At 38.0% G+C, this 144,179-nt stretch overlaps 1 protein-coding gene across 1 annotated transcript; it reads right to left on the bottom strand.

The window, feature by feature from the left end:
- Nucleotides 1-41,954: 41,954 nt before the first annotated feature.
- On the bottom strand, nucleotides 41,955-137,194 carry hs3st4 (heparan sulfate (glucosamine) 3-O-sulfotransferase 4). The gene is made up of 2 exons (XM_004552210.3): nucleotides 135,869-137,194; nucleotides 41,955-44,043 (listed from the first exon to the last, which is right to left on the bottom strand). Exons 1-2 carry the CDS (start codon nucleotides 136,462-136,464, stop codon nucleotides 43,389-43,391), a joined length of 1,251 nt encoding a protein of 416 aa, XP_004552267.1. The 5' UTR covers nucleotides 136,465-137,194; the 3' UTR covers nucleotides 41,955-43,388.
- Between the last annotated feature and the right edge of the window lie 6,985 nt (nucleotides 137,195-144,179).

Here is a 144,179-nt window from a genome sequence, read left to right as displayed (position 1 = left end):
ATTTTATAAATCCTTCTTTGGACAGCTGTCCTTCTTACTTCTGAAGATCAATACGTCGAGCTTAACAGAACTCAACTGACAATAAATCTAATGTTTAAACGTAAAAATACATGTATTAGTGCTGGGATGATTTCTATTGTATTGTATTATAGTCACATAGTAATAATGATGCAAAATGATAACAATACTTGTTTGTAGGCTGTAGGCTGTGTGATGTGTTGGTAAGTTTTTCATGAATTGAAAAAGACTGCTTTATTTATTAGCTTTCCATGCTTATGTCTTATATTTATCCCTATAAAGTAAATAAACACATGATTTCATGGAACAAGGAGTGGATATTTAAAACATACTAAATCCTGAAACTGTGCAAACATCAGTGAGTTTCATATTGGAGGCTCTAACTTTTTACTTTCTTTTCCGGGAGTGATATTTTTTTATGCCTCCCATTCTGCCCATTATCTTGAACCACTGGTATTTTACTCTTCAGTGAAATACTACAGGCCATGCAGTCATGCAGAGTGCATTAATTTGTAAATGTGACACAAAGGTTAAGACAAGACAGGTTTTATCTTTTTTTTTTTTAAACTGGATGCTCAAGTGAAAGTCGTGTCTTATTAATTTGTTATTTGTTGTTTTGTTCATCTCATTTGAATTTACAGGGGCTTGTTGTTGTGTTTCTAAGAAAGAAAACTAAAGAAGAAACATAATCTATATTTCTACCCAGATCCTTGGACTTAGGATTTCAATTACTATGCATAACTTGATTTTCAAAGTCTGGGGTCTTTCTTGAATGAACGCTTGGAATCTGGCTCTGGAGGTTAACAAGGAGGCTCCATATACTGTTTAACAATTCAGCCCATGCTTGCCCCACGTGACAGTGCATGCAATAGGGCCTGCACTTGTTTATATCTCTGGATAAAGCATCCCACTGGCCGCAAATTAAGCATTCAGGCTAGGCAGCCTTGTTGTGCTCCAGTATGACGTGTTTGGAGTACTAAATCTGACTGCGCCATAGGTACGCCACAATCTTGTTTATGAGCTTCATGCATAAGTTCTAAAGCTGTCATACCCTTTGAAATGACTTCAATACACATGAATTGCACTTAAAATGAGCGTAGGATGATATTTTCTTTGAATGTAAAGCTTTTCTTTTATTCTTTGGGAATGATTAAAAACATGAGGCACAGATTTGTCACATACTAAGATAACATTTAAAAAAATATGAGAGCCAGTATTTCTGTTAAAATGTTTTTATATGACAACTTTAACGATATTAGTTAGAGTGCAGGTGTTCTGACACTCTCACTGATAATTGCAATCACACCACACCACACCCTGTTTCCAATATCAATTCTAATATTTAACAACATTAATTCCAACATTAATTCCAACATTCTAACAGTGTATGAAGCATCCTCATATTGGTCTGAAAGGAAGCTAAATTAACTGCAGCAGAGATAAATTCTCAGAATAACCACTTCTTCATTCTGAGCCTGAAAATTTAGCTCGCTAAGACAGAAATGTCAGCCGAGGAATACAGATCAATGAAATGAAAGGATCCTCTCAAATTAATTTCTGGTGATATGTGCTTTAGTCATTCACAACACCAACCAGAGTGAAATCATCTTGCATCAATCAAAAGTTACTTTAAAATCTTATTGAGCTAATTTATTCTAGCTTTGCATCTTACAATACCTGTTCTAATGAAAAAAAGAAAACAGAGAGATCCTTTACTTGATATTTGACCACGCTTTCATTTTTTTCCTGAATGTGTCATAACAATAGTCATTTATTAGAGTGAATACTTCTGTGGCAGAAATCGTTTTAGAATAATTAATAGATCCTATGTTTCACCGGTGACAGGGGAAAAGCTGGATCATATACTTTGGGGATAACTCCTCTGACAACATTTTACATGCATAATTAAGCACAAGATCTCAGTTAAACTCTGAGAGGGGCGTCTCAGAGGAGGATACAACCAAAAAGAGATATATGTCCTTGTTTTATACTCCACTTTTAGCACTTCAGGGCAACGAAAACAAAGACAAACGTAAATGTGAACTGCCTTTCCTTTTTATTATAACTTTGTTCTTTAATTAAACACTCTACATTTCACACAGATCGATAACAAGAGTCCATAAAAATGTCAATACCTGAAGCATAGACTGCAGCTCAGGAGAAGTTAGAGATAATACAGCATCCCCCATGTGTGTTTGGCTAACAAGTTTCCCCCTTTGAACTTAATGCAGGCTTCCTTTGTGAGCTACCAAAGCATTGATTAATCCATCTGTACAGATCCGAATTTTCTCTGGGTTTTGTTGCATCCCTTTGAAATATTCAAAACAGCTCTCTTGGAATAAACCATTATATGGACCTCTGCTCTGCTAGGGGCAAGCAATGTAAGTGGCTGCATACAAATTAAGTATCAGCAAAGCAAAGGGGGAACCGAGTGATTGAAACCACACTTGCATAATCATGGTTTTAGACAGAAAAATAGCAAGTCATTCATTAGATAGAGGTTGTAGACTGAGTTGATTGCTTAATTAAGAGCTGCACAGGTGTAACGCTGTAACAGAAATAAGTCAACTATTGATCGCTGTTATAGCATGTGATGTCTATATTTTTTTTTTTCAAATAAAAAAGATTAAAGCTGTAATTTTTTTTGTTTTACAAATTGTATCAGAAAAATGCTAAAAGTTAGAAAGTCATAAAAAGATGAGATTTTGGGATTCTGGACATCACCTCAGATGAAAGTTGTCCAACCTGGCATAGAATTCATTTTTAAAAAGGCTAACGTCTATACCTTGAGTTACTGTTATATGTTGTTTTTGCTTTTAAAAAACCCTCATAACTGCACTCCATTTAGATGCCCAGTTAGATCATCTATAACCCTTTTGGCAAAGCTACCTAGAGATTAGGCAGACTCTGCCCTAAGAACCCAGGTGTCTCCATGCCTCAGCTGCTTTATTCTCTAATTTTGCCTCAGAATATGCAACAGTGTTAAGGTCTCAGCTGTTATCAGCATGATTGGCTGTCTCTGTGTAAAAATGTAGGGTGTGTTTAACTTTTCTTAAGAGATTCTGCAACAGGGGTAAGCGTCTCAGCTGCCCTAACTGTGTTATCTCTGGCACGCTGCCAGTTTGATACAGTGTTCTGCACTCGGCTGGTTTCATCACATTAGAGGCCGACACACTCGTGGCACGATAGGGGAAATTAGTGGTTACAGCCAGCCGCTGACTGTCTCACAGGAGACTACCCTCATGTTAGGCGCGGACACAGCATTGCTTAGTATAACTTTCAGTAAACTACATTCACAGCAAATTCTACCTTTGGATTTATTTATTTTCTCTCCGTAAATCTGCTGGATAAACAGTCATTATCCACTTGGTGCTATTTACAATGCTGTGAAAAAGTACTTGCCCCCTTCCTGATTTTGTATTTCTTTTTTTTTTTCTTTACATATTTGTCACACTTGCATGTTTTAAATCAACAATCAGGGTGTGTGTATGGGGGGATACTTAGTTTAACAGCACTGCACTTGCAGCCTTATAACATTATTAACTCACTTATAGGCTTCTGTGCTTATACATGATATAAGTGAGAATAAGAATAACAAGAATAACAATGGCTGAACATGTCACACAGTTCAAAAAGAAAATATTTGGTTATTTAAAAACAGAGATGTCACCTTTTGTAATTTTAATCAGTTTCATCTAACTATTTGACACATTTTAAAATATTATTTCCTCAACAGATTTATTAAAGGTTTTTTTTTGGCTGTACACATACAGTGTATATTATTCAAAAGTAGGCTACTGTCTTTGTATTTATCAGATACTCCGAGTTCCTTCTCTGATGACATGTTAACACAGAGTTAAGTGAATATGATTATTAAAGTGATAATGTAAAACTATAATCCAAGGATTATAATTAAAATCTGTAATTAGATTTTTAATGAAGTCTCAGCTGACAGTGAGCAAATAATATGAGCCTATGTGTTCCACCACCTCAAGGGGCAGCAGCGGTTGGAGTATAAAATGCTAATGAGTGCCTCATTCTTTTTTTTTTTTTTTTTTTTTTTTTTGTGTCCCGTTTGGATCTTTAGCCATCAGAATTGTTGTCTTAAGGCCAAGAAAGATGCCAAGCGGATTTATTTTACCAAGTAGATCATCATGGCCTTGCCATATTGGTCCATTTGATTGACCTTTATTATAATTATGAATTTATTTTATTTTCAGTTGCTACAAACGGGACAGACATGACTGGGGGATAGGACAGGGAGAAAGAATGAAAGAAAGAGAGGGAGAGAAAGAAAACCAAAGGGGAGAAGAGACGGTGAGAAGGGGGGAAGAAAGAAAAAAAAACAAACAAAAAAAATAAAACACCTGGATCACCTGTATGGAGAAAAAAAACAGAAGAGAAAGCAAACAACAAAGAGCAACATAATAAAAAAAACGGCACCATCACAATAAACTAGCTAGCAGTAGATATCAGTAGATACTAAATAATAAACGATATTGTGCAGCACGCAAGATAGACAGCGCAGAATGTGCTTTGAGGCAGCAGCCAAGAAAGGTGTAGTCCGCGTCTGTGAATACCCGTGTGTACACCTGTGTGCATACCTGTGTGGATCAGCATGCTTGCATTCCAAAGGTTTCTCCATGTAATGATCTGCTAGGGAGTGTGGGGAGCCACAGCCCCGTGAGCGCCTCATTCAAAACCATGTGGAGGAGCGAAAGAAGAAGAAGCATTTATGTAGATAAATTAGAACATGACAGACTTTGTCCACAAAAGGCATGCTTTTTTGTCTTTAATGGAAAAAACAAACAACCCCCCCTAAATATCTTGGAGGGTTCAACAGTATTTAGCAACTGACACTAGCTTGACATCCAGAAAATTAACCATTCACTCAGAAACATCCAATTCTTTTCAGGTTCAATTTTGTGATTTAGGAAGAGACTTGACTGTTCCAGACAAACAGAATAAAATCAATTCTTCTATTTACTGCCGCATTTATTTGCAGCTGTTCACAGAAGTCAGGGTTTTATAGTGTCATTCATTTAATAGTGTAATTTTTATTTCTACTCAGCCCACATAAACATAATCTAAACAATAAAATCTGACCAGAGAAGTAGGTGCTCTGCCCACTCTTTTGGACTGCTGTTAGAGCTCTGAGCTCATGTAGCATTTACAAAGAAGTTTATTAGCTAAAAGTCCACTTATTTCAAGGATGTGTAGTGACCTATGGAACAGTGTTAAGGTTCTGCTGAGATGCCAGCGGTATGGCCAAATGCTAAATGTTTTACCTGTTTATACATTCATTTTTTTGTTCTATGTTACTGCACTGCCTATGTTTCACTGATTATTGTTCAATAACTTTATAGTAACTTTTGTGTTTACTATAGTGCTTTTACAAAAACGAGTATCTTGGTTGTGTGTGTTGTCAGTGCTTTCTTCTTGGATCTTGCCGTTGTTTTATATTGTGTTCTCTTGATTCCATGTCATGTCTGTTGTCCATATGGTTATGATCCTAGTCAAACATTAACATGAACCTTTTCTTTCATAGAATTACATTTACATTTTTATACAAATTTTGTATATTTATGTATATATATTTATATATATGTCTCTCAGTTCGTTCTCACACTGACTGAGAAACTATTTTGCAACACTTCTCTGACCTCAACTCTGCTTGATAAAACCTCAGCTTGGCACAGCTTTGTTGCAGCGAGAGCACACAAAGGTTAGCACTTTTCTTTCTTTCTTCTCTTCCTGAATGATATTTTACAGAACCTACAGCCTATTTACATATGGACACCTTCATTTTTTAATGATGGTGCAAATATCTTGGAACTGCATTAGCATCATGATTGTATGATTACAAATGCATGAATAATATATATTGAGTACAAAACAGGAAAAAAAGGGTAGAGGAGTTTGATCATAGATTCAAACACTGTTCTTTAGGTGTTAATATTGCTATCATGTAGGACTCAAATAGGAAAAGATCTTAAGCCATCTGGCAATGTATTTGCATAACAAAGTGTTATTCTAAATGGTATTCAAGTGGTATAGTGATTGCTGGCAGAGTGGAGGATTCTGCATCTGCAAGCGTGCATCATATCCAAAAATGTGGAGCTAGCACCAATACAGATAAGTCATTTTAAAAGACTTACAGTCTGAGGCGAGGCTGAATAAATAATATCTGTGATAAAACTAGAAGTAAGACAGTACATTCAGCTGCCATATGAAGTGTGATGACAATAAGAGAACCATTATGTCTTTCTTGTCATTAGAAGATCTTCTCTTGTAAAAGAATCTGGTGTATGATGGCCTACAGTCCTGGGACTACATTTTGCTGATAGATGTCAAAGTAAAATATTTAATTGAACGCTCTCGCCTGCTTCACTGATCAAAGCAACAAATCAAAATGGTGTTGTCCCTATCATGCTTTTGTCTGTCATACAGAACAATTTTAAACCTCGTGAGACCTGGGATGTAAAAGCTTCCTCCTTTGTACCCATTTAAACTTATATATATGTGATAAAATTGGAATAAAAGAGTTGCCTCAGGACTGCTAATCATTTCAGCTATTGCAAGTACAACAGTACTGAAAATGACTTATCATAATTCAAGATAATTTAGACAGAATGCTAACCTGTGTGCATTTAGGGATTGAACTTCTTACAGGTATGCCACATAAAACATGTAAAATTGTCCTATTATGAGGGTGCATTAAACTGTTATTTATAGAATATTAACACTAGGCATGCAAATTAAATATGGTAATTGAAGGAATATCATACTGTACTGTAGTGAAAAGACAGCATAACAGGTTCTAGATTAATGCACTATGAATCTACAACCTTGTAATTATGCTTGAATTTCATTATTGCACCTAGCAATGCTATACAGTGTTTTTCCTGTAACGTTAAAGTTGAAATCTTTTACAGTAAAAACAATGCTATATTTTGAGCTTCACAGCAGAAGACGATAGCAAAACCTTTGTGATTAAAAACAATGAAGAAAATAATAAACTATATATCTAAGTTTCAAACACATAAATATATAATTTGGGGTTTTACATTTAAATCTGCTTCATTAGTGCAATATCTTTTGCTCAATACCTTGAATCGACTTTACCTTACTACCGTACTCGGTATTCTCACTAAAAGAAGAATATTGAGTATGCTTCCTTTAAAGCTATCTTTTAACCTTTTTGGAGTTGATCCGATAACAAATAAATACAGTGCCAATACCGATGCTTTTAACTTATAAAAGCAGTAGGGCATGATGTCTAAGATGAATCATTATTAATAATTCTGAAAACATTTAATGACCACTAAATCACTGAGATTTTTTTGTTGTGTGTGTTAATACATTGAATAACACATTTCAGCTTTTCACGTAAACTGAGTTTTTGGAGATCTGGAATGTAAATGTGTTTGTCTTTAATGCACTTTGGATCAACTTCTGTTGTTTAAATGTGCTATAGGCTATATAAAGTAGACGTGACAGTGAATACAAAAAAGTTAAGATATTAAGATATTTTTCATAGTGTATATATGTGTGTGTGTGTGTGTGTGTGTGTGTGTGTGTGTGTGTGTGTGTGTGTGTGTGTGTATGAGGTTTTAGTGCCTTTAGGCAATTAGATGCTAATACACCAAACAGGATAGCGGATACCATTTTTAAAAAGATGTTAAAAGGGGGGGGGGGGTTGAGAAATCAAGCATTCAAAACTGAGATCTTGCATATTGAAATAAATTTTAATAATCCACTGGCTGCAGTGTCTTAATTATTTGTTAAACATTTGGCTAGCTGACAGTTGCCTAAAACAGCATTTACAGTGTTTTCCAATCGATACTGTTGCCAGGATATTATTTTTTAATACACAAAAATCACCAATAGAACAATAAGAAAACAATTTCAGTTCAAAACAAAGTAATTTGGTCAGTCTTTTTTAACTTAAGAAATATTATAAAAACCTGCTGTAGATTATGGCTTAAACATGCAGGAATGCATTTAGAGGCATGGGGAGAATACGCTGCATGCGCTTCAAAATTTCTACCCATGTGAAACCTCTCAGGCCGTCTCACTAGTTTCTGGTTGTCCTGAGGACAGGGTTATAAATCAGAGGGGACTGTGTGCCATCTGTCTTCACCAACCCTTTACAACATTCTCCCCTGTGATATTAGACTGATTAAACAAGCTCTACCATTTTCATTCTATTCCTTTAAACAGCTATAGATAATAGTGACTCAATTATATAAAACTGTTTTGTTTTTCAAGTACTACATGTTTTCCTTATACTTGCTTACACACTATTGTAGCTGAATCACTTTGTAATGCAACTGGCCGGAAACTGTGGCTACAAAAATAATACAAATTGTTGAGAGTCCAATAATTGCAGTGGAGATGGACATAAACAACATATCATCAAAATACACTGCAGGATACAGAACGTGGATGAAATAAAAATAGACAACAAAAGAGAAACCATAAAGGAAAGTGATATGCAATGTAATAATGCTATAATGCATTATGTAATATGCAAGTTATTACAGATGATGACACAACATCAAAGAAAGAACATGTTTCCAGTTCTTAATTGAATGTGATTGTGCAAGAAGAAACTCTGTCTGCATTTGAAAGGTCAGCTTATGGTAACAGAGCTACATGCAGAATGGCACAAACCACAGTAAGTATTTTTAAGCCTAATTGAAGTAGCTGAAAGTAAAAATAGTTATATATATATATATAAAAGTTGTTCAGCTTGCATCTCTCTTTAGAGAAAACATATCAAAGCAAATGTCCATGGTCCTGGGTACCAGGCTCACGTGTTAGTGTAATTTAAAGTGTCATGGTCCTGGGTTTTGGTCCATTAATTCTGAATTTTGAGAGACTTTGAATTCTTGTTTATTGTTAGATGTCGTGGTTAAGTCTCAGATTCTTTACTGCTCTATTTGACTTCCATGTTCCTTAGTGTCTTTCACTGAGATATTCAACATCTCTTTATCTCAGTCGGTGATCCCCACTTGCTTCAAAGAGTCCATCATTGTTCCTGTCCCGAAGAAACCCCACCCTGCTTCTCTCAATGACTATCGCCCTGTAGCCCTCACCTCAGTAGTGATGAAGTGCTTTGAACGCCTGGTCAGAGACTTCATCATTTCTTCACTACCAGACACACTGGACCCACTACAGTTCGCTTACCATCCAAATCGTTCCACAGACGATGCCATCTCTCATCTCCTCCACACATCACTTACTCACTTGGACACTCGAAGGGGGAATTATGTTAAAATGCTCTTCATAGACTACAGCTCTGCATTTAATACCATAATTCCCTCCACACTCACCACCAAGCTGGAGCATCTGGGACTCAGCTCAACTATGTGTCAGTGGATCTCCAACTTCCTAACTGGCAGACCACAGGCAGTAAGGATGGGCGGACATGTCTCGGCCTCCACCACTCTCAGCACTGGAGCCCCCCAGGGGTGTGTTCTGAGCCCCCTGCTGTACTCTTTGTACGCATATGACCGTGTGGCCACTACCAGCTCCACCGCCATCATCAAGTTTGCTGACGACACCGTCGTGGTGGGCCTGATCTCTGATAACAATGAGACGGCCTACCTGAAGGAGATTAGGAATCTGGAGAACTGGTGCCAGAGGAACAACCTCCTTCTAAACGTCAGTAAGACAAAGGAGCTGATAGTGGACTTCAGCACTAAGCAGGAGAGGAACTACCAGACCCCAGTCATCAACGAGTGGCCAGTGGAGAGAGTGGACAGCTTCAAATACCTCGGAGTTTACATCACACAGGACCTGTCATGGTCCTGTCACATCAACACCGTGGTGAAAAAGGCCCGACAGCGTCTCTACCACCTCAGACGCTTGAGAGACTTCCGACTGCCCTCCAAGGTGCTCAGGAACTTTTACTCGTGCACCATAGAGAGCATCCTGAAGGGAAACATCTCAACCTGGTTTGGGAACAGCACCATGCAGGACAGACGAGCTCTACAGAGGGTTGTGCGGTCAGCTGAGCGCACCATCCGGTCCGAGCACCCTGACCTGCACTCAATCTACAGCAGGCGGTGCTGGACCAAGGCCAGGAAGATCGTGAAGGACCTCAGCCATCCCAACAACAGACTGTTCTCTCTGTTGAGGTCAGGAAAGCGATTCCGCTCCCTGAAGACCAACACAGAGAGACTGAGGAGGAGCTTCTTCCCGCAGGCGATACGGTCTCTCAATCACACCACCACACAGTACTGACCCAAACATATGGTTTTTACACACACACTGGACATTTGTTTACACTAGTGGCCACTGCACAACTACACTGCGTGGTCATCTAATCAAATCACTTTATCACTAAGTCACTTAAATAAATCACTTTAAGCATATTTGCACTGCACAAGACACTTACACATGTGGATTGCACAACCCTGGACATTATATTTCTTCATTACCATTTAGTACTGTTATTCTATATTTCCTCATATATTCTTATACATTTCTATATTGTGTATTTGTGTATTTTGTTGTACAGTTATTTTATTTTTAACTTTAATTTTTATATTTTATTTTATTCCTTAGTTAAATTTACCCTTCATTTTAATTTTCATATTTATTTCCTATCCTATTCATGGTCTTTTTTTTTCTTTAGGTCACGAGCAGTTGTCTAAGCATTTCACTGCATATCGTACTGTGTATGACTGTGTATGTGACAAATAAAATTTGAATTTGATTTGATTTGAATTTGATCCTTTGGATTGTGAGCCTTTGTTCTTGCTCGCTGATATCAGTATTCTGGTTAGTGTTTATTTGGTGTCATTTTCTGTGTTTTCATTGGTTTTCAGCTTCTACATCCTTCTCGTATGTAAAGTCTTATATGTTAAGGACTTGTCTCTGTTTGTAGTCAGTCACTTCCTGTTTTGTTTTGGTAGGCTCTTGTCCCTCGTGTCTTGTCTTCAATTTTACTTCCCATGTCTCGTTATGGTTGATTCGTTTCACCCATCCTATTTCCCCTGACAAGCGTGTTGCAGTGTCAGTTTTACTAGCCTGTGTTTTTCTTGCCTGGCTTTTGTTTATTGCTCTACTTTAGATTTCTATATGGACTTCTTACTGGACTTTTCACATATGGAATTAAAGGCGTGTTTTTGGTTCACTCAGTGTGTCCAAGCATCTACATTTGGGTCATCATTTTCCAGTCCTTAACAGTGTAAGGGGCAAACAATTGTGATTGAATTACACATATCAGTGTCAGAATAGAACAACAGAAGAAAAAAAATACCATGGTGATATATTTCATATGTCTTTTTCTTTTTGCCATATGGTGCAATATACTGTAGCCACATTTCAAATGTAGGCACTGACTCAGTAAAAGTCAACCAAACAATACCTTGCTTATACAGTGGTCCCTTGCTATATCACAGTTCACCTTTCGCAGCCTCGCGGTTTCGCAGATTTTTTTTGTGCAATTTTGCAGGCTTTTCTTTTTCTTTTTTTCACTCATTGTGAATTGTCAATCATTGTCAATCAATCTTGTGCCGTGTATCCTGTACAGTACAGAATGCGTTCAGCTTTTCAAATTTACATAAATCTTTGATCGCTAGCAGTGTGACTCTGAAGTGCTGTACTGTATATATGTAAGTTTTGAGAGTGTTTAGAATGAAACCAAAGGCACCCACAGGAGCGACTGCCGATACCGATATTACGTATCGGTATCGGCCCGATACTAACCTAAATTACTGGATCGGATATCGGAGAAAAATAAAAAATGTAATCCGATCCATTAAATATCACGAAAGCACCTCACAAAACTTGCAACACGCCGTAACACGCCTCAGAACGTTAGCACGTCGGAGCAGTATGCATCACGTGATAGAGCGGCTGTGGCATGCGGGACCTGTCGGTGGTCTGGATAGCATGTGGAGCTTCGCTAGCAACCCGGCATTTCATCTCCGACAAAGTTATCCCCGAGAGAAGTAAAGCAAGTGTGTAAGTCCATCTCTGAATGTTTGTAAAGCATTCCTGCGTTAAGCTTAACAAACGATATATGGAGCGACTGCCTCTTCTTGCTGCTACTTCAATCATGAAACTGCTTAATGATCAGCTGATCGGCTTTTCTGTCGCGAGTCCGTTTCTCTTGTTTGTTTTTGGCCCACTTTGCACCAGAAAGAGGAAACCAGCAGCTGAACAACAGCAGCACGTTTAAGCTTGATAAGCTGTTGTTAGAATTTATTTAATATTACTTTCTACACCAGGATCTTTTCCTACGTAGCTGACGCTGGTAACTGTGCAGGGGCAGATCTAGCAAAGTTTAGCCAGGGGGGCCGATAGGGCATTAACAGGGAAAAGGGGGCACAAAGACATACTTTTCTTTCTTATTCTCATTTAAAATGTCTAGCTTTTAATCAATAATTATCTGACACACAAAGTTTTAATTTGATGTAAAATGAATAGAAGTCAATTAATGGTCAAAGGAGCTTGCAAAGAAAAGCGTCTGGACTTCTTTAAGTTGCTTGAAGACGTTTCACCTCTCATCCGAGAAGCTTCTTCAGTTCTAAGGTCAAATGGTGGAGAGTCCCAGATATAACCTAGTGGGAGTAACCCCCCACAGAGGGACAAAAGGACCCCCTGATGATCCTTTAATCGCCTGAGCCAAGGTGTGAAACTGGGTGTGGGTCCCAATAAGCCAGAGTTTCGGGTGTGTTCATTGTGAAACCTGGCCCCACCTTATCATGCGAATTCCTGAGGTCAGATGGCCCAGGATGTGAGTGGGCGTTAAGGCGTCTGGGAAGGGATCTCAAAACTGGATTATAGATGGCAGAGAGTTGGTGTCGTAAACCCCCGCCTCTGTTCAAAGATGGTCGCTCACAGTGGACATAGATGGCTTCATTCACTCCTCTTTCAAACCATCTGTCCTCTCTGTCCAAAATGTGAACATTGGCATCCTCGAAAGAGTGTCCTTTATCCTTAAGATGCAGATGGACTGCTGAGTCTTGTCCTGTGGAGGTGGCTCTTATGTGTTGTGCCATGCACTTGTGAAGTGGCTGTTTGGTCTCTCCAATGTAGAGGTCTGAGCATTCCTCGCTGCACTGTACAGCATAAACCACATTGTTAAGTCTGTGTTTTGGCGTTTTGTCTTTCGGGTGAACCAGTTTTTGTCTGAGCGTGTTGCTGCGTCTGAAATGCACCGGGATGTCATGCTTGGAGAAAACTCTCCTGAGTTTTTCTGATACACCGGCTGAAGGAAATTGCCGTCCCGGGTTTCCTCCGTGGCGTGAGCGATAAGCAGAGTTTTGTCCTTTCCTTCTAAGATTCCTAATTATTTAAAGTAACACTCAGGTATGCCATTCAGCTGGGTTAGTTACAGCGCCGGGAGCAGCTTGGGAGAACAAGAAAACAGAGACTGCTTTAGGTTGCCTTCCCAAATCAACTCAAAGGTTTATTTGATACACAGCAGTTTATATAGATGAAAAAAGGTTCGTGTGTCAGCTTTCCCAGTTCAAACCGGTACAGACCAAATAAGGAAACGTCTTCCTGCCTTCTGAGCAAAGTATCCCTTGTGTAGTTTATCAGTTCAGCTACAATTTATGATCATCCCAGCAAAATACACTCCTAGACATAGAATACAGAGTTCTTTCATTAGTGAATTCTGAAACAAACCACCTAGCCTTTAACGAGCCTTTTCCAGGAGATAAAGAAAAAGGGAGGATGGGAGTAAGGAAGTGGTCTCATCTCTGTGGTGTTTTCGACCTTGAGGTACCAGCTTGTGAGTCTTACACATTAATTCTTGGGTCACAGAGAAAGAGAAAAACAACTAGTAGATCGGCCTTATTGAGTAACAGTTTTCCTGTATAAAACAATATCCTGTAAATGCTTACCGTGGTATCAAAATATCATAACACCGGCTACATAGGGGATGACAATGTTGTTGCGTCTGTCCTTCTTATCCTCCCTCGCTGGTGTCTGATCTTCTTTTCTGTGCCTCTTTGCTGACTTTAAGAACGCCCATCTAGGATAGCCGCACGTTTTGAGTGCTTCCTTTACATGTGTGTGTTCCTTCTTTTTTCCTTCAGGCTTAGAGGGAACATGTTCTGCCCGGTGGTGTAGGGTCCTAATTACTCCAAGTGTCATGGCTCGGCTGTGTGGCAAGCAGGATGAGGACCCAATCGCAAAACTCACAGACTCAGGAGATGAACTCAAAAGGCAGCTTTATTGCTGAAGAGGCAGAACATAGGAAATACAAAACTAAACTGGGAAAAGTAAACTAACACTCGGAGAGAGAGACACAGGGAAATCCACGCAGCATGAGGGAGAACGCGACACAGAACTGAGGGAGACGCAGACATAAATACACAGAGGGTTAACGAGGGAAGTGGGAACACACGGGGAACACAGCTGGCACAGATAACCATAACGAGACAGGGCGGGGTGAACATGACGTATACAGGCGCGAGAGTCAAAGTAAAACAGGAAGTACACGGGGGTTCAGACAGGAGGAGAGAGAGAACACAGGGAGAACATAGACATAACGGGCAGGGGAAACATGGAATAAAACATAAGGAGAGACGAGGGCTCACAGATACACAGAGGGGCACACAGTGGGGTAAGAGCCACAAAGGGAAAACACTTAGGGAACACCACAACAGGGCAACTCAGGAAACATGGCCTAAATAAGGAACAAAATACAAAAATACAAGGAACTAAGAATACTGGGCCCACATGGCCCAGGACCATGACATCAAGTTTGTGTTCCAAAGGGTGATGGGAGTCAAAGAGGAGGTACTGGTCCGTGTGTGTGGGCTTCCGGTAAACTTCAATGTTGAGTTTGTCGTTCTCTTCAATGTGCACAGCGCAGTCCAGGAAAGGCAAACAGTTGTCCTTTGTGTCTTCCCTGGTGAACTTGATGTTTTTATCCACAGTGCGCAGTGAAGGATTCCACTTCTTGTGTCTTGATTTTGACCCAGGATGCCAATGTTCACATTTTGGACAGAGAGGACAGATGGTTTGAAAGAGGAGTGAAAGAAGCCATCTATGTCCACTGTGAGCGACCATCTTTGAACAGAGGCGGGGGTTTATGATACCAACTCTCTGCCATCTATAATCCAGTTTTGAGATCCCTTCCCAGACGCCTTAACGCCCACTCACATCCTGGGCCATCTGACCTCAGGAATTCGCATGACAAGGTGGGGCCAGGTTTCACAATGAACACACCCGAAACTCTGGCTGATTGGGACCCACACCCAGTTTCACACCTTGGCTCAGGCGATTAGAGGATCATCAGGGGGTCCTTTTGTCCCTCTGTGGGGGGTTACTCCCACTAGGTTATATCTGGGACTCTCCACCATTTGACCTTAGAACTGAAGAAGCTTCTCGGATGAGAGGTGAAACGTCTTCAAGCAACTTAAAGAAGTCCAGACGCTTTTCTTTGCAAGCTCCTTTGACTACGATGACCTGGATGACTGAGAACCTTCACAGACAAGTCAATTACTGTATATAGTGACTATTAAGTCTAATATATATACCCTAGTAAGCTATAGTACTTTTTCCTTTGGGAAGGTACCATCTGTGCAGTCTGCAATTTTGTTGAAGAAAGATGTTGAATCTATTTAATATTTCTTGAAAAATAATTGATTTCTGTGCATTTTTTTCACACTGCATCAAATTAAGGTTGATTACGTCAATTAAGCATCATGAGGTGAAGCGTGAGGGGTGGTTCCCTATTTTTTATTTATTTATTTTTGTTGCTGGGAGTTGGAACCCTATTAGTTAGGTTGCTTAATATTTACGCTAAGTACTCTTTAAAATACCAGAATAGGGAGGATGGTGTAGGTTTGAGTTTATTAGACTGATCAGTATTGCTGAACTATGAAATATTTTTTTTTTGCATACAGGTATAACAGAATAGCTTTAGTGTAGTTGTTGTTTTAAACTTGAGTATGGACTTATACAAAATGCAGCAAGATATTTAAAAAAACAGTTTTGTTGATTAAAAAACACTATATCGGATTCATATCGGTATCGGCAGATATCCAAATTTATGATATCGGTATCGGACATAAAAAAGTGGTATCGTGCCATCTCTATGCAGGACACTGGAATGTGTTGTGCAACAAATCCTTATTTTTCAATGTTATACCTACAGGACCTCTTGCTTTTAGCAAACTTGCTTTATTCTTAGCAATTTGCCCCTGTTAGTTACATAATTACACTGTACTTGATTTCATTTTATCTTTGGCCTTGATGGTAAAATTCCACTATTTAAAATAACTTCAAAAGGTGAAAATAATGTGGAAATGATAGGTGGCTTACTGCCAGTGTGTTTGGCAGAGTTGACAGGATTTCCTGCCACTGCCAAAGATTCAGAAGCGTTTGATTTGCCTGGTGGCTACTACTAATTTCCCGCCCCCCACTCTACTCGTCAAGACAGGCAAAGCAACAAATTGCAAATGACTAAATCTTTTGCAATCAGGAACCATGAGCCAACTTTGCTTTAACGGATGGCTGTAATTTTCTGTTTTTTTAAACATCTCAACAGCACAAACAGACCCAGCTCATCTGAATGCAGAAAAATGAGAAAGATAAAAGGCTTGTCATCATTTTTAACAAAAGGGTAAATCCTTACTCTAAATGCTGCCTGCATATTGACAAATAAGACAAAATGTTGTAAGTTTTGTAAAGTTTGTTCTCATTGTAATGTAATCCATGTCAGCAGGTGAAAGCCTCTAATAGCTTCTGATTCACTTCATTTAACATACAAAGCATATAATTACTAAGGGGTAATTAAAGCTGTAGCCTTTTTAACCAAGACTGTAACTCATTGAACAGCATGGTGACAACACTTAAGTTGTATCCAAAGAACTAAAGCTAACATACAAGTTAAACAGAGGTCAACAAGAAAAACCCTGCTCAACAATCACAACTCAGACTTTATCTTTTGATTAGAATTCATGGCACTTTTGTTCTGCATTTCATTCTCAAATGCTGCCTTATAGCAACCAAATCCTAACAAGCAGTCTCTTTGGTGCATTTTAATTGGACTCAAGGATTTACTGAGGATTTGGTATTACGGCCTCTGCAGGACAGACTTTAGGCTCAGTGTCAACAAAAGCAGTTGCTATATATTCTTAGTCTTAACTTTAAAGTAAAAATCATTACAGTATGCTCAGAAAAAGATGAGGTCAGCATCTTCAGCAGATTCTATCTGGGTGTACAGTATGTATGAAGCCACAGTAACCTTAACCTCTGATTTTTGATACTTTTAAGGGGACTTATAGATGGATTTACAGTTGTTCAACTTACTTTTGCCAGTGCAAACCCACTGAAATTAAGTTAATCCACATTCTGAGGATAACATGAGGGGTATAAAAGATTCTTTTGATGATATTTCTCATTTACTGTGTTTCAAGTCTGTTTTGATAGTAATGGCAACTTGTGTTTAACATCCACAGCAAGCCAGAATAGCTGATAATACTCTATTTTTTGTCTTACCAAATTTATGACTAATTAATCATAATTACAGAGTAACCGAAAACACAATGCACAGCTGCTTCAATGAACTGCTGACATTTGTTATTATTATTATTTTTAAACCCAAGACCTTTTCTGACCTGATCTACTACAGGGAAACCATAATCTTATAATAAGTGTTGCAAGGCTTTTATACCAGCCACATTTGCAGATTCCTTTAACTTGTTCTGTGTGTTTGTATAATGCAGTTTAAATAACTAAAACCCACATCTTCCTTATCCTCCCTGTAAGGAATAGCTATTATCTCTGGCCACAGTGCCTTGGCACAAAGCTGTACTTTATAGGGATCAGTAGTGCAGAACAACATGGAAAACAGCACCCTAGCTGTACTGCAGAGAGTCAGGACAGAAAGCCGTCATCCACCCTGATCAGAGGGGCAGTGATGCAGACCTACAGGGCACTAGAATTTAAAAAACTGGGCTCAGAAATACTAAACTACTAATCGCGGTTGTAGAAGATTTGACATAAGCACATAAGGAGAAATTTCTGTATTGGCTTTTGTGTGCGGATTTTTTTCTGGAAATGTACACGTGTGAGAAATGAAACAATGCATTGACTGAATATTTTTGTTACCGCTATATCAGCATCAACTACAACATCAGTTTATTTACCGTGTGTTATGGTACATGGAGATAACTGCTGTGCTTAATTTTATGAATAAATTAACAAAGACTATCATTAAAAGTCATATAATTGCAGTACTGTTTACACTGGACAGTAAGAAAATGAACTGATCACAGGACGCAGTATTTGACAATTTAGTTAATTTTAAACAACTTCTATCAGTTGCAACTCGCAGTATTTTGTGTTATTTTTGTTGACCACTCTTTTGCCACCAACAACTGTAGACTTCCTCCACTAATTACATGATCTAATTACCTTAATACATCACGTTTTCCCCCTATTTCTCATAAAGTATAAATTAAAGTTCAAATTAAAAACAATAACAAATTATAGCTGGGTAAATCAACGCTTTAACCAACAGAATACAATAATATCTTCAATATACAGCTGATAAAAGAACATTTCCAAAATGTTCCAACAGTTGAAATGACTGTTTATATGTAATATAGGTACATGTTTGGTTCTTGCATGTCTAGACTGGGATTCCTGGAGGTTTTAATCTATAATACTGTCTAGGCAGCAGAAAGAGCCTCCCTTTTATATTTCCTTATATAACATCAAAGCATATCTCCACTTTCGTGTACCTGGTTGATCTTTTCAAAATTTGATGATCGTACATCCTGGGATATGACAAAAGGAAAACAAATATCATTGCAACTGTAACTGATTTCATCATTCACAGATGCTGGACATCATTTCTTTGAACAAAGTACACATATTGAATTGTAAAGCTTTTGTGTAGACTGCACTGCATGATCCTAAAGTTACCTGCATGATGAGAAGAGAGCAAAAAACAGTGCCTTAAAGATGCTGTGTGATACTAGTTTGGTTTAGTAGACAAGGGCTTATAATGCAGTGAAAACTTAAGAATCAAACTGCTGTGGATTCCTATCTTCACCCACTTGCAAATGCTATGATGTTGACAGTACAGGTTTCAGAATGTGAAATCATCTCAAAGCTAGAAACAATGAACTTCAAAAGCTATTAAACTGCCAGCTAATGACAAGGTGTATCTCCATGAGAAATATCTGCAGTCACTAATAAGGAGAGAGGCCTTCATTCTAAACACATTTTGACAGCTTAAGAAAACTATAATCAGTAAAAGGTTCATCAGACTTTCAAAGCTCTCATGTTGCCTTGAAATTTTATCTGTTTTATGGCACAAAGACAAAACTTCTTGCTGCTGTGTTAATCGAGTAAGTCAAGAACATCCTAAAGTTACATGATAAGCTAAACGCTCGAGATACGACAAATTTTTGCCACTCTGACCACAGCGAAAATGAGCCCATTCTTTTCAGGCAGGTCAATATGAAGACGATTTTAGCCAATGATGTACTCTCACTGGTGTAACACAGCATTTCTCAACTGTCACCGCCATCTCCGCTCAATAACTTTGAAAGATTGTCCCAGACAAGGTCAGTCCTCAGTCACTGTGTCCCAGTAGTTTCCAGCTGATCTTACACGAGGATCTCAAGAAGCTAGTGAGGCAAAAATGGTCATGACACATGCTTGGTATGGCTAATATGATCTGAAAAAACGGAGCTGGCTTTTGCAACATATAGTATATACTGATAAAGCCAACGCACACATAGAATGGGAAAAATAAGCCGATGCTGCCAGTAATAATGGCTAACTATAAAAAAGTGTAACATACCTACCCTTGATTACAGCTATGAAGATAATACTAAAGGGACACTCTAATGTACTGTACTGTAATGTGATGTTATATATTGGGAAATACAGAAGGTATACTAATGATATTCAGACACATCTCACTTTCCCTTTCTCTAAAAACACATTATCTTTTGAAAGTTCTGTTTCTATTACCAGATAGGAAATTGTCACCAAATCTTCTTAAATGGAATGTGCCCCTGAATAAGTGCCCTGATAAAGATTCATGCTGGTTACATTCAGGAAGACTCAGAGAATTTCTGCTCAGGCTTAGAGAAGGCGGTGCCATTTATTTGCTCCTCATAGTGCAGTCGGTTTTAATAAACATTCAGTTCCATCTCCTGTTGTTGGAGATAAAAAAAAAAACCCACTATCTAGAAAACTATGGGCCAATTTTACTAACACATTGCACCAGTGCAACTTGGGTTTTAAATGTAAAAAAAAAAAGTACCATTGGTATTTACAAAGCGAACGGAGTGACAACATTGCTTGTAAGAGTAAGGTAGAGGGACATTTTTGCGACTGACCCATATGTATGCATATGTATTTCTGGGAGTTGCTTTCTTAAGGTGCAAAATATTGGGAGTAGAATATTTAAATTGAACACGTAAACTAATTAAATAATGTTTGAATCATGCAATTTACTTCTAATTGCATCAATATTTAACGCAGAAAAAGCATGTTTTTCTTTTTTGCTATTGATTACTGAAATAAATTTACTGGACAAATATTAATATTTGTCCCATTAGGTCTTCAAACAAACAAACTTGTCCAGGTTAGAGGATCTCAGAAATGTAGGATACCTTACTGTGGAGGGGATTGCTGTTATTTTGCAAATACACACACTTCACATCTTAGCCTGGCATCATTCAACATGTACTCGTCCAACTTGCAACTTGCATTTCAATAAGGAGAAATGATTTGGAAGAACTCAACAAGATTTATTGAGATACAGAATTCAATTAAGCTATTTGGCAATTAGACTCAGATGCAGAGCAGAATCCCAGTGGTGACAGGAATTAGGGCAGGACCACCCAGAGTCTAGATGTTGGTGGCAGTGGCGCTGAAGATGGAGGTTTGGAAGAAGCTCTGAGTGACCAGGGGGAGGCAGAGATAGGGAGGAGATGAGTTGCAGGAATGAGAGTCTGAAACTGTGACTGGAAACGTGCATAAGCTTCACAATAATCATTTTCTTACTTGTATGCACAACAACACATTTATACATTCTTTCATATGGTATGAACTATCAGCAAAAACTGTGGTGAGAAAAAGCTATGAAATTTGCCTTCAGCACTCATTTCAAAGCAGGCAGATTCATTGCTGTGAAAGTCTGTTCCCCAGTTCAGGCAAATGCGAAACATGGCAGCCTTTGGATTTAAAATAAGCACGTACAACAGTATGATGGTAGAGGTGGAGTGCTGGAATAAGGTCTCAGCAGCTCTGCTACCTTTAAGTGATTCATATCTGGACAGTTATACAATTTTACTAAATATTCAAAACAAACCCCTTTACTTTTTTACAGATTTTTTTCTTTTTGTTTGTAGCTTTTTTAAACTAATTTGAACTAATCTGCACCGAGGGGTCTTACGATTTTTACAGATTTTTACAGATTTTTACAGATAATGATTTACAGAAGCCCTAGTGACATTGAAATTAAATAAAAAAATATATTTGTCAGTGGTGAAAAATAATGTCGACCCCTGAGCCACAAGGTTCTCATTTGCCATGTTCTTTCATGCTCTGTCTTTAAAGATATAATTCAAATAATTTACATTTAAAAGCTCATTGTGACACTTTAGATCAAAAATACCAGGGCACAGCATGGAAGAACGGCAAGAACATGAGCAATTATGATTCCATTATCAGGGAATTTTTTTTAGGTCACACAGCGAAACACAAAACAGGCCTGTCAGTCCGGTCTGACTTTAACAAACATGAATTAGCGGCAGTACATTGGCCAATATAAGAGAGCAAGGCCTGATTGAAAAGAACACTGTTCATTGACAGGAATTAAATCAATGGGACTTTAAACATGAATAGCACACTATGCCTGCAGTACAAAGCAAAACACTCAATTTCTCAGCAGTGGCTTGATGTGACCGTTGTGTAGCAGGGACTGTATTGGGATAATGATGGTGCCTTTCACTCTATTACACGAATCCAGTGGAACACAGGATGCATAAAGTGATTTTCTTCCACATGACATATATGTTTTCAACAAATTATTCTGCAAAATGTTCAGAGTTAGCCACAAAATGTCCATATCCCACCATCTCATAATGATGGCTACTGCTGCTGAACTCAAAGGAATGTCGATTGATTTTTTTTTTTTTAAGCCGTAGCATTTGGTTCTTTCTTTAGTTTAAATGCTGGTGGTTGAATCGTTAGTGCTGAGCAGGTGCCTTGCTGAGACTGTGAGAGAAGTAAAATAATTTTTCTAACAATCTGGACTCTGTGCTATAAATCATATGGCGTCTGAGCTACAATAAAATAATCAAAAGGAGACAAAAAAAAGTCACATACATACAAATACCTTCTAGCTCTGCCTGTAAACTGGTTGAGCTTCAGTCTTGTGATAAGGGATGGCAGGCCTGTGATATTAGATACAGTTGTTTGATATATTATTGTATATGTCAAACAAACATGACTACAGACTATGAAGGCTATGTTTTCAAAAGACTTAATAATATACTGGATATATGAGGGTGACTTGTTTATGTGTGTATGTGTATGTATGTATGTATGGTGGTGGTGGAGAGGGGGGAGTGTGTAACACTTTAACACTGTTTTTCACTTGTAAAAGCAAACATTACCACTTTTTAGCCATTTAAAAAAGTATATTTTGTATTTACTCATTGTATCTTTATCTAATATTGAAATTTGTTTGATTTGAAACCACAACCTGGTAGCTCTGAGCTATAACATGAATAGAAGAGAGCTACTATTGAAGCTGAAGATCCATATTCGACAGCACAATGGGAACAACACTGAGCAGCATGACCATAATGAGTAGAAAAGATCAGTGTAACTGACCTAGATGATGCCCAGCCACCTGCTATAACAGATGCATCTACTGAGCAGAGGATGAATATGGCAGCCAGACTCCAGGCAGCTATACAACCAAGGATATGACTCCTCTAGTTCACTCATAAAGTCCCATCAAAGGAGATGCATTTGTTGCTCTGCTACTGTGACGCCCTCAGACTCACCTGTGGGTCTGAATAAACTGCAGTATAGTGGACCACAGTTTAAATTTGCGAGGTAGCTTTTAGAATGACTGAGATTACAGTTAATAGCTGGAACTGAGTTTGTTAAATTAATTTTATCTGGCAAAATGACAAACAAAAGAACAAGTTTTTAAGTTGGTTGCATTATGTACTTTATATTAAAATATTATCATTCTTTACTGTGCTTTACACTATGTTATCCCAGCATAGCTAAAATCTACAAAATGTTACTCCAAACAAACACTTCAATAAAAAGATTCTAGAATATGGTTATCAACAGACAAACTGGATAACACAATTGTTTCTATATTCTTTCTCTTTAAGTTAAATAGAGTTTTTGATTTCATTCTGTTCTTTTCCAGTAGGTATGCACACTGGCAACGGTCAGTCAATTAGTCAGGACTTCATAACTAGATGATGTTAGATCTTTTTACCTTAGTTAGAGGACCTGGATTATCAATAAACTCTACTGGTGATCAGATACCCAGATTAAAAAAACAAGCTGGCCACAGGAGGATGTAGATGTCACTGATGTCAGGACATAAAAACTCCCAACAACTCCACCCAAAAGTCCAGCACCCTGAGGCTCTATGAGTAACGAAAAAAAGCAAAGTGACGATTAGTGAACGTCAGAGCCACAATCCAGGATGAAACACAAAGCATCTGCAAATACATCTGAGATGAGCTGTTTTGAGAGTGCCTCGGGCAGCTGAAGACAGACAGTGATGAGGAACAGGAGGAGGAACTGTCATGGATAACCAAAGCCCTGCATGGGATGTACCATCAATAGACAGAGGATGTGGCTGACAACAAGAAATCCTACAAGTGGATAGAAAAGGCTGGCTTAAAGGACAGCACAGAGACTGTGATGATGACAGCACAAGAAAAGGCCCAAGAACCAGATCCATAGAGGCAGGAGTCTCCTATATCTGAAAGGATCCAAGTTGCAGGCTATGCAAAGGTGACCTGGAGACTACTGAAAATAAAGTAGCAGGATGTAGGAGGCAAGCTAGGCCAGCATATATACTGAGAGACAAAACAAAGTGGCTGGGATAGTGTAAGGGAACATCTGTGCTGCAAATGGACTGGAAGTCCCCAAATCTCAATGGGAGACACCACCAAAGCTGATTGAGAACAATGGGGACTTTGGTCCTGTGGGACTTTGAGTTCCAGACTGACAACCAGCTGTTGGCCAACCAACCAGACATAGTAGTGGCTGACAAGGAGCAGAAGACCGCAGTTGTCATAGATGTGGCAATCCCAGCGAACAGCAAGATATGGAATTAGGAGCACAAGAAAATAGAGAAGTAGGAGGGCTAAAGGAACAATTGGAGCAAATGTGGAAAGTAAAGTTCACAAGAGCATTAGAAGCTGTAACCATGAAACTGGAAGAGTGGCTCCAGCAGATCTGAAGCACAGCATCAGAAGTCTCTGTCCAGAAGACTGCAGTCCTAGGCACAGCTAAGATAGAACTCTCAAAGTCCCAGAGCTCTAGTAGAGGACAAGCTTGAGGATCACACACATACCAAACCCCTGAGATGTGGATGTGTGTGTGTGTGTGTGTGTGTGTTTCTTTTTGTCTGTTAAATCACCTAATGCTGACCTATGAATCATAAAGCATAAAAGGGGAAAAGAACAATTTTTAGATTGTTTCTTTAGCCGTTTTGTTACTAGCATCCTTTCGCTAAAACCATAATTTGTTCCTACTGCTTTAATGTTAAATCTACGAAAAAAGGCTAACGGTAATACAGTGTGACAGGCACAAAATAGTATTTTTGCATCAACAATTGATGGAATTATGACACAGAAAAGTACTGTCACATTTTCATCCACCATGCAGTATACACTATAGATTTCCATTCATGTTAACACATGCTTCAATAAATTGCTGCTCTAATTTCCAATTTTCCTCGCAAAATATGAAAAAATGACTAGTGGCTCAAGACTTTTTCACAGTACTGTATACACACTCAAGCCTGCTTATATGCTAGCATGAGTGACTACACTCAAGGGATGGTCAGGGGTGATTTCAAGCATATTGCAAGTCTTTTTTTTCCTGACATTGTAGGCAAATGGGGGTTCATTCATTATTCTGTAATTAGCCTGCTGTTAGTCTCCTGGTATATTATTCATTACATGCATTTGCCCCACAGTGTTGTGACAGGAAAGGTAAAATGAATGAGTGCCATAGATAGGATCAGCCACACCAAGCTGCACTCCCATGGTTAATACTATGCTACAGCCAGAAAGTAACCTGCTCTCAAAGCCATTGCTAATTGACCATCTCTCTCACACTCTGTCTCTCTTTCTGTCTCTCTCTCTCTTGCGCGCGCACACACATACACACGACCAAAAAAACCTTGGAAATCTACTACTGTAAGCATGTGAGAGCTTGTACAATATTCACCTGTGACACAAACAAATCTCTAAAATCTTTTGTTCACAATACTGCGAGAAGATACAATTCCAGTCCATTATTTTGGGTGCAGGTGGCACTTCATTCTTGGAAGTTTTTCATTTTGGTAGTGGAAAGCACCAACAGCTGGAAAATGTAATGTTTCCGTAAATGATGCTTCACGGTTGATGGTGAACACGATGCTTGTTGACTGATAATGTTTCAGGGGGCTGAAAACAGGCCAACTCAGAAGGATTTGGTAGGATGTAGGAGAGCGACAGGACAGTGAATCATTCTGTAGGGATCAGTGCACAAAGAGAGGCAGCTCACCTAAATGCAAGCAAAGCTGGGGGAGCTAGATTTCTGTGTATAAGACAAGAACACATCAACATTGTATTGATCTACAAGTTACCGCAGCAGACAAATTACACAGTCTCATGGGAATCTGACACATTATATAGAAAAGAAAAGAAAATGAGTTTTAGAATGCAGTTGGGAAATGTTAAACTATATAGAGTTCTGTATATATAGTATTAGAAGATATAATGTATATGTGGGCGTACTACCAAGTATCCCAACTAGTCATCTTCATCTTGGCTGTTTTTCATATCCAAAATTCTCCTCACATTTTTTCCAGGCAACCTTGATCCCTGAGAGCACACAAGTTGTAAACACTTCAATAGCAGCACAGTTGTTATGGTAAAGCATAACCAAACATTTGTTAATTTACACATCCAGTAAACACATACCGATAAAAGCATACATTTTGAGTTAAATCCCTGCCCACTGCATAAATCATATATAATCTGTCTTTAGCATTCTAAATTATCCGCTATGTGCTCCGGCTGACTGATAAATCTATCTGTCTGCTGTTTAATGCGTAGTTTAATTTTGACACCGTTTCTGAATTGTGAAATTGCTGCATGGGTACACTTTTTAAAACCAACATCAGAGAATATAGCAAAGTCAAGAGTGAGTTGCACCTCTGTGAAAGCACCATTGATGCTCAACAACTTTTACAGATTCGGAGCAATTTACCATTTACACACAGGCAGTACTAGACAGGATGCAAGTGAGGATTAACTAGGGTCAAAAAGCTGCATTCTATAACCTGGATGTATAAGACTTCTCTTCTCTGCTGTGATCTGATTCTCTGTAACTTTGTATGGTGGTATCACTTCTTTGGATCTAGTGCCAATAATCGCAGCTTTCCCTTCTATTTCCAAAATTAGTGGTAGTTATCCTGCTTCAGCTGTTATAATATGTTTTAGTGATTTATGAAGTGATTTTTACAAATTGGCTTTTGATTTATTCTGAAATCTGACTGCGTAATCTTGACCCTGTCCAGACCCTTAAATAATTATTCATTTTGCAATTAAAGGCTAAATTGGGGGCACTGGCTTTCTGAATTCTTTGTTAGTAAAGTTACATCTGAGGTGAGAACTCCCATTTATGCGTGGGACTGATGACTGTACTGGTGTGGTGTAGCTACTCACTTAGATGCACTACTAGAGAATTTGGACCCTTTTTAATGAAAAGTCAGGCAAGACCTCCTGTATATGAATATCTGAGATATAACATAAGTTACAAGTTTATGTTTGTTTTCATTTACACTTTTGTGTACCAGCTTTTTCAGGAATAGGTGAAATTTCGATAAATGCATATTTTCCTCTCCCAAAGTTTAGTATTTTTACACATGTATAGATTTTGTTCATCTGCTCACCACTTAAGCATATCAGTATTTAGGTTTACACATCTTAGCAAACATCAGTTTCACTTATTGTTTTTCTTTTATTTCAAATATCTTGAAATTTGTCTTTTTTGATGCATTTTCATATATTGCTGTGTATGAAATATGTGGAATCTAAAAAGTGTTATTATTTGTCTGAGATCTTTTCCTTACGCAGCATATTCTGAATAAGAAAATGTTTCACATAAACAGCAGTTAAATGGATCTCTTTGTTTGCCTGTGCCCTGTGCGTTTCAGGATAACATTAAAATTGATTTTGCCGCAGGGGATCCAAAAACTGTCCAAAGGAGTCCCTCACCCGTACGCGTTTCCTTGAACCTGGATTCCCACTTGGGATTTGATTCTGGCCCTCATCTTGTGCCTCGGTCTAGCAGAGTTTCTGCAACACAGCAACATTTATATTTCAGCGGCTGAATATGAATTATGCACAATAAGCAGTGAGAAGGAATTTAATGATGCCTCGCTGGTACAGCCTGCCTCAACAAACGAAGAGTGATTCCCCCTGTCTTAGCTGCGGGGATGGAGGTGCTGATTTGAACAAATCTTTGACCTCATCCTTCTTGTTGCTTAAGGTTTACAGTCAATGCACAGGTTTGGAGAGAGAGATGGGACTTGGGGTAGCTCACCCTGTCAGAATATTGATCCACTCTGACATCTAATGTAATGATTCTTTGTCAGTAAAGAAATGACTCGACAGGCTGAATTTGGGTGGTATCACCAGTGACTTTTAATTAAGACTCCTCTGCCATCTCCTTTTGACCTCGTCATCTAAAGCACACAGCAGCCAGTGAGAGTTGATGTTTTGTCATTGAAAGAGCGAACACTTCTTCCACAAAAGCAGATGATGAGTTATCCTCTGTCGCTCAGTATAACCTTGATTTGCTGAAGGTAAAACTCCTGCCATGAATGAAAATAGTATTTTGTAACAACAGCATTTTAAGCATATTCTTCCATGCACGGGACAGTTTGTTCTACGAGTCTCACAGAGCTCAGCACTTGAACTTCTAATTCTGATAAACAGCGGAGACACTTCTTGTGCTTCTTTCACGAATATTTGATGTAAGCCTCCGCAAAAAAAAAAAAGAGACATTTAAACATACATGCACACGGATTCACACTTACATTGCTAACAGCAGTGGTTTCCAGAGACAAAAAAAAGTGAAATATTTGCTAAATACGTCTGATTAATGGGATAATCTGTCCTATTTTACAACCTATTGTAAAATGATTTCTGCATTCTTTTACTGATTTCCATTCAAAGTGGAAGAAAATGTCATTACAATCAAAGTCCATTGTAATTTGGGACAGCGGGGAAATGGGTTCGCATTTTGTATCAAGCTCATTAAATGATATCAGGAATGGTGCGCTTTAACATGCATTCTATGTAATGTTCTCTCTCTGATGTACTATTGTGTAACTATTAATATTTTTACCTTTTTAACACTGAAGATTTTCTTTTTTTTTCTGGCCTTATTATGTTCAGTGTATTTCTTTGAAGTATTAAGCCACATAAACTAATAAAAAAAAAGAGATGGTGTCTGGTTTATTGAGAGATCGTGTTTTTTCATCTTTGGAGGATGATATTTTATTCATAGTTGTTACATTAAAAGAAATTAAAACTGTGGTATTTCTACATAAGCAACTGTTGACTCTTGGTATTAGTGATGATGACTATACCTATGTGCACTGCAAATGGATATTCATGGGGTTTGACTCTGAGCCACATCACATTCTTCAGAATTAGAAGCTCACTGCCTGCGAGTCAGTGTTAAAATAGGAAGGTGAAAGGCTGTGTTGGCTGTGTGTTTGGGATGTGTGTTTATTTTCCCTATGGTGCTACATAGTTAATAGTTATTAATTTCTGTATCGTGACATGGAAGGCTATTATTACAGTATATTTATTAACCATTTCCCACAGGGTGAAAACAAGTCTTTTTTCTGGTGCATGTACACATGATGTGACACACATAATAACACCATTGTCCTTGGTAGCCCAGGTAGCCACCGCCATCAACTTGTTTTCTTTTGCTACCTTTAAAAAATGGGTCAGGAAATAAAGTACATTTTAAGGTGCGATATTGAAGGGTTCTTTATTTTTTAGAAGCTGAAATGGTTTTCAAAATGTTTTAGTTTGTCTGCTCTTGGCCGCAGGCTCCCATTTGAGTCTAGTCACAACACTGTAAATGCCTTTGGACATTTACTCATAGCGATGAGCTATATTCAGCTCACTGTTGACAGACTTACTCTAAATGATTTTATTTCTCATTGTAAGGGCATATTCTCTTTGTTATATATTCCTTTTTGCATATCAGGCAAACAACAAACGGTGTTTATGCGCAGAGGATTTTAACCTTGTAGCCTATGCACGAAAAAAAAACAACATCCTGCTGAAGCAGATCAATGAAAGCTATGCATATGCACAATAATTGCAAGGTATGCTTACTGTAATAATATAAAAGAGTCTGGTCTGTTTTCCACATATTTCATAACAAATAAATCTGCTCTAAGGGTGATTTCACTAGCTACGGATCACCACAGCTCATTCCTCCATATGTCCCTGCCTGCACTGCGTTGTCTTTTGGACTGTTATAGGACACAGTTGTTTCTGCAGCACAGTTCCAACTCTCACTATCTGTTATGATTTCTTCTGCTGTCATTTCTATTCAATTAAATGATAAGCTTTTTTTAACTTTTCAAATGAAGGTAGTGTCCAAACTCTTTTCAGGAAGAGGGGTTATATTCTACTTCAATATGTGTGTTTTTTTTATAGGTAGAAAGATTTACCTTTAAACCTCCATACTTCCTAGCTGCTTTTACCTGTGCTATACTTTGTGCCATTTCAGTTCTCTCAAGAAGTTTAATCAATAGGTTCGCAGAATCTTTGCATCTCCTGGGAATCCGCTTTTTTCTTGATTAAAAACACAGGCTTTGACAGCAACTCTTTGCTGTAAAATACACAAATTCCAGCAGATGGGCAATGGTAGTATTTGTTGAAAACATTAACAAAGTGTTCTCGGTTTGACAGTACGGACAGCAGGTCAGGAATACCAACTTGCTTCTGTAATCTCAAGTAGGTTCATTAAACCTGTCTAAATCTTCTCAATCTTCTCAACTCAATGAGTCTAAGAAACACACACACGGGAACAAGAGCTTGATCTTTTGGGTTGTGTTGTTGGCATACACTGCTATAAGTAGCTCAATTGATCAGCAGTTTCTGAAATACTCAGACCATCCCAGCTGGGAACAACAGTGCCACACTTGATGTCTATTAAATCACAATTCTTGTTGTTTCAAACCTTGTTTACATGCCTAAGTCCATCGGGTTGCTACAAAGTGACTGGCTCATAAGATATTTGCGTTAAAAAATATTTGAACACATGTACCTAATGAAGTAGCTAGTGGTTACTGTGTTTTTAAAGGCTGTATTCATCTTTTCTGTTATTTAGCATGTTGGCAATGTCTGATGCCTTCATGATGCTAAAAAACTAATATCTTATAATAACTTTATCTATAAACAAGCATGTTTTTTTAAGAAGAGCAAGAATGCTAGTTGGAGACTAATGATGTTTTCATGCACTAACCATCTTTTTTTCACCCCATTTTAGTATTGCTCTTCAAGTGTTCTGCTTAGGAGTTGGATTGCTTGAGGCAAAAATCTGACATGAGTTTGAGTCCTGCATCATTTATGCATTGTCAGCATTGGCATGCAGTAGCTGCAACAGATTCAGTCCAGTGAACAAACATATTGACGTGCTGCCACCATCTAAAAGATTGAATCAGAGTCATCATCAGCTTTATATTGTTCCAATGAAAATAATCACATTTTTATTTAAAGAGTATTTCACAACTCTCAGCATTGACAGAGACTTTTTATTTCAACCAAGAAATAAAGCAAGAGTGGAAGTAAGTACTAAGAAGAATTTTAACCGAGAATGAAATAGGATAACAGACTAACAGTGATATGTTTTGAAAATTTTATATAATGCACAATACAGTTTTTTTTTTTGGTTAAGAGTTGATTGCTAATATCAAGATTGACAGGTGCTTCTGTTGTTACATAAGAATTTACTACAAGACTTTTTCACAGCTTTAAATTGCATTAATTTTAATGGCAAGTCCCAGTCAGTCTGATAGCGAACCTACTGCATGTACGGGCAAAATCATTATACATTTTAAAAACCCATTAAGTCTGTTAAAGTTCACTTTTATGAGACCAGAGAGCAGGAATAAAAAGTTTGAGTTGAAAAGAAAATGCATGAACATTTTGAATTAAGATGTAAAAAAAGTCGTGGTTTAAGGTGGAGGAATAACTTGATCCTTAGTTCAACCATCTTGTCAGAGAAAAACTGAATGCTAGATGTGAAGTTTCTTCATCTCCCAAGGCCTCGAGTCATGATTCAGGCCCCATTTGCATTCAGAGCTGCGATGCTTTTACACAACCTAAGAAATATACCTGCCACTTGCGGGGTCAAGCATACTCCTTCAAACACTATCTCCAGACTGACAGACGTGAAGTGGATAGTTTATCATACGCCAACAATTAGGGGCTAGATTAGTGCTGATAGAAAATGTAAGCAGTTGTCATGACCAGATGAGAGAGTGAGCGATCAAACAGGATGGAAAGATGCAGCTGTCAGCCTCATTGTTCAACTTTGACTGGGGTTCAATTTAATATGGTGGGAAACCTATATCCACATATTTATCTCTCATTTATATTTCATTAGTGCAAATCCACTATGGATCAACTTACGTTTTGCCTGTATTTTCTCCCTACACCGTAGCTTCCCTTGTCTTCTTGTCCGTCTTTATGCCAAAAATTATGTTTTCAAAAAACTACAGGGTACAATATGCTTCTATAAAATATTACATTTCTGACAGGCCATTACTTTAAGTCATTTTTTCAAAAAATGTTATATTTACATAATATTTCCACTTTTTTCATGCTGAGATATATAATATGTTTATGTTGCAAAATATTTGGAAAAAAAACACATAAAATCCCCCCCCCACACACACACAATACCCTCATTAGTGCTAGACAATGGGCCACTGGGTGTTGATTCCCTGAAGTGTGAAACTTTCTGCCTGTCTTAATTCTTGCTGTTAAGCAACACACTTCTTTCTTCTACCTATGCAGACGATTCTTCTTCCACCCAAACACTGTGATCTGATTCCTTTAAGCTATTGTCTCTTTTTATGACTTAAAGTCAGACATACAGTACACAGTGTTCCTTATCTTCTTCAAACTTTGCACACATTTAAATAATTTAATGCAAAAGGAAAAAAAAAATCAGTTTATTCAATAAACATTTTCTTCTGCACGTACAACCAGAATGTTGGATTTACCAATACCTACTAAAATTTACAGCAATACATCAGACCTTAGAATTCATGGCACATTCAGTTTATGGACCCTTTTCTCCAGTTGTCTTGTTTCTGTAAATCTCCCTGCTTGGTGCAGGATTTACGGGACTCCTGTTAGCTGTAGCGGTCTTTCATGAGAGTCAGTAAAAAAATGAGTGAGTGCGATTTTCTTATGGGAAGCCCATAAGCTGAAGTGTGGCACATATGAACAGAAGGAACACACATTAAATGTTATTCACAGCATTACATTAGGCAATATCCAAAATTGAAATGCAGGGTGAATCCCAAGCAAAGATCCACAGTGTGAGCTTAAATTCGCATGGTCGTGAACATTTGGGTTTTCATACAGGGAGTTGTCAGAGAGGCATATTTTAAGAAATTCACTTCAGAGGCGAGTTTAATTACTATGCAAGAGTGTGCATGAATAGCTGTAGTGTAATGACAGTGTACGCGAATTTACTGTGTATAAACATGTGGAAGATAACAAGGATGCTTTTTAAAATTAAACACTTTAAATGTTTTAACTTTAAAAGGATTATAATTAGTGCCCTCAGTTTAACTGCACTTACTTTGAGGCACACTGGGTTGTGGTGACCAGGTGTTGCACAGTAATCCCTGCCTAAAAACCTATGAGTATTCAGAGCATGATAATTTAAACTGCATGCATGGCTCGGCAAAACAGAACAAATAACCCCCCTTGTCACTTCTGCAAAATTTACCATGCGGGGCGAGAGATTAGCAGTCCTTGTGGTTGAGGCGTAAAGGGATCAATAAATCAATCATTTGAGTCCAAGAAGTCAGCTGGACATCATGAAGCACCTCTAATGTCAGGAGCCTATTAATTGGTTTGTTTATGGCGCTCCAATCACAACATACCACACCTCTCCCACAGAAAATTAATGATTACTGGCAAAAGGTTAATATCCACTCAGCTGAAAATGAATCAACACTGAATTAATGGGATCATTACCTACACGGATTGATAACAAAATTAGTCTTCTTTCAAAGCAGTGCTTTCTGGGATGTGGTGGTATTGATTTGAAAAATAATGTATCTGTTACTGAAGCCCTTGACCAGATGGCCCTCACTGAGCGATCCCTAATGCTGAAGGTTGCAGCCAATGAAAGAATGGTTCGGAGTAGAACGAAATGTCCTTCACATCAGATTTTTCCCCCTCTCTTATGATTTCAAAATGAATAACCATGGATAATGATTGAAAAAAAAGCATGGTGTTTTGCTTTATATTTAATGTTTGGAAGACAATACCATTCCTTCCTACATCTAAAAGTTGCAACATTATTGTTTTTGAGAAGACTCCAGGGTTTTTCTTTTGTGTTGTTTTTTGTACCATCCTATTTTTTGCTGTTTTAAAGAGCTAAACTATCAGCATATCCCACCAGTAGTGATTCATATGCGTGAAATAATGTCTCTGTGGAAAATGGCACTGGGTTAATAATTGGCAGGGAGTAAGACAGTACTTAGAGTAGACTCTGGAGATGGGTTGATTCATGTATCAATTCTTCATTTGAACAGCACTTCAAAGTAACACAGTCAAATTGAATCTGCAACAGAGCTGAAATTTTATGTTAGTTGCAGACTGTAAGTTGAGGGTTTCTTTTTGCTTTTGTTTATTTGGTTTTTTAAAAATATTGTATATCTAATACTGATCTTCTTTTTCCTGTTGTAAGAAAATTCATTTTATTGTAACCATTTTTATATTTTTGTAGTTATCCGTCATGGTCCAGGTAAGTGGCTGTGTTTTGTTCACCAGGTGCTGGTCTCCGCCTTTGGGTGGAGACTCGACAACCTTTTCATTGTCCACACCTGCTACCAATCACCATGGCTGTGTATATATATATATAAATATAAAAATAAAAGACCAGCGCTCTCAATGAGTCATCGCCAGAATGTCTGCTAACCTTCGTTAGTGCAGCCTGTCAAGTCAAGTTAAGCTTAGAATTCCTGTATACTAACTGTTTGTTTCCTGTGCTTGTAGAAACCCCTGGATCATCCACCACCTTTTCAGTTTCATGTTTCCCTGGCCGCTGGTATTCTGATGAAATCACGGTCCCTGTTCATGCCACTGCCTCTCTGGATCTCTGGGCTCCCTGGATTCACTTCAAATGGACACTCACCCAGACCTCATCGTCAGTCCTTTTGCCCCGCACCTTTGCTTACTGGATTACAAGTAAGACAGAGCAGCACATGCATATATTTACCGGTCTCTCAACCAGTACTCCACCTGACCCTTGTCTCCCTCTGTTAACAGTGACTAAGACCACCGAACCCTATGCCTTGATACCTGTGCTGAAAATCTTCTGCAGACCCTGCTGTTGGTTTTCAGCTGCTGCCCCAGACTCTCACCCTAGCCACAGCTCTTGTCTAAAATCCTGTTACCAAGTTCATGCTACATTACTACAGCTCCGTCAAGTCTGGATACTGGGTCCACTCTTTGTTCTGGCTACACCACCCTGACTGTTATCCATATGGTGTTATACAGTTGTAATGTAATTGAATCTATCGGGCAAAAATTACCACTTAGTCTAAGGCTGCTAGTTCCTTTGGTCATTTCAGCATCTCTTTGCATTTATATCTATATATGTAAATGATTAGCAGTGGATTAGCAGTCACACAAACTTATATACCAATTAGTGACACCCTGGCAACTTTAGGTTGCCAAGGAAAAAAAAGCATGCGTATGCCCTGACCAGGTGGTGAGTGGTTGCTGGCAGTCACTAGACGATTGCTACAGTTCCAGACACCAACACAAATTCCTATCATAGTGACAACAGACATGCAATCTTTCTTTTAATTTTTAGATATAAACACAACGTCAACAAAAGAGAGCTGAAGGTCAAAACAAACCCAAAGAGATTACTTTATTCTACTTTAAGAACAGGAATAGGTAAAACTTGAGATTTCAAATTTGACTGCTCATCACTGAAAATAATGTTAATATGTCTTCTCTAAACCGCTCCCCCATCTGCCCAGCCCATAGACTACTGAAAAACAATGACATAATTGTAACTGTAATATTATTACTGAATTTAGCACAGAAATGCCTTACAAAATTGCGAAAACAAAAAATGTAATGTAATTGCAGTAACACGTTGTTTTGGAACCGCTTACATCCACTGTGAGCATCCTGAGCAGCATAAAACTAACCTGAAACAGAGAACGTTTGGCCCCAAAGTAAAAAATTGTCCCTTACCTGCAATCAACACATTCAATGGTAATTGAACAGTGTTTGCACACAAATTGACATCTTCCATGCAAACTACGACTGTGCAACCAAAGGAAATCCTAAAGATGTTTTACTTCTTTACCATAAATTTAACCTAGTGACTCTGAGCAACTTCCACCAACCAGTGAATATTAATTTTATTATATTATCAACCTGTGGATTCTAGGGGGAGACTGACTCGTCTCTAGGCCTGCCCAACTGGGGCATTAGCAACAAATTTCACAGCAACCTCCAACAACCACTCACCAACTGGTTGGGGTATACTAAGTTTATACTAAGTGAGGCTGCAGGGGGAATCACCGACCACTCTCTTGGTCTGTGTAAATGATACCTGGGCTATTTTGAAATTGATTCCACAAGTGTGTCAACTAGTATTTTTTTGTTTAAAATGACGTTTTTCAAAGGGTGTACAGGTAGTTTTCACAAAGTATTTAATGTTAAAATATGAATCTATTCAATGATTAATAATAAATTAATAATTTCTCAATTATTTACTTTTAAGCCTATTTTTCTAATAATATTGTCCTCTAGATAAATATACAATGAACACTATATATGTATAAAAAAAACAATAACATTCTTGTGTAAATATTAAAGTCAAACCAGCCTTATCAAATTTAGCTACAAGTTTAAGCTTTTTACTTCTACGTACACTTATATACTTAAACATACTGGATTTCTTTTTCTATTTTATCTATATATTGGACTTGTTCCTTCCAAATAGTGTTCCATACCAACTCAAATGTTTGTCTGAAAAGCTGCACCAATAGGATCATTTAAAAATCCATTTCATTTCCTGAACGACTCTACTTATGCAAATGTTTCTCCCTGTTTTCAGTATTCATAAACTGTCTGCCGAGATCCAAATTTCTTAAGGGAAATCATCCCATTAGTGATTTCATCACTCCCTCAAAACAAATAAGTGTTCAGTTTAGGAAAGAAGCGGCACTCACTACTAATCACACATCTTCTCAGTTTGCTTGTTAACACAAACATCACATTGTTAATGCTGTACTTGGTCTCTTTTTAAAACAAGTTGCTTCAAAATTTACTATTTTATAAAATTGATTTTTGCTTATTTGTCCTTTGGCTTGACAACAGCTTATCACATTCCTTCAGCCAACACTGCAGTCCTTATATTAATTAACACTAAAGCTTGGCTCCGGCATATAATACAGCTCAATCCAACTGTGACGTGGCTGCCTCATGCCTACTCTTAGTGCCTAGTGGGGGTTTATTATTATTGTTATCAGAATCAAAATCAGTATGTAAATTATTTAGAAAGAAACAAATCTGTCAATTTTAGTATTGATTTGAATCTTTTTTTTTGTCTTACTACCTGAACAACACAGTTTTACACCTGCTAAAATATTTTACCTAATATTAATTTGGGTTATGCTTCAGGATAACTAGCCTTGTTTGGAAAAGGATCCAAATTCATCAAGCCACAGACACACATTTGTATTAGCCATAGACATATGCATTTATTTTTTTTCCACACTTTCCACACAAACTGGACTTTAATACTGCTGCTTATACTTCTTCTGTATGAAATGTCCTCAAATTCAAGTGACAGAGGATGTCTTTAGAAGAGCTTGTGAAGTTTTAGTGGAATGCCAGATTTTAAAATGATCCATTGCATTGGCCTAAAGTTCAGACATTCAGGTCTGTTCCTGCAGGGCTAGTCTCTACATTTTTGATCCTTCTTCTGATCTTCACTGAGATAAATTTGGTACCAAGTAGATAAAGACCAGGTGTGGCTTGTAAAGTAGCAAGAAAGACCAGAGTATCTGCAGAACACCTAGTATCTATTGGGCCTGAAGCAGAAATATTTCAGTGTCATATATATTTAATTTATTTTCATTTCTTCTGTTTACTGGCATGGCTTGATAATTTCTTGTTCAAAGTTGTCTTTAAAATGTTGTATGAATGAGTTTCTTTCCCCCCCCCCTATCAGTCATATAACTGCAGTCACCTGGCTCTCTCTGATTAGAATAGAAGTTGCTGCTCTGGGTCATGTCATCTTTTTACACTCTTGCCCATTGTTTATTTGAAACAACAACACAACCAAAAATAAGTTGACTTAAAACCACAGCATCTGTATGTGTGTGTGTGTGTATGTGTGTGTGTGTCTGAGTTAGGGCGTTGTTGTTGTTGTTGTTATTGTGAGCATTAATAAATGATGGGTAGGGGAAAAACCACTGGGTTAATAGCATTCACTTGCAACTAGATTACTGTGCATTACCATAGCAGACTTTGGGAAAGCAATGTGATTTTCTGCCAATTTCATTAAACATACATTAATTATGTATGCCTAATTTACTGGTCTACAATATCAACATGTTTATCTGTCAGTGATTACTGTTTAATTGGTGATTAGATGATAACTGTGAGCTCTAATAGTGAATGGCATTTTTTGCTTTTGAAGTCATCTTTGCTCATCTGGACTTTTTACACAACACACAATACCTGCATTGAAAGGACAGTATCAATTAACAGAGCTCAGAAAGCTGAATTAATAACAAACAACATCACGGGTGGTAAAAATACTCTACCAGACTTCCTTGACTTTTAGATTCAATTACTTGTCAGTTTTTATTTTTGCTAAAGTGCTATGAATCAAAAGTGTTTGTCGTTTTTTAACAATTTCTCCATCGGAAACATGAAAATTTGTAATAAAGTGGACAGTTGCAAAAAACAGAAGATGATTCATCTCTGAGTCATTGTAAAAAGCATCACACAGGATTGCACGCAAGAGGAGGCAGACACAGAGAATGTGTTGGGGCAGCAGGGATTGAAAATCACCCATCACAGCACGGAGAGGAGAACGAGTTTTGAGTCAAGATTTATGAGAAGATGCTTTTTCTCCACTGAGGTGGTTAGGAGGAAGTTCCTGATTTGGAAAGTGGCATTAGATGAAATGATTGGTCATAATTGCCAGCACTGATTCTGGTGTATGGAAATGGCAGGAACTGTTGATCTCAGGATATTGGAACCATGTGTGATTGAACACTCTTTCTGTAATAATCTTTGCTCTTTTGTTATTGACTTGAAATGATTATTACAGCAACTTCAGAGCGAGCTTCAACACCAGCTTCGACTGAAATGGGTTGGAATATAATTTCTTCTCCACAATACAGGGCAACACTTTCATACATTTCCGATGGAAATGTAGTTTATTGCTAAAGAAACATACTTCATGTTTGAATTGCAGGTGCTGGTATGTTCGATTACTACTGCAAGGGTTGTTCTTGGCAACTGATCGTTCTCATTGTCTGACCCACCCCTTGTATCCATCTGAAGATATACACTGTTTAAAAAAAATACATGACTGTAGAGAATGGGAGAGGGATTTTAGTAATCAGATGCAGAATCAGGTTCAGATACATGGGTAGCATCTCAAATCAATGACTGCCTAAACCACACTTGGGACTAGGGGTGGGTACCGGTATCTGACATAAACGGTAGTAACCAGACCGAAAAGCAGCGCACATTTCGGTGCTTTTTTTTTCCTGAGCTGTGATACACTTTAGATTCTAGTAGCCAATCATTTTACATTTTCGAGGATAGTAGGCGGGTCCAGGTACGTACCTTCTTTTAGAGCAGAGCTACAGATTAAAAATGCCCAAGGCGAAGCGGTCAAAAGTCTGTACTTCACAGCAAAAGATGCAAACTCAGCAGCCTGCAACAAGTGCTTTAAGGTAATACTGTCAAAGGAGGTAACTCCTCGAATCTGATGAAACGCCTGGCGACGCATAGGGTTTTTTTTTTTAAAAGCCGAAAAATGCGCCGTATTTGATAGCTTGCTGCGAGACCTCACACCGTGCACATCTACTGCGGGTGTGGTGCCTGTTATCGGACCCCGAGTTAGCAACATCCCCCAAAAACCCGAAGAGGAGAGTCCTGGCCCCTAGCCCTGCCAGTGTAGCAGAAATGATGACGGATGATGATGGCAGCAGCAGCCGTTCTTCTCTGCGTGAGTAGCTTAATGTTGTTCGTGTATAATTTACGTTGAGTAGGCTAACCACGTTATTACATTAATGCATGTAAGGTGAACTAGCAAACATCATCATAGCTACATGCGGCTGTCTTCTTGTTTGATGGCAGATACTCCCTTCACGCTGGCCAAAAAGGCTAAAATGACCAAAGAAAAAGTGGAAAGCAGTTAAACATGAGAGGTTTTTGGACAAAGTTTGTGTTTTTTCCATTGTTTAAGCACTGCTTCCAGCCAAGAGTGATACTATATATGCCCCATAGCTGCAGAAAAGGCTAACATTGTTATCTTTTTACAAAAAAAACAGCTGAACATGAGAGGTTTTTGGACCAATTTTGTGTTCTCCATTCTTTAAGCACCGGTTTGAGCACCGTTTAAGCACCGGCACCGTTTCAAAAGTACCGGTTTGGCACCGGTATCGGATAAAACCTAAACGATACCCATCCCTACTTGGGACATTTCCATGCAAATAAAATTCCTCTATAGATGAATTATTTCACTAAAAATGAATAAAAATGACCATGATGTAAACTTCCATCTAATTTTCAGCAATTTTTTGTGGATCTTTTGCAGTTGCTAAAAAAAACCTTTATTGCGTGTTGACAATTAGCAAACAAGTTGCTTAAAGATTTTTGAAACCTTTTCTAAAACTACATTTCCAAATGAATCTGTCCTTTACTAATGTGAATGTCAGTGGACATTAAAATGAGCAATTTAAGAGACTACATTAGAGAGTTACTCAGAGTGGAGGAGTGCTAAGTTGTCAGAGTTGACACTATTGTGCCTCTTTACACAGCTGGTGATCATTCACTCAAATGAAGTGAAAAACCAATTAGTTGGTAGTAATGGAGACTTCTCTTCAAACATCCATGTTTCCGCAAGCAAACTATTAACACTGTATTTTTTTTCTTCTGCACCCTCCATTATGCTGTATATAATTGGAGCTCATAAAATAGAAAAGTGAATGCATACTCTCGCACTTTACCATGCACAGATTAAAGCCCTTCAGCCAAAAAGCAAACACACAAAAGGCTACTGCAAAAACATTTGTTGGTACGTCCAAGTGCTTTTTTCTTTCTTTCTTTTTTTTTATTCAAAGCACTGTTTCAACTTCCTGCCAAATTTTCAGTAATGTCTGACAAATATGAATTTGTACCCCATTTCCGAAATGATGGCACTTAAGCAGTGACAGTTTGATGAGTAGGTGACACTCATTTATCATCACAATCTTCTTTACTTGAAGCTGGAAACAGTGTGGAACCACATTAACACAGCATGACCCCCAGTGGGAGGAACACATGAAGGACAGCTTAGCATGTCTTTCATGCATGGTAAGCCTTGTCGGATGTATCACAGTGCTCCTCCTGTACCTAAAACAAGCAAGAGATACAAAAAAAAGGTGCACGTGTTTCTGTTAATGAGCAATTGGATCCAAGTTTTCACTTTGGAAAGGAATTCCCTTAAGTGTGCGATCCTGGAAATGCAAATGACAACACGGCTGCATATTCAAAGATGTAAAATGGAGTCGTCATCTGTCCTAATAACCCTGTAGGGTGCTTTCTGCGGATTTCTTTGAGTATCTGTACACTGAGTAGGAGGGACTGTCTAGCTTGGAAGTTGGATAATGCTTGTTCTTAAGCTTAGCAAAAATGTGAATAAATAAATGAAAAATGTGAATAAATAAATGATGATAAGGGCTTTTATTAACTGTGTGATTAGCATGTCTTGCTTGCAGTTCACTTATCTTTATTCAGTGCCTCACCTTTGTGAAACAGCCAACACACTTCACAGCTTTGGAGGATGACATGTGTGAGGAGAGAGAAATAGATAGAAAGGGGGGGGGGGGGGGGGGGGGGTAAAAGTGCAGAGACATTGTCAAGAAAACACCAAGGGATGGCTGCACAGAAAAGCCTCAAAGTGGAAGTTGTGACTCTGGGATAGTGAGACTCAGAGGTAAGTGTTCAGGCTTGGTGCTACAAAGGGCAGTATAGTGCTTACTTTGATTGAATCAATTGCTCTGTGTAAGTAGCTGCTGGTGCTGGCTTCCCCTGGGTGACAGAGAGGTCTACAGAGAGCAAACCAATCCAACCATCCATGGCAAGAGAACAGGGAAGATTAACAGAGCAATGCATCATAGCTGTAGCAACCAGTGATGTGTAGCAGACTGTATTTATTGACTCATTGGCTGTATTGATTGTCTCAATTGATGAAAAGTCCAGAGACAACAGACAGACGCACAGCAGATTATGCAAAATCAGAAAATAATAAAGGAAAGATGATGGGTCATGTTGTTATTTCATTGTATGAGTAAATTAACATTTCACAGCAAAAGCCTGTAATATCTGGTACAAGCATTCAATCAGTTAGCGTTGCTGATCATGTGATTAAGTGTTTGCTAGTAAAACGTCTAGTTACAGCACATTTGACTGGCATGAGTTATTCCATTCAAGTTAAGCACATACAGTAATGGCTTGGTAATTTACCTGGGCATGTATGTAGCTTTTCCTTGACAGCAAATTCTCTTTGACATTGACATTGTTCCAACAGCAGCAGCAGTTTATTTAACACGCCATTAATCTCTAACGACAGAAGACTGCATAGCAGCAGATGTTTGGTAACAAACTTCTGCTCGGTCCTCTGTTTTTCTTCACCCTCACTGACATGTATTACTGTGACAAGAGGAGGGTCACAAGGCAAGCAGGACCACAAAAGTCAACTGTTATTTTTGGGAATGCTTTGGCAGCACCAATTTTTTCTTCTGCCTAGATGCAGACTCGTTTGATGCACAAAGAGAAAACAGATTCATTTGTAATGCTATACCAAAACTACTCATAGTGCACCACACTGGTGCGCATGGTCGTCAGTATGCTAATGTTCAACTGTGCAGTGAAACAATCCAATTATTGAATGATGGCCACAGTACATCTTCTCTCATATGTATGCAATTAATGAGTGCAGATCAACCATAACAGTGACACAGAGTAAATTAACACTTTGGTAAACTTAAAAGGATTGTCTCCACTCAGATATAGACAACTGAAAAGATGAGCACATGTCAAAGGATTATAGTTCTATGTCTATCATGTCCTCTTTTCTCTCTCTCTTATAAAGCAGCAGAACTCTTTTAAAAGAAATAATACAGAACGCTTCATGGCATTAGCCATTGAAATAGAATATCTTTTTGTACTGAATGCTGGTGAGTGGGCGTGAGGGCAACAAACTGCAGGAAAGTAAAGGGAGAAGAAACAGGCAGAGTTTACCCTTAGGGCTCATGAGGTAAGGACACTTAACTCATCGCATGCATTGCCATAGTCAACATGATTTTTTTTATATCAGTTCTATGCTTTAAACCCAAAAGGAATAAATCATCTCATTTACACAAATATAAATATATTTTATGTTTAGTATATACAATAATGATCTGCCATCATCAAGAAAAAGCATGTCAGTAAACTCTTGCTAATGGGTACAGACACTGCAAAGACAGCCATGATTGATTGGCGTGCTCAAGCACTCTCTGAAGATGAAGCCGGACAAGATTAGTTTTAGTGAGAAGGCTGGTGGTGTGGCTGAGCCGTGCCATGCTAGTCCTGAGAGCTACGAGTTTCACTGTCCTCCTCCAGCTCCCATTCAAAGTTCTGACCAGTCATTTGGTAGAACATCATGTTAAAGGGCTTGTAGAACTTGTGCAGCCGCCGAATCACATCTGGGTCAATTTTAGGATGAGTTCTCCCTTTAGACTTGCCAAGGCATCTGGGAGTGCTGCTGTCCTCTGGCTTCTTTAGACATGGAAATCCTTTCGTTTTATTAAAGTAAAAGTGTTTGTCTGTGACAATCCGCTTCAGTCCCAAGAAGTCCTGCACTTTGGCCATCTCACCAGCAGGATCCACAATGAGCCTCTCTCCACTGACAAAGTGCATTTGGGAGAGTGGGAAATACTGCATCCAGCTCTCCAGGTGAAGAGCATATATTCCTATACGCAACGCACTCCACGAGGCATCTATAAGACCCAGCGTCCGGTTCTTAAAAGCCAGAACCTCAAAGGTGGGGATATCGGGTTTCTTGGACAAAGTCTGTGTATAGTCTGAAATGGCTCTAGTGACAGGATTACGCACGACAATAATAAGCTTGATGTCTCTTGCCATGGAGTGGATGCGCTTGGGGGCATGGTTAGTCACAAAGTAGCTTGGTGTCTTTTCCATGGTGATCTGCCCCTCCAGCGTTGAAGGCATCAGGTCTCTGGGAACAGAAACAGCAGAGGGGGAAAAAAAACAGCTTAGCATGGTATTACCCTCAACACCTCTTCCAGTGCAAATAACATACCCAAGGACAAGGTGCAAGCAAATCTGGTACATTTACTAAGCAGTGCATTATTCGAAATTACAAGAGAAAATAACCGTTATTATCACTGGACATTATGTTGTGAGGAGAAACATACAGCTAATTACATCCATAGAGTAATATGCAAGAGATAAAAGAAGGAAGATGAAACAGCAGGAAAGCAAGTATGCTCATTGCTTAATTGACTCCATCTGTGTTACTCCAGGAGCTGTTTTGGAACTTTAATAATGAGTTCACTGCATATCATTAATACTGGGGTGCCTGGGGTATTGTTTTGTCATACATTTATTATGCATGCTAGGCTCACACTCTGTGCAGGCAGTTTTATTTCTAATGCACATGCACTTCCCCGGCAGGAGAAGATTGGAATGGGTGCAGGCAGCTCTTTTCTTTTGCTCTTTCTGCTGCATTTAAGGTTAGGGGCCAATCATTTAAAGCAGCAGTGATTAATTATCAGATTCAAGGAGATAATTTGCAGTACAGTTGAAATGTCCCAGACTTGATGAATTAATCCAGGGAGTCGCAGGAAGCCATGTGCCATTGCCACCAATATTATGAGTTTCATCTCTGAGTTGTAGGATAGGCCACTGCAGAGGCAAGTATATCAAATGCACAGAGGCAACTCTTGTTTTTGCAGCTTTTATTTTTGTATCAGTAATAAAGCATAGCAATCGCCTCAAGCAAACCCTTATCAAATGTTTACACTGATGTTCATTCCAATCCGTACTGTTTTCTTTGTTTGTAAGCTATGTGATTCAGTGCTAAATTGGTACATTAAATCCTCTGTGAGACATGCAGATTATTTAACTACTAACGAATACAAGCACAGGAGATGTGTAATACACTGTAAAAAAGAAGCAGAATCCAAGCACGTAGAAAGCTGCTTCCTTCCAAATTCACCAATGTTTGCTTGGAAATGAATGTCCGAACAACCGACCAAAATCGAAATTATTTCTTCTGGAGACTCACTGATTTAGTGGAGAAATTTCCCCATAATTCTGGGATAAAAGCTATTTCCTTCTCCCTGCAATATTCTTTTTCCATTTATCTGCCCTGCACCACAAACCTACAGTTGTAACGATATAGTCACATCAATCATTTGCATCTTGGACATATTCTAAATTAACTGTTCTCCAGCAAAGAATCCAATTTACTCTGCTAGACATAAGAGCTGTTATGCACATATCGACCACACACATGTACCCACGGATACTCGGCTGAAAGTCTCACAAGTGGCCTGGTAATTGCATCTCAGTAACAGTATTGCCTTCCTGATGGGTAATTTCCCTCTGGATTATGTTTGTCTCTTGACAGTATAGAACTGTGGTTACTTCTGGGCCTGTAATGGGATATTAAACATATCTACAGATAGCATAGTGACCAGAAAGAGTATTAGTTTTCATTATATTCAATCACTTTCCACACTTCCCCCTTCCAGTAATAAATGGCTAAAGATTGTTTTAACCTTTCAAGGACTTCAGGTCTGTCTGCCATTAAACTCCAAAGTCCAGTAGGTGGTCTAATAGAGCAACATCGCCATGCAGAAAAAAAAAGTTCAGATACACACCACAGCGAATCACCTTGAAACAACCGACGTCCTACTGTATGGACATTAGCTGCAGCGTCTCCCTGGCAATCTTTGGAGCATATCCAATTGAAAGGACAGTTATACAGTGTTCAAGGTTACTTTTTTTGAAAACACAAACATAGCAGGCTATTATTGTAATCACGCTCATTGCTTGTCATCATACATTTAATTAAAAAAGCGAGCAAAAGCACATAAGCCCAGTAGCTTGTTATTGTGCTTTTGATTGAGAATCAGTCATGGACCATGTACGTCTAAAATGTCAGTTGGATGTTGAGGCGGGAAGGAAATCAAAACACTGATAAGCAAGCTAATTTTACTGTGCATTGCAAATGACTCCTCTGGCCTTGCAATCTAGTGGAACTGAAGTAAACACGAGCAAACAGTTAATTCTTACTTTTTTTTCTCTCCACATCAGCTGCTCAGCTCAATGCAGGTCATTCAGGTGGGTAGCTAAATAAAATCCATAGCGCTAAAGTGGCGCTGCTCACCATCTGTTGTTTACTGCCTCACACCGAGAACATACCACATAACATTTATTTCTTGCATTTCAACACGTGCCTAACACTTTATTTACATAGCAAACAGAAGTTTGAAGATAGAGGAAAGGTCTCTCATACCATTTGATGAATTCTAACTGTGTTGCATTACAAGTATCTAAGGAAATAATATAAAATTACTCAAAAAATCATTGTCAAGATATGATCCTTTGACAATTTATGGCATAAAAAATATTTCCATCAAATATTAACAATACATTTTGCAATCAGATACTTTGAGTGGAAGAAAGAAGTCATCCACAGTGAAATAAATTATGAAAAGACAAAATCAACCTTTAAAACAAGTTCACTTTCCAGTTGCACCAAGGTTACGTACTCGTAGGAAGGGAATTCCATTTTACACCCACTCCTCATAATTTTCAGATCTGGAGGATGCCATTTGAGAAAGTTGATTCATTAGTAAGAATGTGAAGTACATCAAATCAAATTTGTTGTGTGTGTGTGTGTGTTTGTTAAGACAAAATCTTAGTAGATAATCACAAGTCTTAGTTCCTAAACACCCACTACAACATACGTGAGCATTTAACTCGATGTTTCATTCTGTTTTGTCAAACTGTTGTGCGGGGAATATTTTGAGGTATGATGAGGTGAGGCATGATGCTCATTTACATTCCCAGATACTAATAGGTCCAAGCTGTTTATGGAGAAATGCAGTTTCTCCAGAGAAGCTTTGCTGTTTCTAATAAACTCTGGCAGAGGAATCAACGCTCCCACAGTCTCTCATTTGGATTGATCACATTTCAGCAGCAGAGTATCAATCTGCCGTGCTTCCTCCACGTCATGTCAAATACAATCAATTATTCTAAAGGAGTCCACTCATAATAAGCTGACTCCTTGGAGAGTGTACTTTGGAGAGGGGGCCAATGTTGTGGGCAGATTTGTGTGATGTTTCTTTTTTTCAATAACGCCTAAAAACTAACATAATGATATTGAGGTGTAAATTACAGGAATTCTTTGCTGTCTGCCAATATTGACTCAGTAAGAGAGAATAATCGTTTTGTCGGGGAGGTGTCAGAATCTTGTCATCTTGCCATTTATGAAGGAACATACTTGTTAGTCCTATAATAGAGAAAGCAGAAGTTGTACTCGGATTTACTAAAAATGGCTTTGATAAACCTTTATAAGTTAACCAGTGCTTAGTACAGGCAGCCCCCCCCACCCCAACAAAAAAACAAACCAGTGCAAGAACAGGCAAATGTATTACACTTACAATTGGAATTACAAATATCAGTCGAGGGTGTAAAAGCGTTTTTCATCAAAAACAGTCAAGACATTTGCAGTGAGAGATATACTGTGGTCATTTTGCAATGAATAATCCAATTATTTTACCATGAGTGACATGTTTGTGATTACAGCGGCACAAAGAACAAAGACATGGGTTTACTGCAAAGTGGAGAGAAAACAAAGGTTGGTCAAATGAGTCATTCTTTGCTTGGCTCTCAACAAGTGGATGCGTACATGTTTGGCACACAAAAAAAACAAGCCCACAGGCCAGAGCAAAGGGGTCCTGGTGGGTCTGCTGTGGAGTGGGAGGCATTGTTTTGTCACGGTTAAGGTGCAACTTTTGGGAAGAAAATAAATAGAGAGAAGGCTGCCATTCTGAGCCATCAGATCATGTTCAAGTAATGGGAGAGAGTTTGGCTTGTTTTTTGTTTTTCTCAACCTGAATCTGACCTAACCACATGGTTGTGTAGTGAAAGTATCCTTTCAGCAGCCTTGCCTTTAAGCTATTAACTGGATTTAGTTATGCAATGTACATAGAGCCACTTACAATTACAGTGAGAATATTATGTGATTTGTCATTTAGAGCATTGAAAAAGTGACATTAGGCTTTTCACATGTGTCACACCTATATACATATATTTAATGAATTCTTTTTTGTTCATGTTTTAAGTTTTACATTATAATAATTAAAGACACGTGTGCATACACAGACACAAACTTAATCCATTTATTGCTTTTAATGATTCCTTCTGAATCACTTAAACATTATGTCTTTCTTTCACTATCTTCAAATCCAAGGGGCTTTTCACACCAGAAAGATATCTATATGCATAATAGGCATAAAAGCCTTTTATTGAAATCCAGTAAAAGAGAAGATATGGTTGAATGTATTTAATATTAGCTCTGCATGCTACTTTTTTGTGTAGTAGAGTCTCAGATGCAGAGCTTTTACTATTACATTGGGCAATATGGAAATGGTTAATTTTTACTTTTAGAATTTTCCTGACTCGTTTTACGTTAAACACTTATTTTCTTTCACTGACTTCCAGTTTATTTCATTTTTTCTTTTTTTTTCTTGTTTACATTTACTGGCTGTTGTTATTAAAAACACAGATCTAGAAGTAGTTTCATGAGAAAGATGAAACCAAACCAAACTGTATTTCAAAATGCAGTCAGGTGCTTGGTAATCAGCAACGATAAATGCATTTTTATAAAAAAAAATAAATCTATACTACAACATCGTTTATTATTATTTATTCTACAATATCCCCTTTTACTCCCTTAAACTGTTTTTTGTCTGTTAATCAACTAAAATACTAGCTATTACCAGCTATTTGAAAAACCTTTAAGACTACCATGAGCATTGTTGAATATTATTTTTATCTATTTATTTTTCTTTTCACTGAGAGTTCCCAGTTTGGCTGATGCACAAAGAAGCAGCGATGAAACCAGGCCCATACTGACTGAAGAGTGTTGCTAGGTTGTTTCAAAGCTGTTTAGACAATAGGATGAAACCATGCCAAACTGCAGTGAGATTTTTTGTTCCTGTCTTTAATCATAACAGTACATTGGGTGATAGAATGAGGAACACTGTTTTAAAGTCACTTTATCATTTAATAGTACACTAAATTTATTAACTGCTATTATGTGAAAATTACTATTGGTGTGGTATTACCACCTTTTAAGAGCCAAAATAAGCAAAGCAGATTAAAATCATATTTCAAATATAACAGCTTTCTCATACTTACTAAGTAGTAATTAGGAGGTAATTGAGGGATAACTCTAAGTTAATGGTCTAGTAGCTGGAGAATATTTTGTGATGAATAAGTCATTAATAAGTGACTTATAATTATTTCTAAAGAGTCATTAAGCTACTAATGTGCATAATAATGGTAAATAAGTACACCTTAACATGGACTCCTATTGAACTATGAACCAAGTTCTAAATAGCTTAAACACATTTCAGATTTAATGCTGTTTGTCATACAAACTGTTGGCTTTCTTCTCAAGTGCATTGCTTTCTTTCACCTGCAATGCCATGATCACGGAATATAGACTGTATATCTGTCCACATTTATCATGCTGTCTTTACAGATGCACCACATTCATTAATTAAATGCAACATTTTGAGCCTAGCGGTCAGAGTTATGCTAAATTGTTGAATGTTAATATTGTCAATCTTTCCTCAGTAGAGATTAAAAGACAAGCAAATCATGTCTGTAACATGACAAGGAGAGCAAAACTGCTATAGCCTCCCCACTCTAAATAAGCCTATTATACTTGTACTTCTGCGGGACTGTAGACTTTGAGAAATAGTTGAGGACAGAAGTGACAGCTGGTCCTGATCAAACCCCTATTCCCCACCCCCTTCCTGAGATCCCCTAAAGACCATCCCATTCCAACAGTGGGCAAGCCAGGTACTTCTCTGCCCACATCACCAGACTGCAGTGCTGAGATCTGAAGCTGTGCTCAGATGCCCTTTGGACATAAAACATCATGAAATAAAGTGTGGCAATGAAGCAGACTATGAGGATGTTTGGAATGCTGTACCGACCTGCAACATTAGTACATAACAGTGTATATGAGCCAGAAAATAAGTCTATTTTTAACTGTATTAATGTCTGGGAGAGAGAACGGAAGCAATCTTATCTCAAATCAAACTTCAAGGATATTGCCTTTTTTTTTTTTCAACTTCACTGTCTTGTCTTAACATTGCTGGCTATAAAAAGGAACTGATTTCTAATCATAAATCTCGAAATAAACACACAGTACATAACCCAAAATAATATCCTTACATAATGGCTCATCTGTGGTCTAATAAAAAAACAGCAGTTTGCCACTCCTCTGAAAGACGATTGTCTCCTTTTATTGTTCTTTACTTGTTTGTTTATCTGTCTTTGAATGAACTGATGAGAGCACTTCAGACAACACTCATTCAATTTGATCACAATTGCCCTCAATATTCCATTATTGATGTTGCCACTACAGAAACAAGTCTATGTTATGTGCTTGTCCCAGCACTGCTGCGCCACTTTCACATTCATTTATTTACAAAGTTGGAGCACAAGCGAGAACACAACATAACAACCGCATGCAGGTCAATGTGATATGATAATATCAATGTTAATGAGCCAGTGGACAGAGTGTGACCTCAAAGTTGTTGGGTTTTTTTTTTTGCATTTAATACTTTATGGTATTTATGTTAAAAATGTAAAGCTCTGCATTTTCTTCTGTGTGGAACAGAGGGCTTTTCATTAGCGCCTGCCTAGCCCAACTTAATTCGCTTACACCGTTGAAACCTTACCAAATGTCTAATAGCTCAACGAAATGCACAAAACAGCAGCTCTAATTGAAAGTCACACCTGAATACGTCAAAGTCAAAGGCTAAAATTTACATCCTGGCTATATTGCAGATCCAGCTCAGTTAAGCAGAACCAATTAATATGACAGTTTGAACATGATAGATTTCCTTGCCAGAGAAAAAAATGGGCAACACTTCAGGATCCAATCAGTTTAAGTTGACCACAGACAAAACTTTGCACTTGTTTGGCTGCATTATGTAAAGCAACCTTTTTATTAAAATGCTCATTATTTTTGATTACATAACACATCCATGAGCTCTTTCCATGCTTTTTCTAAGTGGATTTATGAGGTAGCTGAAGTGTAACTTTTGATAAAGTGTCTGTCAGAATGACAAGACTGAAAGGCATCAATTATTGTGGTTAAACAAGAAGACATGAACATATGAGCTGCTGCATGTTGTCAGATCAACGCCATATGACTGATGAAAGAAATAATGTAAAATGGATAATGTCACCATATTTGCATGTGTGGCTGATATAACTTAATATAACCGGAAAGCACAAATTGTATTTTATGTAATTTTGAGTATAATATGTAGGTCTTTGTCAGGTATACATTACAGACACTGTTGGTCTGCATTACTCATAAGTACTCTGGTGAAAACTTAAAAGAAAAGATTTGATATCCAAATGATAGATTTTTGGCAGCTCGATCAGTTAAACACCTGGACATTTTCCAGAAATTACCTATCAGAGGCAGTATTTTTTCCTACTTTTTTCTAATTTCCCCCCCCCCCAACTTATTATTAGGCTGTAGGTCAGCATGACACTACGAAAAAGAAGACTGCACAAACTCTTACTTTCTGTGTGCAAGACATTACCCTAACACAGACAGAATTTTGACGATTTTCTCCTTTTAGAAGTTTGAGTTAACTCACAAAATGTCAGGATGAATATTATGAAAATTTGAAAGCAAGCAGACTTTTTTACTTTTGTCTTTTCTCATGTTGTAAAAATCGGTAATCTTTGCAATGAAGCCTTACAGAAATGTCAGTGTTGGGCTCTGTTGATTCTATATAATGCACCTTATTCACACATTACAACAAAGGACGCAAGTGACTGAGTTGAGTACTTGTCTATTTTCTCCCTCAAGCGTATGTGTTAAGCTGGCCACAGTTGTCATAGCTATAAAAAATGAATAATGAGCAATATAGTAAATAAAATGAAACATGTATATAGTAAAAATTAAGTCACTGCTGAATTAGGTAGGGGTTATTGCATTCAAAGCGAGTATTTGGTTCACTGGTTCACCATCAATTCTTTCTACATGTATTTGTCTTGATGCTTCAACCCAAACCTAAATAGCACTCTTCAGAGCACATTTGCATTCATTTCTTAGTTACTACACAGCAGATATTGAAATGCATCAATAAGAAATCCAGCAAAAGCAAAAGTGTGTACTGCGTTTCCTTTCTTGCCTTTCCTGTTTAACATTAATCAAGGACTTCAGCGGCTCCAACAGAACTGCAGGAACACCACACATAATGGCATATAAATGCTGCATGAAGCCACTTTCAATCTTGGCAATCCTGAACATTTTCATTCAAATAAATGTCTGGAAGCCCCCATAAATCACTTAATGTGGTATCACAATCGTAATTAAGTGTGTTGCTGACTGATGAAAAATGGTGCAGCATATTTATATTTGGAATATTACAAATCTAGTGACTTTGCCAAGAGACAAATGCTTTATTAATTTATTGTATTAAGTTATTAATTTGCACACCAAATATTACCAACTGCTACAGCTTCACATTAAAAACATTAACTAGCAAAACAAAAAATTGTATTGTGTTGGACTAAGAAGGTACAACGGATCCGCTAGCTGATCCTCCTGTTCGACTACAACCCTGATGTCAAAGTATCTTTGGGCAAGATACTGAAGATTAAAGTGTTGTCAATCCATCAGTGTGTGTGGATGTTAGGGTAAAAGTGCTGAGGCATAAAAAAGCACTTGTATAAATGGTAAATTAGGCTAGTAGTAAGAAAGTGCTTTGAATTCTAAAATTGTGCAGAAAATTGCTATAAAAGTATCCATCCATTTATCAGTTATGAATTAGAAACAGAAAAGGCAATGTGTTATTTTACATATTTTTAGACTGTGGATCAGTTTCACATATCACAGCGAGTAAAGGGACAAAAAGGAGTAGACCTAAGGTATTAAAGTTCGTGTTTTTACTGTCAAATCTTTAAGATTGCTTTTTTTTTTAAAGCTTGAAGTTGTGCAGACCCAACTAATAGTAATTAAGCCTATATTTGCCAGATAATTTTCTCTGTAATTTGCATTTAACCAACATTTTAAATTGGGTGTGTCCTGCCACATTTCCACACTGGCAACCCAGTATCTCTGCATTTTACATTGCAATTATTGGTGCACTTGAAAGGGTTAGAAACAATACTTGTGATATTTCAGATAGAAACGAAACTCAGTTTTCAGAAGGATTATTGTCTAAGAACAAAAGAAAGATTCGTGGTGAGGACAAATACAAACAATAAAAATACATTTAAAGTGCAGGTTTAACTGTCCAGTTTTAAACTGTAGCTAATATGGAATACACTATGACCCACGAATCTCTTCATATAGTTTCTATCCTTGAGTTTTTAAGTGAATTCCTCAGTCAACTGTGGTGCAAAATTTCTAACCTCAAAAGAGATGAGAAATGCCTCTAGCATTTAACTGTCTTTGTGCCTGAGCCAGTGAGGACGAGGTCAACCCATACGGAAAAGAAATAGTAAAAACTTATATGTGATTACTCATGAAAGTGGCCACTTTCGCATTACTTTCATACATTGTTTTAGTAAGTATCCAAAACTTACAAGTTTCATTATATAATTTTTCAAGGGATCTTATATCTGTTTTCACACTTATATGCTTTTCATACAAGTTTCACACAAGACAGATACAAACTTTATAAGATTTATATATATCTTTTCCATATGGGAAGTCTTAACACTCATTAACACTGTTTTATCTACCAGGTCCCTCTTTTCTATTTAATTTCTTTCAACATAAATTAAATCATTGTAGCAGTTTTAAGATTCATAGCAGAATTAACACCGTCACTCTCCGTCAGTGATTTAATTGGAATGTTTACGTTTTGTTTTTGTTTTTTTTTTCTTCTCGTTTTTTTTTTTTTCCCTCCTCTCTTTTCCCCCTCTTGGTTTTATGCTGCTCACCCCTGTCCTTGGTTTCTTTCTTTATTCCTTTCACTGCCTCGATCACCTGCTTCGACACTCATCCACAAACATCCTTTATTTCGACACATACGCACCATGCGCTCAACGGCAGCACATTTACATCAGTCAGACAGCGCACACAGTCATATAAGATACACACACACTTAAGCCAAGCCTACTCATATTAGTAACTATGCATACACAAAGTCAGACTCAGGGAGCATCTCGCCACACATTTTTTCTCTCTCTCCTTCTCTTTATTTATGAACAAGTGACGTATTCTCTCCACCTGTCTAAGCGACGCACACAGCATACATCCCTAGTTATACACAAACATCTATGGGTACACTGAGGTTCATTACATGGAATATAAATGGAGCTGGCTCCAGAGAAAAGAGGTTAAAAATATTTAACCAACTCAAAAAACTACAGGCGGATGTTGTCCTATTACAAGAGACCCACAGACCTCTTAGAGGTTCGAATGAACTTAAAACACCTGAGTTTCCCAATGTGTTCTCAGCTTGTTATAATTCTAGACAAAGGGGAGCAGCAATTTTAATACATAAAAATATTAATTTCACAGTACTCGATACAGTTATAGATCCAGAGGGCAGATTCTTAATCATTAAACTATCTATACGTGATAAAAAGCTATGTATTGCAAGTGTATATGGTCCAAATGTTGATGATCCCTCATTCTTTCACGGTTTTTTCAGTGCACTCTCTGAACACTTAGATGGCACACTTGTTCTTGGAGGTGACCTCAACCTTGGACTAAATGAAGACATGGATAGGCTCAATACAGTGGGAACTCAGCGTAATTGGCAGTCCACAAATATAATCAAACAGTATATGAGTGACTTTGGTCTTTGCGATGCATGGCGCTCCCTTCACCCCACCAGTAAGGAATATACTTTTTTCTCACATGTCCATCACTCCTACTCTCGTCTGGATTATTTTTTGGTCAGCAGCTCACTGCTGTGTGACATTTCAGACACTGAGATTCATCCTATAGCTGTCAGCGATCATGCTCCTGTATCTTTAACACTAATGCACAAGAATAATACTACGCCAAGAAAAAACTGGAGATTTAATATATCACTACTTAAAGATGAAGACTTTATTAAATATTTTAAAAAAGAGTGGACTTCATATTTGGACTATAATGACACTCCCGAAACATCAGCTTCTGTTCTATGGGAAGCAGGGAAAGCTGTGATGAGAGGTAAAATAATTTCTTTCTCATCACATAAAAAGAAAAAAGAAAACAAAAATATTCAGGAATTAGAAAAAAACATCAAATCACTAGAAGAAGCCTACGCGTCCCACCAAGATCAGGAAACATTGAACAAAATACGCAAAACAAAACTAGAATTAAATGAGATAATTGATAAAAAAACAAAATTCTTAGTACAAAGACTACGCCTACAAAATTATGAACATGGTAATAAATCCGGTCAATTTCTAGCAAACCAGCTAAAAATAAATAAAGAAAAAACAACTATATGTGCTGTTCAAGATTCATCTGGGAACACATTATATGAACCGATACAAATAAACAACATTTTCAGGGATTTCTATAAAACGTTGTATTCACCACAAATAAACCCATCTAAAAAAGAAATTGATCAGTTTTTGGACAACATAACATAACAAAATTATTGGACACTCAAGCAATGGCACTGGATTCACCACTGACACCAGGTGAACTCCAGGAAACCCTGATAAGTATGCACAATAATAAGGCTCCAGGTCCAGATGGCTTTCCTGCAGAATTCTACAAAGAATTCTGGTCGATTCTAGCACCAGTTTCCTACAGAACGTTGTTGGAAATTAAAGAAAAGGGCAGACTTCCATCAAATATGAATTCTGCAAACATTAATCTCCTGCTAAAACCAGGCAAAGACCCTGTATATCCCTCAAGCTATCGTCCAATATCCCTTATAAATGTAGACCTTAAAATAATCTGCAAAGCTCTCTCAAAGAGACTGGAGAAAATAACCCCCCTCTTAATTCATCCTGACCAAACTGGTTTCATAAAAGGTAGGCACTCATCAACAAATACACGTAGATTACTTAATTTGATAGACTACTCATACAGTAAAAACCTAGAAACTACAATATTCTCTTTAGACGCAGAAAAAGCATTTGACAGAGTTAACTGGAAATTTCTATTTGCAACTTTACACAAATTTGGTTTTGGATCCTCTTTCATAAACTGGTTAAAAATATTATATAATTCCCCAACAGCTTGTGTTAGAACAAATGACCAGACATCCTCCAGCTTCTGTCTCTTGAGGGGCACCAGGCAGGGATGCCCACTCTCCCCTTCACTATTTGCAATTTTTATTGAACCACTAGCAGCAGCAATTAGACAGAATTCAGTAATTAAGGGCATAAAATGCAAGAACGTGGAACATAAAATCAGCCTTTATGCGGATGATGTGTTACTCTTTCTCCAAAATTCACAAACCAATATCTCTGGGGTGATTGAATTGATAAACTCTTTTGCAAGAATATCAGATTACTCAATTAACTGGTCAAAATCTACAGTCCTACCGATTAATTGCTCCTTCCATAATTCCTCTTCTACACCACTGCAATCGGGAAATATAAAATATTTAGGTATTAATGTTTCTCCCAAGCTTGCAGATCTAACTAAATTAAACCATATCCCACTTTTAAAGAAGGTAGAAGATGATCTGGCTAGATGGAAATGTCTACCCATATCACTCATGGGAAGGGTTGCCGCTATAAAAATGATGGTCTTACCAAAAATAAATTATTTATTCTCAATGATCCCAACTAAACCGCCACAAGATTGGTTCAGATCTCTAGATTCATGTATGTCCAAATTCCTTTGGAAAAATAAACCCCCACGTATAAGCTTAAAAACACTACAAAAGACCAAGGATAAAGGAGGACTAGAACTGCCTAACTTTCAGCACTACTTCTTAGCCAACAGGCTTCAGTTTATCTCAGGATGGCTAAAACACACCCTCTTAGATGAACCTTGGCTAGATGTAGAACAAGCACTCTGCAATAATCTAGAGATCTCAGACCTACCATTTATCAGCTCAAACATCCAACGACATGAATGCTTTAAAAGCATCAACATCAGCTCTTCTCTGACAGCATGGTGGGAGTTTCTAAAATTGACGGCGTCTTCATTAATCCCATGCAAACGTACACCTATCTGGAACAACCCTGACATATTACAAAACAATAATATGATAAACTTTTCAGATTGGAGTGATAAAGGAATCAAATATTTAGAACATATACTAGAAGGAACAGAATTTATTTCATTTGACGGACTAGTTACACAATATGGGATCAACAAGAAAAGATTTTTAGAATATCAACAAATTAAATCCATAGTAAAAAAGAAATTTAAACCGGGTCAAGTTGAACTACAAACACCACCAAGTGTGGTTCAATTTCTTACTCTTAAACCCCCCAAATTACTATCCAAAATATACAGAATGCTTTCTAAAACAGATGAATCAATATCACTTCCTATTGCAAAATGGGAAGCGGATTTATCAGTTAACTTAGACCTAAACTTCTGGTCTCAGATTTGCTTAAAAACCTTTCATCTAATTAGAAATCCCAGTCTTCAGTTAATTCAATACAAAATATTACATAGAGTGCACTATACAGGTCATCGGATGTTCAAGATGGGCTTTTCGTCTACCAACAACTGCTCACACTGCCAAACCAATTCACCGGACAATTATATCCACGCTCTTTGGTTCTGTCCACCAGTTCAGAAGTTTTGGCGCGAGATATGTGAAGACTTATCGAAGTGTCTGAAATGTAACATTCCAACTTCCCCCTTAGTGTGTTTGTTGGGCAGCTTAGATAATGTCACTTCAGAAAAGAATATCGCCCATATGGTTTTCACTGCCCTATGCATAGCCAAGAAAACAGTCCTCATGAACTGGAAAAATAAAAATAATCTTAATTCTAACCAATATAGAAATTATCTATTAGATTACATTAGTCTTGATACAGCCTCTGCCACCACATCAGATCAATTGCTCTGGGCTCCTTTGATCAGCTCCATCACCTAGTGGGGGTGGGGGGTCATAGTTTGGTCCCGCCTTCACTGTTGTGATTGGTGTGGGGGTAGGGACAGGCTTAGGGCGTCGGGGGGTTCCCCGGAGGCATCTTCCTTGGAGGGCTCAACCCGGGGTAGCGGTCATGTCCGGTTAGGGGCTCTGTTGGCTCTCAGGTGACTGTTTCCTCGCGGCTGCGTGCAGCGGGGCTAGGGGAGGGTCTGTGCTGACGGACGTGGGTTACTGACCTGGTAGCCTGGCTGCCCCTGGGTGGGTCCGGGATGGGCGTGAGGTTCTGGGGGCGCTCCGTCTCTGGGCTGGGACCCGGACCGGGCCTCGGGGGCTTGGGTCCTGGTTGGTGTGTTGCCGGGGTTGTGGGCGGGTGGGTGCATGGGGGCCCAGCCCTGGAGCAGGGTGCCGCCGGTGCGTCGAGCCACCTGGGGGGCTCTTCAACTGGTGGGGGAGATTGTCACATCTTGCAGGAGCTTTCCTCTCCTCAGGAGCTCCCTCTGCAGGAGGGGGAGATACAGGAGAGGTGGAGGAAGATCTCAGCCTGGGTGTTTATTGTCTTATGTAGTCTGGAAGATGAGTGGATGGTGGGGTGGGTGCAGTTTTCTCTGTGGTGGGGTTGGGTGGACTGTCCCGGGCTCTGTGGGGCCGGGCGGCGCTGCTGCACTGGGCCCGGTCTGGATGGGCCTGGGCCCCCTCTCCCTGGCGGGTCGCGGAGTATGGGGGTGCCTACTGGGGTCAGCGGGGGAGCTGGCCCCAGGGAGGGGTCACTTGCCCCTCCCTTCCTTCCCTCCCCATCTCCAGCTGCCTCCCTCTTCCCGCTCCACCACAACCACCCACACATGCAGGGCCTTGGAGTAGGGGCATGTCACCAGGGTGCAGAGGATGCTACCCCCCCCCTCTGTCCCCTTCTGGCTGCCTCTGCCTCAATTTTATCCCACAACTTAGACATTCACATTACTCACACTCTCATTACACATACATATAGGATCTTGGGGGTGGGCACGATACACGGAGTCCAAAGTACCATCAGGGTGTACACCCCACCCCTGGCATCGTTGCCCACCTCTCAATTTTAAATACACGTAGACATTGAGGGCTAGCAGGAGGGACCATGCGCTTACCTGCTGCTCTCTGGCAGGTAGCTCCAAGCCCTCCTGGGTTTTAAATGCACCTTAGAACACACATGCATCAACATTACAATGAGCGGGTGGAGGGAGGTTTGGAGTCTTCTCTCACCCCCATTCTCTGCGACCTGCTGGAGCGGGAGGGCTAGTAGGAGGAGGAGTTGGCCGTCCGACTGCGGTCTGAAGTGTGGAGCCTTCCTGCTGCTGCGGAGTCGGGGCGGTCTGCCTCCCCCCACCGCAGGGAAAAGGGAAACACCACCTGGGTCTGGGTGCAGTTCCCCCCTCCAGGGGCGGGGGCACCTAGACCCGGTTTGTAGAGTACGCTTGGGGAGTGTGATCGTGTGTACAACGTCTCTTTATGTCTGTCTCCACGTTGGTTGAGTGTGGAGTAAGTGCATATGAGAGCATGAGGGTGGGAATGGATGTTTGTATCTGTGTGTGCCTGTATGTCTGTGTCTATATGTCAGGTTGGGTGTCAGGCGCCACCTCTCTGGGGACATCTCAGGCCCTCCAAGGTTTGGAGGCCTATCTCCCCCTACCACCACTTCCCCTGCCAGTGGCGGACCCCCTCAGACATCGGTGCGTTGGTGGTTCTTTGTGTCCGGGGATGGGCGTCCAGGTACACACCGGCTCACTCCTTGGCGGCCGCTTATCGGGGCCTGGAGCCTGGGGCTCGCTCGGGCCACTTCGGAGGTGGGGTGCCCCCGGCCTCTCGGCCTGGGGCTCGGTCACTCAGGCGCAGCTGGCTGCCGGCGGAGCTCACGGGCGCGTCACTGCAACTCCCCCTGGCTTCTGCTCCGCGGCTGCTGAGTGAGCCCTCATCTGGGACTCTCCTCAACTCTTTCCGGGACAGTGGCGCAGCTGCCCCTCTGTTGGTCTTCCTTGGTCTCTTGTGTTCTGGGGGCCTCTGGATGTCTGGAGTTTTGATCTCCTCCACACCTGCTTCACGCCCTGGAGGACGGGGCTGTGGCCCCCCCACACCCTCTAGCAGATTATTACATGAAGGAACCTTAAAAAAACAAAAAACAAGCGCGTCCATGCTCACAGGTGTACACACGGGTGATCACACCCACAAACTACACCCTTTTTGGCTCCTACCTCAAAGCACACTGTGTTCTGTTGATCTTATGTGCTGCACAATAATGTTTAACATTTAGTATTTACTGTCATATTCCCATATATCATTGTGATGTTGTTTATTCTATTACTCTTGTTCTCTTCTGCTTGCTTTCTTTTTTCTTTCTCAGCAGGTGATCCAGGTGATTGATATATGCATTTTTTTTTCTCTGCCCGTTCTGTTGGTTTTTGTCTTTTGCCCTTCTCCCCCGTCCTTCTTCTCAGCTGTTTCTCTTTCCCTCTTTCTTTCTCCCCTTCTTTCCCCCAGTCAAGTCTGTCCCGTATTCAGTAAGTGAAAATAAAATAAACAATAAAAGGTGAATCAAATGGACCATTACGGCAAGGCTGGGATGGTCAGTTTGGTAAAGTAAATCCGTTGGGCATCTTTCTTTGCCTTTAGACAACAATTCTGATGGCAAAAGAGCCAAACGGGACAGGCCAAAAAAAAAAAAAAAAAAAAAAAGATTTATAGAAAAAAAACCATTAACTGATTAAAAATATCACTTAATTGCAATTCCTCTGTATTTTCTCTGTCTTCATTCCTCTGTCTCGTGTTTGACCTCCTGTTATTGTTGTGCCCTTAAACAGGGGAAATAGTGAGGAGAGGTGAAAGAACGGCACAGACTCGCAGCTCTCACTCGTCTGTAATGAGTTTCACATGCAATACAACCAAAACAATATTCTTATGGATATGCACTCAGTCTCAGGACAACTGTGTCCAAACTAAGTCACTATTGTTCGCTGCATTAGCTGATGAGAATGCTTTAGATAACATGAACTGTAGCATTAGACAAAAACATCTTTTTAACTTGCACATGTTAGCTGACACAGTCACTAACTTTCCACAGCAATGAAATAATACTTTAAGTGCTGCATGTCTTTCAGTAGTTAACTTATACAGATAGTAACAGAAAAATCTTCACACAATATGGCGGAGTAATAGTGAAAACTCGCATACACAGCAACAGAGGTTAACTGGAACTTCTCAGCAAAATAGTCCGCAATTCACATCTTTCGCTAAAATGAACAATGATAATGACCTAATAATCAACAGTAACACATGCTGCCACGTTTATACAGATCTGTGCATGGCAGTTACCTTAAACAGGGGAAATAGTGAGGAGAGGTGAAAGAACGGCACAGACACGCAGCTCTCACTCTCACTCGTCTGTATCCGGTTGTTCAGTCTGACGTCACTAGCCGTGTCTGGACCTAAACTCCGCTGCAGGTCCACATATCAAACGATCACTATGGCATTACTGAGAGTTGAAAAACTGTCTAAAGTCTTTCATCTTTAATAAAATGATCAGCGTTCTGCTCTACCAGGTGTAACAATTGAGTTTAACATCCAGGCATCCATGAAAACGGAATTTATGACATTTAACAGAGTTAGAAGTTAGCAGGGCGTTAGCTCGCTAGCTTCTATCTAAATACAATATAGCATGTCCTGACTGCGGGGTCTTGGAAACAAATTAAAACGTACAGCTCTGTTATCACTTCCAGCATATATGAAGACAGAAAACTAAACAGCAGTGACGTTTGTAGGGTTACTGAAGTTGGGCTAGCTGGTATATAATGATGTGCTACGTGACCGCTAGCGACACAGCTATGTTAGCATAATATAAACAAGCTAACTTTTTTTCCACTCGATAAAAGTTAACGTGAGTGTTCTTGGTGGTCAGGAACAAATGTAATCGCATGGCAGGATGCTGTAAAAGGACCAAACTTCAGCCAGGAGAACAACTGAGATAATCCATCCACAATACGAGGTTAGTCATTCATATACTGCTGCATGGGCTGGGCTGTACTTAGATCCTAAGGTTTTAAAAACTGAGCTTAAATAAATGATTAGCAGTAATAAAAGCAGAGGGAGGTCAACAGTGATCACTGACTGTTTTAGGAGCTTTTTGAGATCAAATAGAAGAAAATACATAACATTAAACATGTTAACAACACAAAAGCCATATTAAATGCAGACTACTTTAGGCCCGGAAGTAGGATTCGTTGCGTCATCACTGAACAACCGGATTGAGTGAAGGAGGAGGTGCGCGAACCCACCTACTGGAGCCCTGAGGCATTAACAATGGATCGACGCACAATCAACCCTGGCAAAACTTTCACTACTTATCTCCCTCTATGTTCCCACTGCATATTCTATTCGAAAACAGTCAAAGCAACAAATAAAACATTAATAAGGGCATGACATGAAATGTAAGGAACAGAGATGTACAACTTCAAAACTAATCAAATTTATGATCCACCACATTATGATCATATGATCGGCAGCAAAAACACATGGTAGTTGCTCTGCAACATGGATCCTGATCCTACTCTTTAAGCTTTGGTGCAACTTGAAAGACTTTGATCAAATTTACAAAGTAAAACGTGCAGTATTTGAAATGTTGGGTCAGCAGTTCATAGCTGCGACTGGCCAGCAACTAAAAGTGATTATCTCTCTTGAGAAAGGGTGTGAGTCTATTCTGTCAGGAGAGTGTGGCAGCCTGCTGGTGTGCGTGATTTTAGATGACTTTGGGCGATGTACCATTGCTGATAGTGCTTTGTAAACATTGTATTTCATTTTAAATATGGTGTGACTCATGTATTTTTATTATGGTCTGTGTCTTTCACATCTTGCACTGCACCTTTGTCCCCATGTTCTAGGCATTTCATATTCTGTATATACTTCTATATTTCAGTGTGCATGTGGCAGCTACGAGTGCTTGAGAGTATATTTCACTTTTGTCTCGCATTTGGAAAAAAAAAAGCCTCTAAGATTTTTGCTCCCAACAGGCAAAACAGAAAGCAAGAAAAGAAAATAAGGGAGGCATGAAATAAACTGTATCTATTACCTGTGTTTGAGAGATTTACCCACTACCTGTCTCTGCTTATACACGGTGCAACAGTGTGTAGTGTGGTGCAAAAGCACCTTTAATACCAATCAAACAGAGCGGCACAAATTCTTTTAAGCTGCTTTTGGTCATCTGGGCAGGTTGGCCCATCGTAATACTCATTGTAAAATATTACCTTTGGCTGTGGCAAGAGAGGATGGAAAACAGATGAGAAAGGTTCCTGTATTATATGGGGGTATGCGGTGTACCTGACAAAGGGAGGAAAACAGTTATGTGTCTAAATGCAGGCTTTTGCTAACAGCACTTTAGCCCATCATCAACTAATCGATGAGCACTTTTATTAGTGTCTTGTTTGTTTTTTAGCCCATACAAATAAGCTTGAAATTAAACGTATCAACAGCAACATGAATCTTTCAAGCATTTAGGATGCTAGAAAGCGAGAGAGGGAAAATAAAAACTCCCCTCCAAACAACAAGAACAACAACACTGATCAGCCAAGGCCTGGAACACCCAAGGGAGTCTAAAAATAAATTATTAAATAAAAAATGTGTTTTCCAAAATATGTTTAATACATTATACTGAGATTTGCAAGTTCTCCTTGTTCCTCCATTTGTTTCTTTGGCTTCCTCTTTGTTGGGTTAATTGGTGATTCTAAATTGGCTGAAGGTGTTAATGTGAACAAGAATAACTGACTGTCTCTGTTTTAGCAATGCAATAGACTGACAGCCTTTCTAGGGTGTACCCTGCCTGTCACCTTAAGGCAGCTGGGATAGGCTCCCTTTGCCCCCATTATGTTCCTCATTCTTCGGATCCTTATTAATTCCTGACTTCAATATTGCAATAGAAGTGACTACGTATATTGTTAAAAAAGACAGCTAACTTAATCCAGTAGTAAGTAGTATGCGAGTATTCGAGACGAAACAGAATATATTTTTTAAAACAATAATAGTGAATAAAAGTGACATTTTTGTTTCGCAAACTATAAGATGTGGCCACAGATCACGTTCATGACATTTCGGAGCTAAAGCAATTACAGCGTGAAGTCAAAGCAGCGGGGTGCCCTGCAATAATGTGGTGGAAACTGCTGGTCGTAGGTGTCCATTTTCATGGTGGAGGCATGTGAATTAAGCTAGCAGCAAAAGTTCTTTTAAATGAGCCGTGAACTTATAAACAAAAAGTTTCACGTGCAAGAGAAATGAGCTGATGAAAACATTCTGGCACGTGTTTTATTTCCATGAGGACGTCTCGTTTAATATTAACAGTGGAAGTGTTGGCATGGTTGGGTAAGGAGAAAGGTAAATGATGAAAGCCCCCTGAGTGAAACCTGTGATCAGAAGAGTCTGAGAGACTTCTAAAGACAGACAGCCCTTTGAAAATGACTAAACCACACAGCAGTTTGCATAAACACTGGGACTGTCATTTGGAAAAATAAAACATTGATTTTTCAGGTAATCTTCTTAAACCCATTTGCATCATTGACAGCATCCATCATAAAGCTTTAAAACTTCTAACCTGATCTTGGCCTGTTTATATAATGTACTGATAATGCAAACAACATGCTAAGAAGAGAATCACTACGTGGTGGTGTGTTGAGCACTTTCCAACAAATGCATATGCACACGAACGGCGTCGTTTTGTCACGACATGAGGAAATTTACATTGTCATTTGTGTTTCATGAGAACAACTTGCACAGGCTGAGAGCTCTAATTTAAAGAGCAGTGAGAAATTGAAGTGTTGAAAATAAATTACTGCTGAAGGTCTGAGAAATGGGGTTTCTGAAGTTGAATGTGTAGCTGCTTAAATGCACAGACAGTGCAAAATAACAGTGCTGCTAAATATCAATTAACTATAAAGCATTCGTCACATGCCAGCATTTCAAAAAGAAGCGTCAGAAATGAAATGTCTGCTGTAGTCGAATGTAGTTAAAATGTTGTTAAAGTTGACATTATAATGCTTTGATTTAGCAAACAGATGAAAAAAGAAAATGTTGTCAAAGATGAGAACTTTTAGAATAAATTATTTGTGCCAAATAAGGAAGAAGCATTGCTTGACATATTTTACAGCTAAAAGATCCTTTCAACATTTATCACAAACAGCATTGCTGACAATTAAGGTTCTTGAAAAATGTATCACGTATGCGAAGGTGTTTTTAAAATGTTCATCATTTTGTTGTTCCTCTGATCTACATTTTATTTTGGACTTGAAGTGAGGCAGATATGTTTGTGCTGTAACATCTGGAAGCAAGGCAATAGGCCGCTAAGAATGTTATAATCATGCAGACAAGGCCTAAGCTGCTCCATTACGGGCTAAGCTGACCTATCAGTGGGGCTTTTGCTAATCCAAATTGTGCTTTAGCTGGCAGAGATTGCTCAATTCAGACAGTCTGTTGGGAGGGCTGAAAAGCTGAAATAATTCACCTGCCATGTGAGCTGCTATCACTTATAAGATATTGTGTCAGTTATATTTGCAACTGCAGGCAGAGGAAAGCACAGAACGTGCTGTTAAATGTATGTGTTTACTTGCAGGGGCCTTTTCTTATATCTGGCAAAAAAGGTGTTTTAAGGCCCTGCTGGAATGCTCAAGATGCAAATGCACAACTTGGCAGGCCTGAATTCTTGCCTGTGTTAGAGGAATTTTGTTTTCACTGTGACTTATGTACAGAGGCAAATCTATTATGTTTCTGCATGGTGTGACTTCATCTAAAATCAGCAGCACAGAGTTGGCTCCACAGATAGACTGTGTTACCCAGCTGACATGACACTGGGGAAATTAATTTGCTACAGTCATATAATGGTTGGTTATTTAATCACTGTTAGATTTAATGTAACACCTTAATCTCACAGGGTTGCTTCCCCTGCCGGAGTTTCATACCTGCAAAGACTGAAGGGATTAGAGACAGGATTAGACAGAGTCCACTATAAACAGGACCCAACTCTGCAGCGTGAGCGGCTTTGCTGTGCTGTCAGAAAGAAAACACGAAAATAGCTACTAAACAACCGCTCCGCTAAGTGTCTCTCTTTATGGAGGAATAGCTTCGTATCATGGCTTTTGAGCTTTCTGGTTTCTGTCATGTATATTTAATAATTTTGAAGATCAAAGCGGGGCACGTTCCTTCCCAGTCTCATGGACTCAAATACTTGCAACTATAATATTAGTTGAACATCAACCAAAGATCTCACTGAGCAGAGACACTCTGCAAGACCTGTTTATTTTGTCAGTTCCGCATTATTTCTGCTGGTTACAGCCCCAAACCACCAGAAAGACAGTCTTTATCATGGAGGAAATGGGCAGACAACACCTCAGCTGTGAAATGGCTGTTGCAAGTCATTGAACATCTCTCTGGTTTTCAATACTCAAGATGGGAGGAGATATGAGGATGTAATCCTTGAATGAATCTCAGTATAGCCCTCAGCCTTTTGAGCAGCTTGTTTGAGCACTTCCAGTAAACCCTGTACACACCCTTAATCTCCCCAGCAGAGGTAGTTTGACACAGCAAGGGAATCTGCCATAAACACACATCACAAACGCAGGATAATGTTTTAGAGATATACAGATTTGCTCATGTAATCCAGGCTGCCAAAGGGAGAGCTTAAAGAGAAATGTGTCAAATGTTTATAGATAGAATAAAACCAAATATTAAACCTTAATCTCAGAAGGCTTTTTGATATTGTTGTCCTCACATGTTTTGCACTAGTCTTGAAATGTATCACTTACCATTATATAAATAGTAAAGCTAAGTTACATAAAAATATATGCTTTATGAAAATATGGGAAAACGATTTTAAGTGTTTTGACCTGGCGTCCACATATGTGGACATCACATTTTGGGTTATTTAGCTCAAAATACTCAATTTTGCTCTACAAGGGCCTGATATCCACTTACGAGGACATTATACTTCTACTGTTCTATCAAAAATTTAAATGAATATCCTCATATGTGGCTCTTATTTGTCTTAGAAACAAAAATAAGGTAAAAAAAAAAATCTGGTAATTCTTTGTTTTTACATTCATCGGGTCCCAATCAGCCCAAATATCAAAGAGACATTAAAAATGCATGCCGTGGAAGAGTTCAGGTCTTACGAGGTTAAAGTCATCTTCCTTCAGATGGCTTCTCCTGATATAACAGAATATGTTGAAACAAACTGCCCATGTAAAAACAAGCAGCTCAGGGCTACGGCACTACAGCACATTTACTTTTAGATAAGAACACAAACATACGTTCTTAGAAAACCATGCTGTATCACATACTCCTGAAACAGGCAGGTATGCAGCAATTTATAAAGTAATTCTACCCGCTCAACATTAACCTTTTTTTTTTACATCAGTTTAACAGTTTCCCGCCTCGGTTTTCATTGGCTAAAGGATAAAATTGAATTCTGTACAAAGTCCAGATGCATCCCGAGTCAGTTACACCAAAAAAAACAGTTACCCGTGGTCATGGCATGACGGTGTGATGGTTTGAATTTGGCTGAAAAGATATAAACCACATCTGGGTTGTATATATCGCCAAATCGGTGCCACAGCTTAGCTGTTTATTTGGAACACCATCCTGCCAAAGAAAATTTGCTGACTGGATAATGCACTTAGAAGCACACTGTGCACCACACCGTCCCTATGCACATTCAAATGAGCTGATAAATGCATATTTGCAAAGCTGGGAGTTCACTGTGTAGTGTGCTATAGTTCCTGTTGTCCTTGTACTGTGGAAAATCTTTGAGCTTCTGCTACCAAGTAAATCCCTGTGATACAGACAAAGGTAAGGGAAATATTACATAACAGATTATTACTCCTTTACTCCAACATTCTATATTGTATATTGACTGGAAATTAAATTCTCCAAAAAGCAGACGCACTCCTGACATGGGAGTGTCTTATCAATAACCACCAGCTAAAGCAGGTACACTTCAACACAGAGGATAAATGAGTTAAAGAAAATTATCCATATGGGTTGAGTTGCATTTTTTAATTACTTGTGAAGCCTGCTCTGCTATCTCTTGTACTCTTCACATCAGTATTCAATTAAGCACTGTGATCAGATGATTTGGCACAGCAAACTGCATTGCGGCATTGAAATGCAAGGAGTAAAGGAGCTGTATATTACAAAGACGGTATTTTTCTAGTGAATGAATTTGGGATATATAGATGATTGCAATTAATAACAATCAGCAATGACAATAATAATCCTTTGGACATGCATTTCCATCGCCACATTTTGAGCACTTTGAGCACTCAATTGGAAGTTGAACTGTTGTCTTATCTCTGCCAGTAGTCAAGTTTTCTTCTGTGCAGTGAGTTCTGTGTTACCATACATCATTAACCACTATGAGCTCTTCACTGATTTATCATCCACAAAAAACAGCCTTTGGTGTGTACACCAAGTTGACCAGTACTCGAACTCTCCATGTTACGCTGCAGTGATTATGGACCCTCCCTTTATATAAAAGTAAAGCTCAGTTAATTTAAAGAATCTAATTCCCCAATCAATCTGCATTTATAAATTGAATTGGACTCCGGGGTGTGTAAAGTTGCACAATAAATTAATTGCTTAATGACTCTTGCACATACAAGCAATATTTTCTTTCATTTTATTCCAGCAGTAGAATAGAAGGCTTCTGAAAAGCAAGCACCTCATTTGAAAGCTCACAAAAGCAGCAAACAAGAGCTCTTTGTAGCTCCTTGTTAGCAGATACGTCTTATAATCTTGTAATGGTAGTTCAGATATCATTCACAACACAATGTGACTTGATATTTTCTTCAACAGGAATCTATTTAGGCAATAAATGTGCGCAGAAATCAAAATAGCTTCACCAAAGGCCCTCTCTAGTGACTTTATCAGCTCATTCAAATGTCAGAAATGTGTAAAAGCAAGGTATGATCATCTCCACCGCTCTGAAATTTGGCATAAATGAGGCTTTGGTGTGAAGAATAGAAAAGGGGCTAGGAAAATCCAGGTGCTATTTCATTTAGCAGTAATTAATTAGGTTTAACACCTATCTTTTTTTTCAAGGGAACAACTGTCTGCCAGAAAGACAGTGGTTTTGAGATTACCTAAATGAAACTGCATGAAATGAAAAATTATAGACAAAAGAATATGACAAGACTGGCATACAGGAAAAAAATGCCAAGAGCAAGCACAATGAAAATAGTGGGTATGGTTAAAGGGGGCACAGGAGTACTGATTAATATATAAATACTTTCTGGAATAAAAGAGAGGGGAAAAAGGCCTCACAACATCAACCTGGCCCTGTCAGTATGCAGTACTGAGCCTTAAGACATAGTGGAAATTGGTACTTTTCGATATAAGATTGTAAACACTAATAAATAAATAACAGGATTTCATTAGAATGTCGTGGCAAAAGTGGACTGAGGACAGACACTCTGTACACAGAGCCCTCATGAGTCCTAGTCAGGGCTCTCTGTCCAGCGTGCATGCCATCCAACACCTCCGGGTTTTACTGGAATGCCGAATGTAATCCAGGCTTTATTGCCCAACATCAGTAATGCTCTTGTGACTGAATAAGAGCAAAGATCCCCTTGCCCTGGTTTCAAAATCTGCAAAAAAGCTCTCACAGAAGAGTAGTATTTTAATCACCATTTCCCATGCAGGCATCACAAATGCAATCTATCAGCAGTCCAGCCATATTAAAACCTGCAAAGCCATTATGTATAATATTTTGTATATAAAGTAAGTAATTAAATTAAACCATTAAGTATAATGCTTTCTGTTTTTGGCTCGTCTTTGGGATATTACATTATTTGTTGTAAATTACTTTAGTTTCTATGAAGACAGAGTGCCATTAATATTACTCATCAGAGACAGGTTTCACATAAGGATGCATTTTTCCTGGTTTCATCTGAAAATATAAAGTGTTGCCCTCTCTCACCACTTAGATACTGAAGACATTATGAAACCAAGAGTGGTTTAAGCAAGGATAATCTCAGATGAACTTAAATGGGCAAAGCTATTAATGGACAGTTTGTATAGTTGAGCACAGCAGTTAAAAGCTTGTCAGGAAGAATTTTTTTCCACAAATCCTTTGCTTGGTTATTCACATGATCACATTTCAAATGTGCATTTCCAAGTCAGCAGGTCTTACTAATCTTTACAAGCCCAGCTGAATGTTGTGTTCAAAACCTTGGCAATTTGCATGATTCATGTGAATATTCACACACTGTGGATGCATGCAATGTGTTGTTCCTTCCTCGGGTTGTAACAAGCTCAGTAAGAATTCCTCTTCTTGTCTTGGGAAGGGTTTTTAAGCCATAATAAATTTCAGGGTATATTATGAGAAACAATATTATCGCAAGCTCCACCTGATGATTGCCTCATTATAAATGGTTTGCACATTGACTTTTACCTCAGCAAGACAGAGGGCTATTAAAAGATGCTTTATTCTCCTTCTGGATGTTCATTATTTTGCACAGCTAAGGATGTTGACATCTCAAACAAAATCCCTGAAGTGACCAGCCTCAGGCCTGTCAGGGGAAATTTAGATAAGCTTCATATGCATACATTTTCTCTACCAAAACTGACGAGGCACCATCACGATAATGTAATCTCACAAACATACTTCTTTTGTACTTTTCATTTTTACAACCAGTTAAATTAGACTTGACTAATCCCTTCAATGAAACACATTCTATACATGTAACGTATCATAAGTATAATGTAGCAAAGAGGAGAACAACAAAAAAAAAACAGACATCCGCTGCAGACACTTCAGGGCCAGAACAATGACGTCTTAGAGAAAGACATTATTATTGATAAAGATATGGTACGCGTCCCAATTGGACAGCTCTGTATTCCTGATGACTTAATGCGCTGCTTGTGACAAGCACAGCCAGTCTCATGATCACATTGTCAGACATTCTCAGTAAAGCTTATAATTATTCATGTTGCTTAAGTGCTGCAAAAGAGAAAAGTGTCCAGTTTGACTTACTTTACTAAAGCCTGTTTGAAATAAATTGAGTCTTTTTCTTTACAACACAGTTGGGCTTTTCGCTCATTTCATAATGGCTTATTGAGATAAAAACCCAAGTGCTACGAGGTGGACGTGTATGGTGCAAAGACTTCTTGGTTTCTCTAATTGATGCTCGGTAATTAAAATGTCTAATTAGAGTATTTGTATACCTTAAAGGTTAAATTTGTTATACTGAAGTGTGTTTTTTGATGTCCCTGACATGCAAGTAATCAAATCAGCCACTTATCATGTTGATTTGATTACTATTTAGCAACATAGTGCACCCATGATATTTCCCTGTTATTCTCAGAGCAGATGTTCAGAGCAATCTGATGGAGCGCCGCAGGAATGTAAAAGAGGCTGTTAAGAGAAAAAGCTACTGTAAAAAAGCTGCACTTTTACAGGTTTGACTATATAAAATTAATATAAAAATTTATATATTTACACACTGTCACAAACACTTAAAGCTTCAAAATGGAGTAGGAAAAATAGTCTGTCTTGACTATAAGCAGTAAGTCTGCTTATTAGGTCCTTACGTTTTGTACTTGGACATATAGTTTACAACAACATTAGTGGCAGTTAAAAAAAAAAGATTTTATCGTTAACTTCTTTGTTTTATAGAAAACCCTCATTGATAATACTGGCCTATATTGTTTTTAAAAAATAAATAAAAATGAGTCATAGCCAGTCAGTAAGAGCTAAAGCTATTATTCTATTTTTTTAAAGCAAAACACAGAGGAGACCTAAGGAAAAAAATAAATATTTGACTCAACTGATAGCATGTAGCATATTATTATTATAATAATTAATATTATTATTATTATCGTACCATCATAACCATTGCCACAGCAGTGAAGCAGGAAGATACCAGGCAGGCTTTGTACCTTAAGTATTACCTGCTTATTAACAGTACTTAAATGCAATGTCAGTATTTCATCAGTATTAGTATTTCATAGGCTGATAGCCTTTTGTTTTCATATAGTGACACACTTATACACACGCATACAAAAAATACAGCCTTTTCCTTATTTATTTCCTGCTGCTTTTTGGGAAACTGCTTCCCCCATTAAGTCTTGTATACTAACCTATGTCTGCATTTAGCTGTTATCGTATATGTTCACCCATGAACATAGTTACTTTTCAAGAGTCCTTTACAATGTTTTGGATTATTTTTGTTGTGCACGTAGTAAATAAAATTTAAATCAAATCCGAATGCAGTCAGTTGTACTGTAATTCATAAATTCATATTTTATTCACAATAGAGCATAGAAAACATATAAAATGTTTAAATTCAGAAAACGAACCATTTAAAAAAAATTAAATTTTTAATTTATGAAAAAAGTTGGTGTGAGGTCATGTTTCCCACTGAATTTCCTGTTCTGTTAACAGCAGTCTTCTCCGGGAACTGAGGAGAGCAGTTGCTGGACTTTTGGGAGAAGAATGTTGTCCCATTTTTGTCTGATATAAGATTCTAGCTGCTCAACCGTCCTGGTCTTAGCTGATTAAAGGTCTATACTGCCGGCCGGACAGTTCTTCTACTGTGAAGTGCTGCTGTTTTAATAGTAGCAGTATGCAGTTCAGAATTGTCTTGCAGAAACGTGCAAGACCTGAAAAAGATGTTATTTGGGTGGGAGAACATGTTGCTCCAAAACCTGTATGGACATTTTAGCACCAATAATGGCTTTCCAGCTGCCAGATTACTAAGCAAAGTACCCCCATACAATAAGATATGCAAGATTTTGACCTGAGTGCTGGATGGTCCATCTCCATTTTAGTGTCAGGACTAAATTTAAGTTCAATTTTGTTACCTGTCAGCCTTTTCTGTCATTTGCAAATCGTAGCATTCATTTTATGCAGCTTGCACATTTTTTTGGAATTGGGCTAGCAAAATTGACTTTTGTCCCCATGTTATTTTCTAGCAGTTTTAGTTGACACTAAAGTTTGGTAAATACGTTTACATATTTATTTTACAGTAAACTGTGACTCTATTCTGTCCCTTCTTCTTTAAAAATATCACTTTCACTTGAAGACAGAGCGTTTTGTGATGTTTTGATGGTATGACACTCTCTTGCTGTGTTTTCAAGTGCGTGTTTCTTGGCCCCAGACAATCCCCAACCTTCGCTGTGAGCTGATATGACAGAGAATGCAGTCTGGCTGTCATTTGCCCTGACCATGACAGAGAAGCACATGGCTGTGAGCTGCATACACATTCTTCTGCGCAGAGTCTGCCTACACCACTGACACTCTATCTCAGCTAGAATGAGCTGTGTTCACCCAACAGTTCTCTTTGCAATAAAAGTATTTTTCAAGTGGGTCTGAATAGCTGTCAAGACACATCATTGGTGTGCCTTTTGGCCATTTTAAATAAAGCAGGTGCACAAAAAACACAATAGAACCTCATATAGCTTAGCTAAACCTTTTGCCCCACAGCTGACAGGCTCGTTGGCTGGTATTTGGGTGTAAATTTTCAAAAAGCAAGAAAAAGCATTCTCATACAAACATACTCAAAATCCCTGATATCCTTAAGGTAGAACATTGACCATAATATTCTAAAATACAGGAATACCAAAAATGAACATTTTCTCCAAACATATGGTCAAAATCGAACATGACTTTACTGCAGTTACAAATAGCCACTTGGTAATACACATGTTATCATATGCATATTACCATTAATGAAAACTCCAATTTCTGCTTACTTTACAGTGACAAATTTCAGGCAAACCTAGTGTCACTCTACTGCCTACATTAATAGGACTGCAGTCACTCTAATAGTAATACAGACTTTGGCCTTCATGTGTTGTTTAAGTCTAAAACTTTTTTTTTCCTTTAAAAATTTACAGTATAGAAGAAAATTACTGTGCAAAGAGTAGTTTTATCCTAGTAATTCAGCAGACTGACTGCACATTCCACAAAGCCTCACAGTCAAGAGTCTGCTGAATATGACCAGCTGAAAAAAATGTTCACTTTGAAAATAAATCCCTTAATACAATTACAAAATGAAAATATTTTCAATATAGCATGTAAAAAAAGAAATGCTTCTGGATTAGTCTTATAATCATAAATTTAGTATAGTGTCATTATGCCTCTTGTATTTGGGGCACCAAAGAGGAACAAGTCTGACTTTAAGGTGATCCTGCTCTTTTTTTCTTCCCTGCACTTTTATGAACTACTTGTCATACATTAGAATAAATCATGTCTAAAAGGTTGTCATTCATATAAAGCAGAGCTATTTCAAATGTTGCACAAAGGAGATGCCGAGGTTATTATCTGTATAGGCAGAAGTGTTTTGATAACTGACTTGATAGGATGGCCTTGTGAAATCTTGTGAAAAAGATTATGAAGGAAATGTCAGTCAAAGTGGTTAAATGTCATCTAACATGCATCACAGATCAGGGAATAAAACTTCATTGCAGCCAATTAAAGATAAATATGCCACAGACCAATATGAGAGACATTAGGTTAACAGGTTACTTCCAATTTATAGCAATTAGCCCACTGTAGAGTCAAAGTTCTAGAGTCAAAGTGAGGGCTGAGCTGCTCAGCACAAAGTGACGAGCTCCTGGCACATGACATCAGTTAGTTGGAATCCAAGTCTCTGACCTTTGCTGCCTCAAAGAGTGTTGAGCTTTCTGTTCAGTGCTTGCTCTACGATTGTGGGTTACATATCACAGGGAAGACTGATCTCTTGACCCGGATTGATATACTGGTTACCCTTTGCCCCCTTGCTGATGTTATTCATGCTGAACAACATCTGACTGTTATAGACTGAAAAAAATCAAATAAATCAACACCTCGCATGACCTTTTGAATATTATACCATTATCATTAATTTACCTGCTTATATTTATTCGCCTACCCTGAAAACCAGAAAAGTGGGAAATTAATACCAACCACACTTGTAGAAAGACAGCTAACCTTTTCTTTCTTTCTTTCTTTCTTTCTTTCTTTCTTTTTTTTAAAAAGCGGCTGTTTTATTGACTTAAGTAGAAATATGATTTGGTATCAACCTTGTTATAAGAGACCAAAATGTGAGCCAGGCAGCGTTCAGTTTCACCTTGTTCTTTTGTCAGCTCTGGATTAACCTTTGCTCTGGTTTAGGATGTAAAGGTAGCATTGCTAATACAGAAACCTCAATAGTGACTGAAAATTGTACAATTTGTACAGTGCAGTAAAGCCAGTGTAACATGTTCCATGTGTTCCTGTTCCTGACAGTTCTCAGATAATGAATGCCACAAAAATGATCACATATTTAAACTTGTGTGACATTATTATATAAGTGGCAGATGGTAGTGGTAATTTAATCAGGAGAGACTACATTTTAAAAGCATTGCTTGATTACACTTGAAGGAATCGCTTGTGGCAAAAAGACAAAGCAACAACTAGACTGACAACATTTAGCTGATGTAAATCTCACTGGATGGTTGAAACAGGGGGTAAACTAGTTTTCTAAGATATCGGCGAACATTTGGTTAGAATAAACTAAGGAACCGTGACTGAATATAAACAGAGTGATGGATATCTTAGATGTCAGGACTAGGTTTTAGTTTATAGTTTTTATAAATTATAGTGTTACGCTGGAAGGATTATTACATTTTCTTAGCTTCTTCTGTCTGTTTGAAACATCATATCCACCCTGTTGATGCCAACTGTTATACTTTATGTAAGAATATTATTTTCTTTTAATATACATGACTGTGTTTTTATTGTATTCAGGATTGCCTTTGCAAAAAACACACTCTGGGGATGCTGAGGCTCCTGTGGCTGGTTTATTATAAAACCTGATGTTCCCTGTGCAACACCTGAGTTTATGTACTGTCGTAGCAACAGTTAAACAAAGAATGCAACATGAATCTATAGCAGCAGCATTCACCACACCACATAAATTATTGACAATTTATTACAGCTTTGCGAGGCAGTAATCAACAGGTTAATCACTTTGCTGCAGTTGAGCTTAAATTTTCACTGGATGTTGCATAAAAAATACAGTTGAATTGGGATGATCTGACACTATACATGCACTACACTAGCCAGAATGGCACTCAAGAGAGAACAACAGATTCAGAGACAAACAATATCATTAAATATGTATGTTTGTCTTCTCTACTAAAATAGTGTATTTGACCAAATGGGTTGTTCACATAGCAATTGAAACACAAAGACGATGGCTATTCAAGCAAAACAATGCAGCCCTTTGAGAGTATATGATCACTGGGAAGAATAGTGTATTCCTCACGTATTACTTTTACTGCAGCACTGAAATATAGTTTAAGTGCTTGAGAAAGCACTTAAACTTCGTTTAACTTGTAAGAGTTCTTTTTTCTGTGTTTTATTTTGATGCCCAACATTAATTAAGTCTGGAAATAAAAACGGCTTTCAGAAAAACAGGGTTTTCTTTTAAAGGCCCCCTCCATTTTTCTCTCCATCCATCTTTAGATAGTTTGTGAGTGACCTGAAAAGTGAGATGCATCAGCAGGCAGGGGGTAGAAAACAAAATGCTGAGAGCTTATAAGAAGCATGTGGAGATGTTTTGTGTCTTAAGCAGAATGAATCAAAATGGGTGAAAATATTTGTGATCAGAAGGACCTGAATCACAGTTAGCTGTTAGGTGCACTAATCAAGGTTTTTGTTATTATGATTATTTTTGTTAAGTTATCATTAAACATTAAAAATGTAAAGTAATACAGAGCAGACTATTACTTTTTAGGCTCTGTGATAAATTATTTGTAGGTAGTTACTGGTGGAATTTTGCCAATTGTGCCTAATATGGATATTTTTACACTACAATGAATATCTGAAATTAATGAAGTGCCTTTGAAAAAACTTGCAAAAGACTTGCACTTCTGCAAGACTTGTATTGATTGAAAAAATTATTTAGAAAAGTTGAATGTTTCAGAAAGGGCAGAATTCTATTGCATACGTAGCATGCAGCAAAACATTTGTGCATTATTATGGTAAAAGGCACAAAAGATCTGATTAATAGACATGACAGCGATCTCAGGCTAATGTAAATATAATGGACAAAGCTTTAGAATCAAAGTTCATTCCTAGTTTTCATGTTGATATATTTTTTTTCTACATATCAATTAGATATACAATTTTTCCCTATGAATCTTCCTCTTTTCATTCAATAATTTGACATCCCCCCAACCAGTGGCAGCAGATGGTGCCCTTTTCCTGAGACTAGGCCAGAGGTTTCTTCCTGTTAGCAGGTAGTTTTTCCTTTCCACCGTTGCCAAATGCTTGCTCATAGAGGATTGTTGGAATTTTCTCTGTATTATTGTAGGGTCTTTATCTTACATAATAATGCACCTTGAGGCATTGTGATTTGGCACTATATAAATAAAACTGAATTGAATTGGACTGAATCAAAGCGATGACGTACTTCTTGCTGATCACCATTGTTTATCTTCAGAGACATTGTCACCATTGTTCAGTTTTACCTTGAGATCGTGTGCAAAGTGTGTAGCAGTGTGAAGTGTGTAGCAGAGATGCAAAGAAAAATGAAAAGGTGGCTGATGACAGCACTGTGTGTAAATACTGTCATGTCTAGTGACAAGTGCAGCCATGTTTAGAAAAAAGAGAAGAATGGCTCATGTTTTACAAAAGAACAATATATTTACATACCTTCTATATATAAACCTGTTCTAGCGTCACATGCACCAAGACCTAGATGAACAATAAGTTTGCACCTGCACTGTGTGGTTACCATGGTTACAAAAAGTCTCACAATATGGTCATCTATTTATTGCTGAAAAAAATAAAACAAACCAAAAAGATCTAAGATTAAAAAAAGCAAAATGTTTCTTTGTATCTACATTTATAGTATATTGCCGAGAATTTGTGTGTATTCTTTCACACGCATATGAACTTGAGCAACATCCCATTCTTAATCCATTGAAGTTTATTAGGATGTTGGCCCACCTTTTGCAGCTATATCACCTTCAACACGTCTGGGAAGGCTTTTCGGAAGCGAAGTTGAGAGGCCATGCTGATGTTGGACAAAAAGTCCTGGCTCATAGTCTCTGCTCCAATTCATCCCAAAAGTGTTCTGTTGGGTTGAGTTCAGGACTTTGTGCAGGCCAGTCAAGTTCTTCATCACCAAACTTGCTCATCCATGTCTTTATGGACCTTGCTTTGTGCACTGGTGCACAGTCATGTTGGAACAAAAGGGGCAATCTCCAAACTGTTTATCACAAAGTTGGGAGCATGAAATTGCTATGCTGAAGCATTAAGAATTTCTTTCACTAAAACTAAGGGGCCAAGTCCAACTCCTGAAAAATTGCTGCTGCACAGGTGGCATCCTATCATACCACGCTAGAATTCACTGAGGTCCTGAGTGCAACCCCTTCTTTAACAAAAGCTGTGTGTATCTGTATGTCTAGGTGCTTGATTTGAATCAGCATGGAAGTAACTGGAACACCTGGATTCAATGATTTGGATGATTTATTCTCATAATAAGAAAACCCTACTTATTGTGTTACAATAAAAAAAAAAATTCTAATAAAATCATATTAAATTAAATGATACTGACAACTAATTAGGAAAAACAAGCTCTTTTTACGGAGATGTAACAAACATGGAAGTACAGTAAACAGCTACTGGATCTAAGAAACCGCAGACAATGACGTTATCATATTTTCAAACTGTAAAACACAGTATGAAACAATCAGCTTGTGATTTAAAGTTATCTAAAGCCAAAAGACCTTTTAATGATTTAAATCTAATAATACAACAAGTCTCAAACAAAGTGGCCTGTTATTTCTGTTAATGAGAAGGCCCGATCAATATGATGAATTGTTTATTTTTATATGGACATAAACACATAATAACCACCGACTTGAATGAAGCCCTTTATCATGCTGTGGCATTCATAGCCTGAGGCAAATTTGCAGCACCTCTCCCAACTTAATTGCAAACTGATGCTTAAATGCTAACACCATGAATTTTTCAGCAACTATTAATGAGCAAGAGCTTAGAGAAGGCTTGGATTGCTGTTGAATTATAAACCTTTATGAGTGTGGCTGTGAAGGATAACGTTATATATTATGTAGTGTATACAAATGATTTACCTTTTCCTCGGCCACGATCTGATTCCAGAACCAGAAGGGGAAATATTTTTTTTCTTATGGAGTCTCTGTTGTGTCTCTCTTAAAAGATTGATTGTGCCATGCAGCTCAGTCACAGAGTGATGGCTTATTATTTTTGTCCAGACAGGTAGAAGTGGAAACTTTCCAAAATTTGACATTTTTTCCTAAACTGTTTTGGAACAGGAGTTTGTTATTTATATATATAACCTGAATAATATAGATTGCCAGACATTTAAAGGCAGCCACAGATTAAAAATTGGCTCAACATATCAATCATTACAAATGCAAAATCTGGAAAGTTTAGAGCAGCACTGAGCTGTGTACTCCCTGTTAATCCTTTAAAACCCGACAAATTCAGGGAATTTGGAAAACTAATGCCATGGTTGACCGCTCTGATACGCCTATGCTGCTTTAGCGTGTGTAGTGAACAGAGCCGATTTTGACATCTAAATCACTGTTTGTCAGCACATGTGTTGGAAGAAAATCAGTTGTAATGCACGGCTACAACAGACTGTTGGAAAACATCCTCCAGGGGAGATCACTTGTGAGCATTGGCTGTGCTGTGTAGGACATAATTATTTTATTTGAGAATGTAGCAGACAATAATCATTATCAAAATGAATGATGGAAAAGACAAACTAATTGAGGGTGTTAAGTGTCCTCAAACCAAATGAGGTATGACTAAATGCATCCTTGGAAATATGAAGCCGCATTAGGTTTTGGAAAACAAACAGTCACTACATTCTTTACCAAACACTGCAGAACACAGAGGCATATGGTTTCATGCCAGATTCATAAAAACAGCAATCAGCAGAATACAGAGTGCCAAGGAACAACCCCATGATTTCTAAATTCTCTGGGAATCCTAAATAAGCTGTGTGCTGTGTTTGCCTGTCCTTTTCATTACACCGTGATGTGCTGTCTGTTATGTTTCAAACGAGCAGTGAAGTCAGTCACGCACAGGAAACAGAGATGAAAATAATATCACTTTTTTTTTTTTTTACAAGGTTGATGTCAAACATCTAAGATAATCCTGAGATCCACTGAGTAATATACTCTTTTCCTCCACATTTCCATTCTGCAAAATAGTGGTCTCTTTATGTGTTGTATTAGTTTTATTTCTTAGTGACAAGGAAAGACTGTAAAAATAGACACAGTGATCAAAGGCACATCTGTGACTGGTGAGAAGAAAAAGAATTCATCAGCAGTCGGAGAAAGTGGGTCTGCAGCGCACGTCTGTCTAAAAGCAAAGTAGAAACTGTGGATCCGCTCCTCACACATCTCCTCTGAGAGCCAGGTGCTCAAAATCACCTGAGGTCACCAACTGTCCTCCCACGTGGGCATCCATGCCCTCTGCAGGCACTATCAATGTTTAAAAGCTTTATAAGCGTGGAGAGACTAAGAGGCAGAGAGGAGGTTTGTCATATGAAGTAAAAGCAAGAGAGAAACACTATTAGAGAGAGGATCATGGAAACAAAAAGCTGGGTTTGGGGAATAGAAAACTGGATAGAAAAAAAAAAGATGGTGCTTTTTGCTTACTGTTCCGCCTCTATCGCTAAAACGTCTTTTTTCTAAAAGCCAGTGTTATTCATTTTGGACAGTTTGTGTCTCAAAAGTCAGCTACTTCACATAGCTACGAAAGCAGACAGCAGCCCAAGTATGAAAAATTGATGGGAAACAAAAGACAGCACTTCCCAAATGCCAATTAAATCTGTGTTACTGTACCCAGGATACACACACATAAATAACACAAAGTGTCTGCTTAACACTGGACAATAAGGGCTAATTTTATTTAAACATCAATCTAGCCCAAAGGAGCAGTTCCTCCCAGTGTACAACTGATATAATTAAATACTCTGTCACAACATATGCAGCAGGTTTAATTATTCCCCAGAGCTGTAGATAAAGAGAGGACTGCTTTTTTTGGTGATGTAGCACTTTTTTTGATGACGCTTTACTTTGGTCACGGGCCCAGTCACTAGGTAACACAGTACTGTGTTATGTGTGTGCTTCTTGCAGAGACTCACTTTTAGCACTGCTCAGATCCAGAAACCTGTGGTGTAAATTACAACAACCAGAACCACCAGTTAGAATTTGCCTGGGTGGGAAAGCCATTATTCGAGATGTTACAAGTCATTACTAAGTGTGAGGATATTCTTGGTAGCAAGCAGCATGTGTGCGTTTGATTTGGGAGACCAATATGGAGACATGCAATAAGAGGCTTGAAACTTTCTGCATGTTTTCTTTGACAGAGTCTGAACCACATATTTGCCTGACTTGATGTATGTGGTATTTAGTCTATAAAGCATATGTAATGTGTATCTTATACAGATGACAGAGCATGATGATTAATGACAGAATGTTCGTATTCACTTCTTAAATTCACTCACTCAAACGGAATCCTAACAAGACATTTCTCTCTCTTATCTTTCCAAGATACATGAAATCTGTTTATTAGTTTGTTTGCAGAGTCTTCCTTCGTAAGCACTCATTGAGCAACGAAACTGGTATGTAGGTAGGTATCATATTTTAGGCCCCTGAATGTTCTTATCTAACCTATATCTGCTATTATGATCTTATTGTGTTGCCTACCAACCACCAAAATTGAACAATGGTGATCCATTTGTAGATTTTGTACCACCCACCTAACAATGCACAAAAATTGAAGGCCAAATTATACTGTACCATGAGCATGGACTACTGATGTACCTTCATAATGGCAGTTTTACATTAGTTTCCTTTACTAATCCCTTACCATTCTCCTTTACTGTTTTGTGTATGCTATTTTCAACCATGGAAATATCACAATAGGTAGACTTTATTTTTATGTGATTTAATTTTATTTATTTATTTATTTTAAATTCAGTATACTTTACCTGAACTTTAATGACAGCAAATGCAGTTGATGGAGTTTTTCTTTAAATCCTACACACAATTTCTGTGCCATATTTAACTGACGCAGACCGTTCCTTCAACTTTTGCATGAACAAAATAAAGTTTTTTGAACTCATTTCCATCGCCTGCATTGCATACCAGCTCTCTACATATTGTATGACTAGTATGTAGTGTGCTCATATTCAGTTAACGTTAAATAGTGTGTCATCAAACACCGCCTCATTAACAGCAGCATCATTAGGATGAAGCCTTTAAGAGCAGTACTCAGCCATGTGACAACACTGTCAGAAATGTGAAGTGCGACTGCACTTAGTGAAAAATTTGCATCTCAAAACAACTCTTTTTTTTTTCTAGTGGGCAGGATGGATCGCTGACTCTTGCTGTGTTTTATGTACATTTCAAGTTGTCAGTGTTAGCCATGTCACATTCCTGAGCATAGCACCGTGAAAGCAACACACTGTGCTGTAAACGAGATGAGATGAGTCCTGTTGAGAGGTGGCTGCACAATCTGTCTCTTTTTGTGTGTCTCTGACCTTCTAATGATCGAGTCAGGGGCCCAGGATAGCAACCTCGTCTAAAACTGCAACTCAAGCCAGAGTGAGGAAGGTGATATGAACGGTTAAGACTATGGCTCAGAGAGACTCATTTCATAGCGCCTTGCAAAGCTGATAAAGAAATCCCTTTGACATTAGGGAGGAAGCTGCCCTCCCATTTTAATTACCTGGCAAACTGCAAGGCAAACAGTATTACTTCAGCCTCCAGATTCTTTGATGGCATTTGTCATTTTAGAGAGATAGCAAAAATTGTCAAGTAGAGCTAACTCCTCTCTAAAGTGGGACATAGATTTAAAGCTAGTCTGGGTGGGAATGGGAGTCTGGATAGATAAACACTGAACAGAACTGAGCAGACAAACAATTTTAGCTGCTGTTCAAATCACATCTTAAAGTAAACAGCCTCGTCAAAGCACCAGAGATGCTCTTGAACTGTCTTTGTTCCCAAAAAGTAGAACAGTGGTTTCACTTCAGATTAGGTGGGCAACCACACAGTAGAATATTGTTTTATTTATTTATTACAGTAGTTTTTCATTTGACATGGAACATTTTTACAGATGACTCAGAATGGCTGGAAGTATCAGCTGAATAAGACAGGGTTCTTTTTTAATAAAAATATTCTGCTCTCTTATTGTAAGAAATGCGCCTGGGGTGAAAAGCCTCTAGAAACTGAGGTCTGCTCAAAACTGATCGAGGGAAAGGTAGTACTTAAGCTCATATGGTTATTTTGGTCATGATGGAGCTTCTCAAATGACATGGGCTCGAGTAATTATTTAGGTCAAACGTATCGAAGTGCATAGTGTAGTTATAGCACACCACTAGGGCTAGAGTTGGGAGGTGAAGTATGTAAAATACGTTACTTTTCCCACAACTTTTTAATCCCTTTATTTTAACAGAAAAGTCTACACTTTCTAATCACTTCTCACTTGTGCTTACATTTTCAAACCGGGTTCGTTACTTTAGGTTTAAGACAAGGGGAGGTTATTACTTCCCGTCATTGCATGCCTTCAAACATCAAACTGATTTGAACCTAAATGGATGGAATAATAAGTTGTAAGGAGCAAGCACATAGGTAGTAATTTGACAGGTAATTTCAAATTCAATGTTTCTAACAGCTTAAAAATTATCAGCTAACTGTCTCTGTGCAGTTTGTCACACAGTGTCTGCTAGCTAAAGGCGCAGTTGCTGTTTTTCCCTTGGAGAGAAAGAATGTGTGAGATAACTTCAGTCAGAGATGGAGAAAGATGTAAGAAAGGCAGGGCAGGAGAGGAAGAAGAGAGATTAGATTTAAATGTAAGAACTGCACAGTGATATTTGTTGAACTGGAAATTGAAAGCTTACAGGTAATGTCCTCATTTGTTCTCGAATTCTTGAAACCAATATTCAATCGAGTTTGAAAGTGATCCAAAAGTATTCTCCATGTGCAGTAAAGTTAAATGCACACATTTTGATCTGCTGCCGAGAAAAAGATTAAGAGCTCCCCCCTCCCATGCTACTTCTTACTAATGAAAACGTGGCAAAATATCAGTGCTCGGAAGAAAGCCAATTGTAGAAATTTTGCATTTAATATCAATGAAAGTAAGACCCTTTGTGAACTGTGTGGATCACCTCTCACTATTAAAAACACAAAAAATGTAGTTAACTAAAACTAGACTAAAACTAAAAGAATTTAGATGCCTAAGTAATGACCAAAACTAAAAGATATTTTAGTCAAAAGACTACAAATAAAACTAAATCACAATTTGCTCACAACAAAAATTATTGTCTCTAATTTCTAAGTGATTATTTTCCTCACACTGCACCGTTACAACCAACCTTGGTGTCACTATGCCTGCCGAATCCCACTGGTTATACTCGTCTTTCTGTTTATCTGTGGAAGCAAAGTTACCTTAGCTTTGGTGGCTTTACTTTTCTTTTCTATTATTATAGATTTATATAGATCTTATAGATCTTTTCTATTCTTTTATCTATTCTTTTCAAGCTGGGTGAATTCTTTAGAATTGACATTAAGGTTGAAAAAAGTTGGAATTCTCTTGTATTCATGTATTATTTTATTATAATATGACACGAGGTTTAGTTAGCTTTGCAAAAAGAATAAAAAAGTTAATAGTAGTTTCAAATTGTTAGCAGAAATGTCATGTAAAGATCTACTTTATTTAATTTAATAATTAATACATACGTTTCAGAGCTTGTACTTTTTTACTTTTACTTCAGTAGCAAAGCTAAATCAGTACTTTCACCAGAGCTTTTACCATTTTTTTAACACATGTTTCTGTACTTCTGCTTAAGTGAGAAATGTGTGTACTTTTGCCACCTCTGCTAGGCCTCCAGGATGACAATCATGCGGCTGAGAAAAATGATACTCCATTCTCAGTGGAAGGTCTTACTGCTTGCACAGTTAGCACCAAGTGTGTTTCCTTTACTGTGGTTATTTTAGTGGTGCTGTATTTATGTAGACATTTAAAAAGGGTTTACAAGAGACAGATAAGATCACTTAATTACTCGCTTTTATAAAGAAGCATGTTTCAAATACTTATATGAATCAGCAATCACTGTGGCACATCCTTCAGAGAAATCGGGAGTTTAAATTAACAAAAACAAGGTGATGATGAATGACTCTGAAGGAGCATCCTATTTTTCTCCTTGATCAATCTTATCTCTTCTTCTTTCTGTGATATTTTCTGCACTCTGATCCTGTCCACTCGCCGTAAGTCTCACTTAAGATAGTGTCAGAGAAAGGGTATGCTGAGCACTTTAAAACCCTCTCTTCTTGAGAAACTCTTTCTCTCTCATCAAGTATCCAACTAGACACGGACAAGCGCACTTAGAGGTTATATTTGGCGATTACAGGATAACACCATGAGCACAATTCAAACACCACGAATTGGATGATGTGGTTGTGGTATTGAAGAGAAAAAAAAAGTCAAACGTAGTTTGTTTATTCATTTTGCAAAGCATGCTGTGTTTCATGACTTCCTCCCAAGCAGTGTTTCTACTGCGGTAAACAACACCCTCAGACTCTGACTAAACTGTGTGATTTTCAGAAAACTGAAACAAAATATGTCTCAGGAGAGATGAAAAAGAGAAGTGCGCTCACTTGATTTACTGCAGGGACTGCAAAAGAGAAAACTTGAAAGACACAGGTTTACTAGACTGAAGCAAGGCTTCCCCGGGCACACAGTAAATTATCCTTTTCACTTTGAAATTTAGAAGCAGAACTAGAACTAGGGAAAGCAGTCTTTGGGGCAAAGATGGACATCTGTTAAAGAATGATATATTCATGGGGAATCATATGTTTTTGTATGTACTATGGGAATTCTTCAAATTGCCACTAACGTTCATTAAATTGTATTTAAATTTGTATTTTTTTATTAATACTGTTTGACAAAGTATCCTAGTTGACCTTTATATATTTTATCCTAGGATAGTTTGCACCATTCAGGTGTATTGTTGCTGAAAGGATTTTGACTTACTGTGTTATGAGAGCTGAATGCCTAAAATATATACGACACTATATTTTCTCCTCAAAATACTTTAACATTTAAATTAAAATCACTGCTCCTAACATAACATTTTTAAATTCTACATTTTACACAGATTGTGGTTTTCAGTATTCACCTGTTCACCTAAATGAAGAGGTATGAAAATAAGAAACTGACAATAAAGGAAAATTACGTAGTATCAGAGTCACTAGATAAATATGCAAATAGCTATCACATTTCAAACCAGTGCATTTAAAGATGCATACTAAAAAGGTGCATTCTATACTCAGGTGTTTCTGAAATACGAACCATAAAAAGCACGATAAGAAAACAACAATAGACCAACTGTCTACCAATAACGCTTCTACTTTTCTCTCCCCTGTCAAGTGTTTTGCTGCATAAAAACAGAACAAACACAGAAGACAAAGGGTCGGGTTATTCTCACTTGTCAGACATGGTGTTTGACTGTGATGGAAATCGCTGTTTGTTCCAAACAGCCACATTACTGTGTAAATATGGAGAATTGTCATAGCTCCAGCTAATGTCTCGTGTGCATAGGGTGATGTTTTGGGGGTTTTTTTTGGCCAAAGCATTTTGACCAATCAGCAAGCACTTCACATCTGCATACTAACACAGAGACAATACTAACATGCTTTCGTTAAGCCAGAGCTGCCAACTCCTGTGTTTTTGGTGTTAGACAACCAGTTTAAGGCTCTCGTTCTCCTAAAAAAGTCTCAGTGGACTTTCTTCATAAATAAGAGAGAAAGAGAAACATGGACACGATACGCTTCCTCATTTACTTAGAATTGCAATCCAAAATCGCGCGTCAATTAATAATTTGGTCCAGTTTGCATTACCAGTAAAGTCTTCCTGTGTTCCTGCATGTAATCAGGCTTTTGACAAAACATATTTATTCATTTAGCTTCAGCTGTTTGAAGGTTAAATTCCCCTGATAATAGATAAACACTGGTACCACCAATATGTACATTTCCATGGTAACACAGCTGTAAATTTCCCATTTATACAAGTGACACATTGATCTGCTTTATTATAAATGTGATTTAAGTCTGCTAAACAAAAGAAATCTTGATGGCATACAGCTCTGACAGGTGAGGTGTAGCAGACAAATTTACAGTTTCCTGACTACAGTCAGATAATTTAGAGCTGCCATCCTCAGTTTGAGTCCTGTGCTCCATCACAGCTGTCAGAACAATTTCATTTAACTGTAAATTAAATTCCAAATCATTAACTCTGCAGAGTCAAAATATCTCCTTTTTTTTTTGTCTTATGTCAAGTTTATCATTTTCGGGTCTTTCTGGTTGCTTTCTTTAATCCGAAATTGTGCTACAAATGGCTGCCATTGTGTGATGGGGCGTGGTCTGCACCGTGAAGGGAGGGCGGACGCACCTGCACGGTTTGGGTGTGTTGTGTTGTGATGGGAAATCAATAAAATGGCTCTAAATGATGATCTTTGGTCCCGCCGTGTCTTATTCACACCACACTACAACACACCCAAACCCAGGTGCGTCCGCCCTCCCTGCACGGCACTGCAGACCACGCCCCACCACACATTGTTTACAGTATACGGCAGGCATCTGCATCATTATAATATACATTGCATATAATCCACATGATATACATTGGTACTATGTATATAAATCATTTGAGTTAACACTGTATTTTGGAACTTTGTAGACATGTACAACTTTATTGCAAAACATGCGTTAGTTGTCGAGATGTTTTACTCATGACCACTCTAAACCAATGTAGTGGCATTACTGAAGTCCTTCAAGGCAAGTGTTTGCCTAAGCAGCACCTGTCTTTGTAACACCTCTGGCCAATTATATCAAGACCTGTCAGTAGTTCCACTATGCATGGTTATGCATCAACACACCAACTTACTGATTGGACAATCCTGCTGTTATAAAGAATACAGTTAAGGACATATGTCTCTTTCTTATAATGTCTTCACTATAGAGAAATTCACTTTAACTGTGTACACAGCATCTGTCCAGGGGTGGCCCCGATTTTTACCACTGTGGCAGACCTGCCAACAGATTCCACGAGCAATGCTGCCGGTGTCGCTAAAAGTGTTGCAATGTTATTTTCTAGTGTTTTGACTGTGTTTGCACTGTGTTTTAGTTATGCCTTACAGTTACTCTCTTTAATGAGCAGTGTGTGCATATAATTATTCTAATTGATGAGATATTTTGACAAGATTTAATAGGATGCAATTCAATATAAATATTCAGGAAATGTAAATGTGCCTCCACAAACTAATTAAAAGACTGCAGTGGGTTATACAGGGTACAAATTGAGGTTCATTCCCCAGACTGTGAAAATGTGGTACATACAGATGAAGTGTGCTGAAGGGAAAATGAGCTTTCTTCTGACCAGAAACAAGAAAATTTCACAAATCTGTTGTGACGTATTCACCCATGTTCAGTATCATTGCAGTTAAGTCAAATTCAGTGAGGCTTAATGCTGATTCTGAATGCCGGTCTGCTTCTCTTAATGAAAGCTTTCATGGTGGTTTGAGGCACTTGGTCAATGGAGGGAAAAGCAGAGGTTAATTTTTAACATCTCTTTATTTATTTATTTTCTGCCCGCACGGTCCCTTTGTGACGTCCATCTCAGTTTGAAAGGGGCTGTCGTGTGCACTGCCATAGGGAACCAGTCATGCAGTGTCATGTTAGAGTGCACTGAAAGATAAGAGTGGATATGCGCGACACAATAAGATGCTCATACGTAAAATCTACATAGTGTAAAAAGCTTGTTAAAAAAAATCCAGTTGAACTCATTTAAATGATTCAGATGCCCAAATCATGAAAATAATGACGCTACATTTATTACACTATTATTAAATCATTTAGCATTTAAGGGCATATACATTTTGATCAGTTTCCTTCCCAAATGTAAATGTGCTTGTTGGTAAATCCCTTTGAAAGACTGCATTAACTGAATGCATTTGATGGCATTAGAAGACATTCTGACAATAAAAATGTAGTAATTGTGGTCTTGGCACTTGTCACACAGTAATGGAACAATGATATTGATGTATGCAAACTGCCAGGATAATTACGAGGTACCACAATCACCGGTTTCACCTTACACTGTGATCCCCCCTTTATGATTATACTATCCTCCACTTATCACCTCTACATTGGCAGTTATCCCCAAGTTGGTAGAATCTGGCATATGAAAATGATCGTAGCATTTTAGTTCACAAAAAATTCATTGTTTGACAATTGGAAATAAGAAATGTTTGAGATAGAGCATCTACTAAAGGCATAAAGATGTATCAAAAATAGCTCACCGTGCTATTATGAAGCAATATATTAGACTGCGTATTGTGTAAGGCTGTAATGAATTGTCACAGAATACCAACTTGTGTACCTTCTTCAAAGGATGAGAACAAAAGACAAAGGCATAACAGAGTTGGTTGTCTCCGATATTGGATATTACACACCATGCCCACAGAATCGCTAATGAACTTCATCCAGTTTCATGCTAATGGTTATCAGGGTGAATTCATTCCCTCGGCCTTTGTGTGTAATTATTGATTTCCCCAAGAAAGGTGGGGTATATAAAGCCCAGTAAACAGCTGGTAATTAGTATTTCTGGACCTTTGGCAGGATAATGTCCTGTGTTGCTTCTATTTGTATGCATGAAGGTAGAGAATATAAGAATTCTTTTCACACACCAAGATAACTGGGAGCAGCCTCAAAAGCTTCCACCTGAAGGTTCATTTTATCTTCTCTCTCTAAAACGTGTTAACAATTACAATTTTCAATTGGACATTATTGATGTTTTCAATTAAAACCAAAAAGATTAATAATTTTCTAAGAACCAAAGTTTTCCAGGAGAATGGCTGAGGTGTTAGGTCTTGCATTATTCATTATTTTGCCTGAATATGAGAGGGAATACTATTTCTTCCTATTCAAAAAATGCCAAAATTATTCTTATTGTTGTGATTTATTGGGAGATTTTCAAGAAATATCATCTGTGAATCCCACTCTCCCAGAGGAAAATCACTACAAATTAAGTATAATCTATAAGGGAGGCTTTTATGGTCTTTGCAGTGGCTTAGGGTGAGGACTCAACAGGGGGTTGTGATATAAGTGCTACACGCAGTTACTTAGGGTGATCAAAAAACTGAGAAAAAAAATTGCCTCTTTCACACCCATTCAAGGCCATCGTTAAATGTCAACAAGCTGATATGATTGAAATAGCCTTGACATACATCCAAATATCTAGCTATTTAAATAAGTGAGATGTCAATTAGCATAAATGACTATATGCCCACTAATTCTTAGAAATCATAGAAAAAACATATGTTTATCTTGTGCTTTTCCTCATACTGTACTGATAAAAGTAATTATTATATTAATTATTGGTTATTATCTAAGTTGGTTCATAATTATCTTAATTGATTTTATCTGCTACCTCTCTGAAAATAAAGATAAAGTTGTCAAAATAATCTTCCTTTAAATATGCCAAACCCCAAAAGACAGTTTATAGAATACAAATGCATCCAGCAAAGCTTATGAAATGACTTAAATAACTAAAAATGACCGAAATCAGTAAGAAAATATATGAATTAATTAATCTTCTAGGTAATACTACGTAAGTAACTCCAGGTGTCACCCCTAAATCTGTCTGCATTATGCATTATCAAACAGCTGATCATTTGTGATGCAGATTTCTAGAACTCTAAGCAATATATGCTAAAAATAGGGTTCATCAAAAGTTTGTCCATAAGGCTTGAAAACCTTAAAAGATCTGAATACACAATACACATGGGAAGTACATCATGAACGTTGCCACTGGTTGTTTTGTGTAGCTGCCTGTTCTAAAAGGGTGGGTATGATGTAGGACCACCATTTGGAGAGATTTCAGCCCCCAGATGGTGCTTTTTGTTGCTCTGAAATTGTTTAAGAAGTACATTGTGCAAGTTATAGTGATTTGGCCAGTCACTCAATTCCGAAGGTCATCTCCTCATTAACTGTCCTTTTCTTTAGGGACAGAAGGAAAATAGTAACATTTTGTTTCATATCTTTTATGAAACAAGACTCCCAGTGCTCCAGTTCTTAACACTGATTACCAAACACTGCAGACAGAGTCCTGCACAACATCATGGCAATATGAGACTTTGATTATGTGTTTGTTGTTTAATTATAGTGGAAGTATTATCTGTATTTTTCGTGCGGAAAGAACCTATGAACTGAAAACCATTTTAAATAGCACCTGTAATGCAGAGTGAAATAGCAAACTGATTTGTGCAGGCTGGTAAAGCATCACCTTTCCTGGCATGGTGCAGATGACCTGTGTTGAGCTTCGAGGATACAACAGAAATCCATGAAATGCAACACACTATTAATGGACATTTGTTGTGGATCACTCACTCTAAAATGTCAGCACACTCCCTTTTTTCTCCTTTCAGCATTAGAGCAAGGAAGCACATGGTGACTATCAGAAAGGACAATATTATCCACAATACATAGTGGATAATATTTGTGAAAACATAAATATTGTATGAACGTGCTTAAGTGTATATATTTGAAAAGTAAGAGATCAACTATGTTACTGAAGAAATTAATTCCAGTATTTATGTTATGTACAGGGAGTGTAGAATTATTAGGCAAATGAGTATTTTGTCCACATCATCCTCTTCATGCATGTTGTCTTGCATAATTATTAGGCAACTTTATTATAATATTAGGCAACTTCCTTTCCTTTGGCAAAATGGGTCAAAAGAAGGACTTGACAGGCTCAGAAAAGTCAAAAATAGTGAGATATCTTGCAGAGGGATGCAGCAGTCTCAAAATTGCAAAGCTTCTGAAGCGTGATCATCGAACAATCAAGCGTTTCATTCAAAATAGTCAACAGGGTCGCAAGAAGCCTGTGGAAAAACAAAGGCGCAAAATAACTGCCCATGAACTGAGAAAAGTAAAGCGTGCAGCTGCCAAGATGCCACTTGCCACCAGTTTGGCCATATTTCAGAGCTGCAACATCACTGGAGTGCCCAAAAGCACAAGGTGTGCAATACTCAGAGACATGGCCAAGGTAAGAAAGGCTGAAAGACGACCACCACTGAACAAGACACACAAGCTGAAACGTCAAGACTGGGCCAAGAAATATCTCAAGATGGATTTTTCTAAGGTTTTATGGACTGATGAAATGAGAGTGAGTCTTGATGGGCCAGATGGATGGGCCCGTGGCTGGATTGGTAAAGGGCAGAGAGCTCCAGTCCGACTCAGACGCCAGCAAGGTGGAGGTGGAGTACTGGTTTGGGCTGGTATCATCAAAGATGAAGCCTTTTCGGGTTGAGGATGGAGTCAAGCTCAACTCCCAGTCCTACTGCCAGTTTCTGGAAGACACCTTCTTCAAGCAGTGGTACAGGAAGAAGTCTGCATCCTTCAAGAAAAACATGATTTTCATGCAGGACAATGCTCCATCACACGCGTTCAAGTACTCCACAGCGTGGCTGGCAAGAAAGGGTATAAAAGAAGAAAAACTAATGACATGGCCTCCTTGTTCACCTGATCTGAACCCCATTGAGAACCTGTGGTCCATCATCAAATGTGAGATTTACAAGGAGGGAAAACAGTACACCTCTCTGAACAGTGTCTGGGAGGCTGTGGTTGCTGCTGCACGCAATGTTGATGGTGAACAGATCAAAACACTGACAGAATCCATGGATGGCAGGCTTTTGAGTGTCCTTGCAAAGAAAGGTGGCTATATTGGTCGCTGATTTGTTTTTGTTTTGTTTTTGAATGTCAGAAATGTATATTTGTGAATGTGGAGATGTTATATTTGTTTCACTGGTAAAAATAAATGATTGAAATGGGTATATATTTGTTTTTTGTTAAGTTGCCTAATAATTATGCACAGTAATAGTCACCTGCACACACAGATATTCCCCTAAAATAGCTAAAACTAAAACCAAACTAAAAACTACTTCCAAAAACATTCAGCTTTGATATTAATGAGTTTTTTGGGTTCATTTTGAACATGGTTGTTGTTCAATAATAAAATTATTCCTCAAAAATACAACTTGCCTAATAATTCTGCACTCCCTGTATTTATTTAGCTGTCCCTGAGCAATCTCAGCCCTGAGCTGAGATTGTGGAAACATTCTGCAGAGATTTTGGTCATGTTTCATGCAGTTGCTGCAGATTTGTCAGCAGCACATCCTTGATGCCGATCTCCCGTTTCACCACTTCCCAAAGGTGCTCTACTGGATTGAGACCTGGTTACTGTGGAAGCCCTCTGAGTAAAGCAAACTCATTGTCAAGTTCAAACACAGTTTGAGATGATCTGAGCTTTGACATGGTCCATTATCCTGCTAGAATCCCCCAGTGGAAGATGAGTACACTGGTCATAAAGAGACATGGTCAGCAGCAATAGGCAGGCAGTGGCATTTAAACCATGCTCAGTGGGTACTGAGGGGCCCAAAGCATGCCAAGAAAATATCCTCCACACCATTACATCACCACCACCAACTTGAACAAGTGGTACAGGGCAAGATAGATCCATGCTATGCTGTTTCTGCCAAATTGTGACTCTACTGTCTGAATGATGCTGTAAATATTGGGAATTATCAGACCATGCAGCAGTTTTTCAATTTTCTATTCTACAATTTTGGCAAGCCTTTGGTTCCAATTTTAACCTCACTTTCCTGTTCTTAGCTGACGGGGGTCTCCTGAGCTTTAACGTTCAATGTATTGTTGTTGAGATGCTCTTTTGCATAACTGTGTTGTAACAAGTGGTTATTTGAGTGCTGCCCTCCTATTAGCTCAAAGCTGCTCTACCGATTCTTCCCATATGGAAAAGAAATAGTAAAAACTTATATGTGATTACTCATGAAAGTGGCCACTTTCATGAGTAAATCATATAAGGCTTACATGATTTACTCATGAAAGTGGCCACTTTCTCATTACTTTCATACATTGTTTTAGTAAGTATCCAAAACATACAAGTTTCATTATATAATTTTTCAAGGGATCTTATATCTGTTTTCACTCTTATATGCTTTTCATACAAGTTTCACACAAGACAGATACAAACTTTATAAGATTTATATATATCTTTTCCATATGGGTTCTCTCACGCCCAACAACAATACAGCACTTTCGCCCAGAGAACTGCCACTCAGTCCCTATGTGCTTTTTTCCAGACCATTCTGTATAAACCCTAGAGAATGTTGTATTGGAAAATTAATAATAATAATAATAATAATAATAATAATAATAATAATAATAATAGCAGTATATTTGAAGTTTTTGAAATAATCAGACAGGCTTGTCTGGCACTGACAAACTCACTCAGCAGGTCATCTTGACCGTGTCTACGTGCCTAAATGTTGAATTGGTTCCTAAAAGCTAAACATTGTGCTGACTTGTTATTATTCAACATAAAAATCAAAGAAAAAGTTTAGGTGATTGCAATTATATTCTAGCAATACTGCATTTTAAGGGTATTCCAATGTGGCAGAGGAGAAAAAAAGCAGCATGAAAACAAATGTTTTTACTATTGGTTGTTACTTTTACAAGTAACCAGCAGCTATGAGATGTTTGAATGTGTATTTGCTCAATGGCAACAAAATCGGGTGTAAATTTGATGGATTTAGTTTTATAGACTTGCTCTCGGGTAGGTTCACAACAAACAACACCTGTGACAGCATATGTTGCCTCCGTCCTCCTGCAAGAATAAATCATTTGCCCCCCCCCTCCAAAAAGATACAATAATGCAAAATCACACTATTGTGTAGTTATGCAGAATCTCTCTGCTCCGTGAAGCTTCATAAGATAGAGGATTTTTGTTTTCCTTTTTTATTTATTTACAAGGTCTTACCGAGAAAGCGCTTTAATAAAACCCCAAACCGAAGCTATAAAACTACGTAACGGTAAGTTAAAAAAAATAGAAAACCAAAACATGAGGTCTCTGTGAAGTAGCCTGCACCCATTCTGATAAAAGCTTCATATGAGTAAACTGCCAAACGTAAAAAAAATACTTCGTGTGGGAGCCCAAAAATCGACTCTGTGGCGTGTACCTGATGCATAATTTAGCCTTTGTCTAATGGCACTAGGTGTCTGAAAGTGAATAAACAAAAATGGAGGCAGCAACTAATTTAAACAACCTTTTCATTTATGCACATCTGCACTGTTACCGATGCAGTTAGTCCTGTGGCCTGGGATGGCTGCCATGACGGACAACCCACCTCTAGATGCGGCTGTCTCGCCATGACACCAGATAACCTGATCGATTACAGCTACTGTCAGTCTCCTTGAGAACTGCCAATATCGAATGTCTCACCAAAATAAAGACATCAAGTGTTTCTCTGATCCTCTGCAAGTAGACTGCAAAGTTAACCCTACCTGATGCCTGAAATTGTAAATGCTCCAGGCTTCATCTTTCTTTTGAGTTTGAGCCTCATTTTTTCAAGATTAAAATCATCGGCATCTTGATGTTGCTTTTAGTGGAGTTAAGAAAGCGAGTGAGAGATAATCTGGAAAAATAATGATCTATCCATAGAACACGACGAGGAAAAAAAACAACCTTGTCATCTACAAGCTGTATGGTAATTACTGCAATGGTGTTTTTTGTTTTTTTGCCTTGTACGTGTATTAGAAAAGGAAATGTAGAAGCCATTTCGATGTCCATTAAGAATGTTTCGTTTTATATAGGGGTGGAAAACATAAATTTAGTAGTGAGACGTAAACAAAGGATCAGGAGTATCAAGAAATACACCTCTCTGTCTTTAATTAATGCTGCCACACAGTGCACACTATAGCATCTCAGATTACAGAGAGCAAATTGCTATGTAATTGCTTGCTAAAAAAGTCAGACAATTACTGCTATACTTTCTTTTCTACAGTAACAGCTGCATAATCACATGTAAATGAGTTTGAGGGGCTGTTATCACGTACCTATGTGAATGGCATGCTAAAAATCACTAAGGGGCAATTTAAATCTGAAATAGCTTAGAAGACAGATGTACAGGGAATGCTAAAAAAATTGGATCCTAAATGCACCAAATTCTAGTTTATGATTGCACCACTGGTATCATCCTCCTTTCTAAATAATGAATATGTATTATTACCTCCGATTTGGTTTATTGGTTGGTTTAGTTCTCTGAAAGTCCTACTAAACGTTTTTTTGGGGTAATGTCTTACTAAAATTGCTTGCCTTGTTCCCGGTTTTCAGCAATATGTTTTTAGGAGAAGGGAGTCAAACTCATCCTTACAAATGCAGGAACACTTTTTTTCAGTTTCTCCACTGCTGTACCTCCTGGCAATCACTTATCAGTAGGCAAATCAGCTTAGTCATTGACCTCATGCCTCCTGGCACTCATTAGTGCAGCATGTGACAGTGATGGAGGGGTGGGCTTGCGCTAGAGTATGATGCTCACGCAGGGAATACATGGGTCACCACTAGTGGGTGGTCAGATTAGTGTGCCACAGAGAGCTTTCTGGTGTGCTATGCCCGGGGCAAGCTTTTTCTTGTTTTGCCTCCCCTTGCCAAGACCCCTTTTTCTTTTTCAGTTATTCTATTCTTGTTGCCCTGGATATCAGAAGAGAAACTAAGAATTGGAGAGTAGCTACACTGAGTGATGTCATGTAGCTCAGGCAAGCACTCAAGGCATTATGGGCCCAATGTGCTGAGTGCACTGAAATGAGAGAGGATCAGCTGTGGCTTTCGAGCTTTTTCTAAAGCATCAATGGACGTGCACAGTGTGGCATCTTTAGTGAACCCCCCCTCCATGCAGAGCTGCTGTGCCAGTACATTTGTGGTGTGGTTCTGATTGGTTAAAAGTAGGTAAACACTGCCACAGTATACGTTTTGGTATATGGGGGAGGACACAACAACAGCTGTGACATAAAAAAAGAATCCGATACATCATATGTATTTTATCACTTTCTGATATTGCTGTATAGTACCTGTTGTGCTGGTGAATTGTCAATCACGGCTGTTCATATAGGAATACAAGGTAAGCTGTGATAAAATTCATGACTGCTTTACATATAATATAGTTTAACAATAAGAATACAGACCGAAGATTAAAAGCAATATCTCTCTTCATATTGAGACAGAAAGAATCCTCAGTTTTTTATGGGGAGTCACATGTTTTTAAGGGGGATTAAAAACTATTGCTGTTTACATAGGCAACCTCTTGTGGTAATGTGAGTAAGTGCATGTTAAAGGTCTAAGTTTTGCAGAAAAACTGTGGTGATCTCATTAATGTAGGAACTGAAAAGCAGAGGAGAAGCTTGTAATAATTGGGGAATTGGCCTTTTAGAAGTGGTTAACCTTCAAAAGGGGTTATTATGACAAAATTAATTATCTTATCCTGAAAAAAAAGAATTCTGTGGGCAAATGCATCGTAAACCATCATCAGAGTCCACAGATTTTTTTTATTGTACTAAATAATCCTGATTTTCACCAGGCATGTAGCCATATAGTTACTTTCTAAAATAAGCAGTTTGCTACTGATAAGGTGATATCACATTCTCACTGTTCGGGCTGTTGCCACAAAACATGAAACAAAAAGTAAAATCACTCAAGCATTTGTAGTTTGTTTGCTTCATATCTATTTCTTGGAGGAAAGCATTCCATACTACAGTTGTTTGTGGGCATGTGCATAGCTCATCTGGTGAAATGGCACAGAGGGAATCCTTGAAGTTTTCGAAGTTTTTGAGTTACTTTGATTTCGTGGCTGAAAAGGACAAGAACTGTCAGCAGCAAAGAGCTCCACTTCAGAATAGAAGAAGTACCTGAAAGCTAAGCTTCGCAGCTCTTCAATACTGGCCCTAAGGACCACTGAGAAAGAGAAATTATGCTGGTGCAAATACTAAAAAGCAATTATTAACTTTTTGTTTGGCTAAATGCATCATTTCAAGAGAAATTCACATGCTCCATAGTTACATAGAGTGGAGATGCTACAAAAAAGACACCAATAGTCTATAAGGTTTCTCTCTTCAGCCTTTTTGATTCAAGTTATCACAGGGTACACAAAGCATTGTGATGGAACTGCTGTATAAAGCAGCAAGTATAAAATAAAGTCAGTTAAACAAAATTTAACTCCTGCTAATCTTTTTATGTAAGATGCAGATACATTCAGTAGCAAACTCTCAGACCTCATAATTTCACCTGTTACAGACAATCTTCACCAGTGTAACCTGTATTATTACAGACATTTTATTTTGTAATAGATCTGAACATATAGAGCAAAGTAAATGAGGTAAGACTCAAAAGCACAAAACATCTTTCGAACATGCAAAAGTCCTTGTGTGCATCTCAGTAAGATAAATGCATGTAGACTGTGTCTTTTTCTGCCTGTAATGTCTTTTTTCTTGTGTGCAGCTATTGAGGCTTGAGATTACATGTACAGGCAGATGTATATGCCCATGTTCCATCATTTCATGAAAATGCCACATCTGTGAAATTGTCATCACCAGCGCGACACCTATGTCGCACGTTTTTAACACCCGTGTCTGTACTGTCAGTGTGCATAGATTGTTGCTATGCATTTAAAGGTTTGATCAGATCTTAGCTGTCTTAAGTCAGCACTAGTGAGGTGTTTAGAGTAAGTTGCAAAATTTGACCCCTGCAGTCAGCACATTCAAAAAGGAATGCGTTGTATGCAACTGCATCATTTGCTCTGGACAAAAAGTCCAGAGCAAATGATATATATATAATATATTCTGTTTTTAAGGTTTTTAAGGTACAAGGAAACATGAAATTATCTCTAAGTGAAGTAACAAAACACAAATAGTTCACATACAATGAGTGATCCATTCACATTCGCTCAGTGTACTTTTTTTTTTTTTTTACGCAACAAAAGATGTATTTTAAGATCCACACATTTCCTCCTACCTTCCCACAGTTCCACCTGGGAATTGGATTTTCAGTACTGATAGGTACTGTAGGTGCAGGCATTGACGCATTCATTTGGTGGACTCTTCTTATAGCTTTAGGTGTCTGGTGCCTGCACTTCTCTAAATAACACAAAGTACAACCTAATAGATAATAATAGATAACAAATGCAATTACTTTGTGTGGCAAAGAAAATGCACAGAAACTGCAGAGAAAAGACTTCGGGATGTGGGATGTGCGGCTAATTTCATTCTTTAGTATAGGCGGGTGTGAACACCATGGGATAGTGTTCACCCACATACTGTATGCCTGATTAAGCTGGCTGGAAAGAAGCTCCCATGGTATTTAATCAGCTTCCCCAGACCATAACCTCAGTATGGCTGAGTGCAAACATCCAGTATTGTCTTTTTTGTAATTCAGTGCTATCTCTTATTCAACCAGAATGACATGAACAGAAATGGTAGCAACAGTGGTGGAGCTGGTGTGTGTGTGTGTGTGTGTGTGTGTGTGTGTGTGTGTGTGTGTGTGTGTGTGTGTGTGTGTGTGTGTGTGTAGGTAGAGGCAAGGCTGTAAGGATTGACAAGACCAAAGAAGTCCACAGAGAAGGTAAATAAAAAGGAATATCGTAACCTCTAACAAGGATTTTAATTAGCTATTCAACTATATAATTACACAGACGCAGAGCAATAATCACTCCAAATATCTGACCTTCAATAAACCCAAATTGGCATTGCATTTCTATAGTTACAGTGTCCTTAGAAAGAAATTGTTTCATAATGAAATTATACCCCATTAAAAATGATAACGGAGAGAAATTTCCCCCTCTTCAGCTTACACCTCTTTGACTTTGCTTCCACTGACTTTTTATGAAGACTTTTTTTTAACGAAAAATCTAAAATACTGTGGCAAAAATGGGAGTGAACCTCATTAGATTCGTCTTTAGGAACAATGCGTGATACAAACATGTGTAGAAAGAGTAATTTAATGTCACAAAGCTGTTAACTGAGCACACCATCAAAAGGCTTTCCATTTCCTGCAAATCATGAGCCAGCTTATCTAAAATATGAATTTTACACCTTCAATAGCATATGTTAATATAGGCATAACGTAATTGAATTTATGTCAGTTATCATGGTGATGAACATTAAGTGAGAATTACTAATTTGCCTACAGTGACAGTAAAACAAATTCAACCTAAACCTTTCAGCTCTTCTTTATTTTCCATAAGCGCACATCTGAGCTGGAGAGGAGCCCGAGGAGGAAAGTCAGAGGCAGTTAAGACTCTCTGGTAGAACTCACTCAACAGATCAAAGTGTGAGGCTTTGTCCAGTGTGAGAACAGTGTGTGAAAATGGTGCTGGGGACTGGCAGACTCCGCTCTTTCCCTCAGCATTGGGTTAATGCAGTTGTGCCACTAAACCTGTCAGAGCCTCTAACAGTAGGGCAGATTCACAGCTGCTAGCTTTAAAATGCTATTACTGTTGCAACACTCAACAGCAACATGGCAGACACAAACACAGAGTGATTTGTAAACCTGATGTTTAAAAAATATCCACTCAACATTAAGCTATGTTTTTCCCCATTGTGGACAAAGTCTTTTAAATTTCTCCCTAATAAAGGTGAATGCTGATTGTCAGTGTTACCTAATAATTCAGTCGGCCTATGCAATTTTATTTTCAAGAAGAATTAAACTGATGTAATAACTATCTATTCCAAAGTTTCAGATGCTTGAGTTGTTTAACAAAAAAGAATAACAAAATTACAACTGATTGTAGACGTCTGTGTGGCAGTACTATATAATTTGTCTTTGCTGTAAAGATAAGAAGATTTGAAAACTATGTCACACTTTAATTTTAAGCCGTTTGACTTCACTCGCTGGTCTTCAAGAATACCATTCGAATTTAAGAGGACCATTGTATAGCCACATAGACATGTCCAAAATAAGTATACACTAAGAAATAATTATTATGACGCAAAAAGAAGCCGCATCAGACATAGCCAAAAGCATTTTTCTCTTGAATCCATTATGTTCTGATTCAGAGACTCTCACAGGGGAAGACAAAGAAGATGTACTTTGTTCAGCGCAATGTAGGCCAAAATGCTTAAAGCAGGGGTCAAGCCACACAGAGTATTCTTTGATAAACTCTGGAAGAGAATCAGAGAAAACCACCAAACCTAGACTTGTCTAGTGGGGTAGTGCTATTACATGAAGAACAAACAAACAAATCCATGAGTGAGCACAAATAATTACAATATTGCATTATGTAAAAAAAACAACCCAACTTCCGTTTTGTATGGCTGTCTCCTTAAGGATTTGTGGTTAGCAGTATAATTGTTTCTCTAAATAATTTAAACATTTTAATGGTAATTAGCTTATTCTTGCCAATAAAACACTGAATTTATATAAGTTTGCAGTTCTTCAAATTAAAAACCTTGATGAACATAACCAAAAACTACTTTTGCTCTATTAGATCCTAATTATATTAGTTATCCCTTAGAAAGCTCAGATTTACTTACAATTTCAAGGCTTTCAAACACAAAGATTGAAGCTTGAAAGCTGTGAAATCACAAAAAAGAATAATCACTCATCACTAACCCTAACAAGGTCAAGTTTAGTTATAGTATCAAAGTATCCATATTTTGTTAGATTTAAGTAGTTGCTAATTCTGCTAACCTTCAAACTGTAGCCTGTAATCTATGAAAAATACACTCATCACTGAAAAATCCATTTTAAACGTTGTGAAATAACCCGAACATGAAACCCGTGCAACCGTATGCCTGTTACAATTGAAAGCAAAGTTTTGCAACCTTGTTTTGTATCCATTAGGCCTCCCATGGCCTCATTTTCAGAGTACTTCTCAAAAGTGCTTCATGTTGCTTGGTTACAGATTTATCTTTTTTTGTTGTTAGATCGTAAATAACTGAGCTGCCACTGACAGCCAGGATCAGTTTCTCCTTCATTATTCATTGTGCAGGTATGGTTAAATGGTTCAGCAACGTACGGTTGAAAGTGTTTATGTCACAAGCTATTTCTTCGCAGTGCAAGCATAAAAAAGGATTAGAAAGAAAACCCTTCTTAGATCGAGTCACCAGAGAGTCACCAACACTGAACTTTAAAGTTTTTGCGTAGAAAATGGAATCTGTGAACATGAATCCTTATTATTAGAGATATGACCAGCATTTAATGTTATCTTGAAAATATAATCTAAAAAGTTGATTTAAAGATTTCACAATGGTTTGTCTTTCCTAGTAAAGCAATATCCCTTGATCACCAGCATTATCTTCAGGTAATCTCAACAAGTACTGTATGCCAGCGGTCTCCAAACTTTTTTGTGCCACGGAGCGGTTTATTCCCGACAATATTTTCACGGACCGGCCTTTAAGGTGTCACAGATAAATACAACAAAATAAAACCAATACCAGTACAGAAAAAATAAGATTTATTCATAACACACGTGAAAAGACCCAGGAAAACCGAGTTAACGATAAAAACGATAACAAAATAACGCTAAAAACCAATAAAAAACCCTGAAAACCATACATTTCACACCCAAGCCTCAACTCTCGTGGCCCGGTACCAAACGGCTAAAGGACCAGTACCGGTCCGTGGCCCGGGGGTTGGGGACCGCTGCTATATGCTATGCATTTGTAAATTAGCATCTTGTCTACACTGGCCACATAAAATAAGCAGCATGTTAGGAGGAGTATTCATCATTGTTCAATTTATTGCCTACATTGGAAGGATTTAGTCATCAAACTGCTGTGGGCATAAACTCAGTGCTTACAGCTCACAAGAAAAACAGTGATGTTACACATTTAAGACAGAAAAAAAATGTGGTGTTGAAAATAGAGCAGGCAGTAAAATGATCCCTGTGGCAGTAGTTTGTGCTACATTTTTATTAAACAGTCTTAGTTGATGGGCACCAAGGCCTCTTTGAAAGTAGATTAGTATGAGTTAGGAATAGACCAAGCAACATACTTCACTTAATGTTAATCACTGGATCAGTCTGGGTGTTAGTATTACGTAAAACGCCCAACTCAGCATCTGTATTGATTCCTATTGTAAAAATATAATAAAAGACATTCCAGTTGTCTTCAGCACATTTTGCATTTATATGTAGGACTATTTACCCACCATCAGAGAGTATTAAATTAAATGAACATTTTTGAGCTGAATAATGTTGGAAGCAGTGAGACTCATTATTTTCTTTGACTTAATGGTAGTTCTTTTGCTAATCTGTTGTGCAGTGTCAAGAGCTGATTTTGATTAGCTAGAGCTGAGTGAAAAAGTCGTTTATTGTTGCCATGGAAAACTGTGTGTCACACATTGATCAACGGGATTTTGTTCCACTAATGTACTAACAATTCTAAATCAAGGAAATCACAGTGATCAAAAATATTTGGAGACTAGATGCCCTTTGCAAAAAATGCAACAAGAACATTGTAACTATTGAGTGCATTACCAGTGTTGTTAATATATAAAGTTAGCGAGTACATGAAACAATGAAAGACTGAAAATATAAGGTGATGCAGAACATGTAATAGAGCCTGCATTCCACTTTTTATTTGTACACAAGACCAATAAATGACTGTCTTATTGAATCGATGCTGACATGGGATGCTAAAGGATTGTTTTGAAAATTTAAAAATAAATAAACTACTTTTCTCAATGTTTGAAGCCATCCATTTTCTTTATGTATACTTCAGGGTTGCAGGTGGATTAGAGATGAGGACACATTGCCAGTGAATCACTAGATGTGTTTTAAACCAATGGGAGCAATTAGTTGATTTACAAAAATAATTCTGTAAATCGTTGACCTTGGCTTTTTATTTTTGGGAGAAGAGAAGATGTTTTATGTACCTTGTTGAAATGTTGTTCTGATGCCTTTCTTTATCAGTGTAAATAACTGAGTAGTCTCAGTGTTTTGTATGAGATATGTATATAAAAAAAGGCCTTTATTTTAATCTTTTATTTATTTCTATTATGAAATGTAGTATGATATTACTCCCTGTGCAAACACAGGAGCAATACTACAATGCCTCTTCACTTTTCTTGTATGCTTGTTTAAAGATGATCTGAAAAATGGACAGAATTAATGTTGTAAAACGTCACACTGAACCTTCACACAGTAATTACAGTAATTACAGCAGTTAATTAAAGAACTTGATTTTGTGATACACCTCATAACCTCAACAGATAGTTTATACTTGTTATTGCACAGGTGTAATAATGCCTGTACAAAATGTATGTATGAATGAATGAAACAGTAAATGGCTGCTTTATCCACTGACATTTATATAGCCTCAAACAGTTGGACTTTGCTTTATCAACAAGGTCCATAAACTTACACTGGATACAGATGAAACCATAGTGTCTCACTCTTCATTTCACTTTCATACGTACAGTTGAGATAGTAGAGACAGAAAACAACTACAGCAGGACAGCTCTAGAAAACGCCGATCAGATTTGCGCATTGTTAGACCTCTGCCTGACCACCACATATTTTAAATAAATCAAGAGTTTCTACAGACAAAAACATGGATGTGTCATGGGCTCCCCAGTGTCAATCATTGTAGCCAACCTTTACATTAGGGAAGTGGAAAGTAAAGCTCGGCTCTTTCAAAGGGACCCCGCCTAGCCATCCCTTACTGTGTACTCACTTCAAACCCAGCCACACACTCAGACAAAAAATGCTTCATCCTGAGGACAAAACTCCCAAACACAAACTAAATGATGAAATTTATGCTGTGCTGTGCAGTGATGAGTGCTCAGACTTCTACAATGGACAAACCAAAGAGCCACTTCATAAACGCATGCAGCAACATCGAAGAACCTCCTCGACAAGACTCAGCTGTACATCTGCACCTACAAGATAAAAGTCACTCTTTTGAGGATGCTAATGTTCACATTTTGGATAGAGAAGATAGATGTTTGAAAGAGGAGTTAAAGAATCAATCTGTGTCCACTGTGAACGACCACCTTTGAACAGACGGTATGGCTCACGACACCAACTGTCTGCCACCTATAATCCAGGTTTGAGATCCCTTCCTCACATCTTGCACCAGACGATCTCAGTAAGTCACATGATAGGGTGAGGCAAGGTATTACAGTGGTTTCAAAGTGGTTTCATCCAAAACCCCAAACCTCTGATGAGCCACATGATAAATAGTGTGGACAACTCCCACGACGACTTAAAAAACTGGGACTCTCCATCATTTAGTCTTAGAACTGAAGAAGCTTCTCGGATAAGAGGCAAAAGTCCAGTCTCTATTCTTTTCAAGCTCCTTAGATTACCATGACCTGGATGACTGAGAATCTACACAGACATATTGCCACTAATTCAAATGTTTCTGTTAAACCTCTAGCTATGGAATGCTGCATAGCTGCATGCATATATGCACATAATACTTTTAAGTGGAAGCTGGTGATACCCATGAAAGGGTTAAGTGCATGCTGCCTCTAGCTCTGACGTGACAGCATTACTGTTAGTGATGGGGCAGGACAGCCTCTATCAGGAGGGAAGCAGCAGGCATTACCACGGACAGGTATCACTACAGCAAGGATGAATGAGGACAAGAATGAAGGTGGATATTAACATATCCTCTCATTACCATATTAACAGTGTGCATGAAAATGTGGCTCAAGCACTTACCTCAATTAAATTATAGTTGAATTCCAAGGTCACTGCTACATTACCTTTGATCCTATGAACAGTCTAAATAATTCTGTTTTCCAAAGCACAAAAGTGATATATATTCACTTTAAAAGGGGTCAGCTGTGAGAGTGCTATTTTATCCATTTGAATAAAGGAGTCTTTTTTTGTGACAATATTTGTTCTTTTTCATAATTTCATTCACTTTATGCTTCTGCTAAGAGCAGGGTTGTGTAAGCTAAGATGCTGTCTATCAGTGTATGCAGAAACATTTGATGTTTCATCAGTTTGACTGCATAGTCTGTGCCACAGACCCCACTACATCCTTTGCTGTTTTGAATTGAGTTTAACAGATGGGGTAGATGAGTCTAGGTTAACATATGCTAAGACAGGATGCTAAATCCCATATGTGTACAGAGGCACACTGTTTACATAATATTCTAAGGGGAGTTGTGAACCACATACTCCATGCTGCTTAATATACACTCCACAATTTCCACATTACTGGGCACGCAAACAGCTCACTTTAATCTCTGAGTCATAAAGTGTATAAATAAAGCATGAGTATTAACAAGAAGACGGGGTTAAAAAGTTCAGCTACCGTTCATTGAAACGCTTGAATGGGCAGCATGTGTGATTACAACTTTTAACGTGTCATGACTGGTCGGACCAGACTTTCAAAAATAGTGAATCTTCAGGGATTTTGGCACATTGTGGTGTGTAAAACTGAGGATAGCGTGGTAAATTGCACTGAATATTGCACCATCAGAACCCAATGATGAATAAAATTATCTAGGTAATGTTTTTTTAAGCATGTTAAACCTTGAGTGCCTGGCATTTTCCTAAGCTTAGTAGCATTCTTTTAAAACAAACGTTTGAAAAGGCGCTGAAAGCTACTGCCCTTGTCGGAGTGAGGTGGAACACGTTTCTTCCAAAAATCTTTAAAACAAATTGTGCTACTCAGTGAATTATGGATCATTTAAAAGATCTTGTGAGTCCTCTCAAAACTAGATACACTGTCTCATCTGGTGTCTTGTTGAGGACATTGAGATGAGTATCGTTTTTAAGCCTTGTGTGACATTTTTAACTTTTTTGTGAGCAAATTCATTTTCTACAAACAAACCTGAGTCACATCGGCAGCTGAAGGATAAATAGCAACTCTGGCTACAGGGCCACCTTTCTTTCAAACTTTCAGTTTGTGAGGGACAGCCAATTGGGAAGCAAAAAAACAAGAAAAAACGAACAAAAACAAGTTAAAACAGCTCAACTGAGACGAGGGATAAACTGAGGCTGTCATGGCCCCTGTGTCTGCCCGGCTAGCCCTGCTAGGCTACATGTGTTTTTGTTTTGTTCTCGTTTCTCCTCCCTTCTGCTCCTGCATCACTCGGCCGGGGCAGAGCTCTCCTCGGGCTCCTGCCTTTGGCATGCACATCTGCCACTAATCACTCACCTGTAGCTTATCACTGTTTCTGGACACTACTAAAGGCAGCAGCTCAGAGCCTCTCGTCGCTGGGATATTGAATTACCACGTTAGTGTGAATCCCGGCTTATAGATTCGTGTCCAATATTGCGTACCTTTAGTGATTGCTTCCCTTCCTGTCTTCAGATTCCTGGACCCTTCCTGTTCCCTGCAGTTTGGAGGATTGAGCATGAGTGATAGCTGAGAGCGGAGTGTGAGGAGCGACTGAGACCCCGCGAGTGTGGAGCACCCGTCCCTTTCCCCATCAACTCGTGGATCCGTTGGAGCCCTTCCCCAAATCCCTCACTTTGTAAATAGCACTTGGTGTTCAATAAAGTTAAAGATTGTAAACGTGACCCGCTGCTTACGCTTGAGTCCGACCCGCTAGCCCTAACAGAGGCGTCTTAAAACACAAGCTGAATAAGGTTTATTTTGAACTGTAAATCATGTAAAAATGCTTTAATAGAATCCAGGAACAACAAGATATTCTAATTACTACAGTATACTGGATACAAACAGTTTTCTTTCAAATATTCAGTGAAATTACACATTTGCCAATGTGTTGCTACGATCAGCTGCCAGATTGAGGAATAGCTCGTCATAGTCATGACCATGAGCAATGTCAATTGAGTTGCACAGCTGGAGTTGTGTTAAACGTAAGGCGAAGTGACAGAAATGCTAATCAAGTATCAAAACTGACACTGCATTCCCATTGATGCACATCAGACCTTCAATGATTTATTAGTCAAAGTGAAAGCATGTGTCACTGTGCTGAGTGGCTTATGGGTAAACACAGTTCTCACCAAGGTGCACTCCTCAGCAGTCCCTCCCCTCTGCTTTCCCTCAAGCATGAACAATACAGTCTACGAGGTCCACTGACAGCAAAGTTGAAGAATTACTTAAAAACAACAACAACGAACAAACAGGTGACTTACATGCAATCTGTCTCAGCAGGTCCTTTAACAGTATACTAAAGGCCAATTATAAGAGTAGAAAGTAGAAGGTGGTGTGTGACTCTGCTTCAAATGGGTCTTCTGCTGAGTAAGCTCTGTTACTTTCTTCCTGCCTGACTCCCATTCCTTCTCTGTCCCCAGATCTAAGGGACGACAGAGAGCAGCGGCAGAGCCCAATTATCAGACCGTTATTCATGATCCTTCATTTGGCTCCTCAATCGCTGCTCACCATATGACATTAATTTTACTCAGGATATTCCAGCTGGAGTCTTAGGGAACTGGAGGTGCAGAGGTTAAACACTCTACAGAGCAAGTGTGTTCTGGCATAAGAACCGAGAGGATGAGACATAAAACACAGCAAGTGCTGGCTTTTCCCTTACTGGATATTTTTTGCCTCATGGACAGAGAAAGAAAGTTGTCTGTTTGCTTTGCCTCTACTTTAGTCTTGCCAATTAATTCTGAATTTCTTTGTGAGTGGATTGCTGGAACAGGGCCTAGTTTGATGGATAAACAATGCTCCAGTGCATAATTTAGTTGAGCATGGAAGTGAAAACACGAGATCCATTCACTCTCCGTCTCCCAATTGTATTCTTAGCATACACTTACATTGACTGCAGAGTTGTAATGAGATTATTGTGATTGAACAACTGAAAAACGGATAATTGGCCAATGTTTTTTGTCACTAAAGTATTTAAATCAGCTGTTGGTAATTTTGAAACCTAAATATATCTAATGTCATGCATGCACCCCCTGCCTCCCCAAATGCAGAAAAGAATATCACACATAATGATAAATACTGGAATAATTGCATTCTACATAATTCATATATCTTAACATCTCAGAGAAAATCTGCTCTCTTAAAGCCGTTTCATTGGCTAACCTTTAAATCACTTTAAAATCATCTCTTCTATAGTGGGTTTGTACATTTTAAAAGAACGAAAAAAGAAAGAATGGCTAATGATGCTGATTATTCAGCTGGGCAGGCCAACATGTTTGAATTTCATTGAAAAAAACAGAATCATCATCATCATCAGGAATCATATAGAAGTCCTCATGTTAACACACAGACACATACACACAGAATCACACACCACACTTAAGCACACCATTTCTCTAAGGATCCCATTTGCATTAAGTTTCTACTGTTACTTTGATGGTGTTTATGTCTATTATCAAGAACCCTTTCATTTATGTAATTAATGCAGAGCCTTTAATTACTTCAGCTTTATTTCAATGGGAGGTTGAAATTGACATTCGACCCAAGGCAAAATCAGAACGCCATAATTACATACATAAAAATATCTCTTCACCCACGAACAATAGTGTCCTATATTGTTATATTTTTCTGTCTTTCTTTTAAAGGGAGGATTATGTGAACATGGTGTATGCTTTCCTCTGTTACAGGATGGACAGAGCTAGTTGCATAAGAGCAGCCTGCAGCAGTTTATGCTTTAACGTGAAGAGGGAAAAGGGGAATACTTGGGAGATTAATGGTATATAAACAATACAAATGACTATAAGTATATAAATGGTGTCCAGTTTTTTTCCTCGTTTGTATTTATTGATCTTCTATTACTTGTTTACACTGACCTAAATTTCACTTTTTCAAAATTTGCTATAAATTTCTACTTAATATCATTTTTGAATGATATGCTGGGCTTTATGGCCATAGCTAGAGCAAACACTGAATAAATATGCATAAGTCAGATCTAAATTTGGGGAATTATGAACACCTTCAGTCATTAAGAAGTTTCTCATTTAAACAGGTGCCCTGTTTTCAGTCAGTTCTGTCCTTCACAGATACATAGCTTTGCTGATTTAAAGGCAATTTGCATCCATGCTACAAAGAAACTGACTGTGCAGGTAACAGAAGAAGATATTTGGCATTGTCTACAGTTTCAACTCAGGACACACAAGGTTCGATCCCACATTTGCACTTGAATACAATGAAAGGTGTTTGCTGAGTGAAGTTTATTATACAGGGCCAAATCAAGATAAACACATGCTGACAACAATAATAATTCTTCTGTCTTGGATGATAAATTAAATCTGATTTGTATGTGCAGAAAACAGGCTCCTGCAAAGGCAAATCTATTGCACGTCACAGTTTTACAAACGTGATTCTTTTTTCTTTTAAAAAATCCCATTTTAGATTTCAAGGAGGCCAGTAAAGAAATCATATTTGCACATACTGAGCTACATAGAAACAAATATACTGTCATATGAGAGATTATATTCTCTCACTAAATTCATTTAGAAATCAAATAAGTTTATTTTAGTACATCAATTTTGGGCGCTCTGTGGATTTTAAATGCAATATAAATTTAAGTATCCCATGGGGAATAACATCTTTAATTAATTCAGATATGGATCATTTCATGGTTTGGACTTGGGATTGAAGTATAAACAGATAACTGTTTGGCATTATACCTCCTGTGTAATAAAGATGGCCCCATTGCACTTCCAAATAGGTCCAATATGCAAGTGAGGAAATTCATAGTATGCCCTGATTTATTTGTTGTTATTAATGGGGCAGTGTTGAAGAAAGTGGTCTTTGGCTGCCAGCACAATATCTGAGCTCCAAGAGTGCATTAAATCAAGGCATTAGGGAATGCAGTAATCAAAAGGCCAGGCAAGTCAGTGAATCCACTCAGGAAATAAATAAATAACAAACCACAACACTAGCCCGGAAGAGGATAGACTCACACCCAGAGGCTTATCTCATGCATAAGACACCAACACAGTAGGCAGCCATGCAGCTGTTATGTGTCCATGTAAAACCCATGTTAGGGTGTTCTTAAACACAGGGTCAACAATCTATCAGGGTGATATTTGGCAGGGAAAATTCTGTACCATGCTAACCATTCTGTATTAGTGATAAAAAGTTTAGAAAAAAAAATACAGCTGAGACCGAGGAGCAGCTCCTAAACCATACTCCCTCAGAAGTCGATTGTTTTGTTAATAGTGTTACATCTTCACTCTGGTTATTTCGGTTCCTCTAAAAGACAAAGCTTCGAAATCAGAGGTGTTTGACTGCCTGTTATAACTCACAAGCAAAGTAGATAACCCATAAGCTGGAGGAGAAAAATGGAGTTTCACTAATTTAGAAGACTGTTGTTTGGCTGGGAAAAAATATTTTTCTCTCTCTAAAACAAGAATAACCCCAGATTTCTGTACAGCAATGGAGTCAGGATGGAAAAGAGTCAGAGCTCTGTTAAACTGAGTATTCATCTCATTTTAAAGTCTTTAACTAGTAAAGAAAATTTACATTTTCACCATTAGAGATAGAAATTATGCACATGGCACAGATATATTGTGTACAGCAATGTTTAAATCTGCTGATATTTAAAATCTTTCTCACACATTGATGGTTCTGAGTTCAGTTCAGTAATTACTTCATGCCCCATTCCTAAGAAACAGCAAAGAAGTCCTACCATTAATTAATGCTTCAGCCTTAAATATTTATCTTTATTAATGGGTTATTATTATGGGCACATGCTTTTAAGATGGTGGCAATTAAAGCATTACTTAAAAAGCCTTTACTTGACCCAGGTGTTTTGGCTAATTATAGACTGATTTTTAATCTTCCTTTTATTTCAAAAAGTCTTGTAAGAGCAGTTTTAAAACAGCTAACTAATCATCTGTAGAGGAGCGATTTATTTGAAGAATCCCAGTCAGGTTACTCAATTCATTACAGTATAGATACAGCACTAGCGAAGTTTAGTAATGGCTTATTATGGCCTCTGAGAGTGGAATCTCAGAACGGTTTTTTATCCTGTTAAAATTCATTGAATACAGGTTGCACTATAGTATTTTGCTATAGAATTATAGCATACTGCAGGTATTAGGAAGACAGGAGTAAGACATGCTGTGGAAGAGAACTATAGATTAATAATAACTAATGATAAAATGCAGAGCGGTGTATAAACATATACTGAGTGAAAAAAATAAAATAAAAGGTGAGTGAAGAGGAAACACTCAGTTGCATTTACTACATTGTTATCAGGTTGTTCTAAAAGTTCCTTAAAAAGCCTTCAGTAATGGCAGTAATCACCCTTTTCTACTAGTACCTACTTTGATTTTCGTGAAGGAAATGCTATCACAACTCATCAAGTAACACCAGTGACTAGCCAATCGGTGGCATGCAGTCTGTTGACTTCACATTTTGAGATCCTGCTTAGAACCCAAGCTGAGTAGGTACGAAAAAGTAGCTGGTGCCAGGTACCTGAAGGAAAACCCTAAAAACCAAACCAAGCCGTAACTAGCCGACTAGGTGCAGGTGGAAAAGGACTATAAGAGTTCAGACAGAGAGTAGGAAGGGAAACCATATTTCTCCCATATTAGCTTTTCTTTACTAGCTACCTGTAAATCCAGATTTAATTTAAAAGCCTACTTATCACTTATAAGGTCTTGACCTATCATATATTAAGAACTCTTAGTACCATATTGTATTAAGAATAGCCTTAAAACTTAGAATTTTGATGAAGCTTGTAGTTATGTTTGGATCAGGTGATGCTAACCATACCTTTGTTATGTTGCAATAGGCTTAGACTGCTGGGGATTGTCATGATGCAAGCATTTTTTTTCCTTCACTCTTTTTCACTGTCCATGCATTTATACACCACTGTTGCATCTATTTTAATTAATTTTAAATCCTGGTTCCCTCCCATGTCTTAACTTTGTCCTATCTACCTCTGCTCTCTTCTGTTTTCCCTTACCTCCAATTTGTCAGAGGGATCCCCCTCCCTGAGCCTAGTTACTTCCTGTTAAACAGTTTTTTTTTCTTCCCATTGTCACTAAGTGCTAAAGGGGTCATCCCATTGTTGGAGTTTTCCCTCTAATATCCCGGTGTCTTTTCCCTATGAAATAAAGTGCCTTGAGGTGGCAGTTATCATCATTTTTAAATAAAACTGAACTCCGTTTAATTGACAGGCTTCATAAACCAAAATATTTAAATTTGATGTTATGGTGATGAACACAGCAGCTTAAAACAGCAGCTTTATGAAATTCCTCAGTTATAAAATCATACAAGGTCTTGGTTACAATAAGTAGGACTGTTGCATAGCAGCAATCTAATTAATCTGAAATGCTTGTTAAGCTTGCTGAACAAGTTACATCTTGCTAAGACAGTCAGCAATGTTTCAGATATTTCAATCACATTAAATTATAACAAATTAAAGTAAACTATTAAGATATTAGACAGGCACAGTCTAGGTAGTTATTAAAATTAAAACTGGACATCACTCCAGTTACCATAGAGTATAATATAACTATAGTAACCATCTTTTGTTTGTTTGTCTGTCTGTTTGTTTTTTTAATTTAGTATTGAAATGGAATGAGTTTTGAATTCCAATCAGCGCAAACCTTTGGTAATACTTGGCTATCAACACAGACACAGATGCCTTCAGACACCATAGAAGGATAGTCATTTCTTATTTCTTCGAAGTGTGCTTGAAGTCGATCCAAAGGGTAGTTAGTGAATTAAAACAAAGTGTCTGTGGATGAGTCCACCTGTTCGAAAAAAAAAAATTGGCAGGTATAGAAATATTCACTAGGAAAAAAAAAAAAATGACCAGATTTACATCACTCTGACTCAGAACCTCATAGAAGGATGTTACTACTACAGCTGGAGCTTGTAATGTCCCCACTGAACAGTATGGAGATCATAAGGTGACACTGATATAGGAGAACAGTGTTAAAGAACATGATGATACACCACCATCAATTATGGCAAATACATTCACTGGATCAAGTGTGAAATATGTGGCAAAACTTACAAAAAAGAAAAAAAAATCAATGCTCGAACTGTACCACAAAGCTAACTAATAAAACCCACTATCACAATCATGAAAGCTAATTAACTCAGCCATACCATTGCAAAATAAATGATGGGTCTTTAACAGGTTGAAAGCTGGGATCGAGAAAGCCCTAAAAGATGTTACTCATTCATTAGGATGCTGTGATAGACAATTGCTAGATGGAAAAGAAATACAAGGCTTTAGAATTCACCAAACAAAAGTCTCACAGCTCTGGCTGTTAGGCTAGTGGGACACAGAAGAGAAGCAGAGGCCAAGAAAATAAATAGCCTGGCATGAAGAGCTGGGCAGCACCAGGACCTAACATGATCCACTCCTGCTGGCTGAAGAAGGTGACATGATCACCTGGCAGCACAAGGAAGTGTGCTTTCTCACCCAGCCTGGCTAAGAAAGACCATGTTTTTTTTCATGAAGAATCCTCACAAAGGTACAACACTTTCAACATACTGAGTGATAACCTGCCACTCCACAACATGAAGGTTTCTGTTAAGTAACACAGGAAGCAACACTGAGTAAGCACAGGGATTAGAGCATGAACAAAGCTCAGAAGGGCATTGGAAACAACAGGATCAGGGTTAGAAAACCAGCTACTGCTCAGTAAAGTAATCACCCAAGAGTGTGACTAGGCAAACTAACCTATACACTTCCTGAACTAACTACAAATAAGTCTATGACTTAGGTTTACTAACAACCACAGCTGTTCTACATTGGCCTAAGCCTTCTCAGCCACATCAAGATCAAGAGTGGGCATCGATACACAATCATTCACCTCAGCAATATCCAAAATATTCAAACAGGAAAAGTGCACTGAATCTTTTTATGTCTGAATTATGGGGGCAAAACTGATCATAATATCTAACATATGGTCTTATCTTTGGTCAAAGGGGTTACCCTCCCTCTGGCCAAACAGTTCTTTGTCTTTCATGGCCAAAATATTTTGAAGTTGAATCAAAATTGTATGTAAGGTGTGTAAAGAAAATTTAGATAAACAAATTTTAATTCAACGGTGCTACTGGACCACATGGCCTCCCCTACAAGACAATGTGTGCAACTTCACTACAAAAGCTTTGCAGAATGGCTTTAGTAACATGAGAAAGACTTCAGGGCATTTGCCTGGCCTCAAATCCTAGTGCTGGTCTGATCTAGTGCTTCATGTGGAAGCCCACAACGCAACATAACCATAACCAGAATCAAAATAGATTCAAAGTACTCATGTTTGACACCACAGGATAACTCCAGAAGTCCCACTTGGTGGATCTGAGATGTTCTAAATGCACATGAAGGACTTGCCCAAAAGAACATTGGTGATTTAAATATTGTTGTTGTTTGGTATAAAGGTGTTTGCTAAAAAAAAAAGTCAATAATATGTGTAATATGTCAGATTTCACTCTTGGTTCACACATGAACTGCAGGATATAGGCAAACAAAGACACAAAAAATGCTTAGCGAACGCAAACAGACATAATTACAGGACTTGGCTGTGATTTTCTTTTACATGTTCACAGCTCTGAGACCTACACTTTTTTTGTTCTTCTTTTTAAATGGTATCAAAACAATGGGAGGTCTGGCGATTACATTCATTTTCACTGCACGATTTCTCCGGCAACTTTCAAAAACTGGCAGAACATGCGGTGGACATTGTTGTGCTTTTCAGTGTTAGAGCTTTCAAAAGTCAAATGAAAGAAAAAAAAAAACTAAGGAAACAAAAAGCAAAGATTTTATGGAGAAAAAGACCCGTGCCTGACTCTGTGGTTTAGCACTTACACAGGGCAGGGGGCAGCGCTGTCTGATGTCAAAGTGTCTGTGCAACCCACTGTCTCATTATCCATTTGAATAATTTGCCACTGCATCTGTACAGACATTTCTCTGTGAAGTAAAGAATGACAAGTCTCAATAAAATAAAATAAAATTGGTCTTTCATTTATATAAAAAAAAATCTAATACTAAGTGACATTTTTAAAAGAAAAACATTCACTGGCATGGACGATAGTAATTAGAGTTGATGGTTCTGGAAGTAGCTGAGTGTTTAAGGCAGTACTTCTCTTTCCAAGCCCTCTGCACCTAAAGGCCTGCTGGTTTTCACTTTGAAGATGTAATCAGGAAGTGTTTTACACCTGGAATGCCAGGTGAGGGAAATTACATGCAATCAACTAGCTAGCAGGATAGAAAGAGGTATTGGTTTGTGTCCTTGGAGTTGTATTCAGTGTTGTCCATGAGATCACAAATAGTTTTACATTGAAAATGTACTGTGTATTGAACATCCTGTTACTAGATGTTTTAGCATTTTACACTTTCATATGATTTGTTTTGAGTTTAGATGTTCCAAAAAAAAAAAATACAGACACCCCAAATAGAATACATATATATGAAGTATAACAATGACATTTGTTAATGACATCCAAACAGATACGGATTAAAATATTCTCACGTACAAAGATGTTTTTTTTTTTGTTTTTTTTTTAAATGCTCTCTTGGTAAGAGATGATCACTAAACACTGACACCATGAAATAACATGAAGAAACATATGCACATTACAACCAGGGAGAATTATGGTATATATTATTAGACTCAAGGTGTGAAATCCCTTCCTCTGGCATTGCTCCATTGCTTAACTAATTATCATGGCACATTAATTTTCTAAACCCCGAAGCCTTTGTTGAGTTTACCCAGTGTGCAGAGCATGCATGTTTATTCCTGTAAAAATGAGGTGTACTACAAAACAGATTAGGAAAAAAAAAACCTATTTGCACAGGGCAGAGACAACACAGAGCTAGCAGCTGTTAGTACTGCTTCATTTGTATTCTGCAGATTGTATCAGAAATTTGGAAAATGTTAATTGGAGACAATGTGTTAAGAGGGAGATCTGGTCTGACATGTAGCCACCATAATGGTATTAAGGATAGATTAATTATTTTAATACGCCCAAGGCAAAAAAAGAGAATGCCTTCCTCAATCCATAGAAATACCTAACAGATGAAAAAGATAGCAGTGAATGCTAAACATTTACTTGTAAAAAAATATGCTGAAGTGCCTTTCAGTTTACACACTGAAATCAAAAGACGCAACTTTACATCATCCAACAGTGGACATGTTGACAAAGCCCTCATTTATTACAGATTCCCAGCCCAGCATGCATGGCCCCAGTGTGACGCTGATTAGAAGGCTTGTACAAAATACGCTTGAGAACCCTATTTCACCACAAACCTATATTCATTTAGTTCTGCGGATTTATACATCCAGCTATCTAGCCAAAAAAAAATTACAGCATGACATGAGAGTGTATTCTGGCCTTTTGAAAAGAGGGTTAATCTCTCTTTCTTTCGTGGAAAAAACTCTCAATCTTACAGTGACCAGCATGTCTCATATGATGCCTCAGCCAGAGCAATAAATTAAATTAAATAAACCCATTAGTTACAGCAGCCACCTTCTCACCTCGGCCCAGATACTCTTTCATGGTAAGTTGGTCCTTTATAAAGACCAGGGGACACAGCTTAAGACTGTAATGACAAAGTGACCTTGAAACAAAAGATGGAAGGCATGTCCTTGTTCATTACTAACATCAATTAAGACAAAATGTTTACTGCGCGCCACAGCGTCAATGTATTCGGCAGTTGCTTAAAAGTACATATGTGCTTATTCAAAAATCAGTTAGTAGTTAGTTTGCATGTTTTTGTCAGATAGACATAAAATAAATAAGTTGAATTAATAAGTAGAAATTGACTGTTGGGAGATTCGTGCGGCACATATTTTGAAGTCAAAGATTCTTTCATATCGCGTAAATTAATAATGCATATTTTAACTCTGCATGTGAAAAGGTTATGGTTAGGGTCAGGGTGAGGTTGCCAATCACGGTGTGAAAGACATGCAAAAAGCAAAAAATCAGTAGTGAAAACATGTAAAATATCTTGACTTGTTATTCATCCTCTGTTGCCTGATACCAGGCTGACCTTGTTGGATCCCTGACTACTTTACTCACAAATCTGCTTAAGGCTCTTGGCTTGTGTGAAGTGTTTTTCTGGGGTTTTTTTCCCGAGATATTATTCAAATAAAACACCTTCAAAATTGTGGATACTGATTGAATAGTAAGGTGTCAGTCACTGCAATCTAATGTTAAAAGCTCATCAAGTTTTAAAGGCGTTAGTCAGTATTTTATTTTCCTCAGAGGCTATAAAGGCCATTTGAGCTAGCAGCCAATTTAGTCTTGCTGATTTTGATCAAGTTGTAGGACTTTCAACAATGCAACAGCATCTTTGTAGGTTCTGGCATGAAGTATCTTTGGAAACAATGGCATTATCTGAAGCCACACACCTAAAATCTCATTTTTTCAAACTTGCAATAGAATAATTTATCAACTATATCCCAGCTGGCATAACACAACAAGGTATAAGGGAACCTATATATAAAAACTAGTCATAGATTCTCTAGAAAAACAGTAAAATTGTGCATAAAGACTTCAGAATGTATGGGATTTATAATTTAGAGCTTTTCTGGATGTCCAATCAAAGATGGGAATATCCCTTTGAAGGCCTCCATAGTCTGAACTATACAGCTAAAATTAAAGCCGGTCACACAAATTCTTCATGGATATTGATGTGCAGGTTGTTCCTATGCTGAAAGGACGACGTGTTACAGATACAGGCCAAAGAGGGGCTAAAGAGAACGACTGAAGAGCAAAAGTAATACAAAATAAAGTATACAAATGACCAATGGTTGGTGTAATACGTTACAAAAAATATATTATTGTAACTGCATAACATGTTTTGGTAACATAATATCATTTTATGCATTGATTTACTAAATTCAGTAATCACATTACAGCTAAAATTATGTTCCTATTGTATCAAAGGTTCGTCGATTACCTAAATGAATGGACAGAAAAAAAAATCAAATATGCCTTTTTACCAGCACACTTATGTTACAATAACATAAAATGGCAAGAGTGGTGCCAACTGCAAGCAGAACAGTAGCAACTGCATTACACAGACAGCACAACACTGGCTCCTAGTAAGCAACACAAAGCTTGTGAAGAACCCAGAGTTTTGTTAAGGCTAAGTGTCTGCCAGTCCCAGACCAGTCCCAGAGTCTGATCTTCAGTAGGTAACAACGAGAGTGATGACCAGCCACCCTGCATTGCAGCCTCCATTTCTACCTGTATATGTTTCAGTAGAATCCCAGCGGCAATAACTTAAGTCTCTGAGCTCGTTTTCAGTTTTACTTTGTGTTGATGGCCTTGTCTTTACTCTTAACCCTTGTGTGGTGTTCGTATTTTTGTTACTCAGCCAGTGTTCATGGGTCTGGTGGACCCGCTAGAGTTTTGGCTTTCCAAATTAACACTATCAAACAATTTTATGTTAAATTACTCAACAGATGTTTACTTCATCCCAATTACAAGACATATGAACAGCAAACATGGTTAATTTTTTCCCTTTACCTTTGTTAGATCACATTTATGAATTAATGTGCTTCTCGTTTTTCTTTTATATAAAATGTTATAAATAAATCAGTTATAATCAAGTGGAGTGAGTGGAAAGACACAACACATTTACACGTGAAAAAATAATTAATTGTTTAATTTTTCTTTTGAAAAAAACTGAACACGGGTCTCACAGACCCGAACACCATACAAGGGTTAAATGCTAAAAAAAAAGATCACATGTACATGATCATTAGAATAGGGACTGATGTCAGTGTATAGGAATGGGGCCTAAGATTTATATTGTTAACTGTTAATTATGTAACAATACATTTCAAGTTTTGCTACAACAAGTAACTAGAAAACAATATAAGTAATGTAGCCAATTACTTTCTCAGGTGAGTAGTTACATAAAATAATGTTTTACTTTAAAAAGAAAACAACAAGTAATGTGTGAAAAATTATTTATATATCACCCACACCATGTGGGATCTGACCTGTAGTCTCTCATGTGAGGGTTGAAATGACAAATTAAAAAGCGTCATACATGGAGGTGTGCTTCACTGCACTCTCACAGTATTGACCAGCTGGCAGTGAGGATGAGGTACCCACCATTTGGTATTTGTTAAGCGCCTAAATAGGCTTTTTTTTTTCTTCTTTTTTTAAGAGGTCAGTGTCTTACTAATCAGAAGCAGTACAGTCAAATCCAATAATTTAAAGCCTTTAAAATAGCAAAGCACTCTCAACTATATTGAAAGATAAAAATAGTGTTTCTTTATATTAAAAGTCATAAATATATTCTTTCAAATAAAAGCAATAAAAGGGCTAAAATGAGCCATTAAGTGTCAGCCAATGAGCAGTTTAATAACAGTCTATTAATAAATGAAGGATGGAAATGGTTTACTTGGTCTTTGTCTTTTGAAAGCAGAGGAGTTCTTATTCTTATCTTACTAGTGCAAGCTCAATGTAACATAGCCGTTATGAATCTTCATCACAGTTTGGACGAATAGGTTTTTATGGCTGATAAATTCTAAAATGAACCCTTAATGAATAAGGGAATAAGTGCTAAAACATGTGCACTGTTATTGTAACCTTTATAAATAAATTCTAAATAAACTCTGTGTGTTTACATATTAAAAATGTGTTATGTATTTAAAACGATTCATTAAGCCTTATTTTTTTATGCCGTTAAAATGTGTTGTGTTTGCTTGTTTTGGACCTGTATGAGACATTCTGTGAAATCCAAATATAGGGAAAATATGTATAAAATTAAAACACATTACACGTGATTATTTTTGAGTGCAATATCACACAGTACAAGGTGAAAAAGTAGTACAAACAGGTTAGCTCACATTCACATTCCACAGTTTATCGTTTTGATCTAATTTCACAGCTACAAATATAAAATGAGTTCATGTTCATTTCTTTCACTGTTCTAATTGAGCTTCCCAGAGCTTCGCCTTTTTTTAAGCGGAATCATTCCCACGTTACAAAATAACTGAATAACTGTATAGCACTATAAAATCACACATTACTCTTTTTTTTCCAACAAAAATATTCTCTCATGAGATAAAATATTCATATGGACTGGCTTTGACTAATGCCGGCAAGCTGTATACTTTTGTTGTAAGTAAACTGTATACAGTTCATCATAGACAGTGAGGAACTGCATGGCTCTGAGAGCAAACAATGCTCACTTCATCTTACTAGTTGCAGAGTCTATTCATTTAGTCCAGTGTTCACTAAGAATATGATATTTTAAAGGACACTCGTGTTGTTAGGTTTAGGCAACAAATGTCCTAAAGCCATAAAACAATGACCATTTCGATAGGCTCTTTATAAACCTCTGTTTTTATTTTGCAATTCTGTCTGTGTCTGACTACTAAATCTCTCAGGAAAACAAAAGTTGATTCAGGAAACAGAGGAAAAATGTCTCTGATAGGAGACAGTGACAGCATATTTTCTATTTGTTGATTTTAATATTAACAAGTTAGATAGTTTCTTTCAGTTTATATAAAAACATAATAAAACAAAATAATACAGAAACATAAGCATAATAAGTTAGCACCTGATTTTACTTGTATCAACACATACTGAAGAACTTCTATCGGCTGTATGGGCTTCATTATAAACAAAATTTAAAAAAATAAACTAGGGTTCTTTCCCCTAATGTTTTGTGCTCCCTGTACACCCCTGAAACCAAGCTCTTACTTTAGCTACTAATTTGCACAAAAGGAGTTATTACTCCATAAAATAAATAAAAGAAATTGACTTTACCTCTTTAGTAAATTTTCCTTTTTCTTAACCCTTATTTATACACGAGTGTTGAGCCTTTCTTTTTTTTTTTTTTGTGCTCTGTGTTGTTGACAGTAGTCTAGGTGTAAAAATGTACTATCCATATTCTGTTTTGTTTTGCAATAATAAAGAATAACAGGCCATAGTTTGTATCAAATTAGACAAAATTAAATAAAAAATGATGAACAATATGTTCTTTATAGACAAACAAAAACACCCTTACTCCAATTAGACACAATATATTATGTTGTGATTAAAACATTATGTTGGAACCAAAACATTCAGTTATATAAATTGTTACCAGCTTTGCTGTTTATATTATTAATCATAGAAATGATACAAATACATGTCACAGATTGTGCAAGAGAAGAGTTGGTTTTATGGTTGAGAGCAGGTAAGAGCCTTATTAGAAAAGCAGAACTCGTCAACTTTCTCCTAAATCTCTATTACCAATAATCCAAATTACCCAGGAAAAACAATCACCTCCTGATATAGCAATTAGCATAATCCCTAAAAGCCTCCTTTTGCATTCCATTGGCTTAATCCAAGTCTCAAAGGAGTTTGGCAAATGCCACAGCTTGTGTTAATGACTTCCAATATACCAAACACATACTGCATCAGCAATATGTTTCAACCAAGTTATAAAATCAAAATAATAGTGAGAATATTCTCTCACTATTCAATCCTTTTTTTTTTTTTTTTTTTTTTTTTTTTTTTTTTTTTAAATGACATCAGAAACAGCAGTATGCGACATTACGTGATGGCAGAGCTTCAGTTCATCCTTTGTCATTTTTTTTTTTTTTTTTTTTTTTTTTTTAATAAATAGGACAGGGGGAATGAATGAGAGAGAGAGGGGGAGAGAAAGAAAGAAAACCCAAGGGGAGAAGAGACGGTGAGAAGGGGGGGGAAGAGAGACAAAAAAAAAAAAAAAAAACTCCTGGGTCACCTGTATGGAGAAAAAACAAACAAACAAACAAACAGAGGAGACAGCAAACAACAAAGAGCAACATAATAATAGAGAAAACAAAGCACCATCACAATAAACTAGCTAGTCATAGATATCAGTATTTACTAAGTAATAAACGATATTGTGCAGCACGCAAGATAGACAGCGCACAGTGTGCTTTGAGGCAGCAGCCAAGAAAGCTTTAGTCCGCGTCTGTGAATACCCATGTGTGCATACCTGTGTGGATCAGCATGCTTGCATTCCAAAGGTTTCTCCATGTAATGATCTGCTAGGGAGTGTGGGGGGGCCACAGCCCCGTCCTCCAGGGTGTGAAGCGGGTATGGAGGAGATCAAAACTCCAGACATCCAGAGGACCCCAGAACACAAGAGACCATGGAAGACCAACAGAGGGGCAGCCGCGCCACTGTTCCAGTAAGAGCTGAGGAGAGTCCCAGATGAGGGCTCACTCAGCAGCCGCGGAGCAGAAGCCAGGGGGGGTTGCAGTGACGCGCCCGTGAGCTCCGCCGGCCCCCAGCTGCGCCTGAGTGACCGAGCCCTAGGCCGAGAGGCCGGGGGCACCCCACCTCCAAAGGGGCCCGAGCGAGCCCCAGGCCCCAGGCCCCGACAAGCGGCCGCCAAGGAGTGAGCCGGTGTGTACCCGGACGCCCACCCCCAGACACAAAGAACCACCAACACACCGACACCTGAGGGAGTCCGCCACCGGCAGGGGAAGTGGTGGTGGGTGGAGATAGGCCTCCAAACCTTGGAGGCCTATTCAATCCAGCATAGCAACATCTTGACTGTATGTAAGAAGTGTGTTGAGAGCAGTTTACACATCTAATACTCGGCTCATACTTTGTTTCACACTGTGCTAAAATTCGTCTAACGGAATACCCCATGGTGATTTGAGGGAAAGAAAGAGCATGAATAAGTAAACAACATAAAGCGATGAGAAACTTCAAAGGCGGTGGGACAATCACAGCAAACAAGATCCTGGAAGCCAATGAATGTGTTTGTCTTTGTTTGTGACAGTGACTCAGGGGTGTAAACAGAGGAATTAGCTCACACCTCCGGAGTCTCAACACATCACACAGCCATAATTGAATTAAGTCTGTCAGGTCGTTGCTGAACTGTAGATGTTATGAGGAGCACAAGATGCATTTGACTCTAAGGACCACCCCTAGAAACGGTCATTTTTCATTCCCATAAAATACCAAAAATAGTAATTAGTGGGGAAAAAATGGTTTCTAAAAATTATGACATCTATGATTAGCAAACAGGCCAATTTTTATGTTAAGATATTTAATGCATTGTAGCAAACACCTAATGCGTTGCGTTTACCGTCATATGCACTTTCCTTCTTTTCATCCCTCAGCCTATAATACAAAAGAACCCATCAGTTCCCATAGACACATGCTTGAAACATATCTCCAGCGGTTCCTGTATCTTGGCTCTATGTCCATTCCTGTCAAGGTTTTCCTTTTGACTGAACAAATGCATCAGCTTGTGTCTTGAGACCATATCGCTCGCAGCCAATAAGGAGCGTGAGCAGCAAAAGTGCTTCAGGAGATGTGGAAAGGAAAATTGGAATCCTGACAAGTATGATTGACATGCGTATTTGTCCCAAAGGTAGTCTTATTTGCAGAGATTTAAAGACGTCTGTAAACCAGCATTCTGCCGAACAGAGTCATTGTTCCTCCAGACTAGAAGCATATCACGGCAATTCTGTCGCATGCAAATAATCTTTTGGGAGAAATGAATCCCTTTGAGCATAAAATGACTTCAGCTTATACTTTATTTTCAGTCCAAAATAAATAATTTAACAGATGAAGCTATGTCTTTCATTTTCAGACAATCTGTCCATGTTGCGGAACAAACACACAAGCCCAAGTCCTTCCGTCTATCCCAGCAACAGCAGAGGAGAAGGCTGCTGCAAATTGTATCTAGCTGTTTTGATGGACACAAAAAAGTGGATATGAGCCTTTATGGCAAACCATAACCTGGGGCCACTTCATAGCAGTGGAAGGGGAAAAAATGGAGAATTAAAATCTAACCATAAGTAAAATAGACTTCCACTTGAAAGCACTGGAGTGTAGCTACAGCAGAGCAAGAGAAAGAGACAAATGTGTGTGTAAAAGAGGAGGTATGTGCATGAATTCTGAACAGAACCAAAGGCAGGATGAAATTGGCTATACCCATTAACTGCTGAAGAGTTTTTTCGCCCTTCTTCTATATGCAGAAAAGATGAAGCGCTATTACTTCTTCCATAATTCCCATGACACATTACAGATGGCTAGAATAAGATCAAGCCTATCTGTTGTCCTGGAATAAAAGAAGCCTCTATTCAGTCAAAACAAATCACCAGAGGAAAAAAAACCTCTTGAAAGGTAATTCTACACTGAGGTATGTACAGTATGTGTTTATCCACTGTATTAGAATATTTGCTGCAGAAAATATGACACCAGAGAATCATGTTGTAATAGTCGTACTAATTAGCGATTCGGAATAGTTGCAGCTTAGTGCCTGTTCTTTTTGAAATTCAGAGGTCTCACCCGAGGTTAACTAATTCACAACCTGATGATACATGTTGCATAAAATCACACAATAACAGCAAGACGTGTGTTTTGCTTTTAGAACACTGCATTTAGTTAGCGAACATTAACGACACAAAGCCCATCGGAGCATACACAATTTTCACTCTAGCTCCGTTCAGCTCAAAGGTAACAGGAACAGGGGCAGATCTAACGTGGTGGCATGGGGTGGCATGTACCACCTTAAAACAATCCCAGTGCCACCCTAGTTTTGCATTTGTCAGTGTCGTTTATTAAAATTAGCTAGCATTAACACTTTGAGCCTATTCAATTAACACTGGATATAGCCCCCCACCCCCTCACACACACACACACACACACACACACACACACACACACACACACACACACACACACACACACACACACACACACACAGAGAGAGAGAGAGAGAGAGAGAGAGATTATATATTATGCTAATAATCCATGTAACACAAGTTTTCAATTTTTGGTGAAAAATACATCCATTTGTTCATGACAGTGCAGGTTTCTGAAATTTAGGCATGTAACAGTTTGCTTATTTCTTAAAATTAAAGAGTGTGAAACACTATTTCATATTTCAGATTGCGCAGTTACTTGCTGCTACTCTACCTTTACACTCTTATATTCAGCAGCATATTTATAAATTACCAAGGATTGTCCTGTTGCAATAAGAAGTCATTTCCAATACAAAAAGAATGACTTCATCGCTTTGTTGATTCAACAACATAGATTAAAACTCAAGTGTTGTAGACCTATACATTATTGTGTATTAGAGAGACAAAAAAGAAAAGGCTGCTCTTCCCGTTTTTAGGATCCAAAGAGCAAATTTTCTGAGCTATGCAGGATCTGAAGAGATTCTGAAACAAGAAATAAACATGATTGCTGTGGTAACTGGTACCTCAGAGCTCTGTGATCCTTGAGAGTTTAATCAAGTGGAAAGAGGGTGGGCACTGAGAAAGACCTGAGTGAAGCAGTCCTCTGTCTTTACAGCACAGGGGTATGCTGCTAATTAAAAAGTTGAATTCTACAACTGCAGTACTGGCACTGGAGCACTCAGAGGTGCGTCCTTGCGAGTCTTGGCACTGTCTTATCGGGCGTAGGCAGATTATGCCATGTTGGGAATGCGTAGGAGAGGGAAGCATTGCAGCAGCACACAGGCCCAGCTGGAATGGATGGCATCCTGCCTACTCCGGGATCTGGCCCACCGTGCTCTTTCCCATCTCCCCACTGAGTGGAGTCATGGGCTCCCAGTCAGGTGGCAAGAGTCAGGGGCTAAGCTGCCCAAGGAGCAACTGAGAGAGGGAAAGCAGGTCTAAACAAGGGATAAATGCGGGATTTAGACTTTCTGCTGCTTTGCTTGGCCATGGATTCACATCTCCATTACACACCTCCTGTTTCGAATCCTGTCTTATGACCAAAGGTTGCAGGTACGCCAATGCCTATTCTGCGTTACACTCTGTTCCTTTGACGTGCCGCAGCAGCTAAATCAGACATTGTACACTGACACTTCTTCCACTGAGTTTAATATTTTTTTAAAAAAAGGATTTTTTTCACAGTGCAGTCCAAAAAATAGATACGTTCCTTTGATAAGATAAGGTGAGGACTGAACGTACTCTATTGTATGACCTTGGATGAGGTAAAGGGATGTAGCTGTGTAGGATTCACTGATTATAGTGCATTTCTTATGAGAAGTTTGTAAAAGTTGAAAACCCCATTCATTTTAAACCTCATAGTAAGTAAAATAATTAATCAATTAATGGAGGATGCTAAAGTACCTGTCCTGTGCAGCAAAGTGTGAATTTGGATTTTGGAGTGGTGGTCGTTTAGTTACCTTGTTTGACAGAATTTCATTTTGCACTTTCACTTGTTTAGGTTTAGGCACCAGAAGCTACATTAAGTTCAGAAAAATATTATAATTTGGAATGAAAGATGAATCTTCACAACATTAATCTTGGATTTAGAAGGATGGAACTTAGCAAGTACATTTTAATGTGATGCATAGTGATGGTGAACAAAAATAGTTTTCAAATTTCTTGGAATAAAACTTACATCTGCTGGGACAATTATAGAGTTGAAAGGTATGCTGATTTGTTTTTTTAGCACAGAGATGGTAAGGTAGGGCCATCTCCCAAAGATTTATGGGTATGTCTCTTTAGCTTTTATTGCAAAGTGTCATTTTAATAACACAGACATATTACAGCTTCCAAATCTTGGAAAAATGTTGGTTCTGGCTCACCGGTAACCAGTTTATCATATGGTTAAATATATTTAAACATTACAGTCATGCAGACCTGTGTTGAGCTGTTGATCCACTCATGTCATCATTTGTAATTTTCATGAACTTTCTTTTAATTTACAAGTTTTATTTATATGCAATTATCTTCAAAGTTGAATGCAAAACCTGTAGAAAACCTTTGAATTACATTTTTCCAATATTTTCCCATATGACTAAAGGATACATTCTACATTTTGATTAGTTATTTTAAGATAAGATAAGATACCTTTATTAGTCCCACAAGTGGGAAATTTCATGTTAAGGCTGCCGACCTATTGCACGCAATGGCGGTGCCATCTTACCCTCCGACCATACATACATTACACAAAAACATCACATGGGGAAGACAGGTCAGAGAGGTATAACAATGGAAAAAGCACCACATGAGGAAAGATAAGATTTTGTGACTGGGACTGTGAGGAAAACCATTAACTGGCATATACGAGGATTCTTTTATTGTACATCGCAGTATTCAACTTAATCAATTTGTGTTTATCTGTACCTCACATCTAAATTATGTTGTATTACATTATTTTATTATTTATGGGTCAACGAGTCTTACTTTTGGACACATTTCATAGAACAGCTTCACACTTTTCAGGAAATGGATTTCTAGCTGTTTAAAAAGTAATGTGAGGCAGAGCCCACTGGTGGGGCATAGAGCCACTGCAGACTGAGCACAGACGTTCAGAGGAAAAATTTGGCACAAAGCTGAAGGAAATGTGTATATTTTTATTGGGAAATTAAGAAGAATAAATAACATTTTGTTTTTGATTCTCATTTGCAACCTTTATTTGGATAAAATTTGAATGAAATTTAAATATATATTTTTATTGTTAATGAATGATAAACTCTTGAAGTGGGTAGGGCAATAACCCTACACCCTGTGAAGTAGGTCACTCTGACAAATTTGACATCCAGGATTACAAAGAAAACTCAATATGTAACAGGTTATCCAAACATATGGAGGGTAGACACAGCACATGTACTCATGAGGTGCATGTACTAGCACACAGAGACAGAGCTACTTGAAATTTACCCAGCATCTTTGTTTCAGAGTCATATTGATTTTTGATGAATTTCACATAGGATTTGGCTTGAATCTACTCTGTTGATGTAGCTGTACAGCAGACTCTTATCGAATGTTCACCTTTATACATAATACAGATAGGCTGCACAAATTTAATATGAGTCTGCAGGCAGAACTGGTGTGCATTTCACTTTTAATTACCTTGAATCTTGGAATTGCTTGCAAATTGCATTCTGGCTTCAACATTTAACATTATTTAATTACATATTTATCACATAATACACAACATAATTGCTCCATATGATGTTCTTTTTTGCAGGCAGAAAGCTATTCTGATTTGTGAAAAGAGTAATCTAACTACTGACTTTGCAGTGTATTCATCAGTGTGGAACAGAATTACACCGAGCCTCAATAGATGAGAAACCTCATGCTCTCTGCTGTATTATTTGATCTGGATACACATGCTTTTCAAATAGAATTAATCTGAAATGGACAATCTGACATGTTCCAAAATTGTGTTTTTTTTTTCCACTGTGTAGTAGGCAGATACTCCTAGTATTAATATTCTATGCACCTTAGATGTTAAAGTTTGGAAAAATATATCTTTTCTATTTTGGAATTTAATATTTTAACTATCTTTAAATTAGATGCATAATAAAAATTAGACAGCTGTGGGTCAGGTGGTACAGGAGGTCATTGAACAATTGGAAGGTCAGCGGACTGATCTCTAGTTCACGTGCCAAAAAAACCTTGGGCAAGATATTGAACCCCAGATTTTGTAGAAAGAGCTCTGAGTGCTCAACTGAGTAGAAAGGCACTATGTAAGTACTAGTCCATTTACCATTTGTGAGTCCAAAAATGGATAGTTTTCTGCCTTGTTTATTGATACATGAATTTTTGAAGCTTTTTTGACAGCAGTTTAGCATCGTTTTTTTCTTTATAGACTCTTGCTGTGCTTCTCACTCCTCACAAACCCTATTAGTTAACATTAATGTAAACACCATTGTTTGACATTTTGCAAAAGTGACGAAAATACCAAACAGTCAACCTCTCTAATAGGTGCTCATTAAATCAGCGTAAAGTGAATTCCTGCTGAGTGTTTACCCACATCAGACACAAATCTTAATGAATGACTGGTAATCAATTAAATTCTTTAGCACAATTTATGATGCACATATTTTTTTTTCCACTGAAGTACTGTATGCGTGAGCACAGGCAGAGCTGGAGTCAACAGTTGCTGTGTTGGTCACCAAGCATCTAACACTTCCTTTTCCAGCATGGGCGTTTGCACCAGGTTGACTCAAGCTCAAGAGAACAGATAAGTTAAATCCTTGTGGTGATGGCTTATCCTCTTTCCTCAGAAATAGAGGCAGCATTAAAAGTGCCAATTGGCTGATGAAAGTCCTCTGTGAGCAGTAATGATGCCACTACATTGCAAATTGCTTGTTCAAGTAAGCTCAAAACACACTGGAGAAACTATCCAAGAGTGCTAAAAACAAGAACGCGGCACCAGTCCCCAATCTGGGACTGTCTATGGAGGTTTATACCAGGCCTACACTAAACTTGGAAACCTAATCGGAATATCACATGTGGTGGGTTTGAAACTAAACTTTTATAGTCTTGAAAAAAACTAAAAACTTCTTTAACCTCAAATCCAGTCAGAAATCTTTTGCAAAAGAAATGCATGCTTATGCTACAATTTTAGAAAGTTAAAAATCTTCTGAAATATACAAAATGTGTGAAATTATCATTTTCCTTCCAAGTTCTCTATAAAAAAAAAAAGCTTAGTTTTGCATTTTGATCCCTCAAGTTTCTCCAGCTGCTAAGGTTTTAGCAATGGGTTACTTTTCTCCAGTATAAATTAGTATAATTGTATGCAAATTAAGCAATCTAAGAGTATGATATGTTACATTATAAATACGGTATTTTATATTGTTTTGCTAAAACATAGACTATAGGACACTAGATAGATATTTCAGAAGGTATTTAGCTCTCCATATGATCTAAATACTGGAATTGGTGATTGAAAATGCATAGAAAACTGCATTAAGTTCATTTTGTTTTTTTCTTTTATGTGTAATTTTAGATTTAAGTGGTTAGGTTATGTACACCATACATACAAACAGAGTTTAAAAAAAATTAACCGTAATTTACAGACTTTTTTATAGCACTATAGTGAATGATTTCATGGTAACACATTGTTAATGTAGTGTGTTTTTTCTGTGTTTTTTTATTCATAGCCTATTGGTTTGATCAGACACAATGATTAAATAAAAATGTATACCCTTTCAACGTAGATTGACCAACATATATTTTCTATACTTCAACACTTACATCACTAAAGCTATGAAGAGTAAGCAAACCCTAGTGGTTATCAACTTGGAATATCAACTCAAGTTTTGTTTTAAATCTAACCATGCGCTATATGGAAAAAAAAGTCTTGGGCCATACCTCTTAATCTTAGCATTCAGGTGTTTTTAGTCCCTGTGCCACAGGTGTCTAAATCAGCCACACAGCAATGCAGTCTGCCTGTATGAGCATTTGTGAAAGAATGGCTCATTTTAAAATGTTTACTGAATCGAGTTTGGCTGTAATAAGATGCCACTGCTGCAACAAGTCAGTTCCAGGAAGATTTTCCCTCCTAGATATTCCACCAACAACTGTAAGTGGTATTATTACAAAGTGAAAGTGTTTAGGAACCAATGCAAATTAGCCACAAAATGGCAAACGACATAAAGTTTAGAGCAGGATCGCCAAGTACTGAGGCGTACAGTGTGTCTCCAGTGCTCTGCTGTCCATGGACAGTATAAAATAAATACAAGCTAATGTGGAAGTGCATTAAACATTCATTCTATTTCTCGGCCACTTGACGGCAATAACTGTGGCTGCAAAAAGACAGCTGGACCTATAGAAGTCATTGTGAAATTAGCTTTCTGTCAAGACCCATGTAGAAACTTTCATGTGGAGTTTGAAGGGTCAGTCACTCATTTTGGACGGAAGTTTTATTTGCTCTAACCATGGTTCAGAGATTAAGGATTACGAAACGGCATGCTCATTGGCTAACAAAATGTAAATCACAAGTCATTAGCCAGTAAGTGTATGGTTCAACTGTGAGACCCTCCCTTTTTCTTGACCACGATTACAGAAGTGTTTATCTCAAGACTTCAAAAAGAGGATATCAGACATCAACAGGTGACATCACGGTAGCTATATTCAATTTTTATACTATGTCTATGCAGCTCGATCAATAACTATTCAATTCAGTTCCTCCGCTGCTTAGCCATAGGCCACAGCTTTGTAGCTGTAATAAGTAGATGGTCCGTTACATTTGTCTATATGAGTGCATTCCTTACATTTCCTACAAAAAAAGCTATTTTCATTCTAAATGAATAAATGCAAAATATATCACTGAGGATGGATACAACTGACTATTGTCTGTCAATTAAAGTACTACATTGCCTAGATGCATTCTTATTGTGTGTAAGAAATGGCAGGGCCTTATTTAGCCCTGCCATTTCTGTCAAGACAAAGGGTCCTTTAACTAAAAAAACTTTTAAAAAAAACCCCGAAAACCGGTGAAAGGCTTACTAAATTCTAATATCAAGGCAAGATACACAAGGCTTTACACTTTTGTTTATGAACTGCTTGAAGCCAGCAGGAAAAAAAAATACAAAATATGTTCCTGCTGAGAACCTATGACTCCCTTTGACTGTGGTTATATCCTTGTTTTTTTTTTACATTTCATTCTGAGTGAAATCATTCCAATTAAAAATGTTGTGTCAGCTCTTTTCACAGAATATGGCTTTAATAAGCTCTGGTGTTTACATGCACTGATGCAGAACAGTGTGACATGTATAAAAGTGATGAATATGTTAAGCATCTTTTCTCTTTCACATGTGTTTGATCAGCTCCCTGAAAACGGATATGTATCACTTGTTCAGCACAGTTTGAATTCAAAGGAAACTCTGCAATGAAGAAGTTCAGCTTGGAAGCTGCTATTTTTGGGACGTGGAGAAGCAGATGTCCCCACACATTTACAACATGATCTGTCCTGTGCGGAAGGAATGCAGCCAGAAAGTAATCACGATCAGTCATTGACACTGGGCATTTTTTTTTCTTCGGATCAGTTTATTAAAAGGTTTAAACCAACCTTGTGAAACATCTGGACCTGCTTACTCTGACTTTATGGAGCGTTTTTATTATGCTTGGGTGTTAGAAGCAATTACAATTGGTGTAATGTAAACACATGTATTAGCAACGATTTTGGTAAGATCAGAGATTAATTTGATTCTAATATATATATATATCTGTTATCAGAACACAGATGTCCAAGAGATTTTCCTGGGATGATAATGTTTCTTTCCAGCAGAGTTTATTGGTCAGTAGATAATGGTTTTCATGTGCATTAACCTGCTGTGTTGAATGTAATATACTCTAGAGTGAGTTACGTGTTTGGCATAAGTTAATATTATGCTCCAACAAGTAAATTACCATTACTGTAGTCCTAAAACTCCACAGTTAAACATCCAAACCTCAAAACTTACTTAGGGTTAGCAAGATTGTGCCTCCAACAGACTCATGTAATTATGCATATGACCTTGTTTTACAACATGCCCTATTCTGTAAGAGTGGTTGTAAAGAAACATTGTATAACAGTTGAAATACCAGAAAAAAATGGCTGTGTACAAGATAACATCTGTAGCAAGAGTTTACTAGAGCTTATATTCATAGATGTACCGCAGAGAAAAATCTTGGAATTTTATCTGTCATTTTTGCATGATATACCAAAAAAGCTAGTGCTACCAGTATTTCCAAACTAAACTAGAGACATGCATTCTGTGTCCTGATCCTGGCATTTTTTTATGTATTTTAATTTCACAAAATTGCATGAAAAAATATCAAAATGCATAGACATCTGTAAATGTAAAATGTACCTGTGCAATGCCATGATATGACATAGGTAGTTAACAAAAACAAGAAAAACACAAACACAATCGCAATTCATTCTAAAGACACTTTAACAACATTTGTAGGATATGTGTAGAAAACCATAAAGCTCTGTTATCTTGTATTTGTACCAGCCCTCGGCAGAAAAACACATGGTCAGAAACTAAGCCCAGGCATTTCATTATGTACTTATAGGATGTCGTCAGACTGATATATTCCTTATAGATCTTCTATCATAGCTGTCAAAATACAGAGCAGGTGTTAGTGAGACAGGCCCAAATTTATGAATTCCATTTTGTGAGATTACTGGTCTCATTCAACTACAGCAATGTCAAACTGTTGCAAACATTAGTATGTGATCATAATTTCACTTCCATTAAGTGCGCATTAGCCAGAGCATTACCGACAGGGAAGAGAGAGGCAATATAATACATCATTTAGTGTTTAGAAACAAACAAACTTTGCCTGAATTAATGTTTAAATCAATGACAAAAGGGTGACTCAACTCGTGATTAAAGCATATATCTATTCACTTTGACCATCGAAGCAAGTCAAAATCACACCCTTCTCGATGAAGCCTATCCATCGACGTAAAATATTTCTTGCGTGTTTATTTGTGTCATTTTGAGGTGAATGTTCAAAATGAAATGCCCCTTCAGGAATTATTTAGCCCAGGGGCCCTAAAACACACAAGTGCATTTATTATTATTTATGTGAGCATGTCATCCTCCTGTCTAATGAGCCTTTCACCGTAAGCATAATGAAACAGCTTGCATTAGCACAGGATAAATGAACAGCCTGAGAGCTCCCATGTCTACGCAGTGAGATGAAAGCAGATGTTCCACAACCCAAACACCAGTGTAACAGACTTAGATCTACAGAGGAACAGAAGGGACTTTGAATCAGTGTCATTCTCATCAGCTCATTGACTCCATTAGAAAATTCCCCTGGTCAAACATCATTATGTGAAAACAACGCCTAACTGAGCCATGACCAACTGACCATGAATGAACTCCTAAATTGATTTTTTTTTCTCCTATAAACACATTAGTGATAAACAGGTTCTTCACTGGCAAATAAACCTGGAGTCAAAGTGAATGTCAACTACCACACATGAAAGGTTGTGTAAATAATTCTCACATAACCGAGAACTGGTTGTAGTGGAAACAAAGAGTGTTTCAAGAAATCAAGCTTTTATGGTACTATTAGTCAAGTAGATGGAAGGACAATAAAAGAAAGCAGTTGCTACAGCAATTCATGGTTTCATTTTATTGGTTTTATGTTTTGACTCATAAAATCAAAATATAAATTGACATATATTTAAATATTTGTGGGATATCTTTATGTAATAAGCAGTATACGTACAAAAAAGTACAATCTGACCCTTTTTTTTAAAAAACCGGTAACGCTTTTGTGTGCATGGTTGTGACTGTGTACAGAATTGTAACTACATATTTTCACAGTCAAAATGTAAATGTGAAAATTTCTTACAATTTATCAACGATGTATTGTTTATTTATGATAGGCTTTCTTTAATCTTTTTTTTCGTGATGAAACTGAAACACACAAGTGATGTGTGTTTCAGTTTTATTGGTCGATAAAGGGAGACAAATGGAGCCCCAAATTGGCTCTTTCAAAATAAATTAGCTAAATTGTAAAAATAAAAATAAAATGTTGTATAAGATGGATATAAATAACTTAAAAATCTTAAAAATATATGATGATGATCCCCTGTCTAACCTTTAACCTCCTGTGTGACAGCACATCCACTGGTATATGGCAGACACCAGGTGAACAATGTATAACTCTTTGCTATTTTTAATACTATTGTGGGTTTTTAATGGGATTAAATATGTTTTCATTATAAACTCTATGATAAAGCCGGGGAAAGCTTCAAATAAAAACAGTAAAACCACGTCTCGTTTTTGTCTGATAAAAAGTCATAGAACTCACTTAACCCATGTAGTAGAGAAGGAGAAGAATTCAAATTGATTCTTTTAAAGGACAGCATCATGTTTTAGACAAATGTCATAAATCGTGTATTACTGGTACAGAAACCACTCTCTAAAGCTGCTCTATTCGATTTTTCCGACACTTTCAGCATGCCGTTGTCTCCAGTGTGTATTTATGAAAAATCGGTATAGAGAATAACAGTGCGACGTTTTCCCTTTTAGGCTCTGCTTTGTAATTTTAGCGTAAGTAAGCTAATGTAGCTGAAAGTGCAGATTGACAAGTGGAAAAGTTTTGCCGTGATGGCTGAAATTATGTTCCGTGAATGGGATTACATGTCATCTATACACGGTCATCTATATACATGTCATTTCTACACGGAAAAATTAATTAACTAATAAAGCATGTACGCCTGCATATATAATATATATATATATGCGTGACCTTCTACAAACAACTGCACGTGATTGAAAAGGTAACTCACCTGTACCAGTCAAGCCCCTTTTCGTAGTTCCTATCAAAGAAATGTGGCTCATTTCCAACTGCTCTGACATCCGGGTGCACCCTGAGAGCCTCCAGCAGGGCTCTGGTTCCCCCTTTCTTCACCCCGATGATAATGGCTTGGGGAAGTTTCTTCTCTCCGTAATCCGAGGTGCAGTTCACCCTGAGTTCGCTGTCCGTGGTGCTGAATTCCTGGTGCTCCCTCTCCAGCGCAGTGGTATGATACGCCGCCGCCGATTTAGTTGGAGACGGCTGAGTCCTAATCCACTCCACTGTCCTTTGTTCGGCCTCGGCATGTTCTTTCGCGATGGATACCGGGGTTGTTCTCTCGGATTCGGTGAATTCAGAAAAGCCCTGGGAAGTGGAATAAAGTTTCTCTCTCAATGTCACAAAAGTTGTCTCCTCTGTCACCAGCCTCCCCTGATACACATAGGTCTCTTGCAGAGGGAACTGCAGCGAGTTGTAGCAGCTCATCAAGCTATAGAACAAGTAGGTGACAGACAGGGAGAGGGTGAACATGAATAAGATTTTCCGGGGCACTTTAGAGGTGAAAACCGAAGTGCTGGACCAAAATGCCATCTCTGATAGCAATGATCCTCTCAAAGAAGTGGTCAGACATGTTTCCACCCCGAGTCTTGCATGGACAAATTCAACAGCAATAATCAGTCACTATCAACGCTGCTCCAGCTAAAAAAGCGTGAAGCTGGACCAAACCACCCTAATCCAACCAAACCGCATATTTATAAGGATAGCTGGAACTAGACCGTAAAAATTCCGAAGGAAAAACAATGCGTCCCTTTTCTCGAGTATCGATTTCTAATTCCAAGGCTGACAGACAATGTCACAATTTATTGGACTGAACTTGCAGATATGAGAGGCTGGAGGTCTGGCGTCCTTCCAAATTAGCAGCCTGACTGGAACTGGGCAGCGTATGATGGACGAAATCCTGGCATTTTGTGAAGAGAAAAAGAAAAAAAGGCAATGAAAACCAGAGTGTTTAAAGTACGCTTCTTCTCTTCAACCGCTCAACCCGAAGTCCAGTCCCGTCTCCCACAAAAGAGTAGATTCCCATCGGTGGAGGCAACCTACAAAGCCACTAAATCTTTCCAACATGAGGCAGTTTGGCGCGCAATCCTTTACGCGTCCCTTTATTTACTTTGCGTAGTAGAAACTCGGTTTCCTTTGTACCAAAGCATCCACACTTCCCACTGACTACAGGATGCTGCTCGCCGTCCTTACGCCTTCTCACATTGGTAGGATACTACGATGTGCGCATCGGCTGGGTGAGCTCATCTGAGCTGAGGCACTACAGAGCCACACAGCACAACTAGTGTGTACACCCACTTTTCCTCTGTCCGTGCACAAGTAGTGCTAGAAACGTCAGATTTCCTAATCTAAGGGAGTTGTGTGGGGGGGAAAAGCTCATCTTTATTCCTTTATAGAACTACTCGTGGAGATATAAAACTCGACACTAGAGTATGCGAGAGCTTATTGCAGTGTGATTTGCTCCATATAAAGTTCACTGTTAAATTCAATATCAGAGAGATTATTTTGATAGAGGTTATTTTTTACAGAAAGCTCATGTCTGCACCCTGCTGGTTTTTTGCGGCGCATTAATTTACAAAAGAGGAGAGAATGTGTGTATGACGGAGAAAGAAACGGAAACAAAGTTTAACCTGATACATGAGGGGAAACAGATATTTAGCGTTTTTAAATTAACAACGCTGATGGTGAAGTCACATTTCTGAGTGAAAGAATCCAGGCAGAAAACAATCCCGCGTTTTGCATTGTGCTGAGGATGTTGCTTAGGCGTATTATTCACTGAATTTATTATACATGGGCTGCAGACTATAATTACTGATGAGAATATTCAGTAGACCTTAACTTGTACACTTTGTTGCCACAATATGAGGATCTAAAATTGCATGCCACCGAAATGTCTCCCTGTATTAGAGAATCTCATTCATCACACACCTCCAACACACCAGGAGAGCCATCGTCACAATAAGTACTGGGTCACAAACAATTTGCAATGCCTGCTTCTCAGAACAGCGCGCCCCTGCTATATTTAAAGATCTCTGTGTCGTAATAGGAAAAAATATTTCTATGTATATGTTGCTTGACCAGATTTGTCATTTCTAATGCTTGTAGCTGGCTGGGCATGCAAACCAGGGGTGATACCAAGTCATATTATAGTGTCGGTAAAGGATTGCAGTATAGCAAAGGAGCTCTTTAATATTCAGCCAGTGCATTTCCATTAAATAAGAATGAAAAACTGTGATAATGGGAGCTACTATTACACACAAAAATACATGTTACCATGACTAAGGCTTTTGCAGGTGCTGTATTAGTGTAAAGCTGTAATAATTTATACTTTTGTTACAAGGTGATGTTAATTGACATTTGGACAAACAATGTGATTATCAATATGAATAATAATCCCATTGTCATATTAATCAACCTACAAAGCCAAATCTGTAGCTCACCTTGGGTTTAAGAGTTGGTCATTTTGGTTGTTGTGAATGTTTGAGGTCTAAATATTTACTCCTGGTTAGAAAGATACACGTAGTGACTGGTTGACATATTGGGTCATGTATTTATTTCAGCAGTGAGTAGGAAGCAAAAACTCGGAAAGAGAAGAATGAATTTTGTATTGAACTTTGCATCCATAAGATGACCAAGCACATTGTCAGAAACATAGCGGTTATACTATTAACTCTTGGGTGTGTAACTAAGCAACAGCTTGCTATCAATATACATTTATATGAAAAAATCGGAGTTACTCCTTGGAAAATAAACCTCACTTACACAATAGATAGTATCATGAGATTCAATGGGCTATAAGTTGCTGAAATACACACACACAGACACATAAATAAATGTATATGTATATATGTATGTGTGTGTGTGTGTGTGTGTGTGTGTGTGTGTGTGTGTGTGTGTGTGTGTGTGTGTGTGTGTGTGTGTGTGTGTGTGTGTGTGTATGGGTTTTAGTAATTAAAAAACAAAAAAACAAGTAAACCCACAAAGCAAAACTACATGTAAGCAATGCAGGTGATTGGCTGAGTGGGAAGAAAGTATGAACAAGTGTTTAGAGCACAATGGTTACTAGGTGTTTGGCAGTCAAGAGAGTGTAGGAGAGCTCAATGGGTTTGTTGAAATTGTTGTATTCATAAATTGCCACTCAGAGAATCAGAGAGCTCTCAAACACGAACTGCACCGTTTGTGAATTCCCACTGTTATCAGACCATCTACCTGTCTAAGAGTCACTCTGTCAGAGATTTCTGGGCATGTTCAGAATCTCCATGAAGTAGTTGCAGCAGAATTTTTCTTTGTTAATAACAACACAAGTGAAATGGTATTCAAAAGGAAGCTTCGACTTGCCGCTGATGATAAATGATTATCACACGAGCACATGAGAAAATATATTAAGTCATTTTATCTTCCCTTTGTTGTGTCTGTTATCTGAGCCATTCATAAATTGCTCAGACATTGTCTATCCCTCTGGTAACTGAGTGTTCAGATTGTGTCTATTTGCATTTACAAATAAGTGGTTGTTCAAAAAAAAAAATGTTTACTGACATTTACTTCTGATAGTCGAGAGAGCTGCAGACCTACTGGTTGTGTCAAAGGCCAAAATCAGAACTCAGATATTTTCCTAACCCATAGGCAGTAGGTCTTTTAGGAATTTATGCTACAGGTTTTACAGCATTGCTGTTACTCTAATAGACCTAACTCATTATTTCATTATGTAACTAGCACAAGAGTGCCACACAGTGAACCACCACATATTTAGTGTTCATCAGGGTAAGACTCTGAGCCAAATGAGCTATTACTCCTCGCAGCTCACATCAACACTTGCCTCATGTGTAGATAGTATTTGGATATGAATTATCCATATTGGATCTTAAGAAAATAAATGTCATTTCAAAGGCTATATACACATGGTACACATCTAGTCCATGATGTTTAAACATGCCATCATTATTAGTTAAAGACCAAAATATTTATTACAGGAATTAGATTAAAAATAAAGCAAAGCTAAAATGATTTAAATCGGTATAAAGGATGTAATGTGGTTTGTATATCTTGACAACAAATTGTTAAATCTAAAATGTAAAAAAATGACTTTTACACCAGCAACTAATGCCCAGTGCATTTTTTTCCATGGTGTACTGGGGATGCAGCCTAGTTAGCCAAGAGCCAGTTCCTGCAAGACACATCATTTCTATGGTGAATTAATGTGACAACAGAGGCTCTTCTGTGCCTGATTGAGTATCTGAAGTTGCAATACACAGTCTTATGCTGAAACCCCAAAGACTGCAAAATAATTCTTGTGACAACACACACACGAAGCTTCTGTTCTGCCAGTGCAAACTACATCAGGCCTGTGGCACTTTCTCAATATAGTTACAGCTCAGGAGCTGCAGCTCCACCTTTGAGATTTGAGTCTACTAATATGAAATGACTTGATTCTGAACTCTGCCACAGTCTAAGCTTGTCTGGTGGAGCTGAGATGAACGGCTATTGTGGGAAGGTTTTGGCAGACTGTATATGCTCAAACTGTTACGGGGCTCAGTGCAATTAAAGTCAGAGTACTGTGGCCAGCAGAATCACACCCTGCTGTCCGCTGGGGTTCGTACCTGCAAAAATGGTTTATCAGGCTACATTTAGAAAGGAAATGACAAAATGGATTTAAGTGACCATCCTGATAGTGATAAAAGAAAGTAGAAAATACCATAAAAAGAGCAAACTTGCCTTTGGCCTACAAATCAGTAAATCAATATTTGTATGACCTTGTAATTTAATTCTCTCTCTTTCATGGAACCTTTGAATTAATCATAGACTGCAATGTCATGGTGCTGAAGCATAAGCGTGTGCAATCTTGATACAGAAACTTTTGCAGCAATCTACTTTAAGTAGGACTGGTGCAGGTTCAGGAGAATCTCTTGCCTTGTTGTCTTCCTTTAATGAAGATAATAAAATTCATGAGGAAAATGCCCCCGAGTGATCCTTGAAGGCATTTTCCTCATGAATTTCATTGTGGAATCTCTCAGCAGGAAGATTGGAAATATAAAGATTTTGTATGTTCGCCCTAGAGTAGAAAGATTGTTTTAAGGCATGAATTTATTTTATTTTGTTTTTGTTATTACTTTTATTGTTCTTTTTATGTAGAACAACAATTTGAAGCACCAAAGAGTACTACGGGGAAAAAAAAGATTTCCACATTTCCTTATTCAAAAATGACACACTTACAAATCACCTCTTCATTATGCCAGAAACATTAGATTGTCCTTCTTTATTTCTGGGGCCTGGTAAACACATTTGGACAAGTATCACTCAATCATATGTGGAAAAAAAAACATTTGGTTATGGTAAGCAACCCAAACATAAAATTTGGTTAATGCATTTGTGTAGGCATGGTAACAATAACATGAGCCACATTAAAACACGTTGAGACTTAAACCTGTGGGCCTACATGTAAAACAGAATTTGGGATGCATAACCATGAAAATAATATTAAAATATATCCTTAGATATAACGTCTTGTACATTTTCATGAAAATTTGGGTTTGCTTAATTTAAAAAAACAAAGTTGGAGTACGACATAAACGTTCTCTTTTTTTCTGGTGTTTATTGTGTGCACTTTTATGACCCATGTGCATAAAAATCTTCTTGTTTACTTATTTATGTATCGCATTTATGTCTCTTTATTTCTTTGTTTTTGTTTGTTGTTGTTATTAAATCTTTGGTTAATCAGTTATTGGCTATGTAACACATGCACGATACATTTCGGAATGGAGACAAATATAGAGAGTCATTAGTGACTGAATAGGACCAAATGGAGGCAGACTAGAGTCCTCTTTAGTGCTTTGATCCTATAACACCAAGCTATATCCCTGGATTATACAGTGAGCTTAATTTATCACCCTGTTCGAACGCGAAATCACAACCTGATCTCAAGGTCTGCACTATAAAATGGTGTCCCTTTTTCCATCCAGCATACCAAGGAATTTGGAAGCGCCTTAATTCAGTTTAGAAGGTCAAGTGTAAAAACTCTACTGATCGATTTTTAATGCAGTCACCTTAATAAGTGTGAAAGGCAATAAAGAGGAGCTGCTTTTTGTTTCCAGAACGGGTGGTTTCGAGGGAGAGGGTCATATCTGCATATCAAAGTTTAGACATTAAAATTAACATTTAAATGTAATGATTCATTATTATATAACATTTATATTTAACTTAATGAACGTACCAGAATAATCAAGGTATATTAAATTTTTTGGGACTAAAATCATTCATTGTCATGAGACTTGTGTATAGTTATGAGTGATGAGGTGCACTCACTGCTCACAGCTACACTTTTCCCTGTGCTTTTGTTGTAATTTTTGCAACACAATTGATGAGCATTTTGTCTTAGAACAGATAACTGTTGCTTTAAAACACTTGCTTTGCAAGTGTTGAATTTGCCAGCACAACTCAGCTGGGGCACCTGACAGAATGACTAACTGGCAGTATTGATTTGCTTGTTCTAGCATTACAGATGTCACTGGAGATTCGTGTAGCCATGTCCTAGTTGTGGAATTTTCATCTTTAAAAGTTTGCATTTTTAAAATAAATATATCATAACGGACGGGCATGGTGTGTCCTATTTCAAAGTCTACAGCAGATTAGACAGTGGAAAGGCAGCGTTGTTCTGACACAGTGAACACATCATCTATGGCCCTCAGTATTCATCAGTCTTTGGCACTTCAGTTAATTGTCTTGTCAAGGATTTCAGTTCAAGAGATGACCCAAATACAGGACACAGAGACATGAAGGAAGGTTGTGGAAAGAACATGAATACTTTAAAATAAGTCGCAAAAAAAAACAAGGACCAAACTAAACAAAAGAGAGGCAATTATGGAAAAAGTATGCACACAAAGTAACAAGGGCAAGATTAAATACACAATAAATTCATTGAATACGAGTCAAAACTAAATTGGCAAAACAAACAATAATTAAAAATCGAAAGACACAAAGATTGAAAGAGATATAACAAGAAATAACAGCAATTCCAAACAATAACTCAGGAGCCATCTACATTTGCCAGTTGAGACTCAGAAACAGAAAAGATGAAAGTAGACATATTCCAGGATCAGTGAACACAAATGTTAGCAATTCTGGAACAGTCTTTGCATTGGCAGGCCATCAAATGGGTCTGAAATTTGACAAATCTAGATGCAGATTCAAATGCAGACTGAGGAACAGACATGGGCATAAGCCAACTGGATTCTAGAAGGGGAACAGTAGAGGTTTCTTGTTACTGGATGACCAAGAAAACTGAGAGACTTTGGAAGTTACCGTCAGAAATGTTTTAAAGATAGCATGTATATTCCCCTTTTTCTTTTTTATCTCATCATTTTTCCCTTACATATATAAAAGGTAGAATGCACCCTTAAAGTTATGGGCTATTGGGCCCAGGACCTGGCATTGGACATGTCTTCAGTTGAATGGGACTCATGTCTCCATAATGTTAATACTATGTATAAAGAAATAGGCAGTAGATTTATCCAACTTAAGATAACCATAGGTGGCATTGAACATTGCAACAACTGTATAAATGGAACTTGGCCCCCGTGGACGATTGCTGGAGTCAAAATGCTTTGATTTCACATATCTTATGGGACTGGTGGGAGATCAACGGAGGTCATTTTCAGTGTTTTGAAAAGAAGATTTGGCATCTCACGAAAACTGTCCATACTTGGTATAACTACAGAAGTTTCTGATGGAGACTTTTCCTGCTATACAAAAAAATGGATCATCCTGACTTTTACTACGGCAAAACGGTCTTGTTAAGACATTGGCAGAAAAAGAAACCCCCTCCCTATGAGGAGTGGCTAATGACGATGGTTAAGTTGGCATCTTACGAAAAAGTGACTTATGGTCTATTAGATAAATTGCACCAATATAATTGTATTTGGTCCCCCTTTACTAGCTGGCTTACTGTAACTTGAGGGGCAAGAGGGGTAATGAGAGAGTGGTTGGTGTGGGGTTTGGGTTGCAAAGAAAGAATATGATAACTTTATTTATTTTTTATGTTTTGTTATTTAAGTTCAAAATGAAATAAAAAAAAATTAAGATAAATAAAAGGTAGAATGCAGAAGAATTCCCCATTCTTTTTGACTACGGCAAAGATAAGGCCAACATCAAACTGCCTTTTCCATTTACTAAGTGTTTTCACTTGTTCTTCCAGCTCTTTCGAATAATACCCCTTGATGCCTTCATGTTTGTACTCTTATACCAATCCCATTGCT

Source organism: Maylandia zebra, linkage group LG4, assembly GCF_041146795.1.
Source record: "Maylandia zebra isolate NMK-2024a linkage group LG4, Mzebra_GT3a, whole genome shotgun sequence".
NCBI classification, from domain to species: domain Eukaryota; kingdom Metazoa; phylum Chordata; class Actinopteri; order Cichliformes; family Cichlidae; genus Maylandia; species Maylandia zebra.
This window is presented reverse-complemented; position numbering and strand designations above follow the sequence as displayed.

Bases quoted from the DNA above. Each gene is read 5' to 3' on its own strand.
- hs3st4 (XM_004552210.3), bottom strand. From the start codon at position 136,464: ATGGCATTTTGGTCCAGCACTTCGGTTTTCACCTCTAAAGTGCCCCGG. The intron at 44,044-135,868 runs GTGAGTTACCTT...TTCTGTTCCCAG, and splicing joins AAGGGGCTTGACTGGTACAG to AGACCTGATGCCTTCAACGC.